The sequence below is a fragment of the Balaenoptera acutorostrata genome, chromosome 16 (genome assembly GCF_949987535.1).
Source record: "Balaenoptera acutorostrata chromosome 16, mBalAcu1.1, whole genome shotgun sequence".
Classification (NCBI taxonomy): Eukaryota; Metazoa; Chordata; class Mammalia; order Artiodactyla; family Balaenopteridae; genus Balaenoptera; species Balaenoptera acutorostrata.
This window is the reverse complement of record NC_080079.1, coordinates 53,749,765-53,893,943: the sequence shown is the minus strand read 5'-3', so window position 1 is coordinate 53,893,943 and position 144,179 is coordinate 53,749,765.

Here is a 144,179-nt window from a genome sequence, read left to right as displayed (position 1 = left end):
ATTTCATGAGGTTAAAGCTAAATACATGGGGCTTCCCTGGTGACGCAGTGGTTGACAATCTGCCTGCCAATGCAGGGTACACGGGTTTGAGCCCTGGTCTGGGAAGATCCCACATGCCGCAGAGCAGCTGGGCCCGTGAGTCACAATTACTGAGCCTGCACGTCTGGAGCCTGTGCTCTGCAACAAGAGAGGCCACGATAGTGAGAGGCCCACGCACCACGATGAAGAGTGGCCCCCGCTTGCCACAACTAGGGAAAGCCCTCGCACAGAAATGAAGACCCAACACAGCCATAAATAAATAAATAAAATAAATTAAAAAAAAAAAAACTCTTAAAAAAAAAAAAGCTAAATACATGATTATGAAACAGAACAGGACCTTATGGTCCTTCCCTGTTGTGTCCTCTGCCTGCCTTTTGTCTGTAGAAAACTATAGTCAAAGAATAAATTTAACCAAAGAAGTGAGAAAATGCAGAAGCAAAGGAAAACAGTCAAACAGGACAAAATAATAATATAATAGTTTAATCATTAAGCAAAGTCGAGGACCTTCAGTTCCTCCTGAAGGGCTATAGATAATATTCTGAAACATATCCTTTGAGCTGTCTTACAGAGACTGAAACTCACACCAGGTAGAAGAAGTTAACTACATGTAGCCATGACATCAGCTGCCACAGTTCAGAGAACTGGCCTCAAAGCAATGGGAACAAACCGACCTTGGAACTGAAGACTAACTGTGCTTAAAACAATCAAGATGACGCTGATCAGGGCTTCCCTGGTGGCGCAGTGGTTGAGAGTCTGCCTGCCAATGCAGGGGACACGGGTTCGAACCCTGCTCTGGGAAGATCCCACATGCCGCGGAGCGACTAGGCCCGTGAGCCACAATTACTGAGCCTGCGCATCTGCAGCCTGTGCTCTGTAACAAGAGAGGCCGCAATAGTGAGAGGCCCACGCACCGCGATGAAGAGTGGCCCCCGCTTGCCGCAACTGGAGAAGGCCCTTGCACAGAAACGAAGACCCAACACAGCCGTGAATAAATAAATAAATAAATAAATAATAAATAAATAAATAAAAAGATGACACTGATCAGACCACCATATGACCAATTTCAAGATGACTGTCAGAGCTGACTGTGCTGTTCTGCATGTAGCCCCCTTCCTCCGCCCATACACCTCTGAAACTCCCCTTTAAAAGCTCTTGCCCAATGGTTGTCAGTGGGGGGAATCGGCCTTTGGATACAAGCCCACCCTCCCCCCTGGTTGGTAGCCTCCAAAATAAAGCAAACTTGCCCTTTCACCAACTTTGCTCTTTATTGGCTTTAGAGCAACAAGCAGCTGGACCCTACTTTCTATAACAATTGGATTTTTGCTATCAATACTCTATCACCTTAAGCATCTCATTTAACTGTCTCCTCATCTCTAAATTGTCATGATAATGTGTAACTATTTTTGATACTTATCTTGTGCTTAGAGCTTCATGTGCACATTCCCTTGAGCCTCACAACTAACTTAAGTTATGCCTTATTACTTCACAAGTGAGGAAACAGAAGTAAAAGAGTTGAACCCAGTCTGTTTGACTCATGTTCATCTGCTTTCACCATTATACTACCTCACCATCGTATTAAGCTTCCATGTTGCTGCTATTAGACTGGGCTTTTCCACTGTAGTATTTTAATAAAGAGTGCTTATGGGATAACTTCTGAAACTACTGTGTGTGTGTGTGTGTGTGTGTGTGCGTACATGTGTGTGTGTGTGCGTGTGTGTGTGCATGTTTCTGCAGAAGGTATGTACATATTATTTCTAGAGCCTTGGCAATTGTCTACAGGTCCTGAAGCCCTAGTTTGCATACCTTCCTCAGGAGTTTTGGCATATGACTGCAAAGGAAGGAGGTGGGATTTACATGCATATCATTTCATAAAATCATAAACAGGTTCACCCCCTAATCTTTCAAGATGGACAGTACCTCACCAAAGAAGAATAGTTTAATCTCCAAATGACCATGTAGTCTCTAATCTGGGCCACTGGGCATATAATATGTACTCAATATGTATGTTATCTTCTCCTTCTAAAAACAGTCCCACTCCCTCTACCACTATACACGTCCATTCTTATTTTGAAGAACACTTGAACATTGACTATTATTTCTCATGCTCATAAGGTAGGGAAAAGGTTAATGTTAGGAGAAGAGCTAATAAATGACCTAGAAGCACTTTGCTATCACATATCATTAAGACTCTGTGAATCTATGACTATAGGCCAGAGAGTAGAGAGTGTAAGCAGTCCTTATTACATGTATTATGATTCTGTACACTTCAGTCAAGGTCCTTATCACCTTTTTCTCTCTAGACTAAATGATTCTAGTTGGTTTACTCTCACGTCATGTGTAAAGCTTTACCTCACTCCTGACAGTCTCTGCCCCCCTTCCATCATGTGAATAAAGTTACTCACTTAAAGAAGAAGGGCACCTGGGCCAGGAATTGGGCCTAGATTAATGGTACTCTGTTGTTTTGCATTCCTGAAAGAGTTCACTCTTCTTCCCACATTAAAGCAGTCTAAGCTTGGAATGGAACAAATGGGGTTCAGACATATGAAGCATCATCATTCAAGGCATCTGCCCATGCCAAGGTTTCAGGTGTCCCCACTTATGGCTGATAGAGTTCATTATAGTTTCTATTTTCCCCTCTAAGGTAAGGGAAATATCATAGAGGCAAGCATGGGCTCTGTAAATAATCTTCAATCTAGAATCTTAGCGCTGAATTCTAAACATATGTCATGTAATCCTAAGCTTAATTTTTTAGGCAGGCATAACTCCATTTTAATGAAGCGTTAGAGAGAAGGGACTCAGTTATGAAAAGTTCTTCCAATACAAGTGATCTGTTTACTATATCATTTTATTTTTTGTTGTTTTGTTTTTTAGACACTCTACACTCTTTACAGTAAAAAACAGGTTAATTAAGTCAGAACTCTGCTGAAACTTATATTTTGAGTCAGACTTCTCAAAACCAACTATGTTGCGAGATTTCAAAGCAAAATTTTGTAAAACTTCGTATTACCTTTTGAGCATGGAAACAAGTTTGAAGAAAATTAACGATTATAGTTAATTAAATAATAAATTCATAGTAAAATGAAATAAGGAAGTAGTGTAAAAGTTTGCATAGTATTAGGAATTAATTCAATGTCATGTTATAGCAATTATTCCCATAGGCTACTAAATACTGTCTACATATTAAACACGAGAAGTTATTAAATACTATTCATCTGTATATTAAATACTATTAAATATCTATATTCTATATGTAATAGACCCTGTTCTTTCCATGACATATATATAATTAAAACCCAGCATGGACCAGTCCAAAGAAAAACTTATTTCAAAGATAGAGTAATTGGCTCCAGAAGGAAATGAGTTCCTTGGAAGTATTCAAACAGAAAAGAGGGATGCATAGTGAGAAACCAAAACGGTACTTAGTTTTTAAATTTTTTTTAAGACCAGTGTTGAAAGACCATCCCAACTGGTTTTCTCTCTGTCCTTCTATCTAGACCTTCTGAATAATAGAAATTGACAGGATATAAAGATAGAGCATATCTCTTCTCCCCAACAGCCATTCGCTCACATTCTAAGGGGGATAAACTCAGAGATACTTGCCTCTTTTTCTCTAGAGCTATGTTGCTTCCATTCTAAAAGGAATAGAGTCTACAGATGCCTTTTTTTTTTTAATCTTCCCTGATATGACTGCTTACACTCTGGGGTAGAGACCTTTCTTTCCTCCCCAAGAGAGGATTTGTTTACATCCAGTTTAAAAGATAAGATTTCTCTCTTTATCTCAGGGGGGGAGAATGACAGCAATGCCAGTAGCTCAGTATACATTCTGAGTTTTTAAACGTTGGGATTCTTCTCCTGTGGTGCAAATCCCTCTGCCTGTTCAGGTAACATATGGCTCTCATTGCATCATCTCATTGGAATTTGAGGCCTCAGGCAATTACTTTATTTACTCTGTGTGTAAATGAAAAGATTTGTTCCCTACTCTAGAGATCTTGTATGTGTATGTGTGTTAAAATACACATGACAAAATTTACCATTTAAAATACGCAATTCAGTGACATTTAGTATATTCACAGTGTGAATGCAAATATCACCACTATCTAGTTCCAGAACGTTTTAATCACCCCAAAAGCAAGCTCCATATCCGTTAAGCACTCTCCCTTACCACCTCTCTGTAATCCTCAGTAACCTGACTTCTGTCTCTGTGGATTTGTCTATCCTGTATATTTCATATAAGTGGAATCGTACAAGATGTGGCCTTTTGTGTCTGGCTTCTTTAACTCAGAATAACGTTTTCAAGGTCCATCCATGTTGCAGCAACTATGAGTACTTCATTTTTTTTCATGGTCACATAATTTCAATGTATGAATATACACATTTTGATTATCCACTCATCAGCTGACAGACATTTCGGTTGTTTCCACCTTTGAGCTTTAGTTAAAACTCCCGTTATGAATATCAGTGTACAAGTTTTGATCTGAACACCTGTTTTCAATTTTTGAGGATAAAGAGTGGAATTGCTGTGTCATATGATAATTCTGTGTTTAACTTTTTGAGCAACTGCCAAACTCTTTTCTAACTAGCTTGACCATTTTACATTTTCACCAGCAATTTTTGAGGTTTCCAGTTACTCCGCATCATGGCAAGACATTATTAAATACTTTAAACCTTATTACTATAGCCATCCTAGTAGGTTTGAAATAGTATTTCATTATAGTTTTTGTTTGCATTTCCCAAATGACTAATGATGTTACCATCTTTCATGTGCTTTTGACCATCTGTATATGCTCTTGGAGAAATATCCATTGAAGTCCTTTGCCTCTTTTTTTTTTTTTTTTTTTCTTTTGGTTTGCCTTTTTTTCTTGATTTATTAGAGTTTTTAATACTCTGGATACTAGAGCCTTATCAGATATGTGATTTGCATCTATTTTCTCCCACTGTGTTGATTGTCTTTTTGCTTTCTTGGCAGTGTCCTTTAATATACAAACATTTTTCATTTTGATGAAGTCCAATTTATCTATTTAAAAAAATTTTGTTTGTACTTTTAGTATTATATTTAATAAACTGTTGCCAAATCCAAGTCATGAAGAAAAATCATGTGACTTTTAATGGACTTTTTAATCTCTATGTTTTCTCTCCAATTCTGTTTGTATTTTCTGAAGCAGAATCACTACACCAAAAAAGAGATAGATGATACTGAGGCACAAATCTCACAGGGTCAAACAGAATGCCCAAGGATTGGCCAGCAATCTGAGATAAGATTACCCACCAGTGCTATGTCATATCATTTCCAGAAGAAACACATGCCAAACTCACTTTGTAATTGGCCCCTGTTTAACATCTTTAACAACACCAATGCCATTATGTTATGTTGCCTTCCATTCTCTCTTGGGTACTTAAGACTTAGAAAACAGCTTTGTTCTTGGACAAGATTTTTTTTTCTTTTGCCTTTTCCTGCCTGTCTTCCCGTTCTGAGAAGCTGGATTGGAAAATCATGAAGGAAACTAAGAGACCTCGTTAACAAATCTGCCAGTTGCTCCTTGCCACATCACCCCTGACTTCATCCTGGTTTTTTAAGAACCACTGAATCAAAAGTAACGTCAAGGACACCACCCTGATCCTGTCCAATAGAGAGGGAATGCAGAGCTTACAGGCTTAAAAATTAATGCTCCAACTTCCCTCTCCTCGAAACAGTCTAACAAAACGCAGATAGCACTCTTTTAATTTATTCAATCACTCATCTGTTTATTTGACTATGTGTTTATTCCTTCAGTTAGCAGCTGGAGGCACTTAACTGGTCTATTCTCCTAGACTCTGGTGTCCTGAAATCTGTTTATGCCAGATTGGTTTTTGCCAAAAACAAATTGGGTCATGTTTTATATCCACTGTGTCCCACCCATGTCCCCCACATTTCCCTTAATGAAAAACACCCAATGGACTGTCTTCTTAAGCTGAGCTATAAGATCTGACAATCTACACTCTCATTCTGGTACTTCAAAGTGTATTTATATTAGAATTTTATCTTTATTTTATTACATATCTATTGGTAACCAGGAATGCAGTGAGGCTGCAGAGGACACAGATGCGAAGAAGCATTCTCATTGGCATCAATATCCATATCTGTAAAATTGGTATTTTATTCTACACCAAACATATCCAAAAGTTTCATAAGTGAAAGAAATACAATTCTAATTATAGAATATCTCAAATGCTATGTATATACTTATTTTTATGTGTATATATATAATATATATTATATAATAATAATATAGTGAATATATATAGCTAATGGTTATATAATATAAAGCATTTTATTACAAGAAGATTAACCAAAAATTATTGACTCACAGTGAAAAGATCTGTTATACTGGTGACACAGACCACTTGATATCAAAATATAATTTAAATGCTATATTAAAAATAAATAATAAAATTATTTATTTTTCACTCAATCCTGGAGACAGCTCATGTATCATCTTTACCCAATCCTGGTAGATTAGTATTGCCTGACTAAAGTATTTTATTGGGAAGGATTATGATAGTAATTTATTTAAGAGTGACTATCATGGGGGCAGAAGAGTGGCAGTGTAAGTATTTATTATTCCTAGCTATACTTCATTCTGGAAGTTCTTTGAAATTAGAAGACTCACAGTAATTACAACTACATGTCTCAGAAGAAAAGAAGGAACTCTTCCTTACAGTTTAAGCAAAACCCCAAGGCTGAATTCACAGAAAGATAGACAAGATGAAAAGGCAGAGGACTATGTACCAGATGAAGGAAGAAGATAAAACCCCAGAAAAGCAACTAAATGAAGTGGAGACAGGCAACCTTCCAGAAAAAGAATTCAGAATAATGATAGTGAAGATGATACAGGACTTCAGAAAAAGAATGGAGGCAAAGATCGGGAAGATGCAAGAAATGTTTAACAAAGACCTAGAAGAATTAAAGAACAAACAAACAGAGATGAACAATACAATAACTGAAATGAAAAATACACTAGAAGCAATCAGCAGCAGAATAACTGAGGCAGAAGAACGGATAAGTGACCTGGAAGACAGAATGGTGGAATTCACTGCTGCAGAAAAGAATAAAGAAAAAAGAATGAAAAGAAATGAAGACAGCCTAAGAGACCTCTGGGACAACATTAAACGCAACAACATTCGCATTATAGGGGTCCCAGAAGGAGAAGAGAGAGAGAAAGGACCAGAGAAAATATTTGAAGAGATTATAGTCGAAAACTTCCCTAACATGGGAAAGGAAATAGCCACCCAAGTCCAGGAAGCGCAGAGAGTCCCATACAGAATAAACCCAAGGAGAAACAAGCCGAGACACATAGTAATCAAAGAGGCAAAAATTAAAGACAAAGAAAAATTACTGAAAGCAGCAAGGGAAAAACGACAAATAACATACAAGGGAACTCCCATAAGGTTAACAGCTGATTTCTCAGCAGAAACTCTACAAGCTAGAAGGGAGGGGCATGATATACTTAGAGTGATGAAAGGGAAGAACCTACAACCCAGATTACTGTACCTGGCAAGGATCTCATTCAGATTCGATGGAGAAATCAAAAGCTTTACAGACAAGCAAAAGCTAAGAGGATTCAGCACCACCAAACCAGCTCTACAACAAATGGTAAAGAAACTTCTCTAAGTGGGAAACACAACAGAAGAAAAAGACCTACAAAAACAAACCCAAAACAATTAAGAAAATGGTCATAGGAACATACATATCGATAATTACCTTAAACGTGAATGGATTAAATGCTCCAACCAAAAGACACAGGCTTGCTGAATGGATACAAAAACAAGACCCATATATATGCTGGCTGCAGGAGACCCACTTCAGACCTAGGGGCACATACGGACTGAAAGTGATGGGATGGAAAAAGATATTCCATGCAAATGGAAATCAAAAGAAAGCTGGAGAAGCAATATTCATAACAGATAAAACAGAGTGTAAAATAAAGAATATTACAAGAGACAAGGAAGGACACTACATAATGATCAAGGGATCAATCCAAGAAGAAGATTTAACAATTATAAATATATATGCACCCAACATAGGAGCACCTCAATACATAAGGCAACTGTTAACAGCTATAAAAGAGGAAATCGACAGTAACACAATAATAGTGGGGGAATTTAACATCTTACTTACACTAATGGACAGATCATCCAAACAGAAAATTAATAAGGAAACACAAACTTTAAATGACACAATAGACCAGATAGATTTAATTGATATTTACAGGACATTCCATTCAAAAACAGCAGATTACACTTTCTTCTCAAGTGCACATGGAACGTTCTCCAGAATAGATCACATCTTGGGTCACAAATCAAGCCTTGGTAAATTTAAGAAAACTGAAATCACATCAAGCATCTTTTCTGACCAAAATGCTATGAGATTAAAAATCAATTACAGGGAAAAAAAGTAAAAAACACAAACACATGGAGGCTAAAGAACACGTTACTTAATAACCAAGAGATCACTGAAGAAATCAAAGAGAAAATCAAAAACGACCTAGAGACAAATTACAATGAAAACACGATGATCCAAAACCTATGGGATGCAGCAAAAACAGTTTTAAGAGGGAAATTTATAGCAATACAAGCCTACCTCAAGAAACAAGAAAAATCTCAAATAAACAATCTAACCTTACCCCTAAAGGAACTAGAGAAAGAAGAACAAACAAAACCCAAAGTTAGTAGAAGGAAAGAAATCATAAAGATCAGAGCAGAAATAAATGAAATAGAAACAAAGAAAACAATAGCAAAGATCAATAAAACTAAAAGCTAGTTCTTTGAGAAGATAAACAAAATTGATAAACCATTAGCTAGAGTCATCAAGAAAAAGCAGGAGAGGACTCAAATCAATAAAATTAGAAATGAAAAAGGAGAAGTTACAACAGACACTGCAGGAATACAAAGCATCCTAAGAGACTACTACAAGCAACTCTATGCCAATAAAATGGACAACCTGGAAGAAATGGACACATTCTTAGAAAGGCATAAACTTCCAAGACTGAACCAGTAAGAAATCGAAAATATGAACAGATCAATCACAAGTAATGAAATTGAAACTGTGATAAAAATCTTCCAACAAACAAAAGTCCAGGACCAGATCACTACACAGGTGAATTCTTTCAAACATTTAGAAAAGAGCTAACACCCATTCTTCTCAAACTCTCCCAAAAAATTGCAGAGGAAGGAACACTCCCAAACTCATTCTATGAGGCCACCATCACCCTGATACCAAAACCAGACAAAGATACTACAAAAAAAGAAAATTACAGACCAATATCACTCATGAACATAGATGCAAAAATCCTCAACAAAATACTAGCAAACAGAATCCAACAGCACATTAAAAGGATCATACACCATTATCAAGTGGGATTTATCCCAGAGATGCAAGGATTCTTCAATATACACAAATCATTCAATGTGATACACCATATTAACAAACTGAAGAATAGAAACCATATGATCATCTCAGATGCAGAAAAAGCTTTTGACAAAATTCAACACCCATTTATGATAAAAACTCTCCAGAAAGTGGGCATAGAGGGAACCTACCTCAACATAATAAAGGCCATATATGACAAACCCACAGCAAACATCATTCTCAATGGTGAAAAACTGAAACCATTTCCTCTAAGATCAGGAACAAGGCAAGGATATCCACTCTCACCACTATTATTCATAGTTTTGGAAGTCCTAGCCATGGCATTCAGAGAAGAAGAAGAAATAAAAGGAATCCAAATTGGAAAAGAAGAAATAAAACTGTCACTCTTTGAAGATGACAGGATACTATACATAGAGAATCCTAAAGATGCCACCAGAAAACTACTAGAGCTAATCAATGAATTTGGAAAAGTTGCAAGATACAAAATTAATGCACAGAAATCTCTTGCAATCCTATACACTAATAACGAAAAATCTGAAAGAGAAATTAAGGAAACACTCCCATTTACCAATGCAACAAAAATAATAAAATACCTAGGAATAAACCTACCTAGGGAGACAAAAGACCTGTATGCAGAAAACTATAAGACACTGATGAAATAAATGAAAGATAATACAAACAGATGGAGAGATACACCTTGTCCTTGAATTGGAAGAATCAATATTGTGAAAATGATTATACTACCCAAAGCAATGTACAATTTCAATGCAATCTCTATCAAATTACCAATGGCATTTTTTACACAACTAGAACAAAAAATGTTAAAATTCATATGGAGACACAAAAGACCCTGAATAGCCAAAGCAGTCTTGAGGGGAAGAAATGGAGCTAGAGGAATCAGACTCCCTGACTTCAGCTATACTACAAAACTACAGTAATCAAGACTATATGGTACCGGAGCAAAAACAGAAATATAGATCAATGGAACAGGATGGAAAGCCCAGAGATAAACCCACGCACCTATGGTCAACTAATCTATGACAACGCAGGCAAGGATATACAATGGAGAAAAGACAGTCTCTTCAATAAGTGGTGCTGGGAAAACCGGTCAGCTACATGTAAAAGAATGAAATTAGAACACTCCCTAACATCATACACAAAAATAAACTCAAAATGGATTAAAGACCTAAATGTAAGGCCAGACACTATAAAACTCTTAGAGGAAAACATAGGAAGAACACTCTTTGACATAAATTACAGCAAGATGTTTTTTAATCCACCTCCTAGAGTAATGGAAATAAAAACAAAAATATGCAAATGAGCCCTAATGAAACTTAAAAGCTTTTGCACAGCAAAGGAAAACATAAACAAGATGAAAAGACAACCCTCAGAATGGGAGAAAATATTTGCAAATGAAACAATGAACAAAGGAATAATCTCCAAAATATATAAACAGCTCATGCAGCTCAATTTAAAAAAAAACAAACAACCCAATCCAAAAATGGGCAGAAGACCTAAATAGACATTTCTCCAAAGAAGACATACAGATGGCCAAGAGGCACATGAAAAGCTGCTCAACATCACTAATTATTAGAGAAATGCAAATCAAAACTACAATGAGGTATCACCCCATACCAGTTAGAATGGGCATCATCAGAAAATCTACAATCAACAAATGCTGGAGGGGGTGTGGAGAAAAGGGAACCCTCTTGCACTGTTGGTGGGAATGTAAATTGATACAGCCACTATGGAGAACAGTATGGAGGTTCCCTAAAAAACTAAAAATAGAATTACCATATGACCAAGCAATCCCACTAGTGGGCATATACCCAGAGAAAACCGTAATTCAAAGAGACACATGCACCCCAACGTTCATTGCAGCACTATTTACAATAGCCAGGTCATGGAAGGAACCTAAATGCCCATTGACAGACGAATGGATAAAGAAGAGGTGGTACATATATACAATGGAATATTACTCAGCCATAAAAAGGAACGAAACTGAGTTATTTGTAGTGAGGTGGATTGACCTAGAGACTGTCATACACAATGAAGTAAGTCAGAAAGAGAAAATAAAATACAGTATATTCACTCATATATGTGGAACCTAGAAAAATGGTACAGATGAACCAGTTTGCAGGGCAGAAATAGAGACACACATGTAGAGAACAAATGTATGGATACCAAGGGGGGAAAGTGGAGGGGGGTGGTGGTGGTGTGATGAATTGGGATATTGGGATTGACATATATACACTAATATGTATAAAATGGATAACTAATAAGAACCTGCTGTATAAAAAAATATATAAAATAAAATTCAAAAAAATTTAAAAAAAATACCCCATAACTGATTCTAATTTGTTCCATTCAGATCAAATGCTCACCTCATCTGACTAAGATCCCCATCAGATGAAAGGGGAGAAATGCTTCAGAAGGAAATTAAATGTTATTGGATGTGTGAAACCAGAACAAACTTTCTGGCTAATGCAGTAACATATGTATGGCCCCCGACCTTGAAAATTAGCACTTCAAACCCAGTGTGTGAGGAAATAACCTTAACCACATGTGTTAGTGCTAAACACTGAATCCAAGGCCATCTCTTCCAGCCCAAAGCCTCTCACCGTTTCCCATTTATCTCCTGTTCTTCTCATTCTTCTAAGAGTGGTCTCTGGGAGTTCCTAGTTCTTACAAAGAAAACCTGTCATAAGAAGATCTAAACAGTCAGATAGATATTCATTAGAACCACTTAGCGTGATTTTTGTCAAATTAAAATCAGAAATATAAAATTTTCATTTGACTTCCCAGAACCAGGATGACTCAGACAAATGCTTTCAAAGTGAATAATAGAAAATTTCTTAAAGTGCTTTGCTCCCATATATAAAAATTAATAAATCAAAGCACAATAAGAACATTTACATTTTTGGACCTAAGGTTATTTTTGAGGAAATAAGTGTGTTAAATAAATCTGTGTAATTATGATAAGACAGTCCACAATTTATCTCAAGAGGGATGTTAAATGTTCCTCTTCCTTATAATTAGACCTGCCATGGCAATAGTGTATACTATTAGAGAAACTTACATGAATGCACAGTTCTCTGACTGGTTAAAATGGGTATAATAATGTTCACACATGTAGGTCCCCTCTACAAATATATCTCCAACTCCTCTACCCTGAAAGGGCAGGGGAAGAAACAGCATGGGTTGTTGATGGTGTACCTTCTGGGTTCCTGCAACCCCCCAAAATTCCATATTCTCTCCCATCCTTGAGGGATTTCAGATTTCACATGTTTTCTTGGTGTGGCTTCACTGCTGCTGAAGCCATTTGTTCTTCTTCTTCTTGAGCTTCACCCCCTCCCCCATTTTTCTTCTTTTTTTCCTCAACTGCTCTTTGTATCACCTCCATCAGAACAACTTGTGTCTCTCCAGGTACTGTTGGGAGTTTATTCCCCATGGAAAGGTATAACCATATCAGACAGTCTTTGAAATACAGGGATTCTCAGGGAACAGACAGTTTTATAGCATCCAGTGAGGAGCTTGGTATGATTGTCAACTTTCTCACCAGAGGGCAAGTTTCTGATTCTACACCTCTCTTATAGGTCCCACCTCCTCCAGCCAACCTGCCCAAGATTATGGGAGCTTCCATTTCTCATTTTGAAACATCATGTGTCCACTTTAGCTTTCTTCTCAGATTCTCAAGGATCCTCTGAGGAATAATAACAAAAATAGCCAAATTATTTATTTACTAGGGGCAGGTTTAATCCCTGTACATATATCAACCCCTTTCCTCTACTCAATGACCATATATGGTGGCTATTATATAAGCCTCAAGTTCTGATGAGGTAAGTTATGTTAGAGAAATTACCCAACTGTCCAAAGTGACAGAAGTATAAGTGAAGGAACTAAGCGTCAAAACCGTGCATCTATGTCTGAGTCTATGTGACTATGGTAATTAGGGTAGGCTAAACTGCTCTAACAGCCTCCCAAATGTATAACGGTAAGAACCTATCAGGTCATTTGTTTTTTCCATATTGCAAAGGTGGCATTCTTCTTGTTTGGTGGTATGCTTTCCACTTCTCAGTAGTTAAGGGATGCAGGATCCTTCCTTCTCCAGAACTTTTCATCATCTGCATCCAATTGGTAGAGGGGAAAGAACATGATGGAGCACAAGTGGAAAGTTCTCATAGGTCAGGCACAATCACTGCCACTAATACTCCACTGTCCAGATCTCACTAACTTAGCCACAACTAATTGCGAGGGAGGATAAGAAATGTAATCCAGGTGCATGAGAAGAGGCACAGCTAGCAGTCCATCACAGTGACCTCCTGAGATCCTATATTTTCCAAAATGAATATTTTTTAAAAAGTGAATCTCACCAATAAAACAAATTAAAAATAAATTAATAAATTAAACTTCCAAGGAGACAGGGACCATATAGTACAGTGCATGACACATAGGCTGATCAATATTGAATGAATGAAGAAATACAATCCTCTACCTATCTCTAAAATCATATGGGATCACATATCACATGTTTGCTCCATTTTTGTTGTAATTTTTGAAATAAGTGATATTTTAATATTTGTGATTAGATAATGTGTCCATGAATGCCTTATGAAATGCAAATTCAGTACGTTCATACAATATAATGGTTCCCGTGGGTGACAAATTAGGCTTGTTATAACAATGCCCTAGGACTTCCCTGGTGGCTCAGTGGTTGGGAATCTGTCTGCAAATGCAGGGGACATGGGTTCAATCCCTGGTCCAGGAAGATCCCACATGCTGCAGAGCAACTAAGCCCATGTGCCACAACTACTGAGCCTGCGTTCTAGAACCTGCGAGCCATAACTACTGAAACCCACACGCCTAGAGCCCATGCTCCACAACAAGAGAAGCCAACCACAATGAGAAGCCTGTACATCGCAATGAAGAGCAGCTCCCGTTTGCCGCAATTAGAGAAAGCCTGCACACAGCAATGAAGACCCAATGCAGCCAAAAATAAACATTAGTTAATTAATTAATAGTAAAAAAAGAACAATGCCCTACCTTTTTTTTTAACTTCGAATACCCAGAAGGGAAAAAGAAAACACTTGTTTGTGGGGGTAATTTGTTTCTTCATTAAGAGATATGTTATGCTGCAGAATGTAATAACAATTTGATTTATATGGTGAAATGCTACATAAATGAAGCACACAATATGTAACATAGTTTTTCTTTGTGCAATGGTCTTTCTCTTTAAATAGCTTAGTTTGCTATAATAAAAGAATATTATGATTTCATAGGCACAGCCTAAGAAAGAAATTTAATTAACATGAGTAATTTCAAAACTCATTTAAGATTTCGCAATGAAATATTTTATGGACAGTTAAGGTAGTAAATTATTGATTGGCTAATCAAATCCTCAATTACTGACTAACTGATAAGTTGCCATCTCTCCAATAACAGATATTCTCTGAATGCAATCGCCAACGTTAACTGACTCCCCCTCAGCATCCATCACAGTTCGTTACAAATTAAGGATATCTTAAATCCCTGCCATTCATTTCTATTCATAGCCCTGGTTTACAAGTTTCTGTTCACAATCGCACACACCCTAGATCAGGCTCCTTTTCATGGACGTATAACATGTCTGGAATGTCCAGAATATAGCATCAACAACTGCAAAGACTCTGAGACTAATTATCATCAGGGTGGTGGATTTTCAGTCTCAGGCCCAATCACGTGTTTAGTATGACAAGTTTCTGGTGACTCAGCTCAACCAAACCTTGAGTTTGGCGACTCTCAGGCAGAGAGACTATATGGAATCCCCAGCCAGCTTGTAAGTCAAGTCTGGTATTAGTCTGCTCCTATTATGTCCATTGTCTAGCAAGTCTCAAGTTACAACCTCTTTATCTTGTGATTAATACTAGGGTAAAAAAAAGTTTTTTTAAGGAAAAACCAAGTCTTGAATAAAACAAAAGAGCAACAATTCAAGTCCATGTTTTAGGGAATTAATCATGATAATTCCACCCTTTTCACAACCTGAGCGCTTGTTCATCCAAGTTCTACACTTACTGATTCAACAAATATTTATCACCTGACATTTTGAATGGCATCTGCCTTCACAGAATTTGATAAAGGAGATAAAGATGAGTATATAGGCAACTTTATGAAAAGGAATATATCATTTGATAGATGAGTAGAGGGAATTAGGGAATAAAGAAAGAAGGTAATGGAACCGGATTCTAGAGAGAGTCAAAGATGTCTTTCCGACAAAAGTGATATTTCAAATGAGAACTGAAGATACAGAAACAGTGTGGGGAAGAATATTCTATGTCAGGATTTACAAAACTTTACTTATACGCCTACCAAAGCTCATGACTTTTGCATATTCACATACATACAATAACATTATTTACTGAATACTTATTTTGATCAATTCATTTTTAAAATTTAAATTAAAATTGTTTTAAAAGACACATTTATATCATTCCCATAAGAAGAAAATAAAAATCATGCAGTATAAGCAGAAGGAATCTCTGAAAATAAATACACTGACACAAGCATACAATTAAATCTTAGCTAATTACTATTTCCAGCAGAAATTTCTGAGCCTCAGACCTTCCCTCTCCCAATAAAAAGGGGATATTAGCAATCTAAGTGTTAAGCAAACAAACAAATAAATTCACTCAGTATGGAAATGAGACTTTTTCATTTAAGTGATCTAATCAGAAGATAACTTTCCTTATACTATGAAACAATGATATTCAAAGCTCTGTTTGAGCATCAGTCTAAAATGATTCCTTAAACCACTGGTGGTACGTGTCTTACATCTACAGAGACACAGATCCAGACATAGAGGAGACTAGAGGTTAGGGTCCAGAGGCAGGACAGAAAAAGAAACGTTTGAGAAACTTGGAATCATAGACTAGAACTTGAACATGATTAAGGGAGAGTAAAATGCCCAAGTTGGAGTTAAAAATGTAAAAGTGGCCTGATCATGCAGGGCTTTCCAAGCTATATTCAGAGACCTCTTGAGGGTCACTGGTGTATAGGGCAACACATTTCTGGTTAAGAAGATGGTTTGGATTGGAATAGGGAGCCATTTCCCCAGTGCTTCTCAATGTGCCCATCACTACCACTCCTGCTTTGGTCATGCCATGAGCCTTTGATTAACGAGCATAAGTTTTATAATCCATTTATCACATGATGGATGCTCGGGTTAAGACTGCAGAATTAATGTGTTTTAAGCTTTTTCCTAAGCAAAAAAGGATTATAAGCATCAAATCATTGAAAAATGAATGGTCTCATTTAAATCTATATTAGGAATATTAATAGAAAGATATATCCCTTTCAAGGGTGAAATTCTCACAAAACTTTCTAAACTGATTAAGAAAGGGATTTTTAAAGAACAATGTATAAAAGGAAAATAAGTTGAGATCTGAGAATAATTCACTTAAGAATACAGAAAATTTATTTTATATATGTATACATAAATATATTTTTTAATGTCTTGAGTTTACTGAGACACCTGCTCCTTTACCTCTCTTTGAGCTAAGAACTTCCTCCTAGGAACAAGTTAAAAGCCTTGGACTTAAGTAAGGAGAATTCTGCTACTTTGTCTTTTCTGAACAGTTGTGTCCCATATAGAGGGTCAATGGTACAAAAGAGACTTGGCAGCTTCAGTTTATGCCCATGAGCAGCTGCATGTTATGGAATGAATAGCCTAGCCACATGAACCTTAGTTAGTGTAAATCAGGGCACAGTAAATAGAAACTAGCTTTTTCAGACTATGTGATAAAGCTGTCAGTTCAGGAGGAATCACATATTTTAGGAGAAGTAGGCAGTGATGAACTCCTTGGCAGAGGTTTATTATATGAATATCAGAAGGCATATTTTCATTTAAAAAGCCTTACATTTTCCCGATTATGGTGTACACACAGAAGCATATGTGGTTAATGATCATAACATTTATACAAATATATACTGAGTACATATTGTATGCCAAATATTACACAAACCTCACTACATGCATTAGCACATTTAATTCTACAAAATATGTGTATCAATGGCATTCAAACTTTTTTTGATGCCAGCTTGCATTAAGAAACACATCTTACATGCTACTAAGAAAACATACACACATACCCAGCAAGGCTCTTATTCAGATTTGACAGAGAAATCAAAAATTTTACAGACAAGCAAAAGCTAAAAGAATTCAGCATCGTGAGAATGGCTTTGCAACAAATGCTATAGGTTCTCTAAGTGGAAAAGAAAAGGCTATTACTAGAAACAAGAAAATTATGAATGGAAAAGCTCACAGGCAAAGCAAATATAAAGTAAAGGTAGGAAATCATCTGCACACAAATATGATGTCAAAACAAGGAATTGTGAGAAGAGCACAAATGCAGGATATTGGAAATGCATTTGAAATTAAACCAAAAACTTAAAACAATCTTGTTTATATATAGACTGCTATATCAAAACCTGAAGATAACTGCAAAGTGAAAATCTGCAATAAATAAACACACAACAAATAAAAAAGAATCCAAATACAACATGAAAGTTAGCCATCAAATCACAAGAGAACAAAAGAGAAAGAGAAGAAAAAAGACCTAAAAAGCAATCCAAAACAATTAAGAAAATGAAATAGAAATATACATATTGATAATTACCTTAAATGTAAATGGATTAAATGCTTCAACCAAAAGACATAGACGGGCTGAATGGATACAAAAACAAGACCCATATATATCAAGAAAAAAAGGGAGAGGACTCAAATCAATAAAATTAGAAATGAAAAAGAAGTTACAATGGGCACCACAGAAATACAAAGAATCATAAGAGATTACTGCAGTCAAAGATATGCCAATAAATGGACAACGTGGAAGAAATGGACAAACTCTTAGAAAGGTAGAATCTTCTGAGACTGAACCAAGAAGAAATAGAAAATATGAACAGACCAATCACAAGGACTGAAATTGAGATTGTGATTAAAAAATTCCCAACAAACAAAAGTCCAGGACCAGATGACTTTACAGGAGATTTCTATGAAACATTTATAGAAGAGTTAACACCTACCCTTCTGAAAATCCTCCAAAAAATTTCAGAGGATGAAATACTTCCAAACTCATTCAATGAGACAACCATCACTCTGATACCAATACTAGACAAAGATACCACAAAAAAAGGAAACTACAGGCCAACATAACTGATGAACAAAGACACAAAAGTCCTCAATAAAATACTAGCAATCTGAATCCAACAATACATTAAAAGGATCATACGCCAGGATCAAGTGGGATTTACCCCAGGCATACAAGGATTTTTCAATATCTGCAAATCAATCAGTGTGATATACCACATCAACAAACCGAAAAACAAAAACCATATGATCATCTCAATAGATAAAGAAAAAGCTTTTGACAAAATTCAACACACATTTATGATAAAAACTCTCCAGAAAGTGGGCATAGAGGGAACATACCTCAACATTATACAAACCATATAAGAAAAACCTACAGCTAACATCATAATCAATGTTGAAAAGTTGAAAGCATTTCCTCTAAGATCAGGAACAAGAGAAGGGTGTCCACTCTCACCACTATTATTCAACATAGTATTGGATCATAGGACCAATGATCCAATACTATGGCGATCATAGAAGAAAAAAAAAAAAAAAAGAAACCCAAATTGGAAAAGAAGAAGTTAAACTGTCACTGTTTGCAGATGACATGATACTATACACAGAAAATCCTAAAGATGCTACCAGAAAAATACTAGAGCTAATCAATGAATTTATTAAAGTTACAGGTTACAAAATTAATACAAAAAAATGTGTTACATTTCTACACACTAAAAATGAAAGATCAGAAAAAAGAATTCAAGAAACAATCCTATTTATAATCCCATCAAAAAGAATAAAATACCTAAGAATAAACCTACCTAAGGAGACAAAAGACCTATACCCCCAAAACTACAAGATACTGATGAAAGAAATTGAAGACGACACAAACAGATGGAAAGATATACCATATTCTTGGATAGGTAGAATAAATATTGTCAGAATGACTATACTACCCAAGGCAATCTACAGATTCAATGAAATGCCTATCAAATTACCAATGGCATTTTTCAGAGAACTAAAACAAAAAATATTAAAATTCGTATGGGGACACAAAAGACCTCGAATAGCCAAAGCAATATTCAGAGAGAAAAACGGAGCTGGAGGAATCAGACTCCCAGACTTCAGAGTATACTACAAAGCTACAGTCATCAAAACAGTATGGCGGGGTCTGGGCCAGATGGCGGAAGAGTAAGATGCAGAGATCACCCTCCTCCCCACAGATACATCAGAAATACATCTACACGTGGAACTGCTCTTACAGGACACCCACTGAACGCTGGCAGAAGACGTCAGACCTCCCAAAAGGCAAGAAACCCCCCAAGTACCTGGGTAGGGCAAAAGAAAAAAGAAATAACGGAGACAAAAGAATAGGGACGGGACCTGCACCAGTGGGAGGGAGCTGTGAAGGAGGAAAGGTTTCCACACACTAGGAAGCCCCTTCGTGGGTAGAGACTGCGGGTGGCAGAGGGGGGAAGCTTCGGAGCCACGGAGGAGAGCACAGCCACAGGGGTGTGGTGGGCAAAGCGGAGAGATTCCCACACAGAGGATCAGTGCCGAGCAGCACTCACCAGCCCGAGAGGCTTGTCTGCTCCCCGCCAGGGTGGGTGGGAGCTGGGAGCTGAGGCTCTGGCTTTGGTCGGATGCCAGGGAGAATACTGGGGTTGGCAGCGTGAACACAGCCTGAAGGGGTTAGCTCACCACAGCTAGCCGGGAGGGAGTCCGGGAAAAAGTCTGGAGCTGCCGAACAGGCAAGAGACTTTTTCTTGCCTCTTTGTTCCCTGGTGTGCAAGCAGAGGGGATTCAGAGCGCCGCTTAAAGGAGCTCCAGAGATGGGCCTGAGCCGCAGCTATCAGCACAGACCTGAGACGGGCATGAGACACTAAGGCTGCTACTGCTGCCACCAAGAAGCCTGTGTGCGAGCACAGCTCGCTATCCACACCTCTCCTCCCGGAAGCCTGTGCAGCCCGCCACTGCAAGGGTCCCGTGATCCAGGGCCAACTTCCCCGGGAGAACGCACAGCACGCCTCAGACTGCTGCAATGTCATGCCAGCCTCTGCCGCCGCAGGCTCGCCCCACATCCGTACCCCTCCCTTCCCCCGGCCTGAGTGAGCCAGAGCCCCCAAAGCAGCTGCTCCTTTAACTCCATCCTGTGTAGGCAAAGAACACACGCCCTCAGGAGACCTACACGCAGAGGCGAGTCCAAATCCAAAGCTGAACCCCGGGAGCTGTACGAACAAAGAAGAGAAAGGGAAATTTCTCCCAGCATCCTCAGAAGCAGCGGATTAAAGCTCCACAAACAACTTGATGCACCTGCATCTGTTGAATACCTGAATAGACAATGAATCATCCCAAATTGAGGAGGTGGACTTTGGGAGCAGGATATATTATTTTTTTCCCCTTTTCCTCTTTTTGCGAGTGTATATGTGTATGCTCCTGTGTGAGATATTGTCTGTATAGCTTTGCTTTCACCATTTGTCCTAGGGTTCGGTCCGTCTGCTTTTTGGTTTTTTTTTTTACTTAAATTTTTTTTTTCTTAATAAATTTTTTCTTTTTTCTTTTTTTTTTTTTTAAACATCTTTATTGAAGTATAATTGCCTTACAATAGTGTGTTAGCTTCTGCTTTATAACAAAGTGAATCAGTTTTACATATACAATATGTTCCCATTTCTCTTCCCTCTTGCATCTCCCTCCCTCCCACACTCCCCATCCCACCCCTCTAGGTGGTCACAAAGCACCGAGCTGATCTCCGTGTGCTGTGCGGCTGCTTCCCACTAGTTATCTATTTTACATTTGGTAGTGTATATATGTCCATGACACTCTCTTACCCTGTCACATCTCACCCTACCCCCTCCCCATATCCTCAAGTCCATTCTCTAGTAGGTCTGTGTCTTTATTCCCGTCTTGCCACTAGGTTCTTCATGGCCTTTTTTTTTTTCCCTTAGATTCCGTATATATGTGTTAGCATACTGTATTTGTTTTTCTCTTTCTGACTTACTTCACTCTGTATGACAGACTCTAACTCCATCCACCTCATTACAAACACCTCCATTTCATTTCTTTTTATGGCTGAGTAATATTCCATTGTATATATGTGCCACATCTTCTTCATCCATTCATCTGTCGATGGACATTTAGGTTGCTTCCAAGTCCTGGCTATTGTAAACAGAGCTGCAATGAACATTTTGGTACATGACTCTTTTTGACCTATGGTTTTCTCAGGGTATATGCCCAGTAGTGGGATTGCTGGGTCGTATGGTAGTTCTATTTGTAGTTTTTTAAGGAACCTCCATACTGTTCTCCATAGTGGCTGTATCAATTTACATTCCCACCAACAGTGCAAGAGTGTTCCCTTTCCTCCACACCCTCTCCAGCATTTATTGTTTCTAGATTTTTTGATGATGGCCATTCTGACCGGTGTGAGATGATATCTCATTGTAGTTTTGATTTGCATTTCTCTAATGATTAATGATGTTAAGCATTCTTTCATGTGTCTGTAGGCCATCTGTATATCTTCTTTGGAGAAATGTCTATTTAGATCTTCTGCCCATTTTTGGATTGGGTTGTTCGTTTTTTTGTTATTGAGCTGCATGAGCTGCTTGTAAATCTTGGAGATTAATCCTTTGTCAGTTGCTTCATTTGCAAATATTTTCTCCCATTCTGAGGGTTGTCTTTTGGTCTTGTTTATGGTTTCCTTTGCTGTGCAAAAGCTTTTCAGTTTCATTAGGTCCCATTTGTTTATTTGTGTTCTTATTTCCATTTCTCTGGGAGCTGGGTCAAAAAGAATCTTGCTGTGATGTATGTCATAGAGTGTTCTGCCTATGTTTTCCTCTAAGAGTTTGATAGTGTCTGCCCTTACACTTAGGTCTTTAATCCATTTTGAGTTTATTTTTGTGCATGGTGTCAGGGAGTGTTCTAATTTCATACTTTTACATGTTCCTGTCCAATTTTCCCAGCACCACTTATTGAAGAGGCTGTCTTTTCTCCACTGTATATGCTTGCCTCCTTTATCAAAGATAAGGTGACCATATGTGTGTGGGTTTATCTCTGGGCTTTCTATCCTGTTCCATTGATCTATATTTCTGTTTCTGTGCCAGTACCAAACTGTCTTGATTACTGAAGCTTTGTAATATAGTCTGAAGTCAGGGAGCCTGATTCCCCCAGCTCCATTTTTCGTTCTCAAGATGGCTTTGGCTATTCGGGGTCTTTTGTGTTTCCATACAAATTGTGAAAATTTTTGTTCTAGTTCTGTGAAAAATGCCAGTGGTAGTTTGATAGGGATTGCATTGAATCTGTAGATTGCTTTGGGAAGTAGAGTCATTTTCACAATGTTGATTCTTCCAATCCAGGAACATGGTATATCTCTCCATCTATTTGTATCATCTTTAATTTCTTTCATCAGTGTCTTATAATTTTCTGCATACAGGTCTTTCGTCTCCTTAGGTAGGTTTATTCCTAGATATTTTATTCTTTTTGTTGCAATGGTAAATGGGAGTGTTTTCTTAATTTCACTTTCAGATTTTTCATCATTAGTGTATAGAAATGCAAGAGATTTCTGTGCATTAATTTTGTATCCTGCTACTTTACCAAATTCATTGATTAGCTCTAGGAGTTTTCTGGTAGCATCTTTAGGATTCTCTATGTATAGTATCATGTCATCTGCAAATAGTGACAGCTTTACTTCTTCTTTTCCGATTTGGATTCCTTTTATTTCTTTATCTTCTCTGATTGCTGTGGCTAGGACTTCCAGAACTATGTTGAATAATAGTGGTGAGAGTGGGCAACCTTGTCTTGTTCCTGATCTTAGTGGAAATGGTTTCAGTTTTTCACCATTGAGGACAATGTTGGCTGTGGGTTTGTCATATATGGCCTTTATTATGTTGAGGAAAGTTCCCTCTATGCCTACTTTCTGCAGGGCTTTTATCATAAATGGGTGTTGAATTTTGTCGAAAGCTTTCTCTGCATCTATTGAGATGATCATATGGTTTTTCTCCTTCAATTTGTTAATATGGTGTATCACATTGATTGATTTGCGTATATTGAAGAATCCTTGCGTTCCTGGGATAAACCCCACTTGATCATGGTGTATGATCCTTTTAATGTGCTGTTGGATTCTGTTTGCTAGTATTTTGTTGAGGATTTTTGCATCTATGTTCATCAGTGATATTGGCCTGTAGTTTTCTTTCTTTGTGACATCTTTGTCTGGTTTTGGTATCAGGGTGATGGTGGCCTCGTAGAATGAGTTTTGGAGTGTTCCTCAGTCTGCAATATTTTGGAAGAGTTTGAGAAGGATAAGTGTTAGCTCTTCTCTAAATGTTTGATAGAATTCACCTGTGAAGCCATCTGGTCCTGGGCTTTTGTTTGTTGGAAGGTTTTTAATCACAGTTTCAATTTCAGTGCTTGTGATTGGTCTGTTCATATTTTCTATTTCTTCCTGGTTCAGTCTCGGCAGTTTGTGCATTTCTAAGAATCTGTCCATTTCTTCCAGGTTGTCCATTTTATTGGCATAGAGTTGCTTGTAGTAATCTCTCATGATCTTTTGTATTTCTGCAGTGTCAGTGGTTACTTCTCCTTTTTCATTTCTAATTCTATTGATCTGGGTCTTCTCCCTTTTTCTCTTGATGAGTCTGGCTAATGGTTTATCAATTTTGTTTATCTTCTCAAAGAACCAGCTTTTAGTTTCATTGATTTTTGCTATTGTTTCCTTCATTTCTTTTTCATTTATTTCTGACCTGATCTTTATAATTTCTTTCCTTCTGCTGGCTTTGGGGTTTTTTTGTTCTTCTTTCTCTAATTGCTTTAGGTGCAAGGTTAGGTTGTTTATTCGAGAAGTTTCCTGTTTCTTGATGTAGGCTTGTATTGCTATAAACTTCCCTCTTAGCACTGCTTTTGCTGCATCCCATAGGTTTTGGGTCGTTGTGTCTCCATTGTCATTTGTTTCTAGGTATTTTTTGATTTCCCCTTTGATTTCTTCAGTAATCACTTCGTTATTAAGTAATGTATTGTGTAGCCTCCATGTGTTTGTATTTTTTACAGATCTTTTCCTGTAATTGATATCTAGTCTCATAGCGTTGTGGTCGGAAAAGATACTTGATACGATTTCAATTTTCTTAAATTTACCAAGGCTTGATTTGTGACCCAAGATATGATCTATCCTGGAGAATGTTCCATGAGCACTTGAGAAAAATGTGTATTCTGTTGTTTTTGGGTGGAATGTCCTATAAATATCAATTAAGTCCATCTTGTTTAATGTATCATTTAAGGCTTGTGTTTCCTTATTTATTTTCATTTTGGATGATCTGTCCGTTGGTGAAAGTGGGGTGTTAAAGTCCCCTACTATGATTGTGTTGCTGTCAATTTCCCCTTTTATGGCTGTTAGTATTTGCCTTATGTATTGAGGTGCTCCTATGTTGGGTGCATAAATATTTACAATTGTTATACCTTCCTCTTGGATCGATCCCTTGATCATTATATAGTGTCCTTCTTTGTCTCTTGTAATAGTCTTTATTTTAAAGTCTATTTTGTCTGATCTGAGAATTGCTACTCCAGCTTTCTTTTGATTTCCATTTGCATGGAATATCTATTTCCATCCCCTCACTTTCAATCTGTATGTGTCTCTAGGTCTGAAGTGGGTCTCTTGTAGACAGCATATATATGGGTCTTGTTTTTGTATCCATTCAGCCAGCCTGTGTCTTTTGGTGGGAGCATTTAATCCATTTACATTCAAGGTAATTATCGATATGTATGTTCCTATTCCCATTTTCTTAAATGTATTGGGTTTGTTATTGTAGGTGTTTTCCTTCTCTTGTGTTTCTTGCCTAGAGAAGTTCCTTTAGCATTTGTTGTAAAGCTGGTTTGGTGGTGCTGAACTCTCTCAGCTTTTGCTTGTCTGTAAAGTTTTTAATTTCTCCATTGAATCTGAATGAAATCCTTGCTGGGTAGAGTAATCTTGGTTGTAGGTTTTTCTGCTTCATCACTTTAAGTATATCCTGCCACTCCCTTCTGGCTTGCAGAGTTTCTGCTGATAGAGCAGATGTTAACCTTATGGGGATTCCCTTGTGTGTTATTTGTTTTTTTTCCCTTGCTGCCTTTAATATGTTTTCCTTATATTTAATTTTTGACAGTTTGATTAATATGTGTCTTGGCGTGTTCCTCCTTGGGTTTATCCTGTATGGGACTCTCTGTGCTTCCAGGACTTGATTAACTATTTCCTTTCCCATATTAGGGAAGTTTTCAACTATAATCTCTTCAAAAATTTTCTCAGTCCCTTTCTTTTTCTCTTCTTCTTCTGGTACCCCTATAATTCGAATGTTGGAGCGTTTAATGTTGTCCCAGAGGTCCCTGAGACTGTCCTCAGTTCTTTTCATTCTTTTTTCTTTATCCTGCTCTGTAGTAGTTATTTCCACCATTTTATCTTCCAGGTCACTTATCCTTTCTTCTGCCTCAGTTATTCTACTATTGATCCCATCTAGAGTATTTTTAATTTCATTTATTGTGTTCTTCATCATTGCTTGGTTCCTCTTTAGTTCTTCTACATCCTTGTTAAATGTTTCTTGCATTTTGTCTATTCTATTTCCAAGATTTTGGATCATCCTTACTATCATTATTCTGAATTCTTTTTCAGGTAGACTACCTATTTCCTCTTCATTTGTTAAGTCCAGTGTGTTTTGAGCCTGTTCCTTCATCTGCTGTGTGTTTTTCTGTCGTCTCATTTTGCCTATCTTACTGTGTTTGGGGTCTCCTTTTCACAGGCTGCAGGTTCGTAGTTCCCGTTGTTTTTGGTATCTGTCCCCAGTGGCTAAGGTTGGTTCAGTGGGTTGTGTAGGCTTCCTGGTGGAGGGAACCTAGTGCCTGAGTTCTGGTGGATGAGGCTAGATCTTGTCTTTCTGGTGGGTACGTCCACGTCTGGTGGTGTATTTTGGGGTATCTGTGGCCTTATTATGATTTTAGGCAGCCTCTCTGCTAATGGATGGGGTTGTGTTCCTGTCTAGCTAGTTGTTTGGCATAGGGTGTCCAGCACTGTAGCTTGCTTGTCGTTGAGTGAAGCTGGGTCTTGATGTTGAGATGGAGATCTCTGGGAGATTTTTGCCGCTTGGTATTACGTGGAGCTGGGAGGTCTCTTGTGGACCAGTGTTCTGAAGTTGGCTCTCCCACCTCAGAGGCACGGCCCTGATGCCTGGCTGGAGCACCAAGAGCCTTTCGTCCACACAGCTCAGAGTAAAAGGGAGAAAAAATAGAAAGAAAGAAAGAAAGAGGCTATAATATAGTGAAGTAAAATAAAGCTATTGTAAAGCAAAGCTATACAGACAAAATCTCACCCAGCAGCATATACATATACACTCACAAAAAAAAGGAAAAGGGGAAAAATTAATATCTCCTGCTCCCAGAGTCCCCCTCCTGAATCTGGGATGATTCGTTGTCTATTCAGGTATTCAACAGATGCAGGCACATCAAGTTGTTTGTGGAGCTTTAATCCGCTGCTTCTGAGGTGCTGGGAGAGATTTCCCCTTCTCTTCCCTGTTCGCACAGCTCCTGGGGTTCAGCTTTGGATTTGGACCCTCCTCTGCGTGTAGGTCGCCTGAGGGCGTCTGTTCCCCGCCCAGACAGGATGGGGTTAAAGGAGCAGCTGCCTCGGGGGCTCTGGCTCACCCAGGCCGCGGGGAGGGAGGGGTACGGAGGAGGCGGGGCGAGCCTGCGGCGTCAGAGGCCGGCGTGACATTGCACCAGACTGAGGCGCGCAGTGCGTTCTCCCGGGGATGTTGTCCCCGGATCCCGGGACCCTGGCAGTGGCGGGCTGCACAGGCCACCGGGAGGTGCGGTGTGGAGAGTGACCTGTGCTCACACACAGGCTTTTTGGAGGCGGCAGCAGCAGCCCCAGCGTCTCACGCCCGTCTCTGGGGTCCGCGCTGATCGCCGTGGCTCGCGCCCTTCTCTGGAGTTCGTTTAGGCGGCGCTCTGAATCCCCTCCCCTTGCGCGCAGCGAAATTAAGAGGCAAGAAAAAGTGTCTTGCCTCTTCGGCAGCTGCAGACCTTTTCCCGGTCTCCCTCCCGGCTAGCCGTGGTGCGCCAACCCCTTCAGGCTGTGTTCACGCCGCCAGCCCCAGTCCTCTCCCTGCGATCCGACCGAAGCCTAGCCTCAGCTCCCAGCCCCACCCACCCCGGCGGGTGAGCAGACAAGCCTCTCGGGCTGGTGAGCGCTGCTCGGCGCCGAGCCTCCGTGCGGGAATCTCTCCGTTTTTCCTCTGCGCCCCTGTTGCTGTGGGGTCCGCGCTAATAGCTGCGGCTCACACCAGTCTCTGAAGTTCGTTTAGGCGGTCCTCTGAATCCCCTCTCCTCGCGCACCAGGAAACACAGAGGGAAGAAAAAGTCTCTTGCCTCTTCGGCAGCTGCAGACTTTTTCCCCCGGACTCCCTCCCGGCTAGCTGTGGTGCGCTAACCCCTTCAGGCTGTGTTCACGCCGCCAGCCCCAGTCCTCTCCCTGCGATCTGACCGAAGCCCGAGCCTCAGCTCCCAGCCCCACCTGCCCCGGCGGGTGAGCAGACAAGCCTCTCGGGCTGGTGAGCGCTGCTCGGCGCCGAGCCTCTGTGCGGGAACCTCTCCGCTTTGCCCTCCGCACCTCTGTGGCTGCGCTCTCCTCCGTGGCTCCAAAGCTTCCCCCCTCCGCCACCCGCAGTCTCCGCCCACGAAGGGGCTTCCTAGTGCGTGGAAACCTTTCCTCCTTCACAGCTCCCTCCCACTGGTGCAGGTGCCGTCCCTATTCTTTTGTCTCTGTTATTTCTTTTTTCTTTTGCCCTACCCAAGTACGGGGGGAGTTTCTTGCCTTTTTGGAGGTCGGACGTTTTCTGCCAGCGTTCAGTGGGTGTTCTGTAGGAGCAGTTCCACGTGTAGATGTATTTCTACTGTATCTGTGGGAAGGAAGGTGATCTCCGCGTCTTACTCTTCCGCCATCTTCTCCCTCCCCAATAAATTTTTTCTTAATAATTTTCTTATTTTTTGTTATAATAGCTTTATTTTATTTTACCTTATTTTATTTTATTTTATTCTCTTTCTTTCTATTTTTTCTCCCTTTTATTCTGAGCTGTGTGGATGAAAGGCTCTTGGTGCTCCAGCCAGGCATCAGGGCTGTGCCTCTGAGGTGGGAGAGCCAACATCAGGACACTGGTCCCCAAGAGACCTCCCAGCTCCATATAAAACCAAATGGCGAAAAGCTCTCATAGATCTCCATCTCAACACCAAGACCCAGCTTCACTCAATGACCAGCAAGCTACAGTGCTGGACACCCTATGCCAAACAACTAGCAAGACAGGAACACAGCCCCATCCATTAGCAGAGAGGCTGCCTAAAATTATAATAAGGCCACAGACACCCCAAAACACACCACCAGACGAGGACATGCCCACCAGAAAGACAAGATCCAGCCTCATCCACCAGAACACAGGCACTACTCCCCTCCACCAGGAAGCCTACACAACCCACTGAACCAACTTTAGCCACTGGGGACAGATACCAAAAACAACGGGAACTATGAACCTGCAGCCTGTGAAAAGGAGACTGCAAACACAGTAAGATAAGCAAAATGAGACGACAGAAAAACACACAGCAGATGAAGGAGCAAGGTAAAAACACACCAGACCTAACAAATGAAGAGGAAATAGGTAGCCTACCTGAAAAAGAATTCAGAATAATGATAATAAAGATGATCCAAAAAATTGGAAATAGAATAGACAGAATGCAAGAAACATTTAACAAGGAGGTAGAAGAACTAAAGAGGAACCAAGCAACGATGAAAAACACAATAAATGAAATTAAAAATACTCTAGACGGGATCAATAGCAGAATAACTGAGGCAGAAGAATGGGTAAGTGACCTGGAAGATAAAATGGTGGAAATAACTACTGCAGAGCAGGATAAAGAGAAAAGAATGAAAAGAACTGAGGACAGTCTCAGAGACTTCTGGGACAACATTAAACTCACCAACATTCGAATTATAGGGGTCCCAGAAGAAGAAGAGAAAAAGAAAGGGACTGAGAAAATATTTGAAGAGATTATAGTTGAAAACTTCCCTAATATGGGAAAGGAAATAGTTAATCAAGTCCTGGAAGCACACAGAGTCCCATACAGGATAAATCCAAGGAGAAACATGCCAAGACACATATTAATCAAATTATCAAAAATTAAATATAAAGAAAACATATTAAAAGTGGCAAGGGAAAAACAACAAATAACACACAAGGGAATCCCCATAAGGTTAACAGCTGATCTTTCAGCAGAAGCTCTGCAAGCCAGAAGGGAGTGGCAGGATATACTTAAAGTGATGAAGGAGAAAAACCTACAACCAAGATTACTCTACCCAGCAAGGATCTCATTCAGATGTGATGGAGAAATTAAAACCTTTACAGACAAGCAAAAGCTGAGAGAGTTCAGCACCACCAAACCAGCTTTACAACAAATGCTAAAGGAATTCCTCTAGGCAAGAAACACAAGAGAAGGAAAACACCTTCAATAACAAACCCAAAACATTTAGGAAAATGGGAACAGAAACATACATATCAAAAATTACCTTAAATATACATGGATTACATGCTCCCACCAAAAGACACAGGCTGGCTGAATGGATACAAAAACAAGACCCGTTATATGCTGTCTACAAGAGACCCACTTCAGACATAGGGACACATACAGACTGAAAGTGAGAGGATGGAAAAAGATATTCCATGCAAATGGAAATCAAAAGAAAGTTGGAGTAACAATTCTCATATCAGAAAAAATAGACTTTAAAATAAAGACTATTACAAGAGACAAAGAAGGACACTACATAATGATCAAGGGATCGATCCAAGAAGAAGATATAACAATTGTAAATATTTATGCACCCAACATAGGAGCACCTCAATACATAAGGCAAATACTAACAGCCATAAAAGGGGAAATTGACAGCAACACAATCATAGTAGGGGACTTTAACACCCCACTTTGACCAATGGACAGATCATCCAAAATGAAAATAAATAAGGAAACACAAGCTTTAAATGATACATTAAACAATATGGACTTAATTGATATTTATAGGACATTCCACCCAAAAACAACAGAATACACATTTTTCTCGAGTGCTCATGGAACATTCTCCAGGATAGATCATATCTTGGGTCACAAATCAAGCCTTGGTAAATTTAAGAAAATTGAAATCGTATCAAGTATCTTTTCCGACCACAACGCTATGAGACTAGATATCAATTACAGGAAAAGATCTGTAAAAAATACAAACACATGGAGGCTACACAATATACTACTTAATAACGAAGTGATCACTGAAGAAATCAAAGGGGAAATCAAAAAATACATAGAAACAAATGACATTGGAGACCCAAAACCTATGGGATGCAGCAAAAGCAGTTCTAAGAGGGAAGTTTATAGCAATAAAAACCTACCTCAAGAAACAGGAAACATCTCAAATAAACAACCTAACCTTGCACCTAAAGCAATTAGAGAAAGAAGAACAAAAAAACCGCAAAGATAGCAGAAGGAAAGAAATCATAAAGATCAGATCAGAAATAAATGAAAAAGAAATGAAGGAAACAATAGCAAAGACCAATAAAACTAAAAGCTGGTTCTTTGAGAAGATAAACAAAATTAATAAACCATTAGCCAGACTCATCAACAAAAAAAGGGAGAAGACTCAAATCAATAGAATTAGAAATGAAAAAGAAGAAGTAACAACTGACACTGCAGAAATACAAACGATCATGAGAGATTACTACAAGCAACTCTATGCCAATAAAATGGACAACCTGGAAGAAATGGACAAATTCTTAGAAATGCACAACCTGCCGAGACTGAACCAGGAAGAAATAGAAAATATGAACAGACCAATCACAAGCACTGAAATTGAAACTGTGATTAAAAATCTGCCAACAAACAAAAGCCCTGGACCAGATGGCTTCACGGGTGAATTCTATCAAACATTTAGAGAAGAGCTAACACCTGTCCTTCTCAAACTCTTCCAAACTATTGCAGAGGGAGGAACACTCCCCAACTAATTCTAGGAGTCCAACATCATCCTGATACCAAAACCAGACAAAGATGTCACAAAGAAAGAAAACTACAGGCCAATATCACTCATGAACATAGATGCAAAAATCTTCAACAAAATACTAGCAAACAGAATCCAACAGCTCATTAAAAGGATCATACACCATGATCAAGTGGGGTTTATTCCAGGAATGCAAGGATTCTTCAATATACGCAAATCAATCAACGTAATACACCATATTAACAAATTGAAGGAGAAAAACCATATGATCATCTCAAGAGATGCAGAGAAAGCTTTCAACAAAATTCAACACCCATTTATGATAAAAGCCCCTCAGTAAGCAGGCATAGAGGGAACTTTCCTCAACATAATAAAGGTCATATATGACAAACCCACAGCCAACACTGTCCTCAATGGTGAAAAACTGAAACCATTTCCACTAATATCAGGAACAAAACAAGGTTGCCCACTGTCACCACTATTATTCAACAGTTTTGGAAGTGTAAGCCACAGCAATCAGAGAAGAAAAAGAAATAAAAGGAATTCAAATCGGAAAAGAAGTAGTAAAGCTGTCACTGTTTGCAGATGACATGATACTATACATAGAGAATCCTAAAGATGCTACCAGAAAACTACTAGAGATAATCAATGAAGTTGGTAAGGTTGCAGGATACAAAATTAATGCACAGAAATCTCTTGCATTCCTATACACTAATGATGAAAAATCTGAAAGTGAAATTAAGAAAACACTCCCGTTTACCATTGCAACAAAAAGAATAAAATAACTAGGAATAAACCTACCTAAGGAGACAAAAGACCTGTATGCAGAAAATTATAAGACACTGATGAAAGAAATTAAAGATGATAGAAATAGATGGAGAGATATACCATGTTCTTGGAGTGGAAGAATCAATATTGTGAAAATGACTCTACTACCCACAGAAATCTACAGATTCAATGCAATCCCTATCAAACTACCAATGGCATTTTTCACAGAACTAGAGCAAAAAATTTCACAATTTGTATGGAAACACAGAAGACCCCGAATAGCCAAAGCAATCTTGAGAATGAAAAATGGAGCTGGAGGAATCACGCTCTTGGACTTCACATTATACTACAAAGCTACAGTAATCAAGACAGTTTGGTACTGGCACAAAAACAGAAACACAGATCAATGGAACAGGATAGAAAGCCCAGAGATAAACCCATGCACATATGGTCACATTATCTTTGATAAAGGAGGCAAGCATATACAGTGGAGAAAAGACAGCCTCTTCAATAAGTGGTGCTGGGAAAACTGGACAGGCCCATGTAAAAGTATGAAATTAGAACACTCCCTAACACCATACACACACAAAAAAACTCAAAATATATTACAGACCTAAATGTAAGACCAGACATTATCAAACTCTTAGAGGAAAACATAGGCAGAACACTCTATGACATAAATCACAGAAAGATCCTTTTTGACCCAGCTCCTAGAGAAATGGAAATAAAAACAATAATAAACAAATGGGACCTAATGAAACTTTAAAGCTTTTGCACAGCAAAGGAAACCATAAACAAGACCAAAAGACAACCCTCAGAATGGGAGAAATTATTTGCAAATGAAACAACTGACAAAGGATTAATCTCCAAGATTTACAATCAGCTCATGCAGCTTAATAACAAAAAAACAAACAACCCAATCCAAAAATGGGCAGAAGACCTAAATAGACATTTCTCCAAAGAAGATGTACAGATTGCCAACAGACACATGAAAGAATGCTCAACATCATTAATCATTAGAGAAATGCAAATCAAAACTACAATGAGATATCATCTCACACCGATCAGAATGGCCATCATCAAAAAATCTAGAAACAATAAATGCTGGAGAGGGTGTGGAGGAAAGGGAACACTCTTGCACTGTTGGTGGGAATGTAAATTGATACAGCCACTATGGAGAACAGTATGGAGGTTCCTTAAAAAACTAAAAATAGAACTACCATATGACCCAGCAATCCCACTACTGGGCATATACCCTGAGAAAACCATAGTTCAAAAAGAGTCATGTACCAAAATGTTCATTGCAGCTCTATTTACAATAGCCAGGACATGGATGCAACCTAAGTGTCCATCAACAGATGAATGGATAAAGGAATTTTGGCACATATATACAATGGAATATTACTCAGCCATAAAAAGAAACGAAATGGAGTTATTTGTAGTGAGGTGGATGGAGTTAGAGTCTGTCATACAGAGTGAAGTAAGTCAGAAAGAGAAAAACAAATACAGTATGCTAACACATATATATGGAATCTAAGGAAAAAAAAAATAAGGCCATGAAGAACCTAGTGGCAAGACGGGAATAAAGACACAGACCTTCTAGAGAATGGACTTGAGGATATGGGGAGGGGGAAGGGTAAGATGTGACAAAGAGAGAGTGGCATGGACATATATACACTACCAAACGTAAAACAGATAGCTAGTGGGAAGCAACCACATAGCACAGGGAGATCAGCTCTGTGCTTTGTGACCACCTAGAGGTATGGGATAGGGAGGGCGGGAGGGAGGGAGACGCAACAGGGAAGAGATACGGGGACATATGTATATGTATAACTGATTCACTTTGTTATAAAGCAGAAACTAACACACCATTGTAAAGCAATTATAGTCCAATAAAGATGCTAAAAAAAAAAAAAAAAAAAAACAGTATGGTACTGGCATGAAAAAAGAACTCTGGATCAATGTAAAAGAATAGAAAGCCCAGAAATACAGCCACTCACCTATGGTGAATTAATCTACAGCAAAGGAGACAAGACTATACAATGGAGGAAAGACAGACTCTTCAATACATGGTGCTAGGAAAACTGGACAGCTACATGTGAAAAAATGAAATTAGAACATTCTTTAACATGATACACAAAAATAAGCTCAAAATGGATTGAAAACCTAAATGTGAGACCAGACACTATAAAAATCTTACAGGAATACATAGGCAAAACACTCATTAACATAAATCTCAGCAATAACATTTTTTAACATCTTTATTAGAGTATAATTGCTTTACAATGGTGCATTAGTTTCTGCTTTATAACAAAGTGAATCAGCTATATATATTCATATATCCCCATATCTCCTCCCTCTTGTGTCTCCCTGCCACTCTCCCTATCCTACCCCTCTAGTTGGTCAAAAGAACACGGAGTTGATCTCCCTGTGCTATCTGGCTGCTTCCCACTAGCTATCTATTTTACTTTTGGCAGTGTATATATGTACATGTGACACTCTCACTTCATTCCAGCTTACCTTTCCCACTCCTTGTGTCCTCAAGTTCATTCTCTACACCTGTGTCTTTATTCCTGTCCTACCCCTTGGTGCTACAGAACCATTTTTTTTTTCTTTTTTATAGATTCTATATATATGTGTTACCATACAGTATTTGTTATTCTCCTTCTGACTTACTTCACTCTGTATGACAGTCTCAAAGTCCATCCACCTCACTACAAAAAACTCAATTTCGTTTCTTTTTATGGCTGAGTAACATTCCATTGTATATATGTGCCACATCTTCTTTATCCATTCATCTGTTGATGGACACTTAAGTTGCTTGCATGTCCTGGCTATTGAAAATAGTGCTGCAATGAACACTGTGGTACATGACTCTTTTGGAATTATGGTTTTCTCAGGGTGTATGCCCAGTAGTGGGATTGCTGGGTTATATGGTAGTTCGATATTTTGATTTTAAGGAACCTCCATACTGTTCTCCATAGTGGCTGTATCAATTTACATTCCCACCAACAGTGCAAGAGGGTTCCCTTTTCACAACACCCTTTCTAGCATTTACTGTTTGTAGATTTTTTGATGATGGCCATTCTGACTGGTGTGAGGGGATACCTCATTGTAGTTTTGATTTGCGTTTCTCTAATGATTAGTGATGTTGAGCATCCTTTCATGTGTTTGCTGGCAATCTGTATATCTTCTTTGGAGAAATGTCTATTTAGGTCTACTGCCCATTTTTGGATTGGGTTGTTTGTTTTGTTGATATTGAGCTGCATGAGCTGCTTGTAAATTTTGGAGGTTAATTCTTTGTCAGTTGCTTTGTTTGCAAATATTTTCTCCCATTATGATGAGGGTTGTCTTTTCATCTTGTTTATGGTTCCCTTTGCTGTGCAAAAGCTTCTAAGTTTCATTAAGTCCCATTTGTTTATTATTGTTTTTATTTTCATTTCTCTTGGAGGTGGGTCAAAAAGGATTTTTCTGTGATTTATGTCAGAGTGTTCTGCCTATGTTTTCCTCTAAGAGTTTTATAGAGTCTGGCCTTACATTTAGGTCTCTAATCCATTTTGAGTTTATTTTTGTGTATGGTGTTAGGGAGTGTTCTAATTTCATTCTTTTACATGTAGCTGTCCAGTTTTCCCAGCATCACTTATTAAAGAGGCTTTCTTTTCTCCATTGTATATTCTTGCCTCCTTTATCAAAAATAAGGTGACCATATGTGCGTGGGTTTATCTCTGGGCTTTCTATCTTGTTCCATTAATCTATATCTCTGTTTTTGTGCCAGTGCCATGCTGTCAAGATTACTGCTAGCTTTGTAGTATAGTCTGAAGTCCAAGAGCCTGATTCCTCCAGCTCCATATTTCATTCTCAAAATTGCTTTGGCTATTTGGGGTCTTTCGTGTTTCCATACAAATTGTGAAATTTTTTGTTCCAGTTCTGTGAAAAATGCCAGTGGTAGTTTGATAGGGATTGCACTGAATCTGTAGATTGCTTTGGGTACTGGAGTCATTTTCACAATATTGATTCTTCCAATCCAAGAACATGGTATATCTCTCCATCTATTTGTATCATCTTTAATTTCTTCCATCAGTGTCTTATAGTTTTCTACATACAGGCCTTTTGTCTCCCTAGGTAGGTTTATTCCTAGTTATTTTATTCTCTTTGTTTCAATAGTAAATGGGAGTGTTTCCTTAATTTCTCTTTCAGGTTTTTCATCATTAGTGTATAGGAATGCAAGAGATTTCTGTGCATTAATTTTGTATCCTGCTACTTTACCAAATTCATTGATTAGGTCTAGTAGTGCTCTGGTAGCATCTTTAGGAATCTCTATGTATAGTATCATGTCATCTGCAAACAGTGACTGTTTCACTTCTTCTTTATCAATTTGGATTCCTTGTATTTCTTCTCTGACTGCTGTGGCTAAAACTTCCAAAACTATATTGAATAATAGTGGTGAGAGTGGGAAACCTTGTCTTCTTCCTCATCTTAGTGGAAATGGTTTCAGTTTTTCACCACTGAGAAAGATGTTGGCTGTGTGTTTGTCATATATGGCCTTTATTATGTTGAGGTAAGTTCCCTCTATGCCTACTTTCTGGAGGGTTTTTTTTTTTTTTATCATAAATGGGTGTTGAATTTTGTTGAAAGCTTTTTCTGCATCTATTGAGATGACCATGTGGTTTTTCTCCTTCAACTTGTTAATATGGTGTATCACATTGATTGATTTGCATATACTGAAAAATCCTTGCATTCATGGGATAAACCCACTTGATCATGCCGTATGATCATTTTAATGTGCTGTTGGATTCTGTTTACTAGTATTTTGTTGAGAATTTTTGCATCTATGTTCATCAGTGATATTGGCCTGTAGTTTTCTTTCTTTGTGACATCTTTGTCTGGTGTTGGTATCAGGGTGACAGTGGCCTCGTAGAATGAGTTTGGGAGTGTTCCTCCTTCTGTAATATTTTGGAAGAGTTTGAGGAAGATAGATGTTAGCTCTTCTCTAAATGTTTGGTATAATTCACCTGTGAAGACATCTGGTCCTAGGCTTTTGTTTGTTGGAAGATTTTTAATCACAATTTCAATTTCAGTGCTTGTGATTTAGTCTGTTTATACTTTACATTTCCTTTCTGGTTCAGTCTCAGAATGTTGTGCTTTTCTAAGAATTTGTCCATTTCTTCCAGGTTGTTCATTTTATTGGCATATAGTTGCTTGTAGTAATCTCTCATCATCCTTCGTATTTCTTCAGTGTCAGTTGTTCCTTCTTTTTCATTTCTAATTCTGTTAATTTGAGTCTTCTCCGTTTTTGTCTTGATGAGTCTGGCTGGTGGTTTATCAATTTTGCTTATATTCTCAAAGAACCAGCTTTTAGTTTTATTGATCTTTGCTATCATTTCCTCCATTTCTTTTTCATTTATTTCTGATCTGATCTTTATGATTTCTTTCCTTCTGCTAACTTTGTGGTTTTTTTGTTCTTCTTTCTCTAATTCCTTTAGGTGTAAGGTTAGGTTGTTTGAGATGTTTCTTGTTTCTTGAGGTAGGATTGTATTGCTATAAACTTCCCTCTTAGAAATGTTTTTGCTGCATTCCATAGGTTTTGTGTCACTGTGTTTTCATTGTCATTTGTTTCTAGGTATTTTTTTATTTCCTCACTGATCTCTTGGTTATTAAGCAGTGTGTTGTTTAGACTCCATGTGTTTGTATTTCTTACAGATTTTTTCCTGTAATTGATATCTAGTCTCATAGCACTGTGGTCAGAAAAGATACCTGATACAATTTCAATTTTCTTTAATTTACCAAGGCTTGATTTGTGACCCAAGATATGACCTATCCTAGAGAATGTTCCATGAGCACTTGAGAAGAAAGTGTATTCTGTTGTTTTTGGATGGAATGTCCTATAAATATCAATTAAGTCCATCTTGTTTAATGTATCATTTAAGCTTGTGTTCCTTCATTTATTTTCATTTTGGATGATCTATTGGTGAAAGCAGGGTGTTAAAGTCTCCTACTATGATTGTGTTACTATCGATTTCCCATTTTATGGCTGTTAGCATTTGCCTTATGTACTGAGGTGCACCTATGTTGGCTGCACTAATATTTACAATTGTTATATCTTCTTGGATTGATCCCTTGATCATTATGTAGTGTTCTTCTTTGTCTCTTGTAATATTCTCTATTTTAAAGTCTATTTTGTCTGATATGAGAATTGCTATTCCAGCTTCATTTTGATTTCCATTTGCATGGAATATCTATTTCCATCCTCTCACGTTCAGTCTGTATCTGTCCCTATGTCTGAAGTGGGTCTCTTGTAGACAGCATATATACAGGTCTTGTTTTTGTATCCATTCAGCCAGTGTATTTCTTTTAATCCATTTACATTTAAGTTAGTTATCGATATGTATGTTTCTACTATCATTTTCTTAATTGTTTTGTGTTTGTTATTGTAGGTCTTTTCCTTCTCTTGTGTTTCCTGCTGAGAGAAGTTCCTTTAGCATTTGTTGTAGAGCTGGCTTGGTCGTGCTGAATTCTCTTAGCTTTTGCTTGTCTGTAAGGTTTTAATTTCTCCATCAAATCTGAATGAGATCCTTGCTGTGTACAGCAATTTTGCTTTTAGGTGTCTCCCTTTCATCACTTTAAATATGTCCTGCCAGCCCCTTCTGACTTGCAGAGTTTCTCCTGAAAAATCAGCTGTTAACCTTATGGGGATTCCTTTGTATGTTATTTGTTGCTTTCCCCTTGCTGCTTTTAATTTTTTTTCTTTGTATTTAATTTTTGATAGTTTGATTAGTGTGCGTCTTGCCATGTTTCTTCTTGGATTTATCATGTGTAGGACTCTCTGTCCTTCCTGGACTATTTCCTTTCCCATATTAGGGAAGTTTTCAACTATAATCTCTTCAAATATTTTCTCAGTGCCTTTCTTTTTTTTTTTTTCTTCTGGGATCCGTATAATTCAGATGTTGGTGCATTTAATGTTGTCCCAGAGGTCTCTGAGACTGTCTTCAATTCTTTTTATTTTTATTTTTTCTTTATTCTTCTCTGTGGTAGTTATTTCCACTCTTTTATCTTCCAGGTCACTTATCCGTTCTTCTGCCTCAGTTATTCTGTTCTTGATTCCTTCTAGGGAATTTTAAATTTCATTTATTGTGTTGTTCTTCATTGTTTGTTTGCTCTTTAGTTGTCCTAGGTCCTTGTTAAAGGTTTCTTGTGTTTTCTCCATTCTATTTGCAAGATTTTGGATCATCTTTTACTATCATTACTCTGAATTCTTTTTCAGGTAGACTGCCTATTTCCTCTTCATTTGCTTAATCTGGTGGGTTTTTACCTTGCTCCTTCATCTGCTGTGTATTTCTCTGTCTTCTCATTTTGCTTAACTTACTGTGTTTGGGGTCTCCTTTTCGCAGGCTGCAGGTTCCTATTTCCCATTGTTTTTGGTGTGTTCCCCCAGTGGCTAAGGTTGGTTCAGTGGGTTGTGTAGACTTCCTGTTGGAGAGGACTGGTGCCTGTGTTCTGGTGGATGAGGCTGGATATTTCTCGTGGACAGGACTGTGTTGGGTGGTGTGATTTTTGGTGTCTGTGACCTTATTATGATTTGAGGCAGCCTCTCGGCTACTTGGTGGGGTTGTGTTCCTGTCTTGCTTGTTGTTTGGCATAGGGTGTCCAGCACTGTAGCTTGCTGGTCGTTGAGTGGAGCTGGGTCTTAGTGTAGAGATGGAGATCTCTGCAGAGAGCTTTTGCCTTTTGATATTATGTGGATCTGGGAGGTCTCTGTTGGACCAATGTCCTGAACTCAGCTCTCCCACCTCAGAGGCTCAGGCCTGACACCCGGCTGGAGCACCAAGACCCTGTCAGCCACACTGCTCAGAAGAAAAGGGGTAAGAAAAAAAAAGAAAGAAAAAAAGAAGAAAGTAAAATATAATAGTTATTAAAATAAAATACTAAAAACAGTTAAAATAAATAATAAAAAAAGAAAGAAAGAAAGAAGAGAGCAGCGTAATCTAAAAACAAATCCACCAATGATAACAAGCACTAAAAAGTTTCCAAAAAAAAAAAAAAAATACAAAAAATGGACAGACAGAACCCTAGAACAAATGGTAAAAGCAAAGCTATACACACAAAATCTCAGAAAGAAGCATACACATACACACTCACAAAAAGAGTAAAAGGAAAACATTATATATATATATATATATATTTAAAAAGGAAGAGAGCAACGAAATCAATAAACAAATCTACCAATGATAATAAGCTCTAAATACTCAACTAAGCTAAACTTAAAACCTGAAACAAATTAGATGCAGAAAGGAAACCCCAAGTCTACATTTGCTCCCAAAGTCCAACGCCTCAATTTTGGCGGGATGATCCATTGTGTCTTCAGGTATTCCACAGCTGCAGGGTACATCAAGTTGATTGTGGAGATTTAATCCACTGCTCCTGAGGCTGCATGGAGAAATTTCCCTTTGTCTTCTTTTTTCGCACAGCTCCTGGGGTTCAGCTTTGGATTTGGCCCTGCCTCTGCATGTAGGTTGCCTGAGGGCATCTGTTCCCCACCCAGACAGGACAGGGTTAAAGTAGCGGCTGATTAGGGGGCTGTGGCTCACTCAGGCCGGGGGGAGGGAGGGGTACGGAATGCAGGGCGATCCTGCGGCGACAGAGGCTGGCATGACGTTGCAACAGCCTGAGGTGCGCTGCGTGCTTTCCTGGGGAAGTCGTCTCTGGATAACGGTACCCTGGCAGTGGCGGGCTGTACAGCCTCCTGGGAGGGGAGGTATGGATAGTGACCTGTGCCTGCACACAGGTTTCTAGATGGCTGCAGTAGCAGCATTAACATTTCATGCCCATCTCTGGTGTCTGCACTGATAGCTGCAGCTCACACCCATCTCTGGCACTCATTTAGGCAGTGCTCTGAATCCCTTTTCATGCACTCTGAAACAACTGTCTCTTGCCTCTTAGGCAGGTTCAGACTTTTCCCCAGACTCCTTTCCAGCTAGCTGTGGCACTAGCCCCTTTCAGGCTGTGTTCACACAGCCAACCCCAGTCCTCTTCCTGGGATCTGATCTCAGAAGCCCGAGCTTCAGCTCCCAGCCCCTACCCGCCCTGGCAGGTGAGCAGATAAGCCTCTCAGGCTCGTGAGTGCTGGTTGGCACCGATTCTCTGTGCAGGAATCTCTCCACTTTGCTCTTTGCACCCCTGCTGCTGCGCTCTCCTCCGTGGCTCCGAAGCTTACCCCCCACCCACCCACCCCATCTCCGCCAGTGAAGGGACTTCCTAGTGTGTGGAAACCTTTCCTCCTTCACAGCTCCCTCCCAGAGGTACAGATCCCATCCCTCTTCTTTTGTCTCTGTTTTTTTCTTTTTTCTTTTGCCCTACCCTTGTACATGGGGAGTTTCTTGCCTTTGGGGAAGTCTGAGGTCTTCTGCCAGTGTTCAGTAGGTGCTCTGTAGGAGTTGTTCCACATGTAGATGTATTTCTGATGCATTTGTGGAGAGAACAGTTATCTCCATGTCTTACACCTCTGCCATCTTGAAGGTCCCCCCAGCAATATCTTTCTGATCCATCTCCCAGAGTAATGGAAATAAAAACAAAAATAAACAAATTGGGCCTAATTAACTCAAAAGCTTTTGCACGGCAAAGGAAACTGTAAACAAAACAAATTATACAACCCACAGAATGGGAGAAAATATTTGCAAATGATGCGACTGATGTGGAATTAGTTTCCAAAATTTACAAACAGCTCATTCTGCTTAATATCGTCAAAACAAACAACCCAATTAGAAAATGGTCAGAAGACCTACACAGACATTTCTCCAAAGAAAACATACAGATGGCCAAAAGGAACATGAAAAAATTTTCAATGTCACTAATTATTAGAGAAATACAAATCAAAACTACAATGAGATATCACCTCACACGAGTCAGAATGAATATCCTCAAAAATCCACAAACAATAAATGCTGGAGAGGGTGCAGAGACAAGGGAACCATCCTACACTGCTGGTGGTACAGCCACTAGGGTGGTATAGCCACTTGGTACAGCCACTAGGGAGAATAGTATGGAGGTTCCTTAAGAAACTAAAAACAGAGCTACCATATGATCTTGCAATTCCACCCCTGGGCATATATTGCAGAAAAACATAGTTCGAAAAGGTACACACACCCTAATGTTCATTGCAGCACTACTTACAACAGTCAGGACATGGAAGCAACCTGAATGTCCATCAACAGAGGAATGGATAAAGAAGATGTGGTACATATATACAATGGAATATTACTCAGCCATAAGAAAGAATGAAATAATGCCATTTGCAGCAACATGGATGGACCTAGACATTGTCATACTCAGTGAAGTAAGTCAGGCAGAGAAAGAAATATCATATGATATCACTCATATGTGAAATCTAATTTAAAAATATGATACAAATGAACTTATTTACAAAACAGAAACAGACTCACAGACTTAGAGAACGAACTTATGGTTACCAGGGGTTTAGGGGAGGGGGGAGGGATCGTTAGGGAGTTTGGGATTAACATGCACACACTGCTATATTTAACATAATTAACCAACAGGGACCTACTGTATAGCACCGGGAACTCTGCTTAATATTATTTAACAACCTAAATGGGAAAATAATTTGAAAAAGAATAGATACATATATATGTATAACTGAATCACTTTGCTGTACACCTGAAACTAACACAACATTGTTAATCAACTACGCTTCGAGATAAAATAAAAATTTAAATAAAATAAAATGGAAGAAAAAGAAAACATACACACATATATATTTTTCTCTGTTCTATTTGATGGTAGTTGGGAAAAGCTTATCTTGATCCTCTAAATTTATTACACAAACCACTCATGGGCTTGGAAACACACTGAAAAACACTGCTCTGTATGGTAAATATTAGTATTTAGAAGTTAGACAACTATCTATTTGACTTTCTAGGTGTTCAGCCTGTGATCTGAAATGTGTATACATGTGGGTGTGTTTATTTAATGCATAAGAAATATGTTTTGTGTGTATGTCTATGTGTGTATACCATTCTGGGTTGTTACAGTTTCAGTCTCAACTGGTTAAATCAACAATTGCTATAAAGACAACTGGCTATATTTTTGGTAAAAATAACATTATTAAACAATTTCACACCTTACTGTGGAATGCAAATTAAAACAGCAATGAGAAACTTTTTTTTACTATCACTCAGTCACTGTTGGAGTGAATTTAAATGTGTATAAACTATCTGCAGGGTAATTTGATTATGTGTATCAAAAGCCTTAACAATATGTATAAACATTGAATCAAAAATTCAATTACTAGAAATTTATCCTAAGGAAATAATTAGGCATATGGTCAGACTTTTAGCATAATTAACTTCAGGGTTGTTTGTTTTACAGTTTTTGCAGCAGTGAAAAATGTGAAACAACCAAATTTTTCAACAACTGAGAGTTGGTTAGAAACAACAGTAAATATGCATATAATGGAAGATTACTATGCCATTAAAATATCCTGTGAGAGATAATTATATATGGACATTGAAATATGTTTAAAATTTGTATGCAAAGAGAGATGGACTTATATGTTTAAATAAATATGTTATGAAAAGAAATCAATTATTGTATTTCTCACCAGATTTATCGGTTGAAATTGGGGAAATAGAAAAGGAGGGGTTGCTAATTGTATCAAGAGATGCTATCAGATCAGGGTATCAGGTGCATCTCCCAGAAATGGGAGATGTGGGAGTACAGTGATGCCAGGGGAAAGAAGAAAGGCAGTGGGAGAAGGTGTAGAGGTGACAGGAGAAAGATGAGCTGGAGGACGGGAACCTGTAAAGAGGAGGCTTAAGGTGTCCTCTAGCTTATTGTAACAGAGGAAGAAAAAAACTAACACCATGTTGATTGTGCCTCCCCCATTCTTCAGCCTATATAATGCTATTACTTTAGCCCTGCACGTCAAGAGTTAAGCACTAGAGAAATATTGCTTGTGCCCAAATAGCTCATTAAGTTCCCTTAAGAAAGTTCCCAGCCCACCCCTGGGTTAGTTATGGCTATTACTTGTTGTAGATGAGTTTGCTTTCAGCCTAGAAACCTTGCAAATAAGCAAAGGGTGGTAAAGCAAAAATAACTGCTAACAACTTTAAGTTTTGCAGGAGCCTTGTGATCCAGCCTATGTGAGCAAGCGGAAGAAGAAAGGTTATGTTTCCCTTGAAGGCAAAGTGGCTCCAAGAAGTCTGCAATCTGCCTTTACTCTTTAATCTTAAACCCTCCCGCTTCCCCTTTTCCCTTAGCATCAAATAAGCCTGAATTCTACCAGGAGTTAAGATGGTTCTTTAGGACATTAGTTCACCATCTTCTCAGTTTTCTGGCTTTTCAAAAAAAGTCACTATTCCTTGCCACAACACCTTGTCTCTCAACTTACTGGCTGAGCTCGTGTGGTGAGCTTGGATTTGTTAACACTATTTTACTCTGTGTGTCTGTTTACAGACCTCAAGGAAAACAGTAGGAAGGCTGACATTATTCACCAAGGCTTTATGGGTTGGCTTTACCATTTATTGGACTAAAACTTTGGGCCCAGCCTGATGCATGAGGTGTCCAGTTTTATTTATATAACTTTTCATATATTTAATAAAGTAAATTATACCATATGTAATATATGATTGACATTTACAATTTCATACTTAAAATATTTTCTTGCCTTTTGTTAGGCTATAGCTACCAACAAGTTATTTAATGCCCCTGTTTTGTTCTGTGTCCTTACCTGTAGCAATGAGATAGTAAAAAAATCACCTACCTTATTGTGTTGGTGTTTTCTGGTTAAAAGCCTACTGGAATATCTATGAAGATGTGGTGTATATATATACAATGGAATATTACTCAGCCATTAAAAAGAATGAAATAATGCCATTTGCAGCAACATGGATGGACCTAGAGATTGTCATACTGAGTAAGTCAGACAAAGAAAGACAAATATCATATGATATCACTTCTATGTGGAATTTAAAAAATGGGCACAAATGAACCTATTTACAAAACAGAAATAGAGTCACAGATGTAGAAAACAAACTTATGGTTACCAAGGGGGAAAGGGGAGAAGGGATTAATTGGGAGATTGGGATTGACATATACACACTACAATGTATAAAATTTATAACTAATAAAAACCTACTGTATAGCAAAGGGAACTTTACTCAATACTCTGTAATGACCTACATGGAAATAGAATCTAAAAAAGAGTTGATGTATGTATATATATAACTGATTCACTTTGCTGTACAGCACAAACTAACAGTGTTGTAAATCAACTATACTCCAATAAAAATTATTTTTTAAAAAAGCCTACTGGAATATCTGACCTGTATCAAGCCTAAAATCCATGGTACTTGGTATTGCTAATATCTTAATGCATTTTTATAGAAAGTTCCAGGGTTATAATTCTAATAATACTCCCAGTATCTTCCCATTTTATCTAACTTTGCACTTAATAGCTCATAATGATAGATATACCTGGCTATTTTTTTATAGAGTGTCCTTATTATTCATACTTGTTTTTAATTTATTTGATTTTTAAATTATTGTTTTGAATGCAAAGGAAAATCGTTTTGAGTTTGATTGTGAATGTTGGTATCAGGCTTTGGCTTTATTTGCAAAATATTAAAATTTTCAGGTTTTACCCATAATATGAATAACTGACAAGTTTATAACATTGTTATTCTAGGCAGTGTTATATGTACACAGTATTAATGCATTCAAATTCTGTAAAACCCAATGGGATAGGTATTATTAATATCTGGAATTTACAGTTGAAGAAACTGAGTGATACAGTGGTTATGAAATTTCTCAAAGGTCACAGAGATGTAACTGGCAGAGTAGGGACTTGAACCCAGACACTATGGCTCTATGTCTGCTGTCATCTGTTATGCTTATGCTTTCCCACTTTCATAACCCTGATTTACTATCTTAGTGAATTTGCATGGATTTTTCTTTGTAAGTAATACCCATTTTACAATATGCATATTTCAAAATACATTTAGTTGATATTATGTCTCTTATAATTTCTTTCATTTACTTTCAATTATTTTCTAGCTGGTAATTGCTGGGACATATACTAAACAGTAATTATTTCTACACTTACCTTGTAACCAGACACTAAGTTCCTTTAATACTATAGTGTTCTTAAATAACCCCTTTATTTTTTGAGATATATAACTATATAATGAGTAAATAATGAAATTACTAGGCATTTTTCCATATAATAAATAAATTTATTGTCTGTTTAGCTATACTTTGCTTTCTTTCCATTTAACTTGATTAAGCAGGTTCTGATTAATATTGTTATACCGATTTTGCTAATTTATTTTATCAATAATTTTAATTGGAATTCCTTCAGTTGTCTTTTTCCAATTTTAACATAAAATATGCAACTGACTTGATTTTGGAAAAAAAGAAAACTTTTGCAGGCCCAATTCATCAGCTTGTTGTTTCTGCTGACTCTTGCTCATGGTGACATGTTTCTTCAAGGGTCTTGGAATTGTTTTAAACTTTGTGCTCGTTTCCACTGGCATTTTTCTTATTGAAATTCAAAGAAGACCTGGGTCTCAAGTCTGTCCTTCCATATAGAATTTATTTTTGCTTCTGTCAGATACATTGTCAAATACATTGGGTCACCACATTTTTGGGCTTGGCTTTTCCTTCCACATTTACCAAAAGCTGAGAATGAAGCAGGTATTTTCAAGCATTTCACTCCAATACCACTCTGTATAGACCTAACACATTTGTCTGCTGTCCTCCTATACATATTAAAACTTGGCTTTAGCCTTCATTGATTAGCCTATGTCAGCAGGATTATTCATAACAGAAGTGTTACTGCTCCAGTTTCAAACCCAGTTTCCAGCCATGAGGAATTTCTAACTACAGATGGGGATTTCTATACAGAGAATGGATATGTAAATAGTTATTGATATAGATACTCTTTTTAATTTTATACAGAGTGTTTATGTGTTTCCCTAGTAGGAATATTTCTCTGGATATCTTGTCACTGGTATTTCCAGAAAAAGAAATATGATTTAATACTAAGTATGAATTGTTTTATACATGAGGAAGCTACTATCAACTTTGTTCTTCATGTAGTATAATGAAAAAAAATTATTATTAAGTGTATACCATAAGCTGAAGAAGTATGGAAAATATAAATACAGGAAAAATGTTATCAAAGTTTTGATGATATTGGATTTAATTATAAAACCAATCCTCTTGTAATAAGTCCCTAATAACTATCAGAATATATGGACATGTGCCCACCATATATAATGTCACCTGAGCAGCTCTACATTGTCTCCATGGGGAACCAATGCTAATATGAAACTCCAGCTGACTGCTGTGTCAGGACCAATGATGTGCTTTGTCTCTGAACAAGGGATTTTGGATCTTCTGCTAGTATCCTTGAAAATGTGGCAGCCCATCTTGTTAGCTTGCAAGTAATATGAATAACATTTACCTTATATGGATATACCAGTTTGTTCACTCACCTATTGAAGGTCATAATGTATGCATCCAGCTTCTGGCAATCATGAATGAAGCTACTGTATACATCTGCATTCAAGTTTCTGCATGTTTTAAAGTCAGTTGAGTAAACTCATAGGGACAAAATTGCCAGATCATATGGTAAAACAATGTTTAACTTCATAAGAAACTGTTAACTGTTTTGTAAAATAGCTCTACCATTTTTCATTCCCACCAGCAATAAATGAGAGTTCTTATTGCACCTAAACTCTGCCAGCAATTGGTGTTGTCATGTTTTTTGATTTTACTCATTTTATTAGGCCTGTAAAGGTATATATTCTTTGGTGAAGTGTGTGTCCAAATCTTTTGTGCATTTTAAATGAAGTTATTGTTGTTTTCTTATTGTTGAGTCTTAAGAGTTCTTTATATATTTTGGATACAAGTCCTTTCACACATACAAGTCTTACATAAAACTTCTCCTGCTGTCTGGCTTATCTCTTCATTCCCTTAACAGTGTTTTTCATAGGGATGAAGTTTTTAATTTTTACGAAGTCCAAATTAGCTATCTAAAGAAAAAAAAAACTTCCTGGATTGTGCTGTTGATGTTTTATCTAAAATCTCATTGCCAAATCCAAAGTCATTCAGAGTTTTTTCCCATGTTTCCTTTTAGAAGTTTCATAGTTTTGTGTTTTACATTTAGGTCTTTAACCAGTTGAAATATGTAATAATATTTTATATTCATCAGTTGAAAAATAATTGGAGAGCTGGAGAATACAAAGTATTGCCTGGATAGGGAACACAAGAACCCTCCTACTCTATCCTTTTTTGTCAGAGGTTTAAAAATTTGTTTTTTTATAAAAATGTTTCATTCAAGTTTTATAAAAACTTTATATTAAAATGGGAGAAAAGCAGGGATGATAGCTATTACCACCACTATCTTAGTATTAGATAACCATGCAGATATAATAAGGAGAAAAATAAAGACTAATAAATATCAAAAAGGTAGGAAATTTTCTATTTGAAGAAATTATCACCTTTATAAAATTCAAATTATTACAATGAGATTTCTAGATAATAGATATATGTATATAAATATATATATACACATATGATGTATACCAGCAATTACCAATTTGAAAATGTAAAAGAAAAAAAAAAGATTATAACTAAACTAAAATTTAATTTAGATAAGAGTAAATTAACAAGAACCATATAAAAACTGGAACAGAGAAAACAGTCCTACTATGGTGGAAAATATTACTTTAATCTCAATTAAAACTTCAACAAAATATTTAAGAAACTGGGATGGTTAAGCATATACATGAAACTCTATAGATGTTATAATAAGAAGAACAATGAGGTCAAACAAGTACTATCACTAAAAATAGGTTAGGAGCTGGAATGATCTGGACATGTTTGCATTGACACAGGAATGGATAAATATTTGAATAATATTGGACATAGAGTAATGTATCTGCTGACAGAAAAGAATGACAACATTGATAGTTCAACTCTATGGGGAAAGAATGCTCTAATAGATAAACTCCATTGGGAAAACTTGTTAGCCTAATTATTTCCACTGATAATAAAACTTATTAATAAATGATCAATGGTAAGGGAAAAAAAATTCATAGAAAAAGATTAATATGTCCCATAGGCTGTATGGTCAACTTCATTAGCAACTAGGAAAATGCGAAATAAAGGATGTGTATTTTTTTTCTTTCCTCATCAGCTTTCAAGGAATGTAAACTATCATAGTGCTGGTTGATGTGAATATAGGATACTCTAATATATAGTTGGTGGGAATATAGGTTATACTATATTAAGCCTATGCATGGAAGAAACAAAACCATAATACATAAAATTGTATATATACATTATTATGGTTAGATATAGATTTAGATATATAGATTCAAATAGTATGGAAAATGTTTTAAAAGATATATACCTCATGCAGACACATATACATCTAGTGCCATGCAATATAAAATTGGGAAAATCTAAGAGGCAGAGAATCCCACAGAAAGGTTTGTTTAGTCCTAGTGCTGATGTCCCTTGGGAAAGGGTCCAGGAGAGGAAACGCTACCCAAATCTGTACAAATTTGTAAGAAAGTTGCAAAATGTTGTATGGAATATATAGTGAAACAATAGGTTACAGTGAAAGTCCCCAATGGCGTAGTAGTCTTGTTAGAAGGGGGAAACTTTTGGAACTTATCAATTGAGTAACCTCCACTTCACTTGGGGCTGGCTAAGACCTGCTGAGCTAAATAAACACCATCAGGGGAAAGGCAGCAAGACTTCAGAGCTATCCAGAGACATCTCTAACTGATAATGGTGGTTATCTCTGGAGAAAGGTGAGGGATAATGAGTGGGGAAGTGTGTGACGATAACTTGTGCTTTGTACATTTTGTATTCTCTACCGTTGAATTCATTCATCAGAAGAAAGAAATCAGTTTACTGTTTGAGTCATTCAAAATTAATATAAAATTAGACATTGCTCTTCTCCTTACAGTGGTGGGAGGGAGGAAAGTATGACGTGCTTTGTAATAATAACGGTGTGAGTTTAAAGGTATTCTAAGTGTCAGGGTAGGTAAATGTGATGTGATTTATAGGAAAAATATATTTATTTGGTCATTCAGTTGATCAAATATATATATGAGAAATATATATATATATATTCTGCCTTCGTATTCATCATCACAGCTCCCAAAACCCTTGGAATTTCCTGAGGGAGAAGAACAGTGGGATAATATTTGGTCTGTTGTCCTCAGTTCATGAAAATGCTTCAGGGAAGGTGACTTTTCAGTCCTACCCAAGGATGGGGGCTGGTTGCCAGGAGAACCAACCATGTGATTAGAGAGTTGGAACTTTCAGTCCTCCCACCCCCTGATTTCAGAGAGGGGCAAGTGGTTGGAGTTTGAATCAATCATCATTGACCGATAGATTTTGTTAGTTATGACTATATAATGATGTCTCCATAAAATCCCCGAAGGACAGCTTTTTGGCTCATTTTTTGAGAACTTCCATGTTGGGAAACCAGAACGCTTCCATGTGCCAGGAACAGAGAAGTTCCTTTGTTCAGGATCTCGCCCTGTGTATCTCTTATGTCTATCTCTGTGGCTGGCTGTTGATTCATGTCCTTTAATATCCTTTTATAATAGATCAGTAATCTAGTGAGTAGACTGGTTTTCCGGAGTTCTGTGACCCATTGTAGCAAATTAATTGAACCTGACGTGGGCATCAAGGGAACCTCCAATTTGTAGCCTGTTGGTCAGAAGCATAGGTAGCAACCTGAGCTTGCAACTGGCATCTGAAATAGAGGGTAGGCTTGGGGGACTGAGCCCTTTACCCATGGAATCTGATTCTATCTCTGGGTAGAACTGCTGGCATCTGAGAGTTTCTTGTTGGTGTGGGGAAGCCTCCATATACACAATTTGGAGCTGGGTCCAGGACCCCCTTTATGATGAGGAATGTTTAAATGTGAGGAAATGCATTAAAAAATGAAGTTAAAAAAAGCTTTCCTTGGGCATTAAACAGGAATACTTTCATGCTCTCAGCTCAAGTCCTCAGCAAAAACCCTACAACAATCTCAGATTGCTTCAGTAAGGGAGCAATCAGCATCATTATGTCAACAGGCTGGGCCTTTTGCAACTGTTTTGTCCTACAAATAAATTTATGCTGAATATTTGGCTTCTTGCCAATGCAGAAGCACAGCAGCTGAGAGACTATGACAGAAAATAGCCCCTAAGCACATATGCAAGTCACTGCCTTTTTGCATCTGACCACAAACACTAGACAGAAGTGTTTATTAAATCTGGCAGAATATAAAACCTTTATGGCTTTTATCGGAAGCTGCACATAAAGTGAAGTATTTGCAAACACATGTCCACTTCATTATACCTCTGGCTCAACAAACTAGGTATCTCCTGCTGTGTTCCTGCCACATCAGTAGCCTGGTGCAAAAAAAACAATTTTTTTCCCCCTTAACTTCTATCTTTTGAAAGGAAATCTAATTAGTGTGAGATTGCTGCATTCATTTTACAGATGTAATATCTGCTTTGCTTCATGGGCTTAACAGTTATGACCACGGACCTGCCATCCTGTTCAGTAAGTGGGGCACCTCACGAATACTGTGAAAGAGGCCCAGCAAAAGGTCTGTAACAAGTGCTGTTCTGCTGCAGAAGTCCAGATTAGTACATTGTTTCCTTACTCCAGGCTGGATCTCTGATCACAGTATCAACTTTGTGTCCCACTGAATCCTGCTGTGTTTTTTTCTTTCCTTTTTTAAAGATGCTGATTTACAAAGAAACCATTTAGAAAAGGGAAGAGGATAAAATAAATGTGTGAGTATCAAAGCAAGAGAGTGTCCCCAAATGATTCCATTTGCTGAAAATGCCAATTACATGACAGATGGGATGTGGTATATTGTTGAAAATCTGACAGTCAACTTATTTCATCAATAAGTGGTTTAGCAATAAACAAAAATAGTAATGGTGTATCATGGTAAATGCTACTGCTAATTGCTTTGCTCTAATTACTCAGAAGTACAATAAAGCACAGTATCTTTACTTTTTTCCTTGTGATTTCCTGCTGTTCTCTTTTTATAAATTGTCTCCTCTTTAACTCTTTGCTAATAGAACTCTTACTAATCTTTCAAGCAACGGATCCTCAAGAAAGCCTACTGAATTCTTAATCCCTGAGATGCATTAATGAGCTTTTAGCACCTACACATCTTGTGTGTCTCTCCATCACAGCAGGGATTACAGCTGGGCTGGATATCTTCCCTAGGCTCTATCAGACCTACTATTCATTCATCTCTACCATACTTTCTGCCCCAGAAGGTTGACCTCTATAAACCACAAGGGACTGTCCTAACCTGTGCCTTCTAGAGTTTTGACCAATTGGAAGCAGGAGATCAGAGGCAGAAAGGAGGATAAGGTTAGGGGTTTTATTCCCATGGATGCTTCCTCGGACTGACTGTGTTCTTCAACCCCCAAATCTGTACTTCTTTCAAGGTGGTCTCCTATAAACCACCACCCACTGCAGGGTTATACTAACCCTTTCTCCCCTTTTCTCTTTGGTATAGTGGTCTTTAAAAGTCTGCCATTCACTGACTTTGGGTTATAGCTTGATCCTTTATGATCATGCCTCATTTGTATTTCTGTAAATAGTTCCCCTTCAAGGTATCCATTCTGCATAACCAACTTCTCCCAAATTGACCAACAGACATTTTACTTTTTCTCGATGTTTAGATTAGGAATTCCGGCAGGACTTGGCAGACCAATTCTTCTGCCTCATGTAGCATTGACATGGTTCATTTGGTGGTGTTCAGCTGAAAGCTGGACTGGTCTGACGTGTACAAGATGGTTTCATCTATATCCCTGGAGCATTGGTAGGGTCAACTGGAAGACTGGGCTCAGGTGGACCCTTTCCTTTTACCATGTGGGTCTCAGGACATTTCCACCTTGCCTTTCCAGTGGGGTAGTCAGACTTTTTACATGGTGGCTCTTATGTGGCTTGAAGAGATCATCTCTTATCTGGCTTGAATAGACCAAATTGAAAGCTGCCAGTCCTCTTAAAAACCAGGTTAGTATCTGGCTGTATCTGTCTTCTATTGCTGTATAACAAACATCCCATCATATCCTCAAGTATCAATATTAATCACACTCAAGGGAATGGGATTACACAGAGCATGTACCCCAAAGGGGAGGAATCTTGGGGACCCCCCCTTAGAAATTTGCTTATCACAGTCCTTCCAAAGTCCCCAGCGTTTTATATCCCTCCAAAATGAGAATTCATTCACCTCTCCAAAGGTACTCAAGAATCTCATATCATAATAGCATCAACTCAAAGTCTAAGAACTTATCATCTAAATCAGGTAAAGAGGAAACTCTGGGGTATAATCCGTTAAATTCAGCTTGTGGGGCAAAATTTTTTCTTCCTCTGTGGACCTGTGAAACTAAAGAGACAATGTATCTGGCCCTAACACTCCCAATTCATGATGGTGAGACAAGTATAGGTAACAATTATAGATATTCCAGTTCAAAAGGGGGAAAAATAGGTGAAAGGAGTTACTGGTTCCTAAAAGTTCTGTAAGAGCTGGGCAAATAGTGAGCTTTTCCTTGACTCCTTTTTAAAGATTAGGAATAATCCTCTGGGTCTCTAGACTCTGCCCTCTGGGCTACTGTTTCCACTCTGAGTCATCCTTCCTTTGTCTTGAAAAGTAGCAAGTATTTGAAGCTGAGTAGTTTTATCAGCCTACATGCTGCCAATAGAGTTTTGCTGGTCTGAAAGCCTTTCATTTCAAATTCTCTCTATCCCTTCCAGTCCAAGCTAGCAATATTTCTATTGAAAAAAATTTCTCAAGAATATTGGGGGGTCTTCAATGGATTTTACTGGGTTTCAGCCCATTAGGCAAAAGTTACACCCACAGGCAAAAGGTTGTAGAGTCATAAATTCAGTGTACTGTTTCTATATTTCATTTGCTGTATATTGTGATGTTTTGACATCTTAAAAAACTTTCTGGCTAGGGAGAGACTTCCCCTCTCAGATTAGTCAGTTCTTAGAGATAGCAAAGGGCTCAACTAGGAGCATGGCTGTGATATGCAAACTAACCAATCCATACCTCTTCTGTCTGGCCCTTACAACCCAGAAAACAGTCTTCCCTTGCCTCAATCATCCCAGGGCCAGGTACCAGGCTACTAGAGACCACAGCTACAGCCCAAAGTCCACTGGAAATATTCAAACTAGCCACTCCTAAGATGTTTACTCTGTCCTGCTTTGCCTTTCCTGAAGAAATCCCAATAAAGGCCCTGGCCTACACTTTTCCCCTTACTCCTCACTTCTGCCTGCTGACCAAAACCTGGTGCCTTCCCCTGAGTGCCATGTGGTGACACCCCCCTTTTGAGGGCTAAATATAATAAACTTTTGTTTTCCTGAGCCTCTCCTGTGTCTCCTCTTGTGACCATACCTAACTGTCCAGCACATAAAAGAACACAGAACATTCAGCCTTTTCTTTATGCCACACTATTGGCAGCAATTTTTTACTTTTAGTGTTTTTGTCACCTAGAGAGGTTAAGAATTTTCCAAATTATTAAGCCCTGCTTCTTCTTTGTTTAACAATTCTTCCTTCAACTTATGTCTCTCACATTTTACTACAAGCAGCAAGGAGAAACTAGGCAGAAACTTCCAAAATATATTTAGAAGTCTCCTCCTTTATACATTTATATTCATCAGTTATGAATTCTGCTGTCAACATAATTGCAGGAACAATTCTGCTAAGATTTCTGATACTACATATCAAAGTCCCTTTTCCTTTAGTTTCCAATAACATGTTCCTTGTTTCCTTCTGAGACCTTACTGGCAACATCCTCAATGTCTGTGTTTCAATTAGGTGTCTGTTCATGGCATTTAAGAATTTCAACTCAGTATTCTTCCAGTCTCTACCTATTGCCCAATTGCAAAGCTGCGAACATATTTTAGGTATTTGTTACAGCAGCAACCCATTTTGATATAAAACATGTATTATTTTTCTGTTGCTCTGTAATAAATTACCAAAAATTCATTATTTCACAGATGTGTGGGTCAGAAGTCCAGGCCCAGCCTGGCAGGTTCTCTGCTTAGGGTTCACAAGGCTGAAATTAAGGTATTGGATGGGCTGGGATCTCATTTGAGGCTTAGGGTCTTCTTCCAAGCTCTATTAGGTTTCTGACAGAACTTACTTCTTTGTGGTTGTAGGACCAAGGTTCCTGTTTTCTTGTTCACTGTCTTCCAGGGGCTACTCTCAGGTTCTAGAGCCTCACAGTTCTGTGCCATGTATTTCATGCCACAGACTTTGCAAATTCAACACCAGCATAGCTCTTTGCAAATTCAACACCAGCAAGAGAAGTTCTCTAATATTTTGAATCTCTTCCTTCAGGAAAGGCCTATTCCTTTCCAGACTTTTCTGATTAGTTCAGGTTCACCCAGGAAAATGTTCCTTTTGATTAACTCAAAATCAACATACTTGGTGTATTAATCGTATCTGCAAAATTCCTTTCCTTCAACGTGCAACATAATCATGGGAGTGATATCCCATCATATTGATATTCCTACTCTCACTTAAGGGAAGGGGATTATATATGATGCACATACAAGAAGATGTAATCTTGGGGGCCATCTTAAAATTTCGCCTACCAATTGCCATAGTGTAATTTCTATCGTACTTTTTGAGCTAAAGCAGTCATAGGTTTCACAGATTCAAGCGGTGGGGGGAAAGACCTCACTTCTCAATGGTAATTTTTCTGAAAGGATGGGTAGCCAATGCTCATCTACCTCAGTCCCTGTTCTGGCCACAAATGACTTATATACCTGTAATATACAAAATACATTTACCTCCTTCTAAGAGACCTAGAGTCTCACCCTTTCTGTCATTGGCTTGAAGTTCAGGATCTCATCATCTAAATTAGGCCCAGGTAAATGGGGCTGCTCGAGTGCAGCTCGTTGAATATGGTTCCTCTTGGTATAAAAAACTAACATGTTTTCTACTCTTCATATGTCGAAACATACAATGGGGCAATAGAGAAAGGGTAATCATAATAGATTCCTCTATTCCAAAAGAGGGGAAGTGGAAGGCACATAGCAGTTACTGATCCATGATAATTCTAAAACCCAGTTGGGCACATCTGGTTATCTTTATTAGAACCCAGTCTTTCTCCCTGGGAGTGATTCTCTGTGGCTTTTGTCTCGACCCTGCAAACATCCACGCTTTTCAGTAAGAAATGGTGTTTTCAGCTGAGCATGTTTCTCAGCTTATTACCTGCCCCTAGTTGATTGAGGGTCCCTCTTTTCATTTTTTTCTGTCTCTGGCCTTTCCAGTCTCAGTCACTTAAAAGAACGTACTGGCTGCCTTTCTGTCAAATTGTAATTTACTCCATTAAACAAAACCATACTCATGAGAACTCTTATACACAGGTTTTCCTATCCTTGGGAACCATGTAAGGCTGATGAGGGACTGTATTAATCTGCTAGGGCTGCCTTAACAAAGTACCCCAGACTGGGTGCCTTAAACAACAGACATTGGTTGTCCACAAGTTCCACAGGTCAGAAGTTCAAGATCAAGTTGTCGACAGGGTAGTTTCCTTCTGAGGGCTGTGAGGAAAAATCTGTTCAGTGCCTCTCCCCTAGCTTCTGGGGATTTGCTGGCAATCTTTGGTGTTCATCAGTCTGTAGAAGCATCATCTTAACGTCTCCCTTAACATTCACATAATAGCTCTCTGTAAGTCTGTATCCAAATTTTCCCTTTTATAAGTACAAGAATTATAATAAATTAGGGCTTACCCTGATATCATTTTAACTTGGTAAAAAGCCTATCTCCAAATAAAGTCACATTCTGAAGTACTGGGGGGTAAGATTTCAACGTAGGAATTTTGGGAGAACACAATTTAACCTATAACAAGGAAACTGTGCTTAATATTCGTAGAAAACCTTATTTATAACTGAAACCACCTGCAAGGCATACCCTAATATTCTTAGAAAGCTGAATCTTTCTTAGGTCTTAATAAGGGCCTTATAACCACACCCTAACTTTATCTTTCCCCTGAGGTCATAGTTTACTGCTCTGGATCTGAACTTTGCCTTGAGGCCAATTCTTACTTTGAGAGCCTTTTGAAAGATAGAAAGCCCATCCCTGGCCTTCTATCCTTGCTAAATTCTGCTTACAAATTAAAACTAAAATTCCTCTTTAGTTTACCTCTCTCTTCTTGTATCTCTCTTTTCTCATAGGGTAGCCAGAAAAAGCGAGTTATAACTTTCTAGAAATACTTCCATCACCCTCTACAAATATATTAAGTGCCTTGGGTATTTTCCATGTTTCCATAGGCAACTGTGTTGCCTGTCACAACATACAAATAGTCTTTCTTTCCTCCAGCCTCCCATAACATTTTCTTTATGTCCTCCAAGCCTTCAGAAGCAGGCTCCGTGAGGTCCTTCCAACTGAACCTCTTGAGTTACTTCTAGCTTCCATTCTGCAACTTGCCCCAAGCCAATGTCACATAGCCTTGTTTTGTGTTGGAACAGAGACCCATTTTCTGGTACCAAGTTCCGCTCCCATTATCAGTTGCCCTATGACAAACTACCCACAGAGTGGATTAAAACAACTGTTATGTGATACCACACAATTTTGTGGGTCAGGAACATGGGCAGGTCTTGGCTGGCCACTTCTGCCCCACATGGCTTTAACTAAACCTAAGTATACAGATTTTACTAACATTTCTGCACTTTTGTTGGGATGGTTAAAGAGCTGGGCTGATGGGGCTCCTCTCCCTTTCACTGTGGTCTCACGACATCCAGTTGGTCTTTCTTACAGGTTAGCCTTCTTACTTGGTGGTTTAGGGTTTGGATAGACCAAGATGGAAGCTACTAGTCCCCTTAAAGGTTAAGCCCAGAACTCAAATAGTGTTACTGGTAGTCTCCTGGTCAAAGTAGTCACAGGTTAATCCAAGTTCAAAAAGAGGGGAAACTCTCACAGTGAAGGAGTTTCAAAGAATTGGCAGCCCTCTTTAAATCTACTGCATCCCCTTGTAAACAAACCTTTGAAAAAAAATGATCCTAATTTGAATATGCCATCTGTTTTCTGTTGAGAGGTTGACTGATATAGTAATGGGTATCATAAGAGGCTTCAGGAAACAGACCTTTAAGATGAGATTTTGCATTTGAATTAATCGTATATTCAAGGGTACAAAGTTAATCTACTTTTGGGGGTGGAAATGGAATATGAATTATCTAATGCATATAATTACACCATGATTAATCATAATATCACCAGTGCTGGTATTAGATGCAAAGGAGGTAGAAGGCAAGGTATTAGAGGATCACTGAATGTGATAATTAGTTGCTATGGCAAGAACAGTAATTATAAAACTGGCGGAATCATGTATTTTCTAACAATCCTAGTGAGCATCCATAAGGGCAAAGAGAAAATAAAATCTATGAACGTACAGCTAAGAACATGTATGAAATTTAGGGCTCCATAGCAGTTTCCACGAAGTCCCTTATTCCTCTAACCCCATGATAAAAAAGGTGTAGGTAATGTCCAGGGTCTGGTAATAAGAGTTGCAGACAATAAGATAACAACGATAAAAGCTGCACCAGTTCAATCCTGCCAAGTCTTTTATACTAAGTCAAGAAAAGACATGAGATCCTAAGAAAAGACATGGAGATATTTGGGCAGACATAGATAAGGTTGAAAGCTTGAGTCTCCAAATTTCTCTGTAAACCCCTTGCTGGCAGAAGCTCTTTCCCTCATTTGAGGAACGCAGCTCTCGCCTGCAGAAGAGCCTTCCAAAATCTGCAACTGGGAATTTGCTTCACAAGCTCACCTGTATCATGTCTTTGCTCCTTCCAAGGAGAGTTAGATGCCAAAACAGCCTAGATCAAACAGTACAGGAAGAGATAGCCTATCCACCATAAGAGTTATAAGATCTCACCTTAAGTAAGGAAATTTAGAAGTAAATTTAGTTTTAATGGAAGGGACAGAAGTATACCATTTTTGTCAATCTCAGGGCTATTTCAACATGTTAACCTCAATGTCCTATCAAAGCCTGAAATGACCTTAATCTTCTTGATATCTCACAGAACTTAACGCTAGCCCATGCCACTGATGACATTTTAAACCCTTTGGATCCTTGTGGTAGATTACATTATTGGCCTAGAACTTCACCCCTCCCTTTTTCTAAGCCCTTCACCATGTGACTTTTGTATTCCTCCCATAAAGGTGGAATATTTTTTGCTACCTATTGACATTAGGCTCAGCCATGCCCCTTACCCTGGCCAACAGCATGGAGGCAGAAATGACAGAATGTCTGTTCTGTCCCAAAGTTTGAGGCTTTGTGTGCTGCTCCTTGTTTTCTCACCCCTCTGCCATCACCAGGGCTCTCACTGGCACACTAGATACCAGGAGGAGAAGGAGAAACTTGTATAGCAGAGCCTGCACTTTGAAGATGACACATTCAAGCTGACATAGAGTAAAGCAGAGTCATACCAGCTAATCTATAAACTTAGTAAGAAATGCTTATTGTATTATGCCCTGCTAGTTTGTGATTATTTGTTATGTAGCATTACTAAGAAATGTTTTACTGATAGACTCAGTGGGTGAGAGACAGACCCAGAGAAAGTAAAGAGTGCTATAATGTCAATAACATTCCTAGGGATGTAGTAGTCTGGGGCATGATGGAATTCCTTTTCAAAGTGAAAAATAAGTTGCCAACCCCTGCTCTGTACACCATAAAGAATGAGGTATAAATACGTGGTAGACCTCTTAATAATTTAGCAGCAACAGATACAGATGTTTCCGATATATGATGGTATATGTGATTCTAATAAAATGTTTGTTCTAAAAATCCTGCACTAAATATAGCAGCTGCATTTTATATTACTGTTTCTATTCCACTTTTCTCCCACCCTCACCCCCACCACTTTTTGCCAAGAGCACCATTAGTAGATGAGTTAAGTTTCAGGTATTAGTGAGACCAAAATGATTCATCTTTTATAATATGAAGGCTGATGTAGGGGTAGAAAACTTTCCCCATCTTCCCGTCGACGTTCTTCATCTGTTCTAATAATTAAATTGACGTAAGACATTAACAGGAGAAAAACAAATTTAATTACATATGTATGGGATCCCCCAAACGTGAAAGGCTCAAAGACACTCAGGCAATAGAGGCTTATATGCCGTCTTGAGCTAAGGAGAAGGGTAGGGGTCTGGGGATTCCAAGGAGAGGAAGACAATGCACAGGAAGATGAGAAGAACAAATGTTTGCTAAACAAATTCTTGGCATGCCGTGCAGTTAAGTCTTTCTGATATAAAAAGTTCTCTCTGGTGTTAGCTCTCTTTTGGCACAAGCCCTCTATTAGAAATTCTTTTAGGCAGTTAAGGGAGAGGTTAAAAAAAAAAAAAGAAAAAGAAAAACTTTCCTGAGTCTGCTGGGTCCAAATTGCCTTCAGCTCAAAAGAATCCACAATGCCAAAGTAACTCATTTTGGGGTGACGTACTCTGTTCCCCTTCACAAGAACAGAAACTTATTTGTTTAATTATTACAGAGTTTTCCCCAGATAAAAGGAAAGGGAGGAAGTTAAGCAGTAAAAAAGGGTAAATTATAAAAGATGTCCTCACTTGCATTCTAGATCTACTCTTTCCCTTTCTCTCTTCAGCTCACCAACTGCACAGCTGACTTGCACAGATATATGGATGGATGGGTTCTCTAGTCCTCTGTCTTCTGGTTGACTTCAGCCAATGGGGAATCCTTTTAGGAGATTGGAGGAAGAATGCCATCTTTTTTACTCCCTGTCTTCCTCCATTCAAAGTCATTTTGGGGACTTCCCTGGTGGTCCAGCGGTTAAGTCTCTGAGCTCCCAATGCAGGGGGCTCGGGTTTGATCCCTGGTCAGGGAACTAGATCCTGCATGCCGCAGTGAGAGATACCACAGGCAGCAATGAAGATCCCGTGTGCCACAACTAAGACCCAGCACAGCCAAATAAATAAATAAATAAATAAATTAAATAAGTCATTTTGTACTGTTTTCTTTTTCTTTTTGTCTGAGCAAAGGTTTTTCTAAAGATTGCCTCTGCTAAGCAATTCTTTCTTCCGTTTCTTGTAACCACTCACTCCTGTCACCTTTTTGGGTGTTAACAGCTGTGCTACTACTGGCTGCAGGATACTGAATTATCCTTGTTTTTTCCCTCACTGTACCTCTGTAAATACTCCCTTTTTAAATTAACCCTAAATTGACTGTGCCATTTGTTTTCTTACAGTAATTGGCTGACTCAAGAGTCTACTATACGTATTTTGATAAAGTGGCTATTTGATGCCTTGACTACAAGCTTTTCATAGAAAGTAATCCTATCCTATGTCGTCAGTGTAGAGTTGACATTTAATAAATTCTGACTGAATAAACGAAAAAAGGAATAGATGAAGAAAATCATCCATAGACATTAAGAATCAATATTAAATGGAAAATTTAAAAAGGACTACAGGCATTTTATCCAAGGCTCTGGATGGCATCCACATCATCCAAATCAATCTTTTCTCTGTATTCCTTCTCTTTGGATCCCCTGTCCTACTGGATAATCTCAGGCTATACTGTCTGATTTTCAGGGGCTTGCACACCAAGTTCAACCTCACACAGGACTTAAAAGCAAACCCAGGGAAAATCTGGATTATTTTGATCTAAAATCTGCAAAAATTGCAGGCTGAAGTTTTGGCAGACCGACATGGTCTTATTCTTAGAAATAAAATGGAGCTCAGCAGTGGCACGTGAAGGCCTTCTGTACTAGAAAATGGTAGACATAACCTTGTTTGTATCTTCACCAAACCTTTGGAAAATAGAGAATGCATTGTTAACCAGTAAAGATATTCGTGTGAAGACAGGAAATCAGCCAACATCTTTGGGGAACCTAAGACATAGTTAGAATTAACTTTTTCCAATAAATGTATTTCCAGAATTAGAGATGGCAGAGGACCTCGACTTTTACGCAGATGCTGAAAAATTGCCATGACAGAAGAACAGTCCATACATTTGCATTTCCAGGACATTTGCCCAAAGAAATCTTCCCTATCTCATCCTTCAAAGAGCCTAATCTTTTGTGGGCCTCTGGCATTGAATGAAGCTGACTCTGGAATACTATAGTGATCAAACATGAAGATTTTGTACGCTCTCTTCTAGATAGAATGCACAAAACTCATATGAGGCTTTAAGAGTATGAGGCTATAAGAGTACAAGATTGTAGCACACAAAACATTTTAGGAAGTGCTTCCGCATTTTTTTCTTTTTATGTTGTCATCATGAGAGTCCAGTAAGGACAGAACAACTCCTTGGGAACTTTTAGGCTCTTTCAGAGTGCTATACAGATCCAAAATATTTTTGACCAATACTTGAGTTATTTGGGATTAAAAAATAACAACAACACAGGAGCTACAGAGCCCTGAAATAATAGCACATATATCATATCCTTTGTGGTGTGCCACATTTCTTTTTTTCAAACTTCACACAAGTACAACCTTGTGCTGCTTTTGCTTCAGAGCATGCAGCAAGAATAAAAGCTTTTGAGATGGTAGTGCATTTACACGACACATTTTAGTGTCTGAACAGATTGAAACCAATCAGAAGTAAAAAACTCAGAGAAAAGGGAGAGGGTGGAATTGGATGAGAGAGAAGGAGAAGAAAGTATTACCGAAAGAAAAGACCTTTTCTTCGCAGGTGAGAGTAATGCAAGGCGAAAGACTTATCTGACTCAGATATTACATAATCAAGCAATTTTCATTGCCTTTTTTTTTTTTTTCACGTTCTTTTATTTATTTATTTATTTATGACTGTGTTGGGTCTTCGTTTCTGTGCGAGGGCCTTCTCCAGTTGCGGCAAGTGGAGACCACTCTTCATCGCGGTGCGCGGGCCCCTCACCGTCGCGGCCCCTCCCGCTGTGGAGCACAGGCTCCACATGCGCAGGCTCAGCAATTGTGGCTCACGGGCCCAGTTGCTCCGTGGCATGTGGGATCCTCCCAGACCAGGGCTCAAACCCGTGTGCCCTGCATTGGCAGGCAGATTCTCAACCACTGCGCCACCAGGGAAGCCCTATTGCCTTTTTTAAAGATCTAACATACTGGAGGATAAACCTCAATGATGCAACAAAGCACTACTGCTGAGGACAGGGGTTGGTAATGTGAATTCAGATGGCAGCTTGATTGAGAGGACAGAGTTAGACTCTCCCTGATTCTCTCATTATCTTTTTATTCTTTATTGGGTATTTGGAGACTCATCTCTTTTTTTCTTTCCTGTTTAATGTGTGTTTGCTGCTTACATGAAATCTTTAATGTTCTCAGGTATGGCTATGATCAAATAACCTTACTGGAATGGCAAAATCCAAGAAACCACCCTTAGTAAATTATTAAAAGTCCAAGAAAATAACGCCTATTAAGAGGATAATGTGAACTACACAGGAGGATAGTCAGGTACTTAAAGACCCAAGAACAGGCAGTGAACCTCATAGCCAACAACAAAAAGCAACTTACATAAAGCTTGGAGGCATTAAATGCATTAATTAATTAATAAGGAATGATTGGCTATTCTTTACACCTTTAGTCTCCAACCAGAATAGATCTTTAACCGTGGAATGGTTTAGATTGGGGATGGGAGAAGCTATGGAGAGATGAGAAGGCAGAGGCAGCAAAGGTAAGTTGAGGACTCATGGGTTGAGACATGGGAAATTGAAAACGACTCTAGTTAACAAAGACTCCTCTGAAAAAGTTGAGTTGAGAGAAAAGCATGGAGATAGAGCCAGAATATACATGTGAAAGTACATAGAAAATCATCAGGAAAGAGCTCAGGCAATCACCGGCGGGAAAGAGAAGGGGACCAGAGAACAATTTTGCTTGTTTGTTCTAATAATAAGGATGGTAAATGAAGGTGTGCCTACACTGAGATAGGACCAGTGAGACAAAGACGTTGACTGAAGTGCTGAAAGAGAGAGGAAGGACATCAGCTATTCCAATCACTTAATAACATTTGGGAAGTTTTCAAGTCTCTTTGTTGGAGATGCTGCACAGATAGATAATCTGTTGTCTTTTTTAAAAAATAAATTTTTATTGGCTTTAGTGTTTAAGGAGAGCATTTTCTGACTTTGTCTTCATTTCTGCTTTAGGCTGTGGTCAAGAATAAAAGAGAAAAATACCTGAATTATCCTTGTATAATTAACATGAAATTTAAAGAAAGTTTAAAGTACACCTGTAATGGAGCTACAACAACCATAATTGTTAACGGAATTTAGTTATACACTAGTACGTGTACTGATGAAAAATATTCAATAAAATGTGTGTGTGTGTATATATATACACACACACACACACACACAAACACACACTGTATGGTTAAAAGTAAAAGTGGTGTTGCCATATTGAAAAAATAAATTTAAAAAATACATCTTATAACTTGTTTTGACAATATTCTGCTTTTAGCCTTATATCATCTTCAATAAGCATTTCATTTACCTAATGCAAAACATATTTAAAGTAATGAGTACACAGTGTTTTAATTTGCATATGCAAATATATTTAATCACTAGGAATAGCTGGCAGAAGAAAAGTGTATGCATGTAATTATTTCAGTGACTGCCCACTCCTCCAAGTTTATGGAAATACTCTATGTCTGGGATTAGAGATTAATACTTTTTAAGGGAAAGAGACCAAATTCTGGGAAATGATGATAATAAACCATGATGATAATAATAGCTACCAATTATTGAATCCTACTTAGTGTTAGATGCAGTCCACATATTATTTCTATTCCACAGAAATAACTAAACATCATCATTATCCTCATTTTAGAGATGAAGAAGCTGAAGTTCAGTGAGGTGAAGTAATTTGCTGAAGGTCACACATTAAGTAACAATGCTGGGATTCAAAACCAGATCTGTTTGACTCTAGCCTGACCTCTTTCCACTATAGGAAGAAAACCTTCAATTACCAATTAATGCTACCACATTCATACAAGTTTTCACTTTCTAATGCTTTATATTTAGTTTGGAGGTTGGGAGATAAGGTTGTCAATAGCAAAAGGTATTTCATAGAGTAGGTGAATGTTGGTAATACCACCTGCTGACATGGATACTAGGAGTAGTGGTTTTGGGTCCAGTAAAATGTAGAAAAGGCCACATACGACCTCTAAATGGGATTTGAAATTAAATATTAGTAAAATAATAAAAAGGGTATTCCTCAGCTTCAAGAGTTTGTTCTTTCCAGGTATCAATCCAATGGAAGGGAATGAAAATCTTTATGGATTGAGATGCAACTATGGCTCCAAGACAATGCAGAATGTACTGTGAAGATTAAAGGAATGTTCTAGTGAGCTGACCTTCCATTTAAGGAATTGCAGAGAGCCAAAGGAGAAACACACATCATGGCTCCTCACTCAACAATTTTCCTTGTATGATTTTTATGCATTATGAAAATGGATACATAGTATTAAAGAAAATAACTCAAAACCTATTTTTAACATATCCTATATGGTTCTTACTTGCCTGACAGTGTGATTTAACCGACCCTCACCATACAGAGTCTTTTCCAGTCATCCACAATGACAGCATATCTCCAAGTTTATCTCCATATTGACTTGACTCCACACCTCTGTACATTACTGTTCTCTGTTTAACAAATCTTTCCCTAACCTCAGTTGGAGAATCACTATACTTTCTTTAAGGTTTAATATTTTTGGAAGCTCTATATCTGACTCCCCAGTCGTCTTTATCAACAACCCCATCTCTAATTTTCAATTATACCTTGTGTGAAAACCTTCATAACAACTCTCATACATTTTATAATTGTTGTTGTTACTATTTGGCCTGGTAATTTGCCAGTTTCCTTAGGGTAGAAGTTATATATTTCATATCTGATTCCTTAGCACCCATCATAATATATGGCACATATTAGGAGCTAAATAAGAATTCCTGAATTAAAAGTCAAATGAATAAATAAAAGCAGAAAATACCTGCTACCTACCATAGCAGGTAAATTTTGTTATTTAATTTCTGTCCCATTTCTACGGTCATGCAAATTTTTGTAAAGTTGCAACTAGATGCATTTATTTGTTTTCATATTCCTTTGTATGATTAGCATTCATGTATATGTTCCAAATTCTGATACGGTTACAGCATATCAACTTGGACAACTAGATGGCTTTAAGAAATTATTAGGAGGAGGGCAACAGGCTCCAACAGGCTTCCAGAAACTTGGGATTACAGGGATAAATGTGGTGGTAACTTTTTGCTGCTCAGTGGATCAGTTATAAACCTACACATCTTGCGATCATCAACATCTCTCATTCAGAAAAGATCTGGACAGCTTGGGACCTTTATTGCTAACGTATTTTTTGACTACAGCCTAGGAACTTATATGTGAAGGTTTTTTTTTTTTTTTTCTATTCTCTTATTATCTGTAGATTGATAGTCTCTTTTCAGGACTATTTGAAAAGAAATGAGTAATAGGCAGAAAAGAAATATTTGTCCACAGATTTGAATAGCAAAGAAAAACTTCCTTATCTAATTTCTTCATAACCACCAAAAGAGACAAAATCACTCATAGGAATGTGGCTGATTACTTCATTAGGTTAGGGTCATTATCTTATCCCCACCTGTCATAATGTTGGGTCACCAAAGTGGAAATTCAAAGACAATTTAAAAAAAATTTGTGTGTTAGGTAGAATAATATCCCTCTAATGATACTATGTCCTAATCCTCATAAACAATGAGTATATTATCTTACAAGGCAAAAGAGATTTTCCAGATGTGATTAGCTTAAGGTTCTTCAGATGCAGATATTATCTTGGTTATCCAATTGTGCCCAGTGTAATCAAAAGGACCTTTATAAGAGAAAGATCAAAGAGTCAAAGATAGAAAGAGATGTAAAAACAGAAGCAGAATGTCAGAGTCACGTGATGTAAGATTTGAAGATGCTACACTTCTGGTTTCAAGATGGAAGAAAGGGCCACAAGCCAACAAATGGAGGTTGCCTCTAGAAGCTGGGAAAGGCAAGGAAACAGATTCTGCCCTGGAGACTTCAGAGCCTGAAGTATTGGCAAGGCTCAGATAACAGTTCTTGGAATGTATAACAGAAAACCATGTACCTTGAAGTCAAGTATGGCTGCTTGGGTAAGACTTCAACCTCCCTCTATGACAAAATAACTGACATTGGACTTGCCCTTCTGCCATAAACACTATAAAACTGGACAAAATCTATGAGACAACTATTTTCATGCATTGAAAAAAGTGGGAAACATATATCTATAATCCTTGAGAAAAGAGAAAGTCAGGAATAAAGCCCCTATTTGCCTTGGTTCTCTAATTGGGAGCACTCCCTTACTGTGGTGCAAGGTAGGGAAAACCCAAGTAAAGCGACACTTTTCCTAAATGGAGGAAGAGATTAGAGTTCCGGGATGTTGAAGCAGTTCCAATATATGGGACAGGATCTAGGAAAGCAGGAAGCTGCTAGGCTGTTCATGAGCAGAGCAACACTCCATTAATCCCAGAAGAAGGGAGCTCAATGGAGCTGAAAGCTCAGTGGAAGCTCCAGAAGTCACCATGTGCTGGGGAACTCTGACGTTCTAGCCCAGCCAGAGTACAGAGGCTTCATTGGCCTTGGCCATTCATTTGAAATCATTTGAAGTAAAGAATATGTCATAGAATAAGAGCCACTCTCTAAGACTGAGGACATACCAAAAGAGACCGACATAACACTAATAAAAATAACCTTCGAGACCCAAAAGAATCAACCAGGGATACAACTGCCTGCCAGAATATAACATAATGCTCTTTAAAGGAAACAATATAACCCAGAATGTCTACAAAGTATTTCAATATTAAGCATAAAATAATACATCATTAGACACACATTCATAAAGAAATCTGTAAAAAAAAATACAGAAAAAGTGATTCATAATCAAAACAAACAAAAAATTCAGATGATAACAACATCCCTAGTCAATTCAGAAGTTTAATTTAGTTGCTAAAAAAACATTTTAAAGCAAACATTATGAATATGTTGTAGAACTTTAGGAAAACATGATCATAAAGAGTGAAAAGGTAGAGAATTTTAGCAGAGAAATGAAAACTGTAATAAAACAACACTCTGTAATGGAAAAGTACAATACCTGAAATGATAAATTCATTGTATTATGAAAGGGAGAGTCAGTAAATTTGAAGACAGATCAGTATAAATTCTCTAATCTGAAGAAGATAGATAAAATAATTTTTAAAAATAAAAGGAGCCTGTGGCATTTACTGGGGAAGGTGGACAGTTTTTAGTGAAGGGAGAAGTTAAAATACATGACAAGGGCAGAAAGGACAGGAGGGTGGTAATTAGAACTACATTACTATAAATTTCTTCCACTGTTTATGAGTTAATGGAATATTTTTTAAGGGGTATGATGAAAATTAAAGATGTTATGGTGTGTATATCCAAAAGGGCAATAAAAGATGTAAAAAAGAATAATAAAAAATACTTGATTCACCCAAACAATGCAGAAAAGAAAGAACAGATGAACAAAGAGCAGATGTAATAAATAGAAATCAAATACCAAGTTGGCAGAATTAAAACTTACTTCCCTAACTATAAGAGAGAAGTTACAAGACTGGGTAAAAGCAACAACCAACAGTTAACCATTTCTGCTGTAACAACTTATCACAAGCTTAACGGCCTAAAACAACACATTACCTTTTAGCTCTGGAGGTGAGAATTCTACACTGGGTTGGCAAGGCTGTGTTCCTTCTGAGGGTCTATGGGACAACCTGTTTCTTTACTTTTTCCAGCCTCTAGAGTCAGCCCACATTCCTCAGGTCTTGGCTGTGCATGAACTCAAACCTCTGTTTCTGTCTTCACATCTCTTTTGACCCTGCCTTCCTCTTTCTCTTATGAGGATTGGACCTTCCTGGATAATGAAGAATACTCCCCCAATCTCAAGATCCTTAATCACAGCTGCAAAGTCCTTTTTGCTATGTAAAGTAACATATTCACAGGTTCTCGGGATCACAAAGGACATCCTTTGGTGGGGAGAATTTTCTGTCTACTACAACCAAATAGTATAAATTGTTTATAAGGAACACACCTTAAAAATAAAGATACAAGCAGGTTTAAAGTAAATACCAGAGAAACACTAAACATGACAAAGTTTGTAAGGCTATCCTGATATCAGAAAATGTAGACTTCAAATGAAGAGTATTACCAGAGATAGAGCAGTCATACATAACAATGAAAGTATCAGTTAATCAAGAAGATATAGAAATATTATATGTCTATTAAACTATCTACACCCCCAAATACATGAAACAAAATTGTCAGAACTAAAGGGAAATATATCAATATATATAAAATAATACTGAAAATTTAACACTACTCTCTCTGAAACTGAGAGAACAAGTATGTTAAAAAATCAGTAACAATTTAGAAAACTTAAACACTATAAGTCACCTGATCTCATTCTTACATAAGGAACACTTCACCCAAAAACAAAAGGACAGATTCTTTTCACTTATCTAGGTATTATTCTAGACCATGAAACAACTCCCAATAAATTTCAAAGGACTGAAAATCATACAAGGGTATATTCCATGATCAAAATGGTCTTACACTGAAAACAAATAATCAATAATATATTTAGAAAAAATTCAAATATCTGCGTATTAGCAAACCCTTATAAGTAAGCCATGAGTAAAGAAGAACTGAAAGAGGAGTTTAAAAATATTAAGATGACCATTAAATACAATGTATCAGAAGTTGAAGGATGCAGATAAAGTAGTGTCAGAGGGACATTTACTGTTTGTAATGCTTATTGTAGAAAAACAGAAAGGCATAAATTCAATGATTTATGCTGCCACCTTAAGAAGGTAGAAAAAGAAGAGGAAAGTGAAATCATAACAAATAAATGAAAGGAAATCATTAAAGAGCAGAAACCCACAACATCAAAAAGAGACAAACAGTAGAGTCAATGAACCACAGTTGTTCTTTGAAGAGTTTTAAACTGTTAAGCTTCCAACAAGAGAGATGAAGAAAGAGATAAGAAATAAAATTAGAAATAAAACATTAGAAACTAATGTTCCAACATTAGAAATAAAAGATATTACTGTTCCTCATGAATAAAAAGGATAATCATTGGATATTATGAACAATTTTAGGTTAATAAATTCAAAGTTACGTGAAATGGACAGAATTTTTTAGAACAGCTTATCGAAATAAACACAGCTAGAAATAGGAAACAGAAGTAGCTGCATATCTATTAAAGAAATTGAATTTGTAATTAAAATAACTTCCAACACAAAATAAAACCCCTCCAGGGCCAGGTAGTTTCACTGGTGCATTGTGTTAGCAGTAATGAAGAAATAATGCTCATGTTACACAAACTGTTTCAGAAAATAGAGGAGGAAGCCCACTGGCCAACTCATTTTACGAAGCCAGTGAAACTGATGCCAAATACAGACAAGCACATTACAGGAAACAACACAGACATTACAAATATAACCCTCATGATTACAAATTTTTTTAAAAAATTAAAATATTAGAAAATCAATTACATAATACATAAAAGGATGCAAAATATTTACTCAAGTAGGGTTTATCCCAGGAATACAATTAACATTAGACACTTATTCAGTATAGTTAACCACATTTACAGGTTTTAAAAAAATCATATCATCTAACTAGATGCAGAAAAAGCATTTGACAAAATTCAACATCCTTTCAAAATAAAATATCTCAGGAGATTAGGAAGTGAACTGAAATTTCTTCAATCTTAAACAGACTATTTATGTAAAACCTACACCTAACACTAAACATAATGAAGGCTTTCCTTGTAAGATCAAGAATAAGGAAATAATGTCCACTGTACCACTTTTATGTAACATTGTATGCGAAGTTCCAGCTAGCTTAATAAGGCAGGAAAAATACAAGAATTAAGGTTGGAAAGGAAGAAGTAAAATTGTTTTTATTTGTAGATGGTATGATAGTATATGTAGAAAATCCCAAGGAGTCTAAAAGAGGGGTGGGGGACAGGGAAACTACTAAAACTATTAATAGTATTTAGCAACATTATAAGGCACGGTGTCCATATACAAAAATCAATCGTATACAAAAATTAATTGCAGTTCTACATATTAGGAATAAACAATTTGCAACAAGAAATTTAAAACTACAGCATTCTAAAACGTTAAATACTTAGGAATAAATTTAATAATTAAACACTCTGGGCTTCCCTGGTGGCACAGTGGTTAAGAATCCACCTGCCAATGCAGGGGACTTGGGTTCGAGCCCTGGTCCGGGAAGATCCCACATGCTGCGGAGCAACTAAGCCCGTGAGCCACAACGACTGAGCCTACTTGCCACAACTACTGAAGCCCGTGCACCTAGAGCCCGTGCTCCACAACAAGAGAAGCCACCGCAATGAGAAGCCTGCGCACTGCAATGAAGAGTAGCCCCCGCTCACCACAATTAGAGAAACCTGCACACAGCAACGAAGACCCAACACAGCCAAAAATAAATAAATAAAATAAATATATTAAAAAACTAATTAAACACTTCTAAGAACTCTGTATTGAAAACTGTAAAATATTTCTGACAGAAATTAAAGACAGCCCAACTTAATAACAAGGTACTCCATGTTTATAGACTGATGCCCCAACAGTATAAATATATCAATTATCCTAAATTAGTCTTTAAATTAAATATAAATCAAAATTCCAGCAGGATTTTTTTGTAGAGGTTGTCAAGCGAATTCTAACATTTATATGGAAATACAAATCACCTAAATTAGACAAAACAGCTTTGAAGAAGAAAAACAAAAGACGTAATACCATCTGACTTCAATACTTATTATAACGCTACAGCAATCAAGATTAGGATGTGGATTACATGGGTCAAAGCTCATTGTACTATACTCTTAAGGTATATGTAGTTCAGTGAGATTCTATCTCAATAAGAAAAATCTTGAAAGTCATAAAAAGTAAACATGTAAATTACTCTATCTGCATTCTATTTAATGTATATATTTAGACAGTCACCTAAATTTCCTGAGGCTTATTTCTTAATCCAGGATAAAAACGCATACTACTAAAATTGTTGACATATACTCAAAGAATTAGAAATGCAAATCCTCTTCCAGTCCTCATCCAACCAGTATTTGATTATTAGATGATATTTCCTTTAAATTTGAACCAGGGTATAGGATCATAGGCATGATCACCAGCCTTCCAAATTGTGCTTTCCATTAAATTTTAATTAATAATGAAACTTTTGGGTCTTAGTTTCTGAGACCTGGCTGTCTTTTCTATATGGTTCTATTTAGCTTGAGCCTGTGCTTTAGGCATGATGTCTGAGATCTTAATATGGTTGCTGGCCTGGAAGGGCAGAAGTGGGGTAGAGTGGGACAAGCCAAGGATTAAATATTATATTGTATATATTTATCAGTTTGTGACACACAATGGAAACTCTACATATCAGCTTTTATTACAGTTATAAGAACTATTTTTTATCTACAAATAGTTTACAACGTTAAAGGAATTTCAATGCAAACTAAAGCTGGGAAGGAAAGGAGGACCTTCTATCATAGGCCAAAAATCATTTGGAATTTACCTAAGGTCAGTGAATTTTGAGCTGGAGAGTGGCCTGAGCAGATTTCTCTTTTAGAGATGTCACCCTGACAGCTGTGTGATTGTGACTGACAGACTGGAAGGGACTGGAGCTGGAGGAAGAATAACATGGTAAGTGTCAACTGCAGAAATAGAGGAGACACTTAAATCTTACTAACATAGTAGCATCAGGAAGCTGCTAAAGATGGATATGAAAACTGTTAGAAAGACAGAATCAATGTGACAATCATTAGGAACTAGAATTGGATAGTGATAGAAAGAAAAAGGTCTACGAGTGCCATGGTCAACTTGAGAAGGAGCCAAAGTAATCAGTTTACCTGTGGGCAATTTTAATTTTTAGGTCAAATCAACCTGGAAGTCTCAAGAAGTCTTTAAGTGTGAGATAGCCGATGAGAGATGTTCAGTAAGCAAGTAAGAACGTGGCTGGAGTTTTGGAGCAAATTCAGAGCTGTTCATAATCAATTTTCTTTTTTTTTTTGTTATTAAGCTGCTTTATGCTTTAGCTTACTAGCAAATGCACGGGTAGGACATATCATCTACTGTCTGGCTTCTGTCCCATTACTCTTTTGAAACCTCTAAATCCTATATATATATATATATATATATGTATGTATGTATGTGTATATATATATATATATATATATATATATATATTCCTGTATTCTAAGGCGCAATTTCTGCTGATAATGGAGGATGTCACCTTCCTACTGCTCACTCCTAATTCCCCTGACAAACATTTCTTAGTCTCTTTCTGTGCCTCTATTGAACAGTGATGTTCTTATTCTTATCCTTCTTTTTCAATTTATACAGTTTTTTTTTTTATTTCCACATTTTCAGTGATCACATACACAGCTAGAGATTTTAACTTTTGCTCAGTGCTTTTGCCAAAGTTATAGATTCAAACTGTTAACTGATGATTTAGCACTTCTTCCTGTTTTTCAGGCTCTGGGCACCTCGCATTTGGCTTATCTAAAACTGGGCCCACAATCATCTCCCAGACCATCTACTCCTAATGGTTTTCCTAATCTAAATTAATAAGCAGTTTCCTAGCTGTCTGAGACAGACATCTCAACATTCACTCATCTCCCTTACTTCCCACGGGACATTAAGTTTCTATCAATTTTACCTCTTAAATCCCTGATCTAATCCAGCACACTGAGATAGACTCTTAACTGGTCTCTGCCTCAAAGTCAACTTCACAATTCTTAAAACATGACTCCTGAATCAGCAGCATCAGCTTCATCTGAGTTTTGCTAGAACCCTAATGAATCAGAAACTCTGAGGGTCATGCCCAGTAATCTGAATTTCAGGTGATTCTGATTTGTGTGACTCTCAAGCACAAGCAAGGCAATGATTAGCAGCATGGTATCTCAGTGTCCAGGGTTAGGATTCAGGTAATCTGGATTCAGTGCATATGAATATGTGTAAGGTGAAGTGTCTGTATTTTAGTTTCTTCTCTGTCAGTTAAATGAGTTCAGTTAGATGATCTTGAGGGTAGCTACAAGAATGTTTCTGAATGCTTTCTAGGTGATAAGCCCTGTGCTAAGTGTTTGCAGGCATGAACTCATTTAGCATCAAACAAGAACACAATGAAATAGTTATTATTTTTACCCCCATCATATGTATGAATAAACTGAAGTACAGAGACATCACTTCCTCAAATCACACAACCGCTAAATGAGGTCAATGAGCATTCTCTTAACCTTTGCATTCTTCTGCCTCTAAGACTCTGCTCTGTGGAAAGAGTGACAAAAGCAAAAACAGTTGCTGAGACCAATAAAACTTTGTATAAATATATATGTATATACATATATATCACACTTAATATATTATATGATATTATAAGTCAAGCCCTTCCAAGTGAAATAGACTCATGTTTTGATGGGCACTGAACTACTGAACTCAGAAAATTGGACCACGGATGATGAGGGGCACCAGGGGGTTGATTCTCATTACATTTCCCACAGGTAAATGTACATGGGAAGAATTTCTTTGGATAAATATGTCATCCTGCATATATCAAAAGTGCATTCAATCTCTTCTAGTAATTAGTCTGCAGCTGTGTATTTCAGGATTGAGTAAGCAAATTCACAGAGTTTGCTAATTTTTGTGAAGAACCAAAGGCAAATTTGTTATTTTCTGAGGCTGAAATATAACACAGGCATTGGAACATTTTGTAACTCAAGATAAAGACTGTTGGGTGAACAGTTCAAGAGAAGTATTTGCAAAAGGTATTTTTTCCCCTACAAGTACATTTCTTTAAAGAAATTATATATATATGTGTGTATATGTATGTACTTTATATATACATATTATATATATACATCTTTTATATATACACGCATAGTTAGCTAGTTAGTTCCAGTTAGTTAGTTGAACGGCAGAAAATCTTTTCCTCTCAGCCTGTTCTCCCTAAAGTACTTCCTTTTCCTCAGCTGAAAACAGCACTCACCAGTTCCAGAAGCCTGACACCTAAGACTAATTGTGGACCTATCACTTTCCCTCTCCTTGAATATCTGATCCGTCACTAACTTGGAAGCTCTTACTTCCCCATGATCAAATCCAAACACTTTTCTGGATCTCTTATGCCACCATCCTAATCCAAAATACTGTTACTACTAGGCTCAGGCTTCTGCTGCATTCCTTAATGTTTCCACTGAGAATTACATTATATTTTAAAAACAGAAACTGAACAGTTTATTCTCCTGTGTAAAACCAGGCAGTAGTGAATTAGATCTTTATTGCTGTTGTAAAAAAAATTCAGTGGCTTCAAACTATACAAAATTATTCTCTCACACTTTCTGTTGGTCAGAAGTCCAGAAGAGCTCAACTAGGTAAGGACAGCAGCATAAAGGAAAGTTGAGGAATATTTTATAGGAGAAGATAGATAGCTCAGGAACTTGTAAGAAGACCATTCATTACAGGTAAATTAGCAACCAGGCAATGATGCTCAGTTTCCCAAAAAGTAGATCTGATTTGATGAGATTCAAGCATGCCTTGCTTTCCTTATGGAATATAATATGGTCTTTTTACTTTGCAAATGCCGCATGCATCTTTCTGATAGCTCCCTATATGGTGTAAAATCGAGTCATTCTGAAACTCTCACCATTCTTTGAAGAAATGGATAGTGAATGACTCATATTTTTGTGCCTGCTGTTTCCAGTCCCTAGAACATAATATCCCAACTTCTCTGCCTGGAAAAATCGAAAAAAAGAGCCAGCTCAGTGTTATTTCCTCTATGAATCCTTCTCTGACTGGCCCCTCAAATAATGAATTCATGTCCATTTATGTGCTCCCAAGGCACTCTGTATCTGTTATCACATGACTCACAAATAATAATTGATGTAGGATTAGGACTGTGTACATCATGCTTCTCCCATTGTATTAATGTTCCCTAGAGAACCAGAATGAATAAGACAGATAGATAGATAGATAGATATTATAAGAACTGGCTCATCTAATTTTAGAAGCTGAGAAGTCCCATGATGTGTGATCTGTAAGCTGGAGACCCAGGAAGGCTGAAGGTTCAGATTCAGTCCGAGACCAATGGCCTGAGAACCAGGAGAGCCAATGGTATAAGTATTAGTCTGGGACACTGCTCTTTTCCTGCATTCAATGTGAAGACAATCAGATGGAAAGAGAGAATCTTTCTTACTCAGCCTTTTGTTCTATTGAGCCTCCAACCTATACACATTGAGGAGAGCATCTGCTTTACTCAGTCTACCAATTCAAATGTTAATCTTATGCAGAAATGCCCTCACAGACATGCTCAGAATAATGTTCAACCAACTACGTGGGCACCCCAAGTAGACATAAAATTAACCATCACATCCATTGATACTGAGATTTTCAAGTTAGGGATAATATTTTAGTATCTCTTTATTTCCTGACAGTGCCAAGTGCATAGGAGGTGCTCAGTAAATATTTGTTAAATAAACAAATACATTTTATTAAATCACCATTCCAGCCATTTTGGTTAAAAAAAAAATGTACCATAAAACATGAAATCAACGTGGTAAGGAAATCATCCTAGCTCTGAACTGCTTGCTGGTTTCAGGGCTGCACATGTTTCCAAATGCACTTCAGCTGACAAACTTAGAAGTGAACAGGGAGACGAGCTATCTTGTTCTACAATATATATTCATGGAATGGATAAATGAAACCCCAGTTAAGGAAAGATCTGTTAATGTAGAGGCTGGCCACATACTGGGTTGAACTTTGGCTTTGTGTTCTCTGGGATGGTAACACCTGGTACGCAGAGCTGCTTCAAAGGGTTATGGAATCTCTCACAAGTTTCAGTTAAGCTATCCTCCAGTTGACTCATTTAAAAGGAACTCTTGAGAAAATAATAAGCCTTCTTGTTTTTACTTTCCCCTCTTCCTCCTCCTCCTCTCCTCCACCCCACCTCATTTATAGAGACTATTATAGTGTGTTAGGTCTATCAATTAAATCACAGCAGAAAACTTTCAAAAACCTTTAAGACCAACCATCACCCATTGTCCCATTTTGTGCAGTCTAAATACTCTCAGGAAGGTATTTTCCAAGCTAAAAAAAACCCTCATTAAGTAAAACTGGCTTTTGTAGATTTGATTTACAGTGAGGCAATTGGCATGCATTATGATCCTGAGATTTAGGGATATAATCTGGAGCAGGATGTGAACTTTTAACTGCAGGGGCGATGGTGCCTCAGGTGTTGTTCAAAGGTCAACTGTATGGACACTCAGGAAATTCAAGAGTCAGTTCCTGACAGACTGGAGCATGCTATATCTCACAGAAGAGTAGGGGGTGGTGGGGGGGGGTGGTTTAAGGTTTTGGTTGATTTAGAGTTGGATAAAGGAAGAACAAAAAAACCTGGTCATATCATGTCTAACAGATGATAATTAAGACAAACATCTGGCCAAAGAATAGACTATATATGTACTATATTTTTCACGCAATAGAAGAAATACACAAAACAACTGGAAAAAAAAAAAGTCACAAAGAGTATTCATATGCTGTCTTCTTAAGGTGGACACACACCCATCCCAATTTCTTCACCAGACCTACCAAGGAAATGAGATTCATTTGATGTTTTCTTGTGATCTCCCACCCCAATGCACAATAGAAAGCTCCTTGGCAAAGTGTCCCAACCTGGCTCCACTGGTTGTTAAAATGGAAAGCCTTCTGACTCATAGAAAAACCAGCAGCTGTCCCAGCCCCTGAGTGCCTCCCACCTCTCAGTACCATTCTGAGAGGACTCCCCATGAGCCACGAAGTAGAGACTAAAACTAGCACAGACTCCATCCCGCTGTTCTGATTGTCAATAGTTGTACTATACCAGTTGGAGTAACTTTTTGAATATTTCTCTGGGTACCAGACAAGGGGAGGTCTTTCAGAGGAATACTATGATGTGCTGCCTGTCTTGAGGCATAATGAAGTTCCATGTCAACCTTTCAGAGGACCTCCAAAGTGGAGAAAATTGCACAGGAAATGAATCTTTTCTTGAAGAACCTATCATTGCCCATTCATTTCCACCAGTACCAAGGATCTTCTGTGCCTTGAGTACATCAGCTGTGGGCTATCACAGTGTGTGATACCAGCCCTCAGTGAACAACTCCTTCCAGAGTACCAATGATGGAAGCTAACCCTCCAGCCCTAGTTCTTACTGGTCTGACTGGCAATAGTGGTCACTTGGTGGCCAGGAGAGAACAGTGTCTGGCAAGAAGGGAGGATCAGGTATGGAGAAGGATTGAACTAAAACTGATTTATACATCCCAAGTTCATGAAGATTCCCTGGATTAGACCTCATCATCTGGAGATTTTGCAGACTAAGTTGCTTGACAGAAGGCAGGTGGGATGCTAATAGAAAGAAATTACATATATTTCATATTGAATACATACTAATTGTTGAAATAGTATTTCCCTCACTCGTGTTAATAATATATTATGAAATGTCAGAGGTACAAAGAATAATGGAAGTGATTTAGGCAGACCTCTGACCCTTTAAGGAACTTTTACTATAGCATTCTTAAAACATGGTTATCTACTCACATTAAGTAATTAAAAGAGCAAGTAACAATTTTACAAAGAAATACTAATTTTTAGATAGGTATGTATTAAAAGGTCTTTTTTATATTTGCACTGTGCACCGTGACTCACAAAATGCTTTTTACTCACATTATCTCATTGTCTCATCATTACAGCCCATGTTGGGATTTAGGGTCATCATTTAGGACATCTATTCCAATTGTCAGAACTTGGGAAATAAAAAATGTAGTCAATTAAGCGATTTTATTCTGACCTCAGTACAGCACTCCCAAGAATTGAAAAAGGATCTTCCTGTGACTATCTTGTTCCCTTAAATTTCTCAATTTTAATAACAGCAAGATATAGCAAACCTTATTCCTTACCACTAACAATTCAGTTAATTGAAGGTTCAATTCTTCTTTATTACCAGCCACTATTGGCCCATGACCCCTCACCACCACTTAATCCTTATTCTTATTCATGTTTCGGGCACTGCTAATGGCAAAAGAAATATCTGTCTCCCTAAAGAAAGCACGCACACATACATTCATTCCTCTACCTCAAACTGTTTGAAAACTATCGATTCCCAATACTTGAACATTTATTATATAGACATGTATTTGGTTTAACAATGGCCTTTTAAAAACTAAAATACTTCTATTTTTGTTATTAACCTTGGTGAAATCACCTTCGATGATTTAGTCAAATTCTTTACTTCTACTTTTTTGGTAGCAATTGGATATTTAAACAGGAATTTGGGTTAAGAAGTAGAACAGGAAAAATAACGAGTAGAGAGAGATGGATTTTCAGCATGCAGCCCTTTGGCAAGGGGAGACCTAGTATGCGGTATGTTTAAGCTAGAAAAAAAGAGAAGGAGCAACAGAGTAGAATATGAGAGGGGGAGAATCAGAGATAATCTGTCATTTTGGCAATGATAACATGACCAATTCTGGGATAAAGATTCTAAACATTTAGCAGCATTCACTGTGGACATTTCCCTCAAGGAGCTTAAGGTCTAGATGGCTGCTAGAGATATGATGAAAAAAATTAAAAAGCACATAGCTTAAACCATACATCAAACACTTGGAACAATGGTTTGTTAAATTATAACATGTTAGAATTAAAAGACATCAGAGAAGTTCTAGTCAAAAAAAATGAGCATATGTAAACAGGAAAAAGGAACATATTCTGTGTAAGGAGCAATTCATGAGTAAAAGCTTGACTCCATTTATTATCCATCAGTTATTCATCCATCTAATCTATATTTACTGAGTGCCTACTATGTACAAGACACAGTCCCAGTAGTGTCTGAAGAGTCGTTGACCTACCAGGAAGAAATGGAGAAAGTTTCCAGGAAGATGGTGAAAAGACTTTGGGATGGTTATTTTCAGGCCTCTTTTGAAAGAAGCCTTTGAAAACCAGATTAAGCACTTTGAATTTCATGCGCTAGACATTAGGAAGCCATTCTATTTTTCTTTTTTCTCTTTTGAGAACAGACCCTGTACCTAAACTTCCACTCTTAAAAGAGCCCTGTTTTGAAAATACTGACTTAATTAAGTTGGAGACATTTCTGAAGAAATCACATTATTTCCTTCTAAAATTTTAATGTTCCACTGTTTAAATGGCATTTCCAGAGACGATTTCAGTAAAATGAATGTTGCCAAAAGGAACCTATAATTCCCTAAGGATACAGTATTAATTAGAGAAATATGTGCCTCTGAATTCATCCAATTTGCATTTCATTTTATGGATTATTTTTTGCAAAGAGTTTACTAAATGACTGCAGTTGCAGATGGTTAAATTATTACCATCAGATGGCTGCCATGACTGATATTACAGAAAAGGATAGAATCTGGTTCTTTATAAATAGTAGAAAATAAGTCTTCAGCTTAAAAAAAAGGGGGAGGTATCTTTCTGCCATGGCTGGCCTTTTGATGGCAATGATCTCAATACAAGGTGACAAGGAATTAATCTGTTGAAAGGGCAGATCGGCCAGGAAAGCTTTCCAAGTCAAATTTCCCTTTTGTATCTAGAAGGCAGCTACCCCAGCTATCGTGACTTCCTTTAACAGGTCTGGCTGTTATGGACGTTGGAACTAGGCTGGCATTATGAGAAAATGTTAGGTCCCAGAGCCAGCCAACACTGGCTATTGTGACCAACCCTCCCAGTTTGCCAAAGACTGTCCTGGTTCTGACACTGAAAGTCCCATATCCTAAGAAACCCTGAAATCCTGGGCAAAACTGGCATAGTGGACCACTTTACTCCTAGATCATAATCTTCATGGACAGCTGGTGCCAGCATTCAGCACAACATATTTGTGTGTGTGTGAGAGCAGATACAAACGGGTTCCAGAAAAGCATGTAGGGCATCCATCCTTCATGCATCAGGAAAAACTGCTTCAGCACAATCTTTTAAAATATAGAATGTGCTGAGATGTGATTATGGTTTTATTTTTTTAAGTTAAGAGCAAGTGAGAGATTTTGTTTATGATGCTATCCACGAACACTATACAGGTTAAAGCACCATTTAAAAGGCTTTCAAATATTAATAGAAAAATTCACTTTTAATGATCCCCACTTACAGAAAAGCACTTCAAATTGCAAAATAAAGTTATTTTGATAAGCAACTAAAGTTAGACTTCATTCCAAGTGAATGCCAGTGCAATTCACCTAGATAGACAGTGCTAAATCAAGCACAGGTCTTTTCAATATTTACTAAACATTCCACAGATTATTTTTTTAATTGAAGTATAGTTGATTTACAGTATTAGTTTCAGGTATACAGAATAGTGATTCAGTATTTTTACAGATTATACTCAATTAAAGGTTATTACAAGATAATGGCTGTAATTCCCTGTGCTATACAATATATCCTTGTTGCTTATTTATTTTATACATAATAGTTTGTATCTCTTAATCCCATACCCCTATCTTGCCCATCCCCCCTGCCCCCAAAGGCTCTTGTTAGACCTTTTCTCTGTTCTAGACCCTCTGCTGGGACTGGGGGTGATAGTGGGAAAAAAAACATATAAAGCCTCTATAATAATAAAGACGCTAAGATTAAGAGAGGAGAAGCATGAGTAGCTCAGACATAATCGAGCATAAGGGGTCAACTGGTTGGGTGTAGATGTGGTTGTGGATGTGGATGGTAGAGAAAATGGGAGGGCTTCTTAGAGAAAGCAATCTTTAAGCTGAGCTCTGCAGCATGTGTAATACTACAAGCTATTTAGGAAGTATCATCAACAGGTCTTGGCAATAAATTCATTGACTAAGAATATGAAGTGGAGGGGAATAGCAAGTAACTTCCAAAGTTTCTATTTTGAACACTTGGCTGTATGGTGTTGCCATTCCTTGGAGATAACAGGTTAGTGCAGGAAGAGAGCGAATTTTACATTAAAATTTAAAGACTAATCGGCACCAATTGCAAAGGAAGCGGTTATGTAGGTAGCCACCAGCTACCTACCAAAATGGTTCAATGGTTGCCCTGAGTAATGAAGGATGGTGAGATATTTACCTGAGTAGTAAGATTCATGTTCTTGAGAATATATTGAAACAATACTGCTAAAACAAAACAAATAAATATTTTTTTTAAAATGCTGCTGCCATCCCAGAGTCTAGGAAAGGTGATTGGGGCTCTTTCACATGTGCACAAAAATGTGTGTCTTACACTGCATTCACAGATGAATAGTGCTTAGAATGAGGAAATTCATAATATATTCTACTCTGCATTCTTAGACCATCACTAATACCTAGTAAAGCAGAATCTGGACCTTAATAAGATTTCCCATTGTATATCCTTGCCTCCTTTGTCAAAGATTTGCTGACCGTAGGTGTGTGGGTTTATTTCTGGGCTCTCTAGTCTGTTCCATTGATCCATATGTCTGTTTTTGTGCCAATACCATGCTGTTTTTTAAAAATAAATTTATTTATTTATTTATTTTTGTCTACATTGGGTCTTTGTTGCTGCACATGGGCTTTCTCTAGCTGTGGCGAGCAGGGGCTACTCTTTGTTGCGGTGCGTGGGCTTCTCATTGTGGCGGCTTCTCTTGTTTTTGAGCACAGGCTCTAGGTACACAGGCTTCAATAATTGTGGCTCACAGGCTCTAGAGTGCAGGCTCAGTAGCTATGGCACATGGGCTTAGTTGCTCCACGGCATGTGGGATCTTCCCAGGCCAGGGATTGAACCTGTGTCCCTCTGCACTGGAAGGCGGATTCTTAACCACTGCACCACCAGGGAAGTTCCCATGCTGTTTTGATTACTGTAGCTTTGTAGTATTTGTCTGAAGTCTGAGAGGGTTATGCCCCCTGCTTTGTTCTTTTTCTTCAGGATTGCTTTGGCAATTCTGGATCTTTTATGGTTCCATATAAATTTTAGGAATTTTGTTCTAGTTCTGTGAAAAATGTTGTGGGTAATTTGATAGGGATCACATTAAATCTGTAGATTGCTTTGGGTAGTACGGCCATTTTAACAATATTCTTCCAATCCAAGAGCATGGGATCTCTTTTCATTTCTTTGAATCATCTTCAGTTTCTTTTATTAATGTTTTATAGTTCTCAGCACATATGTTTTTCACTTCCTTGGTCAGGAATAAAATAGTTCATTTATATTCCAAGGATTTTATTTTTTGGAGTGTAATTTTAAATGGTATTGTTTGTTGACATTCCCTTTCTGATATTTCATTGTTAGTCTAAAGAAATGCAACCAACTTCTGTATGTTAATATTATATCCTGCTACCTTGCTGAATTTATCAGTTCTAATAGTTTTTGTGCAGAGTCTTTAGGGTTTTCTACATATAGTATCATGTTATCTGCATATAATGACAATTTTATGTCTTCCCTTCCAATTTGGACACATTTTTTCTTTTTTCTTTTTTTTGTCTGATTGCTGCGTCTAGGACTTCCAATACTATGTTGAATAGAACAGGTGAGAGCAGGCATCCTTGTCTTGTTCCATATTTCAGCGGGAAGGCTTTAAGTTTTTTACCATTGAGTATTATATTGGCTGTGGATTTGTCTTACATAGCTTTTATTATGTTGAGATATGTTCCCTATATACCCACTTTGGTAAGAGTTTTTATCATGAATGGATGTTGAACTTTGTCAAATGCTTTTTCTGCATCTATTGAGATGATCATGTGGTTTTTGCCTTTTCTTTTGTTGATGTGGTGTATCACATTGATTGATGTTCATATGTTGAACCATTCTTGTGAACTTGAGATGAATCCCACTTGGCAAGAATACACAGTGGGAAAAAGTCTCCTCAGCAAGTGGTATTGGGAAAGTAGGAAAGCCACATATAAATCAATGAAGTTGAATACACCCTCACACCATATACAAAAATAAAATCAAAATGGCTTAAAGACTTAAACATAAGACATGATACCATAAAACTCCTAGAAAGAACATAGGCAAAATGTTCTCTGACATAAATTGTACCAATGTTTTTTTAGGTCATTCTCCCAAGGCAATAGAAATAAAAACAAAAATAAACAGATGGATCCTAATCAAACTTACAAGCTTTTGCACAGCAAAGGAAACCATAAACAAAATGAAAAGACAACCTACAGAGTGGGAGATAATATTTGCAAATGAGGCAAGCATCAAGGGCTTAATTTCTGAAACATACAAACAGCTCATAAAACTCAACAACAAAAAACCAAACAGCCCAATTGAAAAATGGGCAGAAGACCTAAATAGACATTTCTCCAAAGAAGAAATACAGATGGCCAATAGGCATGTGAAAAAATGCTCAACGTCACTAATTATTAGAGAAATGCAAATCAGAACTATGATGAGGTAACACCTCACACCAATCAGAATGGCCATCATTAAAAATTCTACAAATAACAAATGCTGAAGAGGGTGTGGAGAAAAGGAAACCCGCCTACACTGTTGGTGGGAATGTAAATTGGTGGAGCCACTATGGAAAACAGTATGGAGGTTCCTCAGAAAATTAAAAATAGAATTACCATATGATCCAAGAATCCCACTCCTGGGCATATATCCAGACAACACTATGATTCAAAAAGATACATGCTCCCCTATTCTCATAGCAGCACTATTCACAATAGCCAAGACATGAAAACAACCTAAATGTCCATCAACAGAGGAATGGATAGAGAAGATGTGGTACATATATACAATGGAATACTACTCAGCCACAAAGAAGAATGAAATAATGCCATTTGCAGCAACATGGATGCAACTAGAGATTATCACATTAAGTGAAGTAAGTCAGAGAAAGAGAAATATCTTATGATATCACTTATACGTGGAATCTAAAATATGACACAAATGAACTTATTTATGAAACAGAAACAGACTCACAGCCATATAGAAAAGACTTGTGGTTACCAAGGGAGAGGGGGCTGGGGGAGGGATGAGTGGGAGGTTGAGGTTAGCAGATGTAAGCGATTATATACAGAATGGATAAACAACAAGGTCTTACTGTATAGCACAGGGAACTATATTCAATATCCTATGATAAAATATAATGAAAAAGAATATTAGAAAAATAATGTATATATATGTATAACTCAATCACTTTGCTGTACAGCAGAAATTAACACAACATTGTAAATCAACTACATTTCAATTTAAAAAAAGACCTCCCAGTGATTGGAATGCACATTTAAAGTTAAGCACTGCTCTAGGCCACCCTTAAAACCCTTCTTTTGCTTCACAGTATGACTCTCGTAAGAAAATCTGAACCACCTGGGAAAATTCAAAAATATAGTCAGAACAGTGAGGAAACTTGACATATCACAAGGAACAGGAATATATAGCCAAGAGATAGGAAAATGTACCAGGAATATGGCTTTTTTCTTCAAATTACTCAAGATCTGGCATGTGAACTCAAGTGTTAAAAATAGGACCAATGAGTAAAACAAAAACAAAAAAACAAGAAATGTGTTTTAGCTCAATATAAAGTAGAATCCCTTAAGGGAAAAATGTATCTAAGTACTTAAGGGAGGTGATGGAGGTGGTATCTGTAAATTCTCTAACCCTAAACAGAAAAGGAAGGAAAGAAGAAATCCATGAATATCTATTTTGTCAACTAATAACAGCAGGTATTTTATGTGTTTTACATGTTTCTCATTTTACTGGATGTCTGCCTTCATAATCATTACAGAAGATAAAAAGCAAACAAAACAGAGTTCAAGCAGCAAAAGATGAAATACTAAAAGCTCAGGCTAGTTTCATTAACCCCATTGGCTTGATTCCATGGCAATTAGAAGGGCCACAGTGAGCTGTACTCTTCTATTTTACTGCTGGTATCTGGTGCTTTGTCTTGAGCCCCCCTGCCCCCATCCCCTCCTCCCAATGCTAACCACCACATTTTTTCAACCAACTTTTATCTTTATTTCCTACATGTGGATGTACAGTTTCTCTTCCATTTTATTGACTAGCAATTTTGAAATCTTTAAGTAATAACAGGATTTGAGCCTGGTTTATGTTGGCCATTACCCCTTGTCTGAGTTCAAAAGTGCAAGGTGTGGGGATGTTTGCAAGGTCAAGCTTCAGAGTTATTTTTAGCCTCAAGTCTCATTTGGTTTCAACCAGCACACTGACAGTGCCTTTCTTCTCTGTGATATTTCCTTTTGAAAGAAGGTGCTTTCCATATTTCAGACCTCAAAAGTGCACTGTGTGAAGTAACAGGGACAAATGAAACACTGGTTGCTCTTTTATTACCAAGACTCATTACATGAATAATATGGACTTTTGTACAGTAAATATGCACTATAGTGTTTACAGTGAATTGACCAGTAAGCATTTGGAACTTCAGTGTTACAAATTGTAGTAAATGCCATTAAAGACTTTTAAAAATCAAAAGGAAAACAGGGTTAAGAACTGATTTTATTTTTGTTTTCCTATAATTCATGCTTCTAACTCTGGAACTGGATGCACAAATTTTTATTACAGCATGACTGATCTAATACAATTCATAAGTGATCTCTTGTGACAACTGAATAGTGAAAAAATTTCTCAACTCCAGGGATCCAAGCTTTGCTTTAAGTTGTATTGTTGTATTTGTTTCTCAGCAGCTCCTTCATTACCTAATCACTTAAGAGGGTCAAAGTTCTGTCTTTTGAAGATTAATGAGAAGGGAAGAAAGAAAGTAGCTAATACTTAACATTACCTACTATGTGCTGGGAACCCCAAGCATATCTTATTTAATCCTCACAGTAACTTTACAATGAAGTAGTATTATCACATTTTACAGTTGAAGAAGCTGAGCCACAGTGAAGTGAACTGTTAGCTCACTCTGTTTGGCATGCTGTACACATGTTGGGTTTTTAATCTTCTCAATAGTGCTATAGAGAAGGAATCATTATCTCCATTTTGTAGACAAAAAATGTGGTTGATATAGGTGGTTAAAATGTCCAGTTTTTACCTATTTGAGTCTCAGTTACATAAAAGGGTTTCTCAGTCTTTACAGTATTAACATTTTGGACTGAATAATTCTCCATTGTGGAGGCTGTCTTACATTGTAGGATGTTTAGCAGCATCCCTGGCCCCTACCAGGTACTAAATTACATTCCCATAGAACTGTCCCTACCCCCTGACAACAAAAGACATTGCCCCTTAAGGGATATCTGACAATATCACCCTGGAGTAAGAGCATGTGTGCATAGGAATAGCCATTGCAAGTAAATGACAATCTCGGGATTTTAATGGAGAACCAAAAAACTACAAATCCCTCAATTGTTTAAATAATTACTAATAAATAGTAATAATAACTGACATTTATTTAGTGCACAATTATAAGGTGGATATTATTACTCCTTTTTCACAGTTGGGGTAAACGAGGCACAGAAAGGTTGAATCATTTCCGTAAGGTCAAAGGCCTGTAAGTGGTGATTTTTAACTCAAGTAGTATGAGGTCAACCTATCCTTTATAGATCCCATTTCCTCACCCTCATATGGCAGATACACTTGGTGACCTACCCAGGAGCCATTCCCATCCCCTTCTGCCTTGTAGGAAGAGCCAACATTCTGTCAGAGGGGCTGCCAATATCCCATGCTAGATTTGCTTTTCCTCACAGCTCTGCTGTATCTAACCCATCCAGAGTAATGGGCTTGATCTGAGTTGATGGTATGATTGCTGGTGGTGGAGATTCTGGAAATGTTTTCTTCTTAGTTAAAAGACAGATGTCCTAAGTGAGTCCTCTCCTTTCCCTACCATTTGGACCCTGAGATATGGCTTCTCTTATGATCTGGACAGCAAAGGCAGAGTGTGAAAGCCAGGGCTTTAAAGACTGGAGGCAGAATAGTATCACTTAGAACTGAATCGAGTCTGGGACTACCTACCTCCAAATGTCTATTTTGAGCAATAATAACACCTATGATTAAGCCACTTTCAATTGGACATTATCTCACTTGCAGCTGAAATCACCTTTAACATACATGCTCCCGAGAAGCAAACCCTTTGTTTAATCTTTTACCTGTTTTTTGGAACTCTGGTGCAGAAAGTTTATTCATATTCCTCAGTTCCTGACACATGACCTCCTCTTGCGATAGCTGTGCATTTATCTCTTTTTAATCCCTATTTCCCACTCTCATTCCACAGCAACAACTCTGAGGGGTTTGATGTATATTTCTTATAGGTATGTATTTATGTCAAATGGTGTTTTATTTGCAGGTATCACTAATTTGTATTATAAAAATAAGATGAGTAATAACTAGTATTAGAGAGCATTTACTAAGTCACAGGCATTTAGCTAAGTGCTTTTCATTCATTGACTCATTTAATGCTCACAAAATCTCTTGTAAGATAGGCATTATCCAAACCTTACAGTTGGTCATGCACATCCTCCACATGGACTCCTAGATGGCCCCCAGTTTCTGCCATCAAAGACAAAGGAACACTGAACATCCTTATTCATGTTCACTAACAGACCCTTGTCTATAGGATACACAGAAAACTATATATCCAGGAGAACTGCATGTTTACACTGAACATATGCTACTTACTTTGCATAAAGTATTTAAGCTGATTGGCTACACTAGACTTCATGACCACCAAACAGGCATGAAGGTTCTTACATGCCCACATCCTTGCCAACATTTGGCAGTATCTAGTATTGTAATTTTTGTCCAACTATTAAGACTAAAATAACATCTCATTATATTTACATTTCAAATTTTCTAATTACTAATAAATTTGAGCATCTTCCTATGATTTATTTATTTTATTTTTGGCTGCGTTCGGGGTCTTTGCTGCCGCACGTGGGCTTTCTCTAGTTGCCGTGAATGGGGGCTACTCTTCGTTGCGGTGCGTGGGCTTCTCATTGCGGTGGCTTCTCTTAGGGACTCTAGGCTCGCCGGCTTCAGTAGTTGTGGCTCGTGGGCTCTAGAGCGCAGGCTCAGTAGTTGTGGCGCAAGGGCTTAGTTGCTCCACGGCACATAGGATCGTCCCGGACCAGGAATCGAACCCACGTCCCCTGCATTGGCAGGCGGATTCTTAACCACTGCGCCACCAGGGAAGTCCCTCTTCCTATGATTTATAATGTTATTTCTCCTTAAGACTTTATTACTTAGACTATAACCCAGAATATCCCCCTTTTATTCAAGATGGACACCATTTTCATTCTACACAATGATCAAGTAGGAAGACGCTTTCCCATTATAAATATCATAGCTTATTTGTGAGCAATCAATAGATAAGAGAGACTTGATGGTAAGAAAAATCACAATATAAAGATAACTCTCCTTTTGTTTTATTGGTTTGGGACATTAAATAGAAAATACAGAAAAGGGAACAGGTATTTCATTAGTGGGGAGATGTGCTAAGATTCTTCAGATCATTGTTGTAGTTAAGATCTTTTAGTCATTTGAGTTTCATTTATTTCTCCACTCCTATTTGAAGGTCTACTCTATAACCTGCATGGGGTGTGGGAGAGCCCATGCCCTCAGACTGTTCAGCCTGGCATAATTATAATGCAATAAGATAAGATAATGAGCCACGAGCTGGGACATCTAACCCAGCTGGAAGACTGGAGTTTGGAGGTATTCTTGAGAGAATCATGCTTCATTTTGTTGTTTCATCCTGTGTTTAATTAAAAATAAGCAAGTACCCTTAATTCTACTTCCTTATCCCTGCCTATGAAAATATATACACAATCTATTTCATCATTGTCATTGACAACTGAAAAAATTATAAATGCAAGAGACCAGCCAGGTTTTTGTAAGAAGCTACAGGAAGCTCAGTGTTTCTGGGGCACAGAGTGGGAAACAAGTAGAGTGACAGGAGACAGAGATGGGTAGAGCTTTGCGTATCATGTAAACTCTACTGTAAAGCTGATGGGAAGCCAGTGAAAGGTTTAAAGGTTTAAGAGGGAAGGGATTTGGTCAAAAGTCTATGGATGATTTTCTTCATGTATTCCTTCTTTCATTTATTTAGTCATAATTTATTAAATGTCAACTCCACCGTGAGGACCAAAAAACTGTTGGAACTAATCAACAATTCGATAAGGTTTCAGGATATAAAATCAACACAATACAGGACTAGAGTGATTTGATAATATTAAGAAAAGTACTTGATAGATTCTCTAATATGTATCATACTTAGAAGTAAATTCCTAAGAAATACAAAAACAAAATGGCAAAAAACTAGAAGCATAAATAGTAAATTCCTTTTTGTAATTTTGCTGCATGGAAGGTCTTATTTGTTTTTATCAATTTATTTAGTTTAAATAGATAATAAATTAACATTATTCCTAATTTTAACCACATACAAGGGCATACACTGAAAAATTTTTTTTCCCCTTACACACAGTCTAATTCTCCTTCCCATAAACAACCAGGGTTAATGCTTTTTTGCATAACTTTCCAAATGTATTATATGTAAACATAAGTAAAAATGTGCAGTTGTATTTCCCACTTTTATAGAAATAGAAGCATATTATTCACACTGTTTTGACGGTTTTCTCCCATTTAATTTGCCACAGGAATGAAAATAGCTAACACTACATAGCACGAATCTATATGTCAGGTCCTATTCTAAGCTCTTTTCAAGTATTTATTCATATAACCCTCATAATAATCCCACGAGGGGAGCAATATTGTTATCTTCATTTTTTTAAATAAGAAAAATGATGTGCAGAGAGATTATATTTTCCTTGTTTAATATCCAGCTTCAAAGTCCAAGCTTTTAAAAATGTTGCTTTAAGGTCTTGTTAGCACTCCATATTAGTATATAAAGAGCTTTCTCCTTTTCTGTGGCTATGAAGTTTTACATTAGATGGATGTACCATATCTATTAATCTGGCTGATGCTATGTCTAGCTTCTGTTATTTTTTAAAAATGCTGTAATGCATATACTTGTAGATACCTCTCTTAGCATTAGTTTAAAATGCAAAATAAATTTGCTGGAGTAGAATTACTGGGTAAAAGAGCAAGAGTATTTGCAGTTTAGACAGATAAATATTTGCCAACTTGCTCTCCATTTTGGGTTGCATCAATGTATAGTCATACCACCAATGGAAAGAAAAAATGGAAGGATTTAAAACCAAATTAGTATTACACTTTTTCCTCCCTTCATTGGATAACTCATAATTTTAAAATGTTGCCTATTGTATTTTTTTCAGTTGAGGTTAGAGGATATGTGAAGGATATATCTGTGTCTTTCTGCTGTATTTTCCCTTCCCAATCTACTGCTACCCCATTCCCCACTCACGCCCTATAATTCACATTTTTAAAGCAGGTTTTTATTTTTAAATTATTCTTACTGCACCCTTTTATTCAGGGTGGAAGAGGAAGAGCACTTTGAAGTCAATACACATTGCTACTTTAGTAAAAGCCTGCACTCATTGAAGAGATTGATATTTATGGAAAAGATAATCCTTCTGATAGAGACTAGGAACAAATGGCTCTTTGCTGCAATAAGGAGAGGAGAGTGCCACTGAGGGCATCAGACTGGAGGGAAAGACACACAGGCTCCTTGGTGGCAGCTCTTTGATAAGGTGGCAAGGTTTTAGACGCAATGAATACACAATGGTCAAGGAGAGGTGGAGCTGGGGCACAGGGGGACCTGGCAGCCCCAAAGAATCCTATGACTCAAATATGGTTCATAAAGGGCCCAGGCAGCAGTGTTGAAGTGACATAGATTGGAACGATCTCTATCTTGAGAGTCTCCAGTGAGGACTGGTAACCACCAAAAAGAGGGAATTCTCCAAAATGTTCATTCTCTATTAGACCCCAGGGCATTTTTCAGATTCTGGGAGGAATTCAGGTCCCAGTAATGACAAAAACGTTAACTTGCATTTGTTTCTTGGAATGTAGGGGGAACTCAGAGTCATTCCATGAAGCTATTTCATACCTAAAAGGTAAGAAAACTTACTAAAAGTAGATGTTATTACTCTATTTTTCTCTGCAACTGGCTATTGGAGTTCTCTGCCAACAGAAACTGTGCATGCACATCTAATGAAAAAAACACGGTACCTAGCGTCAATTAATTATTAGATTGGTGAAAAAGGCACAGTAGAGAATGGTTCTATTTGGAAATTATGTTCAGAGGTCAATAATTTTAATGAATAACATAAGAATCCTATTTCCTGATTGTGATATTACTCTCTTTATCTATAGGATCCAAGTTGTGTTTGCACTGAGGATATAAGCTTTGTCCTTTGGGGACAGTGACACAGTGAAGATCTTTCTTTGCTTTAGGATATTGTTCTTTTATTACCCAAAGAGTATTCACCAAGCTAGTAAAGATTTTCTTGAAGATGTGGGAAGAACGTGTAGATATTGGGTCATTTCTCTAAATGTCTCAGCAGTTAATGTGATTATGAAACCCCAGGACAGGTTCCAGGGAAATCCATATGAATTTTGTTTTCATCAACCAATAGCTATCTCAGGAAGATAATTCATCTCCTCTTTGCTTAGTGTCTTAGGTCTGTCTTTAAAAAGGCATACCATCTAGTGAAATTGGAATTACTTTTGTCCTATTCAATCTTGGTTCAATTTTATCAGTAAGTGCTTTGGGATATCTGGTGAAAAAAACAACTACTTATTTCTTGAAAAATGCTGTAAGTAGATTATTTTTAGTTGGTAAACAAAATGCAATATGTCTAAAGCACTATAAAAAGCAGAATTCCATTTAGCTAGAAGATATTAATTGAGAAAATATGTATTTTTCTAAAACACAACTAAAAAATGCTCATCTGTGAATACCTAAGTACTTTCTAGAGATGGCCAAGTTGCTGGATTGAAAATCTTTATAGAACAACAAAAAGACAACTAAATGGCTTCCAGAATTGATTTCTGCTCCTTTTATTTTTCTGCATTAACGTTTTTGGGGTATCTGCTTGTCAAATCCCCACACACATGATAACTCAGAGCAAGCATGGAAGACACTGCTGGTATCCTCACCAGAGCCTGTTGACCAGGCTGGTGCACCCATCTGACAGCTGCTATAAATATTTGTTGCTAAGAACTCACAACTTTCCACTTTCTCAGGAGCATTTCCCTCAGTCTATAGGCCCTGTCTTTACCAGGAGGCGTCCCACAGCTAAAGGTTGACTGCTCTGAGAATAAAAAACACCAGAGCCCTTGCCTCAGGTGGAGACATGGATCCAGAGGTCCCTGTGCATCAGGACATCCTAGATTACCCATGGCCATATCATTGCTCAAATCCTTCTCCTTCACTCCACCACTTTCCTCACTCTCTTCCAGATTTTCCCTAAAATATTCCCCTTTAATAAATGATGTACAACCCACCCCTTCCTCAGGTTCTGGTTCTAGGCAACCAGAGTTGTCATGCCGTATGTTCACAATGGGTAGGTATTTCAAGATGAACAAAGTGAGGAAAGGCATTTTGTGTAGGGAACAGTGTCTGCATAAATTCAGAAACAGAAAAAGGAAAAGCTGAAAGCTGCCATGCTCAGGAAGATGTTATCTGGGACTTACTGTTTTCAACAGAGGGAAGGCAGGAATTGTGGTCCTGATGAGAGGTAAGTCTGTAAAGATGGATTCCAGTCAACTTATAAGAGGCCATCTAAACCTCATCTTCCCTAGAAGATCACAAAGGCTTGTGCTGGGGTCTGGAATCAAGATGAACCCAAATATCCTATATCAAAGTTAAATTCTCCCTTCTTTGTGAGTCCCTGTCCTTTTCCCTCTTCATGTGTGGGTCTTAGTGAGTAACTGCAACAGTCACAGGGGTTGTGAAATTAAGATATCCTAGGGCAAAAGAAGTCTTTCTTTTTCTAACAGGGACAACTCAGAACCAACACATCACTCTCCTTCACTGTTTGCCCAGATTATTTTGGCACCTGTGTCTGATAGTAACATGCATGTCCACAAGACACATCCTAAATGCTGGATATAAATATAAGACAGAGGAGTCACTGTCCAAGATGTAAATGATAAACTCTGCAAAGTACCTAAGACATTCTCTCTCACTGAAGAATTCCTGAAAATGCCTTGAAATTTCATGTTACCTTCAATGTAGCCCACTCAGTGAAATTTCACGTGTGTTGCTTTTATCCATTTCTCAAACTCTTCCTCCTAGGAGCTCTCTGGGGAGCATGAATGTGCAATTAGAAGAGAAGCAGAACTGTGACCCTCTCCTTGGGTCTAAGCAATGGCCACCTGTCCAGTTTGAGAACTTGCTGGGAAATTCTGTGGGAGAGGCAGTGAGTTTTGGAAGCATAGATTAGACCAAATTATAAAGATTATATTTCAATTGTTTACAGAGGTTGGTAATTGAGGGTAACAAATACTAGCCTGTGTGCCAGCTTAGCCAATCTGAAGTCTCTACAACCCCTCAAACAGCAGCTCTATACCATAAAGCTATTTAGGTGAGTAGAGCCAGACTTGCCTACAATTTACTTAAGCAGATAATCCTTCAGAGTCCTGGTGGGTGGCAGGGGCTGTAGAGGTCCGAGTTGACCAGTGGCTACTCATCTCTGTCTCTAAACTCTGTCTTTACAATCTTGCATTTTTATTGCAGTACATTTTTCTAATTATGATAATAATACATGATGAAAACCAAAAAAATGCAAAACACAGTACATCACAGAGAAAAGAAAATCCATAATAATAATCCTAGCACAAATAACAGTGACTATATTGACAAATTAGGACATCTTGATGTAGCTGAACTGATGCAGTCATTTTTACAGGGCTTTTTCATTGCTGGAGACATTCAGAAGAAACACTCTTTATGCGAGTGTTTTGCTATAGCTTCACAGAAATAGCTACCTTAAAATGGAAAAGTGTGCCACGGATAGTGCCATGTAGAGACACGATCTTTATCACTATTCTAAACTCCATTCCCTCACCCATCTTCATTCCAACCAGATTGAGGGATGGAAAAGAAACAGGCCTATTATAAGCAAATCTGTTTTGTACATTTCTTCAAAATAAAATGTTTCTTGGGGGCAATGTGGCAATAAGAATCCATGTTCTTAATCCTATCAATTTTAAATGTGCATTCTGAGAAAAAGCATTTTTTTCTTATAGAAATGAGTCCTTGGAATTAAATTGGCATTTTCCAGGTATATGTGTGAGTGTGTGTTTGTATATACATTTACATATTCACACACATAACCATTTCTGTGGGGATACAATGTTTATAATAGCAAAATTTTGGAAATAACCTAAATGGCAATCAATGGGAGAGCGCTTTAACAAATTAATTGTAAAATTATATAAAGGAATTCTATGTAACAAATTAAAATAATTATATATATGTAATTGTGTATCTGTGTGTATTCATGAAAAGTGACAAAAGTTATAATATCATGTTATATTTATACTTTGTCATTTTACTTTCTGATTTAAATTTTTTATGAAACTGAGATAATCTAATATATATTATATATAATTAATAGCTAATATTTAAAAGAAAATAAACAGGGAATATATGAAAACACTTAAACCAAACTAAAGAAGCTTTCGCTAAGAAATGTAAAACAAATTTTGTTTAAAGAGGACTAGGTAATATTCCTAAATTTAAAATTTAAACTTTGTAAAAAAAATAAATAATCCACCAATCGATCTTGCAATTATCTGCCATGTAATCTCTAAAAAAAATCACAATGCGTACTTTTGGAATTTAACAAAATGAATCTAAATTTTATTTAAAACCTTAAAATAGTATAAATGTTAAGACTTTGTTTCTTGAAAACTGTGACTACACATTTTTATGAAATATATATGGAGTATTCATAAATTTAACCAAATAATAAGCCACAAATAAAGCCTCTGTATATATCAAAGTAGAAATAAGATAGCATTCTCTGATCACACAGAACTGAAACAAGAATGTAACATTAAAACAATATATTCCAAAAAGTCCCTAAAACCTGGAAATTACAAAAAGAAGTTTTTCTGAAACAATTTAAGAAAAAATCCAACCCCAAATTGTAGAATACCTAAAAATATCAATCATGAAAGCCATTCATATCAGAAGCTATGAAATCAAAGCATGAAGTTTTAATTGAAGATAGAAAAACAAAACAAAACAAACAACCAAGGGAAGGCAGAAGGATGGATTTAATAAAGATAAAAAGCAGAATGTAATTAACTAGAAATAAGAAAAATGGCAGAACTAATAAATAAACCAAACACCAAATCTTTGAGCAAACCAATAAACCAGCTAATGCAGAAGTAGGAAGCACACATTCATAAAATAATAAATGAAGAGGGATAAATCACGATATTTGGAGGAAACTGACAAGAGACTATGTTGTTCGACTCTGCAGAAGCAATTGAAAATGCAGTGAAAAAAGGAATATATTTTTTAAAATTTTCACTAAATTAAGTCAACTCAATCTATAGACCACTCACTATGGAAAAATACAGTTGTGAAAATGCTAACCCTCTGTCAGAAATCACCAAACTCAGACATTTTCTCAGGGAAATGTTAAAAAAACTTTTACAGATTAGAAAATTACAAAGCTATTGAAAATGTTCAATAACATAAAGAAAGAAACCAAGTAAGTCTCTTTTTATGAAGCTACTCTTACAATGACATAAAAATCCAACGAAGAATTTGTAAAAAACCAAACAATTGTTATGATTACTGATGAAAATGCTAAATAAGTATTATCAAACACAGTTTAGCCACACATTAAAACAATAACACTATGGCATAACCAAGTGAAATTTATTCCGTCACAGCAAGAATGTTTCATCATTGAGAAACGTATTCATTTTTTCATATTGATGGACTATAGGAAAAAGATATAGATCATTTCCATAGATGTTGAAAGGCCTTTGATAAAATTTAGTACCCCTTTTTGAGTAAAAAAACAATAAAATAAGGATACATAGATGCTCTTTAAACATGATGAAATACAGCTCTCTCTTCTCTGTACTCATTTTTTTTTTTTCTTACCAAGGAAACATCAGAAGCATTCTCATCAGAATTCTAAGACAAGGATGGCCACTATTACCACGGTTCTGATACCGTTTTGAAAGTATAGACCATTGTAGATAGACACACAAAGGAAATTAGACATATGAAAATGAGAAAGAAAATAATAATTTTCACTATTTGCCACTGATGTGAATGTATATTTGGAAAATCTATGATTCAACAGATAAAAGCTGTTATGATGAAGAAATTCAGATAGATTTCTAAATACAAAATCCACATGTAGAAATCAATAGCTTTCCACAAACAACAAATGCTGGAGAGAGTGTGGAGAAAAGGGAACCCTCTTGCACTGTTGGTGGGAATGTAAATTGATACAGCCACTATGGAGAACAGTATGGAGGTTCCTTAAAAAACTAAAAGTAGAATTACCATATGACCCAGCAATCCCACTACTGGGCATATACCCAGAGAAAACCATAATTCAAAAAGACACATGCACCCTAATGTTCATTGCAGCACTATTTACAATAGCCAGATGATAGAAGCAACCTAAATGCCCACTGACAGATGAACAGATAAAGAAGATGTAGTACATATAGACAATGGAATATTAGCCATAAAAAGGAATGAAACTGGGTCATTTGTAGAGACTTGGATGGACCTAGAGACTGTCATACAGAGTGAAGTAAGTCAGAAAGAGAAATACAAATATCGTATATTAACGCAGGTATGTAGAATCTAGAAAAATGGTACAGGTGAACCAGTTTGCAAGGTAGAAATAGAGACACAGATGTAGAGAACAAACGTATGGACACCAAGGGGGGAAAGCAGTGGGGGGTGTGGTGATGGTGTGGTGTGATGAACTGGGAGATTGGGATTGACATATATACACTAATATGTATAAAATAGATAATTAATAAGAACCTGCTGTATAAAAAAATAAAATAAAATTCAAAAACAGAATAGCTTTCCTTTTACAAACAACAACAAAACATAAATTGGAAATACATCTCATCTGAAATAATTTAAATAGTGATAAACTACTTCTTAATAAACTTAATGCACTCTCTGGATTTGAAGAATACTTTAAAACATTCTTAAAAGACTCAAGAAAGACTTGAACATACAGAAAGTTAACTACTGCAACCTGGGATAATAAGACTCATATTTGTATAAATGTCAATTCTTCCTAACTTAATGTGACTCCAGAAATAATAATTGATTTTTTAATCTGAACAAGTATAAGCTAAATTTCATATGAAAACATAAACAAGAAAATAAGCAGAAAAAATATGAAAAAGGTAAGTAAAAAGAAGGGTACTTAATTAGCATACTAAAATGCACTGTACAACTAGACAAATAAAAGAATATGCTACAAAGTCATCAACAGACATAAATTAATGGAAGAAATAAAACCAAATACATAATGTTATTATTAAATATAGGTAGAATTTTAAATAAATGTCAAAATGATGAATTAAACAATAAATGTGCATTTTTTAGTTCAAAGTAATCATCTGGAGAAAAAAGATTTATATAGAACATCTTATACTAAGATAAATTTCAAATAGATCAAAGATATAAACATTTAAAAAATCAGCAGTAAATGTACTTAAAGGAAAAGTATGCTGAACGGGGAAAAATATTTTAAGAGTAGGAAAGGCTTGTCCAATTATGGCAACAAAACCCAGAAGGCTTAAAAACTTGATAAATTTTATTACATTAAAAACAAATTTATGAATGTAAAACATAAGAAAATTAAATCATGAATGATCAACTATAAAACAAATATTAAAAAGAATTACTTGTCTACTTATAAAAAGAATTTCTATTAATCAATACGAAAAATGAACACCTAAATGGAAAAATGGACAAAAGTTTAAAAGTTTCAGTGAAAGTAAAATTTAGGTGACTTAATCTCCTTTTCTTAATATAAGAAAAGCAAAGAAAAGACTCCAAAACAATGGGGCTATGTTAATAAGCCACAGGGACTAGCATGATGAAGCTCGATAAAGCCAAATGTAGGACTATTTGAGCAAAAAAGAAAATAATGACCTGTTAATCATAGAACAACATAAGATTCCATGGGTCTAAACTGATATGAACAAGTGAATCAATCAATCAATAAGCAATAAATAAGTTGATAGGAGGGGAAGGAAAACTCTTCCTTAGAGTAGATTTCTATCTACTCAATGTAGAATGAATGTTAGAAATAGAAAATCATCATTTATCTTCACTTATAGATTCTAAAATTAGTGGATGAATGTGTGATTTTAAAACATCTACATAGTCTCAAGGTATCTCCCAGAAGATATCCAATAATTACAAAGGTAAAATTACCATACAGTAGAAACCCTGCCAGGTACCATCTGAGGCAAGTGATCAAATTTGAAATCATAAGTAGAGGAACCAAATCCACTCATGTTCCTTGTGATACAATGAAAGACACCTCATTGCTTCTAAGGTATTCTTACCCCAGAATTTAGTCACAAAGAGACATTAGGCAAGCCAAAATCATACAAGATAACTGGTCAGTCCTGTTAAAAAATGTCAAGGCAATAAAAGAGGGGAAAAAAGATATAGAAATTATTCTAGATTAAAAGACTAAGGTATCAAAGGCAACTAGGTACAGTGTATGATTCTGAATTTAATCTTAGATCAGTATAAAGACATTAGTAGTGTATGCGGTGAAATTTTGGTAAGGTATGTAAATTAGTTTTGTATCAAAGTTAATTTCCTGGTTTTGGTAAATGTACTATGTTTATTTAAGATGTTAATATTTGAGGACTGTTGATTGTGTATAGCGGATTTCTAGTAATTTTTTGCAACATTTTTGTACATCTGAAATCTTTTCAAAATGAAAAGCTGAATTTTAATAATTAAAATGCCAGAAAATGTATATTTTTTATTATAACACTGGTCAGGAACCAATAGTTTTATAACACAGTGTTGGTCAGTGTATAAGAAAACAGAAGCCTTAATATATTATATTCAGGGTAAAAACTGGTACAATCTCTATGGGTTGCATCAAAATTTAAATCTCTGTGCAATGCAAATCAAAATTTAAAATTCATATACCTTTGCCTTAGCCTTTCTACATATGGGATATTATCCTCCAGTTACACTCACATGTGTGCAAAATAGTGAAGTGTACAGGATAATCATTGCAATATCATTTATGATAGGAAAAGACTAGAGACCACATCATTTCCATCCATACAGGACTAGTTACTTCAAACAATAAAATAAATAGAATGAAATTTTTTTCTATTGAGTACTTTAAAAAATAAAAGAATAAGGAAGTACTTCAATCAATAATATTGGATAATATCTAAAATATATATAGTTACATGGAAAAGGCAAGATTCATAACATTTTACTATTTGTAATTACTCCTATATATATATTTCTTTGAAAGAAAACATAAGAAACATTGTTTGGTTTGATGGTATGTTAAGAGTTATGAGAGGTACGTAGTTAAGAACATAAGTACCCAGATTTTCTGAGTTCCAGTTCCAACACTGTCACTACTAGTCTTAAATACTTGAGTAAATTGTAGTCAACCCTCCCTATCCTTGGATGTGGAACCCACAGATATGGAGAGCTGACAGTACTACGCCATTTTGTATAAGGAACTGAAGCATCTATGGATTTTGGTATCCGCACAGCGTCCAGGAACAAATTCCAGGTGGATACCAAGGTAGACTGTACTTGGTGCAGAGCCTCAGTTTCCTCATCTGTGAAATGGGGAATAAATTTGCCAACTAAAGGGTTGTGTTGCGGGTTAACTGAGGCAACTGACTGAAAAGGTTTAGGAACAGTTCAACAACTACTGTTTTTATCACTTCTTTTAGGGAAAGGAAATCTGTGACGGTAATTCCAGGGTAGGAGCAAGAACTTTCACTGTACACATTTGTATATTTTGAATTTTGAGCTATGTGACTGCATTAGCTATTTAAATATAGAAAAGAAGAGATGAGAAAAAAAACACATTAAAAAAATTGTATTATTCTGTAAGAATAAAAATATCTCAAAGGTCTCATACTTCTTATCCAGCTATGTTCCTCTGGTAACATCAGTACAAATATCTATTCTTTTGGAGATGAATTTACACATTAATATTATATCAAATTATTTCTGTCAAGATTTATCATTTTAATTATTGGTTTTATGTTTTCATTATAGTTATTATAACACTATTGTTTTAATTGAATGATTTAAATTTTGGAGACATTGTATTTCATTCAAAATGAAATACATTGCTATTTTTTTTTTTTTTGTAACAAGTGTTTTATTCCAAGACACTTGCCTTTATTGGTAAACATACAAAATATTTTTATTAAATAAATATAAAATTCTCAGTATTCATGCTAGCTTAACCACATGGGCTTAGTAAGTACATCAATGGTTACAGGTAAGATACTGGCTCAAAATTTTATTAAAATTCTGTAATTTTAATTTAGAACCATATCTCCATCATTGAATTATTATCTTCTGAATAATTAAAGTGGAGAGAATTTGCCAAGTATGGCCTATGATAAAGTATGGATTGATGTAATAAAATGCATCTAACTAATTTAGCTAAGTTAAAAAGCTTTATTATCCTTAATCTTTGATTCTCAAAATGGAAAATGAAGGAGGAATTTCAATTTGCATAAAAAGCTATAAGAGTATGTGCATGTACTCACAGGGCTTTAATCTCATAAATTCTGTGCTCTCTGCTAAGACCAACACTATCACTGAAAATTATTTTGATATCAAAAGCTCTGTGTTGCAATTAAAACCCATCATTACCTCCCTTTTTAGGAAGGGAAAGTGTCCAAGCCCTTCTTGCCAAAGCTTATTTCTGCAAGACTTCGTACTAGACTCAATACTAGAAACACTTAATAAAATTTGAAAATAAGAATTGTAGCCCAAAGCAACATAACATGTCTTTTTAGTTGTATTTTAATATCTTCTCTTTGCTTTAGGACTATAAAGCCACCAAATATGTCCCTACACTTGCACAGTAAGGAAAAAGAAAACGGCGTTAATAAACCCTTATCTCCTATACATCATGTATGTTGCTGCATGTTCAACATTTAATGCTCAAATTATTCATAAGATACCGGCATACCTCAGAGATATTTTGGGTTCAGTTCCAAACTATGGCAATAAAGGGAATATCGCAATAAAGAGAGTCACACAAATTTTTTGGTTTCCCAGTGCACATAAAAGTTATGTTTACACTAAATTGTACTCTATTAAGTATGCAATAACATTATGTCTAAAACTCAATATACATACCTTAATTTAAAAATACTTTATTGCTAAAATACTAACCATCATCTGAGCCTTCAGTGAGTCGAAATCTTTTAAAAATAGTAACCTCAACAAATCACTGATCACAGATCACCATAACAAACGTAATAATAATGAAAGAGTTTGAAATATTGTGAGAATTACCAAAATGTGACACAGAGACATGAAGAGAGCAGACGATGTTGGAAAAATGGAGCTGATAGACTGGCTCAACTCAGGGTTGCTGCAAACCTTCGATTTGTAAATAATGTAATATCTGCAAAGTGCAATAAAGCTAAGTGCCATAAAACAAGGTATGCCTTTATAGAAACTGTTAACCTCTTCACAAATAAGAAAATTGTCAAAGAAGTTATATAATCTAGGCTAGGTTAGAAATATAACACAAGTCTTCTATGACTGTATTTATATTTCCCCAGTTCTATTTGTTACACCCTCTTTTTTTTTTTTTTACCCTTTCTTTCCTTCATATGCTTCCTCAAACTCAATCAGTGATTTGATGCAAGTAGTGTTTATGTTCTAGTTCAGAATAGTGATTCTCAAATTCTACTGTGTTTATGAAACACACAGAGATCTTGTTAAAATGCAGATTCTGATTGGTAAGGATGAGTTCAGAAATTCCACATTTCTGTCAAGCTCTTGGGTAATGCCCATCCTGGTATTCCATGGAGCACACATTGAGTAACAAAACACTAGTGCTTTCTCTCCTCCCTGGGGGAAATTCCAGCTCTTAGCAAAAGCCTTATTAAACACCCGCCATGCAAATTGCTTTTCCGAAATTCACACTGTGGCCTCATCGGTTGGCCAGTCTAAATTGATTCTAAACTTTGCTAATATTATGGGTGAGAAAGAATACCAATATCTAAATATGTTTTGCCTACCTCCTTTACACAAGCAATGCCGATTTGTTATTTGCTATATTTGCATATTTAATCAGAAAATAATGATAAGCAAAATTGAACCATATACTATAAAATATTTACCTGAAAACCAAGTTGAAAAGAGAAAAAGCCTCAGAAAAAGATTTTGGTATATGCCTTTCCGGAATTAAAATCCCATACCGCTTAAATCTTCGTGGAAATTATTTCTGTGTTAACAAATATACATCTACCCCATCATAAACAATCAGAGGAACTTGTTTTTCCATGTAAGCCTACAATCTATAAGTCACTTTCTCCGGACCTCAGTTTTCTCACCTGTTAAATGAGTTGAACCAGGTGAGCTGCAAACCATCATTCTTTACATCTTTATCTCAACATTCTGACTTGCTGCACACCAATGACTCTATCTCCAATTCTCATGAGAATTCTTATTCTCAAGAATAAGACTAAGAAAATAGCAGGTATGCCATCTTTGCCCATCTCAAAGGGTTAGGCTTAAACAAATTTACACAGAATCACAATCACCATGTGAATCTCCAGAGTATGAACAGGTGAGCAGGATTTTCCTGTGTCTCTACCCCTTGCTGCCTCAGCAGTTGAACGTCAGCTATGTCTTCCACTGAAGAAAACATTTTGCTTAGGTTTACAGGGGTTTTGCAGAAGGACATATAAAATGTACAAAATACCATGATGAGTTTTAACTTTGGCAAAGACAAATTGTATTTGCATGTAAATATAGAGCCTGCCATTTCCTGCCAGACATTATTCTTATTAAGTACTATTAAAACCCACTTAATGAAGAAGTGACATAGTCTCATGTGCATTTGTATGAAGTTAATAAAATTAACACTAGATGGGAAATTAACTTAAATTTGGGATGGGTGGGTGGGAACAATTAGATGAGCTGAGCTCTACCTCTCTAGATAATGAATGGCTCTCATGATTAAGAGTGTACCTTGAAAGAAATTTAGTTTTCTGGAGTCTCATTTGAGAAGTCAGGCTTTTAACCTATTTGTTTGTTTGCCTAATTTAGAGTCTCTCTCCATCAAATACATGACTGATACTCAGAGCTCTTACCTGCCAAATGAACACCAGCTGCCCCAGTCAGCCCCATCCTGAACTACCTCCTGGGGTGGTAGTTCACCATCATGGGGCAGATTTTTGTTGTTGCTGAAATATGTAGATTTGCACCTCCAAGTTCCTCTACAGATATACCACTTGTTTTCTAAACTTGGAGATTTGGAAGGAGGGAATTCCCGTTCATTCATTCTTCCCTTCCTTCCTTCAATTTACTTGTTAAATTTAGTATACAAACTTCTAAAATTTCTGACAAATTTTGCAATTTTATAAGACTAGAAATCATCTCTTTATTTCCTAGCTAAACAGCATGAGAGGGAAGCACATATTTCATGACACAGTCACTATGTTCATGTTATAAAGCATCCTGCTTTCCCTTTGATACTATTATACAAGGAGCCAGTGGACATACACAAGCCACGACCTCTATCTTACTGTGCTTTTCACATTCAGGAAATGTGGCCTCTTGTTTCTTTGAGAGATGATCTCAATCACACATTTCTGAGTATGTCCACATGTTGCAGTAGAATTTATAAGGCTTCGATAAAAATACCATGCTTCTGTCTCTCTCATTGCCTCAAAATCATATAATGCACAAGAAAAGTGAGGACCAACTCCTGACTCTGGAAACAGATTGCCAGGGTTCAAATTCCAGATCTACTATTTACTAACTGTGCGACCTTTGGCAAATTACTTGTCTTCTCTGGGTCTCAATTTCTTCATCTTTAAAATGGGTATAGAGATTGTCACACTGACTGAAATAACTCAGACAGAGAAAGACAAATATTATATGATATTGCTTATATGTGGAATCTAAAAAAATGGTGCAAATGAACTTATTTACAAAACAGAAATGGAGTCACAGATGTAGAAAACAAACTTATGGTTATCAAGGAGGAAAGAGAGGGATAAACTGGGAGATTGGGATTGACATATACACACTATTATATATAAAATAGATAACTAATAAGGACCTACTGTACAGCACAGGGAACTCTACTCAGTACTCTGTAATGACATATATGGGAAAAGAATCTAAAAAAGAGTGGATATATGTATAACTGATTCACTTTGCTATACAACAGAAACTAAAACAACACTGTGAATCAACTATACTCCAATAAAATTTTTATAAATAAATAAATAAATGGGGGGTGGAATAAATAAATAAATAAAATGGGCCTAATTGTATCATCCATTTCAAAGGGTTGGCTTGAGCATTAAATAAGTTAAAATATGTTAGTGCTAGAATAGTGCTTGGCTCATAGCAAGCCAAATATTGGTGTGTCTTCTATTATTGTTCTCTTTATTATTTTATAAAAAAGAGAAATAAGCTTTTATGAAGTTTACTGTGATTTATAGCTCTTTTGTTGTGTTTAGCAAAATTTAATCCTAAAGGTTTGCGCCATTGCTTCAAGTCTAGCTTTAACATTACCTTCTCTGTGAACTACTTCTAGCTTCCAAAAGACTACATTAAATTACTCCATTAAGCCCAAAGAGTATATCAAAACATTTCCATTAGAACTCTTAGTAAAATTGCCCTTTTTGCTTGTTTTTATTTCATTTGACTCCTGCCCCATGGATACCACTGTTCCTTTGTAATAAATACCAGATTATTCCCTTTTGCAATCCCAGCACCAATCATAGTGTTTGGTTTGTCACTAATTCTCATAAATGTTCATTAAATGAATGAGTGAATAAATAAATACAAAGAAATCTGTGATCATCAAAAACAGTATATCATTCCAGATAAATTTACACTCAATTTTTCTTTGTTTAATTGCCTGTCACCTCTTCTCTTCTTTATGCTGGCAGAGGGTGGGGGGGGGTGGAATGCTTCTTTGTTGATTAGGTGGCTCATTCCCTGATATGCTGCTGTACCAAATTGAACCAGAAACAGCAGATGACATCATGCATTGCATGTCCACACCTGTGCTCATTTCTTTTTCTTGAGGCATTAGAATGGTGATGACCCTGGACTTCTGGAGGCCTATACAATGAGGACCACTGAGAAAGAAATTCTGAAAATACCCCCTTGAGATATTTATTGGGGAGCAAAATTACACTACTAGGGGGCAGTTCACCTTTTTTTGAGCTTCTGATTCTGGAACTACCTGAACATTAGAAATATAATGCATGAAATAAAATCAAATATTGTTTTACTTATATTCCAAAATGAGTTTTTCATTAAAAGGAGGGGGCATGCTTTCTCATCTATTGTACAAACTACATTCACATATGTCCTATTTTATTTCTAGGTTGGCCAAATTAGCAATTAGCACAGTTGGTGAACTTCAACCACTGAATCATGGACTTTTATTCTTCCTTAATACTAAATAAAAAGTGGAGAGCAGAAAACTTGCTCATCTCTGTAAAACGATGAATGTGTATTTGAGTTCTGACATTATCTGAGACGCCTAGGTGAATGCTGAAATGACAGCATATATGGCTTTCATCTTTGAAGTATAGATGTCCATAAATTGTTTTAACATGATCTGGGAGACTTAAGGTTAAAGTAATCTAATCTGGTATTCACCCTTGAAATACCAGAGAGGACCCTGAGTGAAGGAATTTTGACTGCAGCTATAGCCAGCGTAGCTTTGTTTCTTTTATATTTCAGGGTTTTTTTTTTTCCCCTCATCTTGAAGGTTGGGGATCCAGGACAACTGGCTTTCATGGTGAGCCTACAAAGCTAGATATGTCCATAGAAAGACATTGGTAAGGAGAGGAGGTAAATAGAAGCTATTCAGAAGATTGGAGCTTTGAGGCTATGGGGTGGGGAACAGAGCTGAGAGGGATGATTTTTCAGTATTTATATAATGAGGAATATGTGTCCTCCCATGGTACTTGGGACTCCTGATTTATTCCTAGTTTCACAGGAAACTACATATTTAATGTTCACCATCAGGTTTTATGATGATCTCTCTCTAGTCAATTTGGTAGTTTGACGCTCACTTTGTAGCAGAATCTTGCAGAAGTTTGCATGGCAAAAAAGTTTCTGGAGTTTTTGCATAAGTTATGTGTGTGTTTGTGGTGCAAACTGTACATTTTTATTAGGTCAAATAAGAAGTTTGAAGATAGGGCAATTGAAGGGCTGGTTAATTTGAAGACTCAACCAAGTGGAATCCCTAGGTTATTTTCATCTTTCTGCTCTACTATCCTTAGTATATTTGCTACTGTTCTGTAACTGACATCTATTTTTTAAAATTTGTTTATTTAAACTAAAAAAAAAAGAAAAACAAAAAAAATAAACAGTTCACCAATTTCTCCCACCCCTGACCTCTGGCAACCACCAATCTGTTTCTATGAGCTTGGTTTGTTTGCTTGTTTGTAATTTATTTTACTTTTTAGAGTCCACATATGAGAGATCATATGGTATTTGCCTTTCTCTGACTTATTCCACTTAGCGTAATGTCCTCAGGGTCGATCCATATTGTCACAAATGCCAAGATTTCATTCTTTTTATGGCTGAATAGTATTCTATTGCTTGTGTGTGTGTGCATGTGTGTGTGTGGGTATACATAATTTCTTTATCAATTCATCCGCTGATGAACATGAACATTAGGTTGTTGTAAATAATGCTACAATGAACATGGGGGTGCATATATCTTTTTGAGTTAGTATTTTTGCTTTCTTTGGATAAATACCCAGAAGTAGAATTGTTGGATCATATGGTAGTTCTATTTTTATTTTTTTGAAGAATCTCTGTATTGCTTGCCATAGTGGCTGCACCAATTTACATTTTCACTAATAGCACAAAAGGGTTCCCTATCTTCACTCCCTTGCCAACACTTATTTCCAGTTTTTTTGATAATAGCTACTCTATCAGATGTGAGGTGATATCTAATTGTGGTTTTGATTTGCATTTTCTGTATGATTAATGATACAGAGCATCTTTACATGTACCTGTTGGCCACCTGTATGTCTTCTTTGGAAAAATGTCTATTCAGATCTTCTGCCTCTTTTGTAATAGGAGTGTTTGGGTTTTTTTTGCTGTCGAGTTGTATGAATTCTTCATATACTTTGGATATTAGCCCTTTATCAGATATGTAATTTGGAAGTATTTTCTACCATTCAGTAGGCTGCCTTTTTATTTTTCTGATCATTTCCTTTGCTGCTCAGAAGCTTTTTAGTTTGATGTAGTCCCACTTGTTTATTTTTTCAATTGTTGCCCTTGCTTTCAAATTCAAAAAACCATTACCAAGACTTATGTCAAGGAGCTGACTGCCTAGGTTTTCTTCTGGGAGATTTATGGTTTCAGATCCTGTGTCCATCCATGTCTTTAATCCACTTTCTGTGTACTGTATAAGATAGTGGTCAGTTTCCTTCCTTTGTATGTGGCTGCCCAATCTTTCCAGCACTAGTTATTGAAGAGAATGTTCCTTTTCCATTGTATATTCTTGGCCCCTTTGTTACAAATTAATTGACCACATATGCATGGGTTTATTTCTGGGCTGTTTATTCTGTTCCACTGATGTGTGTGTCTGTTTTTATGCCAATATCAAACTTTTAATTTCTATAGCTTTGTAATAAAGTTTGAAATCAGGGACTGTGATACCTCCAGTTTTCTTTTCCTTTCTCAAGATTGCTTTGGTTATTCAGGGTCTTTTATGGTTCCATACAAATTTTAGGATTATTTGTTCTATTTCTGTGAAAAATACCTTTGGGATTTTGATAGAGGTTTTTTCATGAATGTCTTCTAGTTTTCAAAACACAGGTATTTTGAAAATTTAAAATATTTTAAAATAATTTTACCTCCTTGGTTAAATTTATTCCTAGGTATTTTATTTTATTTTTTTTGTAATTGTAAGTGGTATTGTTTTCTTAACGTATACAATAGTTCATTGTCAGGGTATAGAAAGGCAACCATTTTTTGTGCATTGATTTTGAATCCTGCAACTTTACTGAATTCACTTATTAGTTCTAAGAGTTTTTTTTTTTATGGTGTCTTTAGGGTTTTCTGTATATAATATCATGCCATCTGTAAATAGTAACAGTTTTACTTTTTCCATTCCAATTGGATGTCTTTCAATTTTTAGGATTTTTTGTTTTTGTTTTTTGGTTTTTTTGCCTAATTACTCTGGCTAGGACTTTCAATACTGTGTTGAATAAAAGTAGCAAGAGTGGGCATCCTTGTCTTGTTCCTGATCTTAGAGGGAAAGATTTCAGCTTTTCACCATTGAGTATGAAATTATCTGTGGACTTGTCATATATGGCCTTTATTATGTTGATGTACATTCCCTCTATACTCACTTTGCTGAAGTTGTATCATAAATGGATGTAGAACTTTGGCAAATGCTTTATCTGTGTCACAATCCAGATTTCTTTTGGTGTCCATTTACATGAAATACCTCTTTCCATTACTTCACTTTCAGTTTGTGTGTGTCCTTACGTGTGAAGTGAGTCTCCTCTAGGTAAGATATAGATGGGTCTTTTTTCTTTAAATCAATGTAGCCACTCTCTGTCCTTTGATTGGAGAATTTAGTCCATTTATGTTTAAATTAATCATTGATAAGTATGTGCTTATTGCCATTTTGTTAATTGTTTTCTGGCTATTTTTATATTTCCTCTCTGTTCCTCTCTTGCTCTCTTCCTTTATGATTTGATGACTTTCTTTACTAGTATGCTTACATTCCTATCTCTTTTGCATATTTACTATAGGTTTTGGCTTTGTGGTTACCATGAGGCCTACATATTAAAACTTATATCTATAGCAGTCTATTTTAAGTTGATAATAACCTAAGTTTGATCCCATTGTAAAGCTCAACATTATTACACTCATCTCCCCAGTATTTTATGTTTTCACTGTCCCATTTTACATGTTTTATCTAATTTACCCCTTAATTAATTATTGTAATCAATTATTTTTTACTACTTTTGCCTTTTAACTCTCATACTAACTTTGTAAGTGATTAATCCCCTACCTTTACTATATATATAGTATATATATATATATATATATATACTATATATATATATATATATATATATATTTATACCTATATATATACCTTTCCAGTGAGATTTGTTCTTTCATATATATAAGATACCAGTTTTTATCTTTTTCCCTTTATAATAGAAAGCCAATCTTTGGTTATACCTTTATTCTCACATATCTTAAAGATATTACTTTATTTTCTTCTGGTATAAAACACTGTTGAAGATTCTATCAATAATCTAGTTTTATTTCATGTATGTCTCATAACCTTTGTTTCTCATATATTCAAAGTATTTTTTAAAATTTAAAATCCTCTAATCTGAGACTTTGTTTCTAATTCAGCATTTAAAAAGATTAGAAGTTACCACTCTATCCTAATAACACATCAAACACTGAACAGACTGAAAAATCAACAAGATTTCTTATCTATCAGAGAAGCAAGGTCATGGGGCAAACCACTGCTTCCAAAACTGGAGAGAAGGACAAACAGATACAGAGAATCACAACTTACTCGAGCAGAAACCCACAAGTAGAAACCTCTGCAGTAACCAATGCCAGAGTAGGAAAATCTAAACTGTAATTGATAAACTGTTAGAGGATTAGTATGAACAAGTAAGTCTTAGTATTAAAAACTCCAGGGGACCTAGTCATTGGAGTCCCCCCACAGTTTTGTGAGCTTCACCTCCATGAGCTCTACCAGGTCCTCCAAGTGCAGGGGTCCCCGACCCCTGGGTTAGTACTGGTCCATGGCCTGTTAAGAACTGGGCCACACAGCAGGAGATGAGTGGTGGGTGAGCGAGTGACGCTTCATCTGCAGCTCCCCATCGCTCACGTGACTGCCTGAAACATCCACTCCACCCTGGTCCGTGGAAGAACTGTCTTCCATGAAACCAGTCCCTGGTGCCAAAAAGGTTGGGGCACTGCTCCAGTGACTATCAGAGAAAAATCCCCTCATGCTTCTGGCAGATGGAGGAGGAAAGGAACCATCTTGAAGTATGCTAGAATATTCTGTTCTTCCTAATAAGGCCTGTCCTCAAGAGAATCTATTTTACCAGAGCCTATCCTTCTTTGGTTTTATTAGAGACTCGCCTACCTGGGGGAAGAGAAATACCCAACTCCAGCCCCTTCTAGCCATCCTCTCCTACCTAATATGGAAAAAAACACTGAGAAACACCAGTAAAATTCACAGTCCAGGGGTACACGCTCACCAAAAGATTAAGACCTAATCACAGGACTAGAGAATACTCCCTCCCCCTGCCACACACACACATCTTACCTCCAAACCACTAAAGGCCTAATTATTGGACTTGCTTTCATCCAGTACATTATGTCTGAATTTCAACCAAAAATTACAAGGCCTACCAAAAATTCGAAATAAAACAAAACACTGTTTGAAGAGACTGAACAAGTATTAGAACTAGAGTTGGGCCAGGATTTAAAACAATTATGATTGATGTGCTAAGGGCTCTAGTTGAAAAAAAGATAACATGCAGAAGAGTAGGATAATATAGGCTAAGATATGGAAATTCTAAGAAACAATAAAAAATAAATGCTAGAGATAAAAAATACTGTAGCAGAAATGAAGAATGACTTTTGGGGGCTCATTAGCGGATTGGTCATGTTTGGGGAAAGAATTCCTGAGCCTGAAAATACGGCAATAGAAATTTCCAAAACTGAAAAAGCAAAGAGAAAAATGATTAAAAAAGAAAAGAAGAACAGAACATCAATGGACTATGTGACAACTACAAGAAGTATAACATGCATAATGGGATCAGGTGGAAAGGAAACAGAAAGGTACCAAAGCAATATCTGAAGCAACAATGACTGCGAATTTCCACAAATTATCATCAGTCATCAAACTGCAGATCCAGAAAGCTCAGGAACGCCAAGCATGATAAACGCAACAAAACAAAATAAAACAAAACCCCCCATGGGACACCTTAAAGATGGCGGAAGAGTAAGACGTGGAGATTACCTTCCTCCCCACAAATACATCTGAAATACATCTACATGTGGAACAACTCCTACAGAATACCTACTGAATGCTGGCAGAAGACCTCAGACTTCCCAAAAGGCAATAAACTCCACACGTAAAAGGGTAGGGCAAAAGAAAAATGAAAAAACAGAGACAAAAGAATAGGGATGGGACCTGCACCAGTGTGTGAGCTGTGAAGGAGGAAAAGTTTCCACACACTAGGAAGCCTCTTCACTGGCGGAGACGGGTTGGCGGGGGGAAGCTTCGGAGCCATGGAGGACAGTGCAGCAACAGGGATGCAGAGGGCAAAGCGGAGAGATTCCCGCATAGAGGATTGGTGCTGACCAGCACTCACAAGCCTGAGAGGCTTCTCTGCTCACCTGCCAGGGCAGGTGGGGGCTGGGAGCTGAGGCTCCGGCTTCGGAGGTCAGATCCCAGAGACAGAGGACTGGGGTTGGCTGTGTGAACACAGCCTTAAGGGGGCTAGTGCACCACAGCTAGCTGGAAGGGAGTCCGGGAAAATGTCTGGAACTGCCTAAGAGGCAAGAGACCATTGTTTTGGGGTGTGCGAGGAGAGGGGATTGAGAGCTCTGCCTAAATGAGCTCCAGAGACAGGCGTGAGGCGTGGCTATCAGCGCAGACACCAGAGATGGGCATGAGACGCTAAGGCTGCTGCTGCAGCCAACAAGGAGCCTGTGTGCAAGCACAGGTCACTATCCACACCTCCCCTCCCGGGAGCCTGTGCAGCCCGTCACTGCCAGGGTTCCGTGATCCAGGGACAACTTCCCTGGGAGAACACGGTGCGCCTCAGGCTGGTGCAACGTCATGCCAGCCTCTGCCGCCGCAGGCTCACCCTGCATTCCATATCCCTCCCTCCCGCCAGCCTGAGTGAGCCAGAGCCCCCAAATCAGCTGCTCCTTTAACCCCCTCCTGTCTAAGCGAAGAAAAGATGCCCTCAGGCAACCTACAGGCAGAGGCAGGGCCAAATCCAAAGGTGAACCCCAGGAGCTCTGCAAAGAAGAGAAAAGGAAATCTCTCCCAGCAGCCTCAGGAGCAGCAGATTAAATCTCCACAATCAACTTGATGTACCCTGCATCTGTAGAACACCTGAATACACAATGAATCATCCCAAATTTAGGCAGTGGACTCTGGGAGCAATGATATACATATATTTTTCCTTTTTCTCTTTTTGTGAGTGTGTATGTGTATGCTTCTGTGTTTGATTTTGTCTGTATAGCTTTGCTTTTACCATTTGTCCTAGGGTTCTCTCTGCCAGGTTTTGTTTTGTTTGTTTGTTTTAATATAGTTTTCAGTGCTTGTTATCATTGCTGGATTTGTTTTTTGGTTTGGTTGCTCTCTTCTTTCTTTCTTTTTTTTTGGTTACTTTTAAATTTTTTTATTTTTAATAATTATTTTTTATTTGAATAACTTTATTTTATTATATTTTATATCCTTTTTATTTTTTATTTCTTTCCTTCTTTTTTTTCTCCCTTTAATTATGAGCTGTGTGGATGACAGGGTCTTGGTGCTCCAGCTGGGTGCCAGGCCTGTGCCTTTGAGGTGGGAGAGCCGAGTTCAGGACACTGGGCCACCAGAGACCTCCCAGCTCCATGTAATATCAAATGGCAAAAATCTCCCAGAGATCTCCATCTCAACACCAAGACCCAGCTCCACTCAACGACCAACAAGCTAGAGTGCTGGACGCTCTATGACAAACAACTAGCAAGACAGGAACACAGCCCCATCCATTAGCAGAGAGGCTGCCTAAAATCATAATAAGGCCACAGACACCCCAAAACACACCACCAGACGTGGACCTGCCCACCAGAAAGACAAGATCCAGCCCCATCCACCAGAACACAGGCACTAGCCCCCTCCATCAGGAAGCTTACACAACCCACTGAACCAACCTTAGCCACTAGGGACAGATACCAAAAACAACAGGAACTACGAACCTGCAGCCTGTGAAAAGGAGACCCCAAACACAGTAAGATAAGCAAAATGAGAAGACAGAGAAACACACAGCAGATGAAGGAGCAAGGTAAAAACCCACCAGACCAAACAAATGAAGAGGAAATAGGCAGTCTACCTGAAAAAGAAATTAGAGTAATGATAGGAAAGATGATCCAAAATCTTGTAAAAAGAATGGAGAAAATACAAGAAACATTTACAAGGACTTAGAAGAACTAAAGAGCAAACAAACAATGATGAACAACACAATAAATTAAATTTAAAATTCTCTAGAAGGAATCAATAGCAGAATAACTGAGGCAGAAAAATGGATAAGTGACCTGAAACATAATATAGTGGAAATAACTACTAGAGAGCAGAATAAAGAAAAAAGAATGAAAAGAATTAAGGACAGTCTCAGAGACCTCTGGGACAATATTAAATGCACCAACATTCTAATTACAGGGGTCCCAGAAGAAGAAGAAGAGAAAAAGGGACTGAGAAAATATTTGAAGGGATTATAGTGGAAAAATTCCATAATGTGGGAAAGGAAATAGTTCATCAAGTCCAAGAAGAGCAGAGAGTCCCATACAGGATAAATCCAAGGAGAAACATGCCAAGACACATATTAATCAAACTATCAAAAATCAAATACAAAGAAAAAATATTAAAAGCAACAAGTGAAAAACAACAAATAACACACAAGGGAATCCCCATAAGGTTAACAGCTGATCTTTCAGCAGAAACTATGCAAGCCAGAAGGGAGTGGCAGGACATATTTAAAGTGGTGAAGGAGAAAAACCTACAACCAAGATTACTCTACCCAGCAAGGATCTCATTCAGATTTGATGGAGAAATTACAGACAAGCAAAAGCTGAGAGAGTTCAGCACCACCAAACCAGCTTTACAACAAATGCTAAAGGAACTTCTCTAGGCAAGAAATACAAGAGAAGGAAAACACCTACAATAACAAACCCAAAACATTTAAGAAAGCGGGAATAGGAACATACATATCGATAATTACCTTAAATGTAGATGGATTAAATGCTCCCACCAAAAGACACAGGCTGGCTGAATGGATACAAAAACAAGACCCATATATATGCTGTCTACAAGAGACCCACTTCAGACCTAGAGACACATACAGACTGAAAGTGAGGGGATGGAAAAAGATATTCCATGCAAATGGAAATCAAAAGAAAGCTGGAGTAGCAATTCTCATATCAGACAAAATAGACTTTAAAATAAAGACTATTACAACAGACAAAGAAGGACACTACAGAATGATCAAGGGATCAATCCAAGAAGAAGATATAATAATTGTAAATACTTATGCACCCAACATAGGAGCACCTCAATACATTAGGAAAATGCTAACAGCCATAAAAGGGGAAATCGACAGTAACAAGTCATAGTAGGGGAATTTAACACCCCATTTTCACCAATAGCCAGATCATCCAAAATGAAGATAAATAAAGAAACACAAGCTTTAAATGATACATTAAACAAGATGGACTTAATTGATATTTATAGGATATTCCATCCAAAAACAACAGAATACACTTCCTTCTCAAGTGCTCATGGAACATTCCCCAGGCTAGATCATATATTGGGTCACAAATCAAGCCTTGATAAATTTAAGAAAATTGAAATCGTATCAAGTAACTTTTCCAACCACAATGCTATAAGACTAGATATCAATTACAGGAACAAATCTGTAAAAACTACAAATATATGGAGGCTAAACAGCACACTACTTAATAATCAAGAGATCACTGAAGAAATCAAAGAGGAAATAAAAACGTACATAGAAACAAATAACAATGAAAACATGATAACCCAAAACCTATGGGATGCAGCAAAAGCAGTTCTAAGAAGGAAGTTTATAGCAATACAATCCTACCTTAAGAAACAAGAAACATCTCAAACAACCTAACCTTACACCTAAAGCAATTAGAGAAAGAAGAACAAAAACACCCCAAAGTTAGCAGAAATCATAAAGATCAGATGAGAAATGAATGAAATGAAAGGAAGGAAAGAATAGCAAAAATCAATAAAACTAAAAGCTGGTTCTTTGAGAAGATAAACAAAATTGATAAACCACTAGCAAGACTCATCAAGAAAAAAAGGGAGAAGACTCAAATCAATAAAATTAGAAATGAAAAAGGAGAAGTAACAACTGACACTGCAGAAATACAAAGGATCAGGAGTGATTACTACAAGCAACAATATGCCAGTAAAATGGACAACCTGGAAGAAATGGACAAATTCTTATAAAAGCACAACCTTCCAAGACTGAACCAGGAAGAAATAGAAAATATAAACAGACCAACCACAAGCCCTGAAATTGAAACAGTGATTAAAAATCTTCCAACAAACAAAAGCCCAGGACCAAATGGCTTCCAGGCAAATTCTATCAAATATTTAGAGAAGAGGTAATACTTATCCTTCTCAAACTCTTCCAAAATATAGCAGAGGGAGGAACATTCCGAAACTAATTCTATGAGTCCACAATCACCCTGATACCAAAACCAGACAAAGCCATCAGAAATAAAGAAAACTACAGGCCAATATCACTGATGAACATAGATGCAAAAATTCTCAACAAAATACTAGCAAACAGAATCCAACAGCACATTAAAAGGATCATACACCATGATTAAGTGGGGTTTATCCAAGGAATGCACGGATCCTTCAATATACACAATTCAATCAATGTGATACACCATATTAACAAATTGAAGAATAAAAACCATATGATCATCTCAACAGATGCAGAAAAAGCTTTTGACAAAATTCAACACCAATTTATGAAAAAAACCCTCTAGAAAGTAGGCACAGAAGTAATTACCTCAACATAATAAAGGCCATATATGACAAACACACAGCCAACATCGTTCTCAATGGTGAAAAACTGAAACCATTTCCACTAGGATCAGGAACAAGACAAGGTTGCCCACTCTCACCACTATTATTCAACATAGTTTTGGAAGTTTTAGCCACAGCAATCAGAGAAGAAAAAGAAATAAATGGAATCCAAATCGGAAAAGAAGAAATAAAGCTGTCACTGTTTGCAGATGACATACTATATATAGAGAATCCTAAAGATGCTACCAGAAAACTACTAGAGCTAATCAATGAATTTGGTAAAGTAGCAGGATACAAAATTAATGCACAGAGATCTCTTGCATTACTGTACATTAATGATGAAAAATCTGAAAGAGAAATTAAGGAAACACTCCCATTTACCATTGCAACAAAAAGAATAAAATATCTAGGAATAAACCTACCTAATGAGACAAAAGACCTGTATGCAGAAAACTATAAGATGCTGGTGAAAGAAATTAAACAAGATACAAACAGATGGAGAGATATACCATGTTCTTGGATTGGAAGAATCAACATTGTGAAAATGACTATACTACCCAAAGCAATCTTCAGATTCAATGCAATCCCTATCAAACTACCACTGGCATTTTTCATAGAACTAGAACAAAAAAAATTGCACAGTTTGAATGGAAACAAAAGACCCCGAATAGCCAAAGCAATCTTGAGAAAGAAAAATGGAGCTGGAGCAATCAGGCTCCCTGACTTCAGACTATACTACAAAGCTACAGTAATCAAGACAGTATGGTACCAGCACAAAAACAGAAATATAGATCAATGTCACAGGATAGCAAGCCCAGAGATAAACCCATGCACCTATGGTCACCTTATCTTTGATAAAGGAGGCAAGAATATACAGTGGAGAAAAGACAGCCTCTTCAATAAGTGGTGCTGGGAAAACTGGACAGCTACATGTAAAAGAATGAAATTAGAACACTCCCTAACACCATACACAAAAATAAACTCAAAATGGATTAAAGACCTAAGTGTAAGGCCAGACACTATCAAACTCTTAGAGGAAAACATAGGCAGAACACTCTATGACATAAATCACAGCAAGATCCTTTTTGACCCAGCCCCTAGAGAAATGGAAATAAAAACACAAATAAACAAATGGGACCTAATGAAACTTAAAAGCTTTTGCACAGCAAAGGAAACCATAAACAAGACCAAAAGACAACCCTCAGAATGGGAGAAAATATTTGCAAATGAAGCAACTGACAAAGGATTAATCTCCAAGATTTACAAGCAGCTCATGCAGCTCAATAACAAAAAAACAAACAACCCAATCTAAAGATGGGCAGAAGACTGAAAGAGACATTTCTCCAAAGACAATATGCAGATTGCCAATAAACATATGAAGGGATGCTCAACATCATTAATCATTAGAGAAATGCAAATCAAAACTACAATGAGGTATCCCCTCACACCAGTCAGAATCACCATCATCCAAAAATCTAACCAATAAATGCTGGAGAGGGTGTGGAGAAAAGGGAACCCTCTTGCACTGTTGGTGGGAATGTAAACTGATACAGCCACTATGGATAGCAGTATGGAGGTTCCTTAAAAAAACTAAAAATAGAACTACCATACGACCCAGCAATCCCACTACTGGGCATATACCCTGAGAAAACCATAATTCAAAAAGTCATGTACCACAATGTTCATTGCACCTCTCTTTACAATAGCCAGGACATGGAAGCAACCTAAGTGTCCATTGACAGATGAATAGATAAAGAAGATGTGGCACACATATACAATGGAATATTATTCAGCCATAAAAGAAACGAAATTGAGTTATTTGTAGTGAGGTGGATGGATGTAGAGTATGTCATACAGAGTGAAGTAAGTCAGAAAGAGAAAAATACCATATGCTAACACATATATATGGAATCTAAAAAAAAAAAAAAAAAAAAAAAGGTTATGAAGAACCTAGAGGCAGAACAGTAATAAAGACACAGACCTACTAGACAATGGACTTGAGGACATGGGGAGGGGGAAGGGTAATCTGGGACGAAATGAGAGAATGGCATGGACTTATATATACTACCAAATATAACATAGATAGCTAGTGGGAAGCAGCTGCATAGCACAGGGAGATCAGCTCCGTGCTTTGTGACCACCTGAAGGGATGGGTTAGGGAGGATGGGAGGGAGGGAGATGCAAGAGGGAAGAGATATGGGGATATATGTGTATGTATAGCTGATTCACTTTGTTAGAAATCAGAAACTAACACAGCATTGTAAAACAATTTTATTCCAATAAAGATGTTAAAAAAAAAAAAACCCCGAAACCACACTGATATATATTGAAACTTCAGAAAATCAAAGGTAAACAAAAAATCTTGAAAGAGCCAGAGGAGAAAAACACTTTACCTATAGAGTAACAAGGTAAGAATTACATCTGAATTCTCCCTAGAACCCATGCACAGAAGAGAAAAGTGAAGTGAAATGTTTAAAGTATTGAGAAAAAAACCCTACCAACATAGAATTCTATACATTGCAAAACTTTCATTCAAATGTGAAGGAAATACACTTTCTCAGACAAAAAAATAAAATTGGGAGAATCTGTTGCCAACAGACCTGTCTTAAAAGAAATGTTCAAAGAAGTTTTTTCAGAAAGAAATGATATAAGCCAGAAACTCAAATCACTATAAAGAAAGGAAGAGCATTGAAAAAGGGATAAGGGAAGGTAAAATACAATATTTATTTTTCTTATTTAAAATAACAGTTTGTTCAAAGGAATAATAGCTGGGTTTATAAACACCAGATAATACATTTTTTTAAAACTTTCTCTTAATCATACATCCCAATGTATGTTGAAATTACAGAAACTCGATCCTAGTAGCATTTTTCCTGGAATGCTTGACAGAACTAAGTCCAGAATAAAACTCTTAGGAGGCAGTTACTAAATTCATGCTGATGGATTAACTGAATGATGCCCTGTATTGTATAGTACTCTATGGTTCACACTTAACTGTCACCTAGTATTTCATATCTTTACTTCCCATTCAAGCCAACAGTGAGTTAGATACTTTACAGATAAGGAAGTTGAGTCTCAGAGAGGGTCTAGGATTTATTCAAGCTTCCTGGTTCCATGTAGTTTGTTGTTACTACTATTCCATAGTTTCTGAATGAATGATTATTTTAAAGAAAGGATGAAAATTCATTTCCTTTTACACTGGATTAAGATAACGTGCTTTGGTGGAGCTCAAGATGGTGGAGTAGAAGGATGTACATTCATTCCTTCTTACAAGAACACTGGAGTCACAACTAACTACTAAACAACTATCAACCAAAAAACACTGGAACCTACCAAAAAAGATACCCTACATCCAAAGACAAAGGAGAAGCCATGACAAGACAGTAGGAGGGGCGCAATCAGGATAAAATCAAATCCCATACCCTCCAGGTTGGTGACCCACAGACTGGAAAACAATTATACCACAGAAGTTCTCCCAGTGGAGTGAAAGTTCTGAGCCCCACGCCAGGCTTTCCAGGCTGTTGGCCCAGCAACAGGAGGAGGAGTCCCCAGCGATTCTGGCTTTGAAGGCCAGCGGGACTTGATTGCAGGATTTCTACAGGACTTGGGGAAACAGAAACTCCACTCTTGGAGGGCACACACAAAGTCTTGTGCATACCAGCACCCTGGGGAAAGAAAGCAGTGACCCCATAAGAGACTGGGCCAGATCTACCTGCTAGTATTGGAAGGTCTACTGCAGAGGTGGGGGGCAGCTGTGGCTCACTGTGGGGACAAAGAAACTGGCAGCAGCAGTTCTGGGAAGTATTCACTGGCCTGAGCCCTCCCAGAGGCCACCATTAGCCCCACCAAACAATCTGTAGGCTTCAGTGCTGCGTTGCCTCAGGCCAAACAACCAACAGAGAGGGAACATAGCCCCACCCGTCAGCAGACAAGCAGATTAAAGTTTTACTGAGCACAGCCCTGCCCATCAGAGGGACAAGACCCAACACCAGTCCCTCCCATCAGAAAGCTTGCACAAGCTACTTAGATAGCCTCATCCACCAGAGGGCAGACAGAAGCAAGAAGAGCGACAATCCTGCAGCCTGCAGAATGAAAACCACAATCACAGAAAGTTAGACAAAATGAAACAGAAGAGGATTCTGTCCCAGACGAAGGAAGAAGATAAAACCCCAGAAAAACAACTAAGTGAAGTGGAGATAGGCAACCTTCCAGACAAAGAATTTAGAATAATGATAGGGAAGATGATCCAGGATCTCAGAAATGGAGGGACACATCGAGAAGATTCAAGAAATGTTTAACAAAGACCTAGAAGAACTAAAGAACAAACAAACAGAGATGAACAATTCAATAATTGAAATGAAAAATACACTAGAAGGAATCAATAGCAGAATAACTGAGGCAGAGAATGGATAAGTGACCTAGAAGACAGAAAGGTGGAAATCACTGCCACAGAACAGAATAAAGAAAAAAGAATGTAAAGAAATGAAGACAGTCTAAGAGACGACTGGGACAACATTAAACACACCAACATGTGCATTACAGGGACATAGAAGGAAAAGAGAGAGAGAAAGGACCTGAGAAAATATTTGAAGAGATAATAGCTGGAAACTTCCCTAACATGGGAAAGGAAACAGTCACCCAAGTCCAGGAAGCACAGAATCTCAGGCAGGATAAACACAAGGAGGCACACGCTGAGACACATAGCAATCAAATTGATAACAAATTAAAGACAAAGAAAAAATATTAAAAGCAACAAGGGAAAAATGACAAATAACATACAAGCGAACTCCTGTAAGGTTATCAGCTGATTTCTCAGCAGAAACTCTGCAGGTCAGAAGGGAGTGGCATGATATATTTAAAATGATGAAAGCGAAGAAACTACAACCAAGAATACCTTATCCAGCAAGGCTCTCATTCAGATTTCATGGAGAAATCAAAAGCCTTACAGACAAGCAAAAGCTAAGAGAATTCAGCACCACCAACCAGCTTTGCAACAAATGCTAAAGGAACTCTTCTAGGCGGGAAAGAGACCGGCAACTTAAAACAACATTGTACCTATATAGACTGCTATATCAAAACCTCATGGGAAAAGTAAACCCCAAAATTACAATAGATATACACATAAAAAAGAAAAAGCAACCCAAACACAACACTAAAGATGGTCATCAAACCACAAGAGAACAAAAGAGGAAGGGAAGAAAAAAGACCTACAAAAACAAACCCAGAACAATCAAGAAAATGGCAATAGGAACATACATATTGATAATTACCTTAAATGTATATGGATTAAATGCTCCAACCAAAAGACATAGACAGGCTTAATAGATACAAAAAAAAGACCCATATATATGCTCTCTACAAGAGACCCACTTCAGACCTAGGGACACATACAGACAAAGTGAGGGGATGGAAAAAGATATTCCATGCAAATTGAAATCAAAAGAAAGCTGGAGTAGCAATACTCATATCAGACAAAATAGACTTTAAAATAAAGACTGTTTTAAGTGACAAAGAAGGACACTACCTAATGATCAAAAGGGATCAATCCAAGAAGATATAACGATTGTAAATATGTATGCACCCAACATAGAAGCACCTCAATATATAAGGCAAATACTAACAGCCATAAAGGGAGAAATCAATAGTAACACAATAATAGTGGGGGACTTTAACACCCCACTTTCATCAATGGACAGATCACCCAGACAGAAAATCAATAAGGAAACATAGGCCTTAAATGACGCATTAGAGCAGATGGACTTAACTGATATTTATAGAGCACTCCATCCAAAAGCAGCAGAATACACTTTCTTCTCAAGTGCACACGGAAAATTCTCCATGATTGACCACATGATGGGCCACAAAATGAGCCTTGGTAAATTTAAGAAAACTGAAAACATATCAAGCATATTTTCTGACCACAACACTATGAGATTAGAAGTCAACTACAAGAAAAAACTGTAAAAACACAAATGTGTGGAGGCTAAACAATATGTTACTAAACAACCAATGGATCACTGAAGAAATCAAAGAGGAAATCAAAAAATACCTAGAGACAAATGAAAATGAAAGAACAATGATCCAAAACATATGGGATGCAGCAAAAGCAGTTCTAAGAGGGAAGTTTACAGTGAGACAATCTTACCTCAGGAAACAAGAAATGTCTCAAATAAACAACATAATTTTACCCCTAAAGCAGCTAGAGAAAGAAGAACAAACAAAACCTAAAGTTAGTAGAAGGAAAGAATCATAAAGACCAGAGCAGAAATAAATGAAATAGAGACAAGGAAAACAATAGCAAAGATCAATGAAACTAAAAGCTGGTTCTTTGAAAAGATAAACAGAATTGATAATAAACTGGTACCCAAACTCATCAAGAAAAAAAAGGAGAGGACTCAAATCAATAAAATTAGAAACGAAAAAAGAGAAGTTACAACAGACACCACAGAAATACAAAGCATCATAAGAGACTCCTACAAGCAACTGTATGCCAATAAAATGGACGACCTGAAAGAAATGGACAAATTCTTAGAAAGGTACAATCTCCCAAGACTGAACCAGGAAGAAATAGAAAATATGAACAGACCAATCACATTCACTGAAATTGAAATTTAAAAACTCCCAACAAACAAATTCCAGGACCTGATGCCTTCACAGGTGAATTCTATCAAATATTTAGAGAAGCACTAACACCTATCCTTCTGAATCTCTTCCAAAAAATTGCAGAGTAAGGAAAATTCGCAAACTTTGCAAAATTGCAGAGTAAGGAAAACTCGCAAACTCATACTATCAGGCCACCATCACCCTGATACCAAAAACAAAGTTACAATAAAAAAAGAAAATTACAGGCCAATATCACTGATGAACACAGGCACAAAAATCCTCAACAAAATACTAGCAATCTGAATTGCTAAAATCCCACCATGATCAAGTGGGATTTATCCCAGTGATGCAAGGATTTTTCAATATCTGCAAATCAATCAGTGTGATACACCATTATCAACAGATTGAAGAATAAAAACCATATAATCATCTCGATACAGAAAAAGCTTTTGACAAAATTCAACACGCATTTATGATAAAAACTCCAGAAATTAGGCATAGAGGGAACATTCCTCAACATAATAAAGATCATATACGACAAACCGACAACTAACATCATCAATGGTGAAAAACTGAAAGCATTTCCTGTAAGATCAGGAAAAAGACAAGGATGTCTACTCTCACCACTATTATTCAACATAGTTTTGGAAGTCCTAGCTATGGCAATCAGAGAAGAAAAAGAAATAAAAGGAATACAGGTTGGAAAAGAAGAAGTAAAACTGTCACTGTTTGCAGATGACATGCTACTATACATAGAAAATCCTAAAGACACTACCAGAAAACTACTAGAGCTCATCAATGAATCTGGTAAAGTTGCAGGTTACAAAATTAATACACAGAAATCTATTGCATTTCCATACACTAACAACAAAAGACTGCAAGGAGAAATTCAAGAAACAATCCCATTTACCACTGCATCAAAAAGAATAAAATACCTAGGAATAAACCTACCTAAGGAGGCAAAACACCTATACTCCAAAAACTGTAAGATGCTGATGAAAGAAATTGAAGACGACACAAACAGATGGAAAGATATACCATGTTCTTGGATCGGAAAAATTAATATTGTAAAAATGACTATACTACCCAAGGCAATCTACAGATTCAGTGCAATCCCTATCAAATTACCAATGGCATTTTTCACAGAACTAGAACAAAAAATCTTAAAATTTGTATGGAGCATAAAAGACACTGAATAGCCAAAGCAATCTTGAGAAAGAAAAGTAGAGCTGGAGGAATCAGGCTCCCTGACTTCAGACTATACTACAAAGCTATAGTCATCAAAATAGTATGGTCCTGGCACAAAAATAGAAATAGAGATCAATGGAACAGGATAGAAAGCCCAGAAATAAACCCACGCACCCATGGTCAATTAATCTACAACAAAGGAGGCAAGACTATACAATGGGGGAAAGACAGTCTCTTCAATACATGGTGCTGGGAAACCAGGACAGCTACATGTAATGAAAACAAAATTACAACATTCTTTAACACCATACACAAAAATAAGCTCAAAATGGATTAAAGACCTAAATGTAAGATCAGACACTATAAAACTCTTAGAGGAAACATAGGCAGAACAGGCTGACATAAATTGCAGCAATATCATTTTGATCCATCTTTCAGAGTAATGGAAATAAAAACAAAAATATACAAATGGGACCTAATTGAACTCTAAAGCTTTTGCACAGCAAAGGAAACCATAAACAAAATGAAAAGATAACTCACAGATTGGGAGAAAATATTTGTAAATGATGTGACTGACATGGGATTAGTCTCCAAAATTTATAAAAGCTCATGTGGCTTAATATCATCAAAGCAAACAACCCAATCAAAAAATGGGCAGAAGACCTAAATAGACATTTCTCCAAAGAAGACATACAGATGGTCAAGAGGCCCATGAAAAGATGTTTAACATTACTAATTATTAGAGAAATGCAAATCAAAACCACAATGAGATATCATCTCATGCCAGTCAAAATGGCTATCATCAAAAAATCCACCAACAATAAATGCTGGAGAGGGTGTGGAGAGAAGGGAACCATCCTCCACTGTTGGTGAGAATGTAAATTGGTACAGCCACTATGCAGAACAGTATGGAGGTTCCTTAAAAAACTAAAAATAGAGTTGCCGTATGATCCTCCAATCCCCCTCCTAAGCATATATCTGGACAAAAACGTGGTCTGAAAGGATACATGCACCCGAATGTTCATCGCAGCACTGTTTACAACAGCCAAGACATGGAAGCAAGCAAAATGTCCATCAACAGAGGAATGGATAAAGATGTGGTACATATATGCAATGGAATATTAGTCAGCCATTAAAAAGAATAAAATAATGCAATTTGCAGCAACATGGATGGACCTAGAGATTGTCATACTGAGTGAAGTCAGAGAAATATCTTATGATATAACTTATATGTGGACTCTAAAAAGAAATTATACAAATGTACTTATTTACAAAACAGAAACAGACTAACAGATTTAGAGAACTGAACTTATGGTTACCAGGGGAGAAGAGTGGGGGGAAGGGATGGTTAGGGGGTTTGGGATTCACATGTACACACTGCTATATTAAAATGGATAACTAACAAAGACTTGCTGCATAGCACAGGGAACTCTGCTCAATATCATGTAACAACCTAAATGGGAAAAGAATTTGGAAAAGAATAGATACGTGTATACATATAACTGAATCACTTTGCTGTACACCTGAAACTATCACAACATTGTAAATCAACTATACTCCAATATAAAACAAAAAGTTAAAGAAAAAAGATAATGTACTTTATGTGTAGACATCATTTTCCTAAATACATTTATCTCTGCTTAAGTTCCACATATACTTATCATTTTTAATGATTCTCTCCCTAATAAGGATACCTTCTAAGAAATATATCCAAGGATTTTCTTTTTGCAGTTAATGTACTATAGAAAGCTAATGATTATTGATCACCGACAGTGGTTCACTACTCTGCTAAATTCATTCACAAACTGTTTTATTTGATAGCCCCATCAACTCTGTAACACTTTTAAGGAACTAACCACTCCTTATTTTATAGGTTAAAGGAGTTGAATTACTTTCCTGAAGTCACATAATTAATTAGAGAGCCAGAATTCAAAACCAGATCAGAGTGAAAATTAATGTGGCTTCATATGAAAAACAATGACCATACTCCCTGCATTGGGATGCAATGTATGAATTTTGCCAGAGTCCATATATGCCCAAGGTCTTCCTATTAGAATTTTTCGTTTTTGGTTTGCTTCTTTTATGACTTGTCCAGGTACATTTTTATCAAATAGAGCTTTTAAAACACCAACATCTTTTTACTACCAAAGATGTTTTACATCATCATAGGCACTATATCGAATGCTTAAATGTACTAAACAGTCACATCTTTGGCTTTGAAATAGGAGCTCCTTTCCCATGACAATGATTCAAAGCCCTTATTTTTCAAGTGGTGCTCTTTAAGAACATAAGTGATGCACATTTATATCCTAGCTAGCTCTGAAACATTATCATGTTGGTATTCTGTGAATCAGAGAACAAGTTGTTTAGGGAGAAATTTTATAGAACATCACTTGGTATTTCAGAGCATACAACAGAATGCGAATATGTGACTGAGTCCATTGATTTCCAGAGGAGGGTCCATCTGAATGTAGAAAGTAAGAGCCAAGTAACTTAGGGAGGGATTGAGGAAAATATGGTCCCTAGCTCAGGCACTATATAGGGACAACTTTTTTAGCTAAAATGGTTTCTCAGTATATACGCTGTTTCCTCATGTGATATGTATAGAAAAATATATACTGCAATATTTTCCTTTGCCAAATACTTCATAGAGAGCAAAAAGTGTGCCGTATACAGATGGCATTGTTAACATGTATTTCAATCAACTGATGACAAATGAAGCTACTACTCATACATGCCCTCTTAAGACTGTGATGAAGCTAAGATGAGACTCCAGATTCTGTCTGCCAGAGTTGGAAAATAAAGGCAGATACTGCAGTGGAGTAGGAATGGGTTCTTCCCTTTGAACCACACAATATAAACGATCAGCTCCATCCTGCAGAGTGGATGAGGGCAATAGTGAATGGCCAGTGTCTAGCTAGGAAGCTACATGTAGCAAGGTAAAACTGTGAAGATACCTGTGAAAACTGCTCATGTGGAAAGGAAACTGAGACCTTATCTTCCTTCCTCCTTAGTTTTCTCCAGGACAAATGACCAGACAGACATAGTGTGGTCAGGGATAGGTCAAGAGGACTGAAATATTTATTGCCATATCTTTAGAGGGTTCAGGTGCTGATGGTCCATATAGCTCATTTGTGGAGACAGGAGAAGAGGATATATCAGGCTCCTTGTGTCTTTATAATTTTTCTTTGTTTGAACAGCTTCAGTTTAAGTGTGTTCAATTTGATTTAACTTAAGTTGACTCACAAGAGTTTAGAAAAAAATTGTAACTAAGAGTCAATGTTGAACAATAGGATTTTTAACTGAAATTCAATCTAATCCAGGGCCACTGGAATCAAGGTAATATTCAGGTAAGAAGGACATGAGTTGAAATCTATGGGCCACTGGGAGGAAGGGATGTTTCACTGGTCAGACTTTATTAACAATAAATAAAGCTTTGGTAAGGACTCTGGTGGCCTTACAGAATGATTACTCAACATTGAATAAGCAGATGTGAGGAACAGAGCAGGGCAAATTGGAAGTTAGTGTAAGAGTTTATATAAAGTAATATGAATAATTCTAAAAGTTAGGTGGATTTAGGAGTATCTCACAGGAGCAGTGAAATTGAGGAAGACACCTACAAGTCTTCATGAACCAAATTTCTTAATATGAGACCATCTTTCTTCATTATTCATCCAGCCCCAAATTAAAACACAAACATCCCATAAGTATAAGTTTAAGGTGAAGTGCCCTGCCCACGGATGGTATAGTTGCTTAAGTACTGGAGTTGGGATGTGATGATATACCAGCTTGGTGGGGTTAGTAGGTAGCAGTTTTGAAGGTCTCTCCATATTGGTCAGGGCAGCAAAAAAATTCTAGATTACTTGGTAATATGTCCTCTCTAAGCTGAATTAACAGTTATCTGCCTAAATAGTCTCCCTTAACCCAGCTTCTGAATACTGATAATTCACCTTACAGCAAAGAACATGAACCAGGAAATCAGTGAAAAGAAAAAAAAAGTTATGTACTATGATAAGCTGTCTGAGAAATATAAATGAGCAAAAGGCCAGCAAACACAGCAGCCAGTGGCAATTAGGAGAGTTTTGTGGAGACCTGAGGATCACTGGTGAAAAATATCAACAATGTTAATGATATGTTTGGGATGAAGCCCTGGATCTTATTGCCCTGCTGTACCCTGTAATCATTCAGATCTTCAACAAATATTTACTAGCGTAAAATTTGGGGGCAGGCATTGTGCCAAATATTAGCACATTTGATGAAAAAAAGACAATATTTACTCTCAAGGAGTCACATTCTACTAAGGAATACACACAAGCAGATGCAGAATCATATGCTGATTCATTCTTGGGAAATTACAGGGTTCTACAAGAGCACATTTGAAAAGCTCCTACTACAGTCTCTAGGGATGGGCAGAGAAAAGACCAAGAGAAGTAGACTGGAGTCAGTAGGTGGCCTCAGCATAGAGAGGTAGCCACTGTATAGGCTGGCACGAATCTCAAGCAATAGAGAGTATTGCATAATGTAAAGAAAGACGTGGTCCAGAAAAATAGCACAGTGCATGAGGTGCCAAACTCACTTCTTTACTCCAAGTTATTTCAGGAGTGTGATACACATGTGATTGATTTGAGAGAGGAGGAGAGGAATAGTACCTTCCATGAAAGATCTTTTCTAAAGCCGTGGAGTTAGAGTTCAATTCTATGAAGAGACTGAAAATACAAGAGAAAATATTTGCCACACAATACTGGGTTCCAGGTTCAAAAGTGATGGATCAAATAGTTGGAGGAGAAGAAAGAATTATCAAGCATGATGAAGCTGAGATAATCAGAGAGAACATTTGAACCAAGATACTTTTGACTAGGACCATTAAAGAAGAATAATGATAATCTGAACAATCACAGGTTAGCTAATAACAAAATTTCTAAACCCATTAGCTCCTGCTCACTGCTGGACTGTAGGATTTTCACTTCTCTGGAAGAAGTCATCCATGCCCTGAGTACACTGTCTCTGAGGGATTGTAATCCTGGTGCTAGGCCAGCATGCTACAAATCTTGGAAGCTGCTTATAAATTGTACAAACTAAGTGTTTTTCATCAAGTGCCTTCTGAGACTTGATACTTGGACTCCTGAGCAACTTACTTTTAAGAGCTACTCTCTCCATATAAAAATGAGAGCAATGAGAGAGAAAGAAAATTGCACAAAAGAGTTAAAGATAATTTATACACATTTAAATAGGCTAACTGTTCTAACCAGATTCTTTTCACTTCTTCCCCTATTACATTTTTTTGGAGAATATTTCAAGATTGACTTCCATATCAATGTTTTGAGTTCCCTCTACATTCATTCTCTCATTTTCCCCAGAATTTCAAATAGTATTTCCTGAGCACCTGTTACATAACAGACGTCATGTTAAGCATTGCAGACACAATCATGAATCAGCCATAATTCCTACCACTGTGGAACTTGCAGTCTAGTGTGTGAAATGTATCAACAAGTGATTTTAATATAATATGATAAGCGTGCACTAACTCCATGAGAACACATATTATTTACCCATCCACCCACTAGGCATTCAACACACATTTATTGAATTCCATCTATGTACCAGGTACTGGTCAGTCACTAAGAGTAAACAGGACAAATACTGATCCAGCCTGAGATTCTCACTAGTTAGGATCTTCTTTAGTGGATAAGGGAGTGCCTTGGGTAGTCCACACAATAGAACTGACATATTAAACTGCTTTAGAAGCACAGCAAGCTTTGTACTGGGCAGATGAAAGAAACTTACTCAAATGAATGACAGATAGTACAAAACATGGAGGCACAATAATTCATGAAATGTTTGAGGATGAACAGCAACCACACAAAATACAACTAGAGTGGTGACTGTAAACTGTGTACAGTGCACTGGTTCTATGGGAAGTCTACTAGGAGCTCTGTCAGCAAAAAATTTCATGAAAAAAACAAAATTAGGAAATACCAGTTAAATAAAAATTGAATAGATTTATTTACTGCAGAATTTCTCTCTGCCTTTAATATGGAGAAGCAAATGTACATCCAAGAGAGGTCTAGAGCTTGCAGAATTAATGGATTATTTGACTGGGGAATACCTTTTTCATAAAGCATTTTTCAAGGCTACCCTTCCATGGAGCATACCTTTGAAAATGATGGGCCAGAGAAGAGACCAGGCCAGCATGGAGCTGTTGATAGAGCTAGTTAGGTTTGTTTGAATCACGCAGTGACAGGCTGTTGGGCAATACAGTCTGGACTCTACTGACTAGATGCATGTGGAGAAGGAAAACAGTGGATTTCCATGTTTTTATTTTTCTTTGAATTAAACTAGTTTACTTTCGAAAAATGTTTAATCCTGAAGCATTCAATAGAAAGAAGTATACAGGAAACGATACACCAGATATGCATGTGCCTTCATTTGAAATTTAACAGCTGTTAATATTTTGACATATTTGCTTTAGATCATATTTTAAAGAGTTAGTTATATCAGCAACTGTAGATCTCAAAAACAATTTTGAGTAAAAACAAAAATCAAGTTGCAGAATGTATTCTATAGTACCATATATAAAGTTTAGACACCTGCAAAAATTACTATACAATGTTTGTGGATTCACAAATATATGCTAAAATACAGAAGTGTTCATGAGAATTACAAACACTGAGTTGCAGATTGCAAATTACCCTAGAGATAATGGGAAGGAAGTGTTTTCAACTGTGTCTAAAATATTTAATTCCTCAATGAAAATAAAAATAGTATCTGAAATATATAAGAAAGAATGCTAATTTATAAAGCTGGGTGATGACTGTCTTAGGTCCATTTCCCTGGGAATAGAATTTGAGACAGTGATTTGTAGACACTTGAGAATAACTCCTAAAGAAAATGAGGAAATAAGGATTGGGTAGAGAGAAAAATGATCAGAACAGGGGCACCATCTGATCCCACAGGGATGTCTGAAGCTGGGATGACCCTTCAGAGATTTCCCAAATTGAGGCAAGGGTGTTGAGTATTGAGACCTTTGCCTTGACCAGTGATAGGCTTTCGGCTGACCCTGAGAAGGAGGTCAAAGCCTGGGCAAGGCACTTTGCTTCAGCCAAGAGCAATTCAATGCACAGTTCTAGCCTTCAGCTGTGGGGGCATGTGTGCATTGCTTGGGTCTGCGAGGTACATCTGTGTAGTATACCAACCACAGCTTCCACTACAATCATGTGCCTTGTGTCATTCTATTACTGTCTATTTGTATTTTTAAAATATTTCATACTTTCTCAAACCTCAGCATTAAAAAAAGAGAAAAACAACCTTCCAATCTTTAGTTAACAGTATTTCCCGAAGTATTCCCCCAACACACAGACATACACACACCCACAACATAAGTGCTGGGTATAATCAGGTCACATACTTACTATTTTGCTTTCAGTTTTCTCTATGTTTTTGGCAGCTGGAGACTCTTCTCTCTGTCTCTCTCTCTCCCAGTCGCTGGTTTGGAAAGCCTTGTTATGTATTTTTAAAAGTACAATTTATTCAGCATATTTACCTTTTTGCTACAGGAGAGCTTAGTTGGCCTTCTTGCTGGAACATGGCTGTTTCCCCTGAAGTGTCAATTCTGAAGTGATTCTAAAGAAAAGAAATCAAGATAATTCCATTATTGGACTATAGCACTCTTCCTTAATCATCTCAATTTCCCCCGCTCTGTCCCCAATATAAAAAGCTTCAATTCCATACAGAACTGTATCGTTTTATTTTGCCTTCTTTTTTTGGTCAGTACCATAAGGTCCACTAAGGTCCATATACTCACCAAATCAGGGTCCACAAACTATGGCCCAAGGGACAAATATGGACTGCTGCTTGTTTTTGTCACACAGCAATCATGCTCATTCATTTACATATTGCCTGTGGTAGCTCTGCCCTGCAATTGCAGAGCTGATAGCCTTGATACGAACTGTATGGCCCACAAAGCCTGAAATACTTACTATCTGGCCCTTTACAGAAAATGTTTACCATCCCTGCTTTAAAAGCCTCGGCCTTTTACATTTTGCTTTTAGAAAATCCGTATGTGGTGAACACAGCAGTGGATAGGTTTATCACATTTGGCCATATGACCTTTCTCTATTGTTTTTCAAACAGAAACTAAAAAATGTATTAACACCGGTTGCACGGGCAAAACTTTCTTATATCTCTCCCAGAGAAGTCTTAACTGCAAGAGGCCGCTGTGGGGAAGCCATTTCTTGTCCTAAAATATGTCTCAACTACAACAAGGGAAAAGTCAAGGAGAAAACGGTATTCAGATCTACTTTTGCAGTCTGTAGACAATCACCAATTACTGATTTGGGCAATAAACAGTAGTGGTTTATATTTGAATATACACATACACAGACACAAACACACATATGACATTACTTCATGGGAATTGGCTGCTTGCCTTTTTTTTTTTTTAACGTTTTTATTGGAGTATAATTGCTTTACAATGGTGTGTTAGTTTCTGCTTTATAACAAAGTGAATCAGTTATACATATACATATGTTCCCGTATCTCTTCCCTCTTGCATCTCCCTCCCTCCCTCCCTCCTAGCTGGTCACAAAGCACCAAGCTGATCTCCCTGTGCTATGCGACTGCTCCCCACTAGCTATCTATTTTACATTTGGTAGTGTATATATGTCCATATATGCACTACCCCTCTCTCACGTTGTTCCAGCTTACCCCTCCCCATCCCCGTGTCATCAAGTCCATTCTCTAGTAGGTCTGCTTCTTTATTCCTGTCTTGCCCCTAGGTTCTTCATGACATTTTTTTTTTTAGATTCCATATATATGTGTTAGCATATGGTAATTGCTTTCCTCTTTCTGACTTACTTCACTCTGTATGACAGACTCTAACTCCATCCACCTCACTACAAATAACTCAATTTCGTTTCTTTTTATGGCTAAGTAATATTCCATTGTATAGATGGGCCACATCTTCCTTACCCATTCATCTGATGATGGACACTTATGTTGCTTCCGTGTCCTGGCTATTGTAAATAGAGCTGCAATGAACATTTTGGTACATGACTCTTTTTGAATTATGGTTTTCTCAGGGTATATGCCCAGTAGTGGGATTGCTGGGTTGTATGGTAGTTCTATTTTTAGTTTTTTAAGGAACCTCCATACTGTTCTCCATAGTGGCTGTATCAATTTACATTCCCACCAACAGTGCAAGAGGGTTCCCTTTTCTCCACACCCTCTCCAGCATTTATTGTTTGTAGATTTGATGATGGCCATTCTGACCAGTGTGAGATAATATCGCATTGTAGTTTTGATTTACAATTCTCTAATGATTAATGATGGTGAGCATTCTTTCATGAGTTTGTTGGCAATCTGTATATCTTCTTTGGAGAAATGTCTATTTAAGTCTTCTGCCTATTTTTGGATTGGGTTGTTTGTTTTTTTGATATTGAGCTGCATGAGCTGCTTGTAAATTTTGGAGATTAATCCTTTGTCAGTCGCTTCATTTGCAAATATTTTCTTCCATTCTGAGGGTTGTCTATTCGTCTTGTTTATGGTTTACCTTACTGTGCAAAAGATTTTAAGTTTCATTAGGTCCCATTTGTTTATTTTTGTTTTTATTTCCATTTCTCTAGAAGGTGGATCAAAAACGATCTTGCTGTGACTTATGTCATAGAATGTTCTGCCTATGTTTTCCTCTAAGAGTTTTATAGTGTCTGGCCTTACATTTAGCTCTTTAATCCATTTTGAGTTTTTGTGTATGGTGTTAGGGAGTGCTTCAATTTCATTCTTTTACATGTAGCTGTCCAGTTTTCACAGTACCACTTATTGAAGAGGCTGTGTTTTCTCCATTGTATATTCTTGCCTCCTTTATCAAAGATAAGGTGACCATATGTGCGTGGGTATATCTCTGGGCTTTCTATCCTGTTCCATTGATCTATATTTCTGTTTTTGTGCCAGGACCATACTGACTTGATAACTGAAGCTCTGCAGTATAGTCTGAAGTCTGGGAGCCTGATTCCTCCAGCTCCGTTTTTCTTTCTCAAGATTGCTTTGGCTATTCGGGGTCTTTTGCGTTTCCATACAAATTGTGAAATTTTTTGTTCTAGTTCTGTGAAAAATGCCAGTGGTAGTTTGATAGGGATTGCACTGAATCTGTAGATTGCTTTGGGTAGTAGAGTCATTTTCATAATGTTGATTCTTCCAATCCAAGAACATGGTATATCTCTCCATCTATTTGTATCACCTTTAATTTCTTTCATCAGTGTCTTATAATTTTCTGCATACAGGTCTTTTGTCTCCTTAGGTAGGTTTATTCCTAGATATTTTATTCTTATTGTTGCAGTGGTAAATGGGAGTGTTTTCTTAATTTCACTTTCAAATTTTTCATCCTTAGTGTATAGGAATGCAAGAGATTTCTGTGCATTAACTTTGTATCCTGCTACTTTACCAAATTCATTGATTAGCTCTAGGAGTTTTCTGGTAGCATCTTTAGGATTCTCTATGTATAGTATCATGTCATCTGCAAACAGTGACAGCTTTACTTCTTCCTTTCTGATTTGGATTCCTTTTATTTCTTTTTCTTCTCTGACTGCTGTGGCTAACACTTCCAAAACTATGTTGAATAATAGTGGTGAGAGTGGGCAACCTTGTCTTGTTCCTGATTTTAGTGGAAATGGTTCCAATTTTTCACCATTGAGGATGATGTTGGCTGTGGGTTTGGCATATATGGCCTTTATTATGTTGAGGGACGTTCCCTCTATGCCTACTTTCAAGAGGGTTTTTTTTTTTTTTATCATTAATGGGTGTTGAATTTTGTCAAAAGGTTTCTCTGCATCTATTGAGATTATCATATGGTTTTTCTCCTTCCATTTGTTAATATGGTGTATCACATTGATTGATTTGCGTATATTGAAGAATCCTTTCAGTCCTGGGATAAACCCCACTGGATCATGGTGTATGATTCTTTTAACGTGCTGTTGGATTCGGTGGCTAGTATTTTGTTGAGGATTTTTGCATCTATGTTCATCAGTGATATTGGCTTGTAGTTTTCTTTCTTTGTGACATCTTTGTCTGGTTTTGGTATCAGGGTGATAATGGCCTTGTTGAATGAGTTTGGGAGTGTTCCTCTCTCTGCTATATTTTGGAAGAGTTTGAGAAGAATAGGTGTTAGCTCTTCTCTGAATGTTTGATAGAATTCACCTGTGAAGCCATCTGGTCCTGGGCTATAGTTTGTTGGAAGATTTTAAATCACAGTTTCAATTTCAGTGCTTGTGATTGGTCTGTTCATATTTTCTATTTCTTCCTGGTTCAGTCTCAGAAGGTTGTGCATTTCTAAGAATTTGTCCATTTCTTCCAGGTTGTCCATTTTATTGGTATATAGTTGCTTGTAGTAATCTCTCATTATCCTTTGTATTTCTGCAATGTCAGCTGTTACTTCCACTTTTTCATTTCTAATTCTATTGATTTGAGTCTTCTCCCTTTCTTTCTTCATGAGTCTGGCTAATGGTTTATCAATATTGTTTATCTTCTTAAAGAACTAGTTTTTAGTTTTATTGATCTTCACTATCATTTCCTTCATTTATTTTTCATTTATTTCTGATCTGATCTTTATGATTTCTTTCCTTCTGCTAACTTTGGGGATTTTTGTTCTTCTTTCTCTGTTTTTGGTGTAAGGTTAGGTTGTTTATTTGAGATGTTTTTTGTTTCCTAAGATAGGATTGTATTGCTATAAACTTCCCTCTTAGAACTGCTTTTGCTGCATCCCATAGGTTTTGGGTCATCACGTTTCCATTGTCATTTGTTTCTATGTATTTTTTTATTTCCTCTTTGATTTCTTCAGTGATCTCTTGGTTATTAAGTAGTATATTGTTTAGCCTCCATGTGCTTGTATTTTCCACAGATTTTTTCTGGTAATTGAAATCTAGTCTCAGAGCATTGTGGTCAGAAAAGATACTTGATATAATTTCTATTTTCTTAAATTTACCAAGGCTTGACTTGTGACCCAGGATATGATCTACCCTGGAGAATGTTCCATGAGCACTTGAGAAGAAAGTGTATTCTGTTGTTTTTGGATGGAATGTCGTATAAATATCAGTTAAGTCCATCTTGTATAATGTATCATTTAAAGCTTGTGTTTCCTTATTTATTTTCATTTTGGATGATCTGTCCATTGGTGAAAGTGGGGTGTTAATGTGCCCTACTATGATTGTGTTACTGTCGATTTCCCCTTTTACAGATGTTAGTATTTGCCTTAGGTATTGAGGTGTCCCTACATGGGGTGCATAAATATTTACAATTGTTATATCTTCTTCTTGGATTGATCCCTTGATCATTATGTAGTGTCTTTGTCTCTTGTAATAGTCTTGGTTTTAACGTCTATTTTGTCTGATATGAGAATTGCTATTCCAGCTTCTTTTGATTTCCAGTTGCATGGAATACCTTTTTCCATCCCCTCACTTCCAGTCTGTATTTGTCTCTAGGTCTGAAGTGGGTCTTTTGTAGACAGCATATATACAGGTCTTGTTTTCATATCCATTCAGCCAGTCTATGTCTTTTGGTTGGAGCATTTAATCCATTTACATTTAAGGTAATTATCAATTTGTATGTCCCTATTACCATTTTCTTAATTGTTTTGGGTTTGTTATTGTAGGCCTTTTCCTTCTCTTGTGTTTCCTGCCTAGAGAAGTTCCTTTAGCATTTGGTGTAAAGCTGGTCTGGTGGTGCTGAATTCTCTTAGCTTTCGCTTGTCTGTAAAAGTTTTAATTTCTCCCTCAAGTCTCAATGAGTTCCTTGCTGGATAGAGTAATCTTGATTGTAGGTTTCCCCCTTTCATCACATTAAATATGTCCTGCCACTCCCTTCTGGCTTGCAGAGTTTCTGCTGAAAGATCAGCTGTTAACCTTATGGGGATTCCCTTGTATGTTGTTTGTTGTTTTTCCTTTGCTGATTTTAATATTTTTTCTTTGTATTTAATATTTGATAGTTTGATTAATATTTGTCTTGGTGTGTTTCTCCTTGGAGTTATCCTGTATGGGACTCTCTGTGCTTCCTGGACTTGGTTAACTATTTCCTTACCCATATTAGGGAAGTTTTCAACTGTAATCTCTTCAAATATTTTCTCAGTCCCTTTCTTTTTCTCTTCTTCTTCTGGGACCCCTATAATTCGAACGTTGGTGCATTTATAATTGTCCCAGAGATCTCTGAGACTGTCCTCAATTCTTTTCATTCTTTTTTCTTTATTCTACTCTGCAGTAGTTATTTCCACTATTTTATCTTCCAGGTCACTTATCCATTCTTCTGCCTCAGTTATTCTGCTATCAATTCCTTCTAGACAATTTTTAATTTCATTTATTTTGTTGTTCATGATTGTTTGTTTGCTCTTTAGTTCTTCTAGGTCCTTGTTAAATGTTTCTTGCATTTTCTCCATCCTATTTCCAAGATTTCGGATCATCTTTATTATCATTACTCTGAATTCTTTTTCAGGTAGACTGCCTATTTCCTCTTCATTTGTTTGGTCTTGTGGGTTTTTACCTTGCTCCTTCATCTGCTGTGTTTCTCTGTCTTCTCATTTTGCTTAACTTACTCTGTTTGGGGTCTCCTTTTTGCAGGCTGCAGGTTCGTAGTTCCCATTGTTTTTGGTGTCTGCCTCCAGTGGCTAAGGTTGCTTCAGTGGGTTGTGTAGGCTTCCTGGTGCAGGGGACTAATGCCTGTTCTCTGGTGGATGACGCTGGATCATGTCTTTCTCGTGGGCAGGTCCACGTCTTGTGGTGTGTTTTGGGGTGTCTGTGACGTTATTATGATTTTAAGCAGCCTCTCTGCTGATGGGTAGGGTCGTGTTCCTGTCTTGCTAGTTGTTTGGCATAGGGTGTCCAGCACTGTAGCTTGCTGATCATTGAGTGGACCTGGGTCTTGGCCTTGAGATGGAGATGTCTGGGAGATTTTCGCCATTTGATATTAGGTGTAGCTGGGAGGTCTCTTGTTGACCAACGTCCTGAAGTTGGCTCTCCCACCTCAGAGGCACAGCCCTGACGTGTGGCTGGAGCACCAAGAGCCTGTAATCCACACCACTCAGAATAAAAGGGAGAAAATCAGAAAGAAAGAAAGAAAAAGGTCAGAAAAAAAAGTTATTAATAAAAAACAAAAAATAATTTAAAAATTTTAGAGTAATTAAAAAAGAAAGAAAGAAAGAAAGAGAACAGCCAAACCAAAAGACAAATCCACCAATGATAACAAGCACTGAAAACTATACTAAAAAAAAACAAAAACAAAAAATGGACAGACAGAACCCTAAGACAAATGGTAAAAGCAAAGCTGTACAGACAAAATCACACACAGAAGCATATAGATACACTCTCTCAAAAAGAGAAAAAGGCAAATAAGTATATATATCATTGCTCCCAGTGTCCACCTCCTCAATTTGGGATGATTTGTTGTCTATTCAGGTACTGCAGAAATGCAGGGTACATCAAGTTGACTGTGGAGATTTAATCCGCTGCTCCAGAGGCTGCTGGGAGAGATTTCCCTTTCTCTTCTTTGTTCACACAGCTCCTGGGATTCAGCTTTGGATTTGGCCCTGCCCCTGCATGTAGGTCACCTGAGGGCATCTGTTCTTCGCTCAGACAGGATGGGGTTAAAGGAGCAGCTGATTAGGGTGCTCTGTCTCCCTCAGGCAGCAGGGAGGGACGGGTACAGTGTATGGGGCCAGCCTACAGCAGCAGAGGCCAGCGTGATGTTGCACCAGCCTGAGACATGCTGTGTGTTCTCCTGGGGAAGTTGTCCCTGGATCACGGGACCCTGGCAGTGGCGGGCTGCACAGGCTCTCAGGAGGGGATGTGTGGATAGTGAGCTGTGCTCACACACAGGCTTCTTGGTGGCTGCAGCAGCAGCCTGAGCATCTCCTGCCCGTCTCTGGGGTCCGCGCTGATAGCCGCGGCTCGCGCCCGTCCCTGGAGCTCCTTTAGGCAATGCTCTTAATTCCTTCTCCTCGTGCACCAGGAAACAGAGGCAAGAAAAAGTCTCTTGCCTCTTTGACAGTTCCAGACCTTTTCCCGGACTCCCTCCCGGCTAACCGTGGTGCACTAGCCCCCTTCAGGCTGTGTTCACGCAGCCAACACCAGTCCTCTCCCTGGGATCCGACTGAAGCTGGAGCCTCAGCTCCCAGCCCCCACCCATCCCGGCAGGTGAGCAGACAAGCCTCCCAGGCTCGTGAGTGCTGGTTGGCACTGATCCTTTGTGCAGGAATCTCTCCTCTTTGCCCCCTGCACCCCTGTTGCTGTGCTCTCCTCCATGGCTCCGAAGCTTCCCCCCTCCGCCACCTGCAGTGTCCACCCGTGAATAGGCTTCCTAGTGTGTGGAAACCTTTCCTCCTTCACAGCTCCCTCCCACTGGTGCAGGTTCCATCCCTATTCTTTTGTCTCTGTTTTTTTTCTTTTTTCTTTTGCCCTACCCAGGTACATGGGGGAGTTTCTTGCCTCTTAGGAAGTCTGAGGTCTTCTGCCAGTGTTCAGTAGGTGTTCTGCAGGAGTTGTTCCACATGTAGATGTATTTCTGATGTATTTGTGGGGAGAAAGGTGATCTCCACGTCTTACTCTTCTGCCATCTTGAAGCTGGTGTTGGCTGCTTGCCTTCTGTAAGGACAGAACCCATTGGGATGTCACCCAGAAGTATCTTGTCTGATGCTGATGTACATTTGTCTCTGTATCTTTTATTAATAAACTTAAAATTGCATTTCATACCCTTTTCTAATAAGTATAGTTTGAGAAATCTCATCAGCACACAAGACTGGAATAAGGCAAGCAACTTTTATGGATATATAGAAATAGACATATGTAAAATGTACATATAAATTTGGATATGGATATGGGACTAGAGGCACATATACATGTATGCATTCCTCTGAATCTTGCTAGTTATATTTTTCTCCTTTCTTAATGATGTGGATTTTTCCATGGGTCTTACACCAGTTTTTATTTACATAATTACTCTGAATGAAGGGACGGCCATCCAGATCACCCACATGTTTGTCCATGAATTGGGTGGACCTATTTCCTTTATTTTTTTCCCCAGTACTGCTTGATTTCTGATAGCATCCTTTGATCAGACCTTAAGCTCAACAGCTGGCTGATGTAAGTTTATATGGTGAGTTCTGAGGTCCAGAAATGGTGTGCTTAGAGAGCAAGATATGCGGGCAGCAGAGCTAGGGCATTTGCCTCTACTGTTTTTCTTGCTGACAAGGTCTCTGAGCTGGGGTGATTTCTCTACATGACTTTTTTGCTTGACTTGGAACACAGAACCTCTTCTAGTCAACTGTCTCCACAACTTGAGAGAGAAACCCCATACTAAGACTGCTTCCTGTGGCTGAAGATGCAGCACCAACCTTGGGCTGCCCCAGAGTAAGGACTCACTAGCGTTATCCATCTGCAGTGTCAAGCGGGATTTTAAGTGCTGTTGTTTCTACCTGCCCTCTCCATTAGCTCTTGCCCCTTTAGATTAAAAATCATACCAAGATTCTTTGGTATATATAATAAAATGATTGGAGTCTTGGCATATACAACACATCCAACGACAATATAAACTTTTTATTTAACTGTAGGTGGAGTTTAATGGGGGAACAGTAGGGAAGTATATGTTTAGAGGCTTTGTTTATATTTTTATTCTATAATATAGACTTTAATTGGGAAATTTCCTCCTATCTGTTATGTAATTGCAGTAATTTTCAAAGCATCATTTCAAATGGGAACACAAAATTAAACTATCACAATTTACATTTTGCTAAAGGAAACACAATAATGAAAGAAAGAAGGAAATAAAGAAAATAGCTCTTTAGAGCCTTTCTCTAATTTCTACTGATAATATATAGTGGCCTCTTTTTGATAACAAGTTTGCAGGACAATAGTTTGAATACATGATGGACTGGGAGAAATAAATAGAACATATATTTTCGTGTGATTCAGTAGTACCCCTAGCTATTTTAACAATTCACATTTTAATTTTGTGTTCTCTTAATTTCTTGGTGGGACAACTCATTTGTGCTCTTTTATATTTATTTTAATAAATTATGAATAAAGTATGGTATGAACATTTCATCTTCCACAATCTCAATATTCAGATGTTTGTTCTTGTCTAGACACAGTCTTTATTTTCATTTAGTCAGTCAAGGTGATACAGATGAGTATTTACTTATGAATGTAAAACATCCACACACATCCACACTAACACTTAACAAACAAAAATATTCAGATCCACCAAATGTACATCTGAAAATTGAGTGAACACATCTTTCTGGTTTTCAGGTAAAATTTTAAAATGATAATATTGATAATTATTATAAAAATTCAAATTCTACTCCTTAAGCATTTTCTACAAGCCAGCGCCACACTAGATGCTTTGCTATATTTTGGGCTATCTTTAACTTACCTTATTAGATTATGTTCTTCCTCCCCTCTTCCCCATTTTCAGGGAAAATAATCAAGAATTAGCTTATATGACTCATCCAAGGTAACTTACTAAAAAAATGGCAGAATTAAGGTTTCAATCAAGGTCTGCCATACTCCAAATCCTAAGCTCTTAACTTTTACAGTACATGATTTTACTCAATTAAAATCTTAGAGGATACCACTTTCATGGTAAAGGTACCATGTGGCATTTATTAAATCCTCCAATAGAAAAATCACAATCAGACCTCCAGGGATCAGCAAGTTCCTGCCTTGAAGTGAAAAACTATATACCATTTGACAAACAGCTACTGGTCTGCTACTGCACCCTGATAGAATATCTAACCATGGAAATCATTTGACCATGTGACCATAGCTACATCCTGTCAAACTCATGAAGTCATTGGTTGGACCAGTCCAACAGCAATTCATTGTAATATGAAAGTGGTATGCTCAGACATAAGTAAGGTAGCATCCTGGCATAAGCAGATAGCTCAGAACTCCATATAATTTATTAATGCTGCACTTGTGCTTCTCTCTCTGCTCATATCTATGACCACATGAGCGAATTTTTTTTTGACCAGATGATAGAGAAAGAAAAAGGCCAAGCTTCAGACAACTGGTTATCCACTTTGTGTGGAAAAGGAAGCAATTCAAGATAAGAATGCAAATGGACTAATGAGAAATGGCAAATGACTGGCTGAATTTCCATGGGCCTAGAAGGGGAAAGTTGGAAGATTGAGGACAGAGAGATCTGGGAAAGAAGCATAAGGATGTACCAAAGGAAGTGGTCACAGTATTTGAAGACTCTGTACTGTGTAACAATGCCCATCAAAAAACACACTCAATGAAATAAGTACTGAACTACCAAGTAGTCAAAGCAACTCTGCATTTTGCCATCAGTCAGCCCTTGTCATCTGCCACCCCATTCCTCATACAATAAGCTCATAAATGGATCAGGTCAGAGATAGAAAATACACACACAGCGTATGTTCCCACTCACTAAGACTGATAGTTACTGCTTCTGCCAAATGTTAAACGTGCCACAACACAAACCAACATTACACCTTAATTATTATCCACCAAAAAAACTTCTTGGTGGCAAGTTTATTACACTGGATTCCTCTTACCTTAGAATAAAGCTATACATCTTGACTGGAATCAGCGTGTATTCTAGGTACGGCTTTTCCTTTCTTGACGACAGGGCCCCAGCTAACACACTATGCAAAGATATTCAGAATATTTGATGCACCAGCACAGAATCCTGCATAACACCATAGACCATGGGACCACCTTCATACCAAAGGAGATGTGGCAGTGGACACATGACCATGGGTTTCGTACTATACGTGATACCACCCCAAAAGTGTTTCCCTGACCCGGCTGGAGTACCAGCTTAAAGACAGAAGCATGTAAGGTCTCCAGTTAGAATAGATGAATCCAAGAACTAAGGGGGTAGGAATACGAGTAGCCTTAGTTACTGTCACTCGCAATAACCCATGTAGGAAATTTGTATTTGTATTCTCTAGAATCTTAGGATCTGGAGTTTCTGGTTCCCAAAGGCATAACACTTCCACCAGGAGACACAGACTTTCACTAAACTTTATTTTCAGGTTTCCATCTACTCACTTCGAGTCCTTTGAGTCGAGATACCAGAGGTAAAGAA